The sequence below is a fragment of the Mobula birostris genome, chromosome 17 (assembly GCF_030028105.1).
Source record: "Mobula birostris isolate sMobBir1 chromosome 17, sMobBir1.hap1, whole genome shotgun sequence".
In the NCBI taxonomy this organism is placed as follows: domain Eukaryota; kingdom Metazoa; phylum Chordata; class Chondrichthyes; order Myliobatiformes; family Myliobatidae; genus Mobula; species Mobula birostris.
The window spans coordinates 52,511,598-52,655,776 of record NC_092386.1 but is presented as its reverse complement, the minus strand read 5'-3'; the positions used below and the strand labels follow the sequence as shown (position 1 = coordinate 52,655,776).

General features: G+C 41.6%; 1 protein-coding gene across 1 annotated transcript; it reads left to right on the top strand.

The window, feature by feature from the left end:
• Window positions 1-41,215: 41,215 nt before the first annotated feature.
• Window positions 41,216-126,621, top strand: slc27a6 (solute carrier family 27 member 6). Its single transcript, XM_072281721.1, has 10 exons — window positions 41,216-41,730; window positions 62,567-62,776; window positions 75,954-76,112; window positions 77,738-77,862; window positions 79,420-79,614; window positions 101,395-101,485; window positions 102,208-102,406; window positions 105,875-105,972; window positions 107,909-108,039; window positions 124,990-126,621. The coding sequence occupies exons 1-10, from the start codon at window positions 41,247-41,249 to the stop codon at window positions 125,164-125,166; spliced, it is 1,869 nt and encodes a 622-aa protein (XP_072137822.1). The 5' UTR covers window positions 41,216-41,246; the 3' UTR covers window positions 125,167-126,621.
• Window positions 126,622-144,179: the final 17,558 nt, after the last annotated feature.

Sequence of the window (144,179 nt, the reverse complement as noted above, 5' to 3'; positions counted from 1 at the left end):
CCAGCGGATTATCGGCCCCCATTTGCCCACCATTGAGAACATCTACCATAAACGCTGCCTGGGCAGGGTAAAAAGCATTATCAAGGATGCATCTCACCCTAACCATGGACTTTTTACTCTCCTCCCATCCGGTAGGTGCTACAGGAGCCTCTACTCCCACACCAGCAGGCATACGAAGAGCTTCTTCCCTGAGGCTGTGACCCTGCTGAACCTCACATCACAGCGCTAAGCAGTATTGCACTCATATTGTACTGTCTCAGTACTTTTATATTTGTGTGCTGTAGCACTTACTTCTATTCACAGTTATTTTGTAGATAACACTATTCTTTGCATTTCTGGTTAGATGCAATCTGCATTTCTTTGGCTTTGTATCTGTACTCGGCACAATGACAATGAAGTTGAATCTAATCTAATCTAGGAATACACGCTATCCCTATGTATTGGGATTATGCATTGGGTCACCAGGTTCTATCACACAAGCATGTGATCTATACCTGGGTGCTTGACTTTTACCTAAAAAGGGGCAAGTTTGTTGTCTCCAGGCACGGATTAGTGTCCCATTATTGGGATCTGGTACAAATTATGATGGTCTGAGTCCAGCGAGGCGTACAGCAGGGCTTGGTCTGTCTACTCTGCATCCAACTCTGTTCTATCCCTTCATCATTCCTGTCTCTGACTTCAAGAATAAAATATTCATCCTGTTCAAGTTGAGGAGCAGTTGGTGTAATATCCCATATTTCTGTTATACTATTAACACATTCACAATATCAAGCAGCATTTGCCTGCGCAATTGCTGGAAACCAGGAAGTCGACCATTTTATCGTACTAGGTGAGGTGCCGTAGTGGGTGTCAAAAGCTTTCTGAGTTGAACTATTGATAAATAATAACTTTCTAAAATAATACTTTTGGTATAACATGACCACATTGGGCACCAATTCTAATGGTATTGGGCTTGCTGTCTGTGAATGTCACAATGGGGTGCTGCAAACAGACCCAAATGCAAGACACAGACACTGAAGTACAAGGAACAGGACTTGACTAAAGTAGCGACATGACAGGATTCAGGCAAGGAGCAGGGACATGAACACAGAGTTGGGCTAGGGAAAGCGGGACCAGGACTAGGAACCATCGACTAGGAGACAAGGCTTGGACTCCGAGCCCAAGACTGGATAAGGACCCAGAACCTTGGTATTGCCTAGGGCTCAGACCCCAGAAACAGGCAAGGACATGACAATGGCTTGAGGCTGGGGTCTTGGGTCTTGAGCTTGGCTTGGGATCCTCGAGGCTTGGGGTCTTGGGACTTGAGATTGGCTGCGGGGTCATCGAGGCTAGGGTTCTTGGAGCTTGGCTGCGGGATCGTTGAGGCTAGGGTTCTTGGAGCTTGGCTACGGGATCGTCGTCTTGAAATGAGGAGGCTGATAACTTGGAATCTGGAGCTGAGAGACAGACTGGAAACTGAACATCAACATAGAGCTGGGACTTGTCCTTCGACAAGCCAGGACTCACCTTTAACACAGCACTAACATGAGACAGGGCAGAACATAGACATAGAGCCGGGACTTATCCTACGACAAGCCAGGACTCAACTTCATCTCCACACCAAGGTGGGACAGGTCCACCTGTTGGGTAATGGCAGGACGGCCAGATTTACCCAACAGAGGCAAAGACAAGACATGTCCCCCGGCAGGGCAACAGTAAGACGGCCTGACTTACCCCCACAGAGGCAAGGACAAGACATGACCCCCCACGGGGCAACAGCAAGACAGCCTGACTTACCCCACAGAGGCGAAGACAAGAGATGACCCCCCCCCCCCGTGAGATAACAGCAGAACAGCCTGACTTACCCCAGAGAGGCAAGGACAAGAAGAGACAAACTCCAAAGAACAACAGACAGTTCCATCTCTGCTCCAGGGTAGCTCCAAGTCTCAGTTTGGCCAGCAACCTCAACTGGCTACAGAAACAGCCAGATCCCTACCTAGATCAGAGTGGCTGGCAGCCACTCAGCTGGCCTGGGAAACAGCCGAATCCATACCGCAAAGACAGCTCCGACTACTGACAGCAAGGCTCCATGAAGCAGTGGTCCTCCACCCAGGCATAGAGATTACAAATGGTTTCACTAGCCTTCCATCAGCAGGTTGCTCCAAGGGGAACTGACAAGACAAACCAGCAGCCCACCCGCAACACCAAGGCTACTTGTATTGCAAGCCCTAAGATGGGAATCAGGTGCCTATGATTAACTCAAACAAGGGTCAGCTGGAAGACCTGGAGTCCTGAGTCCATGGACTGGACCGTGAAGCGGAATGAGGATTTCATGGACCGGACCATGACAGTGAAGTTCTAAACTTAAATGAAGACTTTAAGCACTCTGAATATAAATAGGTACTCTCACTAAAAGCAGATTATAATATAACTACACAATCTTCAAAATCTAGTTTACTTCCTTGTTTATTGTCTACAGTGAGTTTAGCTGCCAATACCCATTATTTGAGCAGTGGGTCCCCTTTCCATACAAAGGATAAAATATTTCCAGCTAACAAAGAAGTTCATTTACTTTAGTGACACACAGTTCATTTATTTTAGTTATGCATGTATAAATCCAAACACCACCCTTAAAACATATTTAAAACTCAGAGGATTTCTATCTCGTACATTTCCAAATTACAAACCATTTCCAAAGCACAAAGCATTAAGGATCTTCAAAAACACTGGTACAATTCCTATAAACTAAAAAGAAATGCCAATAAGTTGCAGGCAAATGAACCTTCCATCACAGAAACCAAGTTAGAGGAATTCTTGTTCAATTATGTTTCTTCCATAGTTTCTTCTTGATGTTCTTTATCTCATTCCTAATAAGCTTGAACTGCTCTCTATGTTTATACTCTTTCTCTCCCACGGGTGACTTTACAAGCCTATGACATTTCCTCAGTTATCCTTTTAAAGCAAGCAGTCTAAAAGCTTTTGAGATATCGACCTCAACTAAGGCTGTAAATACGGTGAAGCTAACTTTCTTGAGCACATAAAACTTTTCAACTATAAACACATCAGTTATTGATATGCTAAATGATATCTGTCTGTTCTGCAAGCTTAAGCAACTTAAAAGTCTGTTTGAAACAACATAAATTAAACAACCCATTGTCTTATACTGCATCTTTCAAGCAGTAAAGCAGGTGCAGTGACTAGCATCTGCTTCTACACCAGCAGAGCATCTTCAAAGTACAGAGCTTGTTTTCAAAGTTGTTCTATAGAGAGTACTTTCTACTTCAAGCTGAATACTACTTTCAATATACATTCTAAGAACTGAAGACTGACTTCCATCAATGACCAGAACCTAAACAAACTGTTAGCTGGATATTTACTTACACACGTGTTTGATCTTTCACATGGCAGCTTCTATTTAGAAAGCAAGCTTAGCAAACGTGAGATATCCTGCCCCAGAACTGTGAATATCTATCTCACCCTCACTTGGATCCACCTGTCATCCACTAACTCTTGCTCCACATCCCTCCCCTCCTTCTACCTGTTTATACCGGCTCTGTCCTCTGTTTCTTTCAGTGCAGATGAAGAACCTCATCTCAAAATGCCAACAATCAAGTTCCGTCCATTGATGCTGCCTCAACCATTGACTTTTTCCAGTACTCTGTTGTTGCTTCAGATCATAGCAACAGCAATTTTTTATGTCTTCACCCTGAAAAGGAGTCAGATCATTTTCCATACATTAGGAGTGGCTGCCTAGAAATAATCTCAAAGGTGGCTCCACTGAATTAATGAAGGAAGTCATACAATAGACAATAGGTGCAGGAGTAGGCCTTTCAGCCCTTCGAGCCAGCACCGCCATTCATTGTGATCATGGCTGATCATCCACTATCAGTATCTAGTTCCTGCCTTATCCCCACAACCTTTGATTCCACTATCTTTAAGAGCTCTATCCATCTCTTTTTTGAAAGCAACCACAGACTTGGCCTCCACAGCCTTCTGGGGCAGAACATTCCACATATCCACCACTCTCTGGGTGAAAAAGTTTTTCCTCAACTCCATTCTAAATGGCCTACCCCTAATTCTTAAACTGTGGCCCCTGGTTCTGGACTTACCCATCAGCAGGAACATGCTTCCTGCCTCCAGTGTGTCCAATTCCTTAATAATCTTATATGTTTCAATAAGATCCCTTCTCAGCCTTCTAAGTTCCAGAGTATACAAGCCCAGTCGCTCCAATCATTTGACATACAACAGTCCCGCCATCCCAGGAATTAACCTTGTGAATCTACGCTGCACTCCTATACAGACAAGTGTTGCTCAGAATGTTTGGATCTTGTCATGAATTATCAAATGAACAACATTGGGATAGAAAGTATAATTTATGATATTGATGCAGAGGCTGGATCCCAAGGGTGCCCTTCCTGTCTCTACATATTCCTAATTGGCTGTATGATTTTTCACTGATCCATTTCCGTTATTTCTCTCAGCTTACTGTAGAAGTTGACCAAAGTCAGAAAGACAGGCCACCAAACCCAGGTTCTTCAGTTGGCAGCAAATTCGAGTCCTTGTGTCTCTGTCTTAGGTGTTAGGATTATTCCAGGATCTTTGTGTTCAATGGGTCCTTCAAAAAACTAATTCTCATCTTGGAATTAACATGAGAGTTAGCAAAACGTTAATCTCTAGTCAGATAAATTTGCTGAAGGATTGACTGATTTTTAGTAGTGCAGGTTATATTGTTGCAGTTCAGACCTGTCATCATACACTAACATCGTACAATTTCATTTATTTCTTTTACTGAATGGAACATGCTGAAAGATTGATGAAGTATCTGAACATTGCCATGTATAACCGACCCAGTCTGATGGGATAGTTATTATCCAATGATCATGAGCAGATTTATGAATACAAAGTTTTACTCTGAGTAGGCCTGAACGTAGTTGAAAAAACAAAGCTATTCAAGGAAAAGCAATTAAATCACAACACATATGAAGCTTCTGAGCACTCAATTTGATGTTAATGTCTTGATGTGGAGTCCGGATTGCTCAGAACAAATATATTGGCCAGCTGTACCATTCGTGGGTCTGACTGAAAATAGTGATAGTTTTAAGACACTTAATGGTTCCTGTGGTTATGCTCCATCAACTGTGAAGCCACTGGGTGCCTGGTTGCCTCTGTGACACCATTAGCTGTAAATTCTCCCTTTTTCAATTTCCACATGGCACGGTAGGCCCCTGAACCCTTGGACAGGTTCCTCAGTGATGAAGTTATTATTGACTTGACTGCAGCAAAAGATGGAAAGACTGCTGGGAAGGATGGAGTCCCTGCAGGATTTCCTCATCATCAGTGAACAATGGATCAAGAGTACTTCTTCACAAATATTCAAATATGATGGAGACCGGCCAACTTGTTTGAATCCAAGATTAAGCCGTGGTCATTACTCTGTTGAAAATGGGGAAACCAGCCAATGATTCCTGGAGCTACAGAACAAGATCATGTTGTGATTTACAACTACTGCAGCTGATTACCCTCCAAAGGATTAGTCTGATTACCAAGGCATCTGACCCTTGGGAACAGCTGGTTTTACAGCACACTGAAACTGCTGTGAGCAAATGCTTGCCCTGACCACATATGCAAAGCTTGCCTTCCAGTGTTATTGGTATTGCATCCACTGACCTTTCGACAGCATACAATACCATATGACCTGTTTTTATTTAAAAATCCCCACCTCCTTCATTGCATCTGACTGCTCTAACTTTAGCAAGTTATTCGGGACAATGGCCTGTGCATCTCTGAGATTAAAAAACGTCCTGAAGTGAGTGCAGGGCTTCACACACACAAAATGCTGGAGGTACTCAGCACGTCAGGCAGTATCTATGAAGAGGAATAAATAGCTGAAGTTTTGAGATGAGATCCTTCATCAGTACTATCAATAGATACTGCCTGACCTGCTGAGTTCCTCCTGCATTTTGTGTGAGTTATATCTTAGTACCAGCTTCTATGTGACACTGGAATCCAGATTAATATTCAGTAACCACCTTTAAAGAAAAGCTGCAAGGATCAATAGATAGGGAAAACAGTGGGACAACTTAGCTTAATACAGTGGTCCCCAGCCTAGTAGATTATTCAGGCAGTGGGCGAATCAGCCCTCTTGTGTTCCTTGATCTCATCACTTGAGATTCAGTGTCATACAACTCTGCCACTTTGATTTGGCCCACACCTTTATTAACCAGGTCCAACACTTGCCTTTATTGGATCTTGCCCCTCCTTACACAAGCCATCAGGTTTGTGGGGGTGTGGCCAGAGTTCATTGGGGTGTGCCTATGGTTGGTGGGAATGTGTGCTCCCTTGGACCTTAGGATTAGGTTTGAGGGTAGGGCTGTTAGATGTAAATGTTGGGTTGGGAGAGATCAGGTTGTGGAGTTCTGTGTGATGAATATGTAGGGCTCTGGTGGATAGGGTAGTGTAGTGGCTGCAGGTTTGTGGGGTTGTTTAATGGTATTGGTCCATGGCATAAAAAAGGTTGGGAACCCCTGCTTTAATACTTTAGGTTACTGCCACTTAAATAATCTGTACCTTGGCTATGGCCTTGGTTATGGCATCAAGTCCAAATGAAGGACCTCCACCTAAAGATCATCCGTCCATTTTCCTCCACAGATGCTCCCTGAACCATTGAATTCTTTCAGGATATCCGGTACTACTCCAGGTTCCAGCATCTGCAATCCCCCGTGTCTCCAGCACTCATACCAAATGGCTGTATATCCAAATGTAGCAATATGTGAAATATTTAAATTTTAAATCAATGTATTTGGCCAATGTTGTTCATCTCTGTATTCGCTGTGGCAAAGCTACAAACAAGAAGGCCATCTATGTGAATGGCACTGTAACTTTCCCATCCACTGAGTTTTAAACAATTCTACAACTTACAGGTCAGTCTCCAGGAGTCCTCTCTATATGCTCAAATGTAAACGCAGTAATCTGGAAGAAAGCATGAAATGAAAACACCACCTAGAATAAACATCCAGTTTCCAATCCCATAATAAAGCTTCCTGGCTTTGGCTTCCAATAAAATCTTGGAAGATTCTAATCTGGATGTGGTTGCTGCAGGAACATTGGTGTATAAATTGTGCTTTAGGAATTCTGTGTGACCAAGGCAATCCTGCATGAACTATGGACCACATAAAAACATTCTGCCCCTTTACAAGTTTGATGGTGACATAATAAAGTAATCGGGTAGTTTACTAACAAAATGGACTTATAAAAGCTGCTCTAATCCAGCTTGATGTAGAAAAGAATTACTAAAAGAGAAAGGTTAGGGCTTTCCTGTAAAACAGAAACTTAAATACTGTGTGGAATTAAAGGGGAAAGAAACGTTAACATAGTAAACGGAAAATATTTGTTTTAATTTCAGCAGATCACCAGTGCTGTTCTTTGACTGGCATTGAGCACCCTCTGCTGGATAACTATATAAAAAGTAAGATGGCATTTCACCTAGACCTGATGCCCCAAACCGGTAGCCTAGCTGTCAGCCTGATGTGGGTAATTGGACCCCATTAGCTTGACATGGACAAGTTGCGTCATCCTTATGTCTTCAGATACAGCTCATGAGCTGTTCACAATGAATACTGGGATGCCTGGTCATTACATTTCTTTTTTCAACCATTCACTGACCTATTTACTGAGTAACTGACCATGCCACTATCATTTCCATTTCCATGTTTCCTTCACTATTCACAGCATAGTTCAACTCCAGACAACATCTGATAGTTAGAGAAATGAACTGATGGTCCAAGAGTGGACTCTCCCTCGGAGACGATCCTATTTTTCTCTTTTTGGAGCATGAAAGTACTAATACAGATTTGACCAAAAGCATCTATTTATGCAAATAATTTAAAATAGCAAAACATGAAGAGGAGGAGATGGTGCACGACGCAGCGTGCAGCGGCCACTCCGGTGATGAATATCTGTTATCTGTCAGGTAGCGTGCCGTGTACAATCCTGATTTGAGGGAGACAGACGTGAGAGCACGGAGGAACATCTGGTGAAACTTCTGAAATGCCTGTTTCGCTGCCGCTGCTACTGTGTGATCCAGAATCTCCGGAGGGGAAGGCTCCGAGTCCTCGGCTTTGCTTGTTGCTCGGCAGCCGGGGCGAGGTCGAAGTGCTCGGCAGAGATGATGCTTGGTGTCAGAGGGCTGGTCAGGGCTCGAAGTTTTCGGACAAACTCAGAGTCGGCTGTGGTCGGGTGCTTCCAGAGTGCTGCATCGGCAAGTTTGTGGTGCTGGAGGTTTATGGCAGGGAGAGTTTCTCCCTTCTACTGTCTGCGTGAGATGATGGGCTATCAGGACTTTGAGACTTTTTTTTACCATGCCCATGGACTGCTCTTTATCAAATTATGGTATTGCTTTGCACTGTTGTAACTATATATTATAATTATGTGGTTTTTGTCAGTTTTAGTCTTGGTCTGTCCTGTGTTTCTGTGATATCATACTGGAGGAACATCGTATCATTCCTTAATGCATGCATTTCTAAATGACAATAAACGAGGACTGAGTGTCCTCATAATCTAATCTAATTTTGCCAGCGACAGTGGTAGAGGCGGATGAAATAGGGTCTTTTAAGAGACTCTTAGATAGGAACATAGAGCTTAGAAAAATAGAGAGCTATGCAGTAGGGACATAGTAGGCAGTTTCTAGAGTAGGTTACCTGGTCGGCAAAACATTGTGGGCCAAAGGGCCGGTAATGTGCTGTAGATTTCTATGTTGCTAAATAACTTGTCAGTGTCCTGCTGAAATAGCTTTTGGATATTAGCTCTTAATTTTAATTTATCTGCACATATTTAACTAAAACTATTTGCATGAATAACATTGACCTGAGTGTATGATCAATTTGTGACATTCTTCTCTTAAGAACAGTGGTGGGCGCATGATCTCACATCAGTAATCAGACTAAAGGAACAATATCTGAAAGTAAATGGTAATGGAGACTGCTGGATAAAAGATCATAGCAAAGCAAATGAGATTCTGATAATGGGAAATTGTCAAATATAACTAAGCACATACAAAAATAGTCAAAATTAATTTCCTTTTTGTCTTGTACTTTGGAGTTCAGTATAGAAAGCAACTGCTGTCCCATGTTTTCATTACAATTTGTTCCCAAGCCCTTGTAAACTGTTTAGAGACTGATTGAGAACTTAGAGTACCTTTCCTGTGTCTAGAGAGAGAGGGACTGGGCTTTATGCTTTGAATTGTCTTATATTAGGTCTACAAGAGAGTAGAGATCATTAACAGCTAAACAGAGCTATTTTACACTGCATTTGTTGGGCCTGAAGACATTATAAACTGACAAAATGATGTGGAACTAGACTATATCAGTGTACTTGCATCATTATTTTGCATAAGATCTTCAGAGAAACTTTCATTAGCAGAAGATTATGGCCTAGTTTACATAATTTTAAATTGAACGGCTTTATCCAAGATGCTGTAGGGGATTGGATGATAATTGGCTGGATTAGGTTTGTCTAGACTTTTGTGAACATGATGTGCCTGGTCAATTTTCCTCACGGTCAAAGAGATGTCAGCATTGTAGCAATCCACTCAATCATCAGTAACGTGATGGCAGCTATCATTAACAATACTATCAGGTGGCATAACTCACTGACTGATGCTCAATATGGGTTAATCTTACCAAGCCTTGGTCCAAGAATTCCTGAGATTCATGTTCCTGACATCAATGCAGCTTTTCAATAAATCTGACTTCATAATGCCCCGGTAAAACTGAAATAGGTGACTATCAAAGGGAAAATAATTCAATAGCTGGACTGCTACCTCGCACAAAGAAGATGGCTAAAAAAAGTCAAACGTCCCAGCACCAGGAGATCACTGCAGGAATTCCTCACTATAGGGCCCTAAGCTCAACCACCTTCAGATGCTCCATGAAAGATCTTCCTTCCTTCATCAGATCAAAAGTGGAGAAGTTTGCTGATGATTGCACAACTTTCAATTTCACTTGCAACACCTGAGCTTATGAAGCAGCCTATGATTGCCTTCAGCAATGCCTAGATAACATTTAGGATTGGGCTGAGAAGTGACAAATTACAATTACACTAGAAATGCAAAGACCATCTCCAATAAGAAAGAGTCTTGCTACCTACAACTGACTTCCAAAGGCAATACCAGCCCCCACCCCTTCTCCCTTTGTTATTATGGTGTCACCACTCGACAAGTTAGGCAGCATCTACAGAGGGCTCCAATGGCTTACATGTGTAGATTGTGTAGAATTTTCCAGGAGCTGTAAATAGGAAGCAAAGTTTAGCAGGTAAACATTTGTGTTAGGTTTTTAAAGCAGAAATGTTTCAATTTGAATGTGAGTATGTTCCCATGAGGGAAAAAGGTAAAGAAGGTAAAATCAGAGTTCCTTGGATGGCTGAAAGTATAAAGAAATTGAATAGAGAAAAGAGCATATAACTGATGCTAGATTGTTAACACAATTGTGAATCAGATTAATTACAGAAAGGTCGGGGAAAGTGAGATGGAGAAAAGAGTAAGTAAACATGAAGGGGAATGGAAAAAGATGTGACAGGTGTATAAACAAGAAAAGAATTGCAGCATGAAAAAACAGTGCCAACTGGAGTCAATAAAAGAAAGCTGCTTGTGCAGACATAGGGCATGGCTGTGCTACTAAATGAATACTTTCAGCTGCTTGTGCAGGCGTAGGGCATGGCTGACCTACTAACTGAATTCTGTACATCAAGTGTAATTGAGTATGAATTAATTAAGTACTGCTGGAGTCACAGCAAGTGGATGTTTTAAAAAATCAGCATGGACTAGATGGGCCAAAGAGTGTTTCTGTGCTGTAGTGCTCTCTGATTGCAGATGGACTTATAATTGATAGAAAAGATACTAGAAAGGTAAGTGCAATTATAATTAATAAGTTCCAGGGTTCTGACTGCTGAGGAAAGGAAGGGAGGAAATCGCAGGGGTCACATCTGTAGTCTTCTGATGGTTCCCCATTTCTAGGAAAATGCAAATGCTAAACCATTTTCAAGAAAGGGTAAGTGGATGAACCCAATATCTACTCCTACCACTAAGGTCAAACCCAGTCCTCAGCGGTAGGCAGTCAAAATCCAAGGGGACTAAATTGAATATGATTGGCAAAAGAAGAGAAGTGACACAAGGAATAGCCTTCTAATGCAATGAGTTGTTAGAGGCTGGAAAGGTCTGTAAGGTACTGGAGCAGACTCCATTGCAACATTCAGAAGGAAAACAGGTATCTGAGAGACAAGATTTTGTGAGAGTATGAGGGAGTGAGGTCAGGGAAGTAATTCGCTTGCTTTTACTGATAGCTTAATGAGTCAAATGGCTTCCTTCATTATTGTAACCATTCTGGTCTTTTGTGTAGGATTTTCTGAGGTCAAAATCTTGCGTTCAGAATCAGAATAAGGTTTATTATCACTGGCATATTGAGTGAATTTAGTTGTTTTGTGACAGCCATATCATGCAAGATATAAAAAGTATTATCAGTTACAACAAATAAATAAATAGTATAAAAGAGGAAAAGACAGGTCATGGTTTGTCAGATCATTATAAGCCAACTCAGATCCAAAAAGCAGGGCAAAAGCCAAGTTGATTTTTCATTTCAGTATTAACTGAATACTGTGCTGCAATATTGACAGTGTACTGAACTATGCTGCATTCTGAGTAATATATTAAAAAGAAGCTGTATACGTCATGGAATCATTTGAAGAAAATAGTCAATTTTTTTTTTGGAAAGCTGATCTCTTAACCAGTAACAGTAAATTATGTGCTCATTTATATGTTTAACCATGTATGGGAATATGAGGGGATTTTGAAGGCAGTGAAAATAAACATCAGATGAGGTATAAAATGGTCTATCAATTTGTTATCATGCACTGAAAATTTCTCACCCTAGGGTGTATTAAATATATGTATTTTGTTTTGATTTGCTTTGAGATACTCAAATGAAATCTGGGTGGCCCTGTGTTTCTAGAACCGGCTCCACAATGCACCAGAAATTCAGGTTCATAAGACCATAAGATATAGGAGCAGAAGTAGGCCATTTGGCCCACTGTGTGTGCTCCACCATTCAGTCATGGGCTGATGCAATTCCTCCAGTCATCCCCACTCCCCTGCCTTTACCCCATACCTTTTGATACCCTGGCTAATCAAGAACCTATCCATCTTTGCCTTAAATGCACCCAATGACTTGGTCTCCACAGCTGCTTGTGGCAACAAATTCCACAGATTTACCACCCTCTGACTGAAGTAATTTCTCTGCATCTCTGTTCTAAATGGACGTCCTTCAATCCTGAAGTCATGCCCTCCTGTCCTAGACTCCCCTACCATGGGAAATAACTTTGCCATATCTAATCTGTTCAGGACACTTAACATTCGGAATTTTTCTATGAGATCACCCCTCTTTCTCCGGAACTCCAGGAAATACAGCCCAAGAGCTGCCAGATGTACTTCATATGGTAACCCTTTCATTCCTGGAATAATTCTCTTTAATCTTCTCTGAACCCTCTCCAATGTCAGTTAATCTTTTCTAAAATAAGGAGCCCAAAACTGCACACAATACTTCCAATTGTGGTCTCACCAGTGCCTTACAAAGCCTAAACATCACATCCCTGATCTTATATTCTATACCTCTAGAAAAGAATGTCAACATTGCATTTGCCTTCTTCACCACCAAATCAACCTGGAGGTTAGCCTTTAGGGAATCCTGCACAAGGACTTCCAAGTCCCTTTGTATTTCTGCATTTTGAATTCTCTCCCCATCTAAATAATAGTCTGCCTGTTTATTTCTTCCACCAAAGTGTATGACCATTCACTTTCCAACATTTTATTTCATTTGCCACTTCTACCTAAGCGTCTTTGCAGGCTCTGTTTCCTCAACATTACCAGCTCCTCCACCTTTCTATGAATCATCAACAAATTTAGCCACAGATCCATTAGTCCCATACTCCAAATCATTGACATACATCATAAAAGTCAACGGTCCCAACACTGACCCCTGTGGAACTCTACTGGTAACCGGCAGCCAGCCAAAATAGGATTCCTTTATTCCCACTCTGTTTTCTGCCAATCAGCCAATGCTTCACCCATTCTGGTGATTTTCCTGTAATTCCATGGGCTCTTATTTTGCTGAGCAACCTCACGTGTGGCACCTTGTCAAAGGCCTTCTGAAAATCCAAGTACACCACATTTACTGCATCTCCTTTGTCTACCCTGCTTGTAACTTCCTCAAAAAATTTCAGTAGGTTAGTCAGGCAGGATTTTCCTTTCAGGAAACTATGCTGGCTTTGGCCTATCTTATTATGTGCCTCCAGGTACTCTGTAATCTCATCCCTAACAATCGATTCCAACAACTAGCTGATGCCAGGCTAACAGGTCTATAGTTTCCTTTCTGCTGCCTCCCACCCTTCTTAAATAGCAGAGTAACATTTGCAATTTTCCAGTCATCTGGTACAATGCCAGAATCTATCGATTCTTGAAAGATTATTGTTAGTGCCTCCACAATCTCTCCAGCTACTTCCTTCAGAACACGAGGGTGCATTCCATCAGGTCCAGGAGATTTATCCACCCTCAGACTATTAAGCTTCCTGAGCACCTTCTCAGTCATAATTTTCACTGCACGTACTTCACTTCCCTAACACGCTTGAATCTCCGTTATACTGTAGATGTCTTCCACTGTGAAAACTGATGCAAAATACGCATTCAGTTCATCTGCTATCTCTGCGTCTCTCAATACAATATCTCCAGCGTCATTTTCTATTGGTCCTATATCTACCCTCCACTCTCTTTTACCCTTTATATACTTAGAAAAGCTTTTTGTATCTTCTTTGATATTAGCCACCAGCTTCCTTTCATAATTCATCTTTTCCTTCCTAATGACTTTCTTAATTTCCTTCTGTAAATTTTTAAAAACTTCCCAATCCTCTACCTTCCCATTATCTTTGGCTTCCTTATATCCCTCTCTTTTGCTTTTACTTTGGCTCTGACTTCACTTGTCAGTCATGGTAGTGTCCTTCTTCCATTTGAAAATGTCTTCTTATTTGGAATATATCTGTCTTGCACTTCCCTCATTTTTTTCAGAAACTCCAGCCACTGCTGTTCTGCTGTCCTTCCTGTTAGTGTCACTGTCCAGTCAAATTTGGCCAGTTCCCCTCTCATGCCATTGTAATTTCCTTTATTCCTCTGAAATACCGACATTTATGCTCTCCTTCTCAAATTTCAAAGTGAATTCGATCATATTATGATCACTGTTCCCTAAGGGTTCCTTAGCCTTAAGCTTTCTTATCACTTCTGGATCACTGCACAACACCCAATCCAGCACAGCCAATCCCCTAGTTGGTTCAACAACAAGCTGTCCTAAGACATTCTACAAACTTCTCTCTCTTGAGGTCCAGTACTGGCCTGGTTTTCCCAATCCATTTTCATGTTAAAATCCCCAACGATTATCATGACATTGCCCTTCTGACACAGCTTTTCTATCTCCTGCTGTAATTTGTAATCCACGTCCCGGCCGCTGTTTGGAGGCCAGTATACAACTGCCATTAGTGTCCTTTTACCCTTGCCATCCATTTCTTAGCTCAACCCATAGAGACTCTGCACCTTCTGATCCTCTGTCATCCCTTTCTAATGATTTAATATTATTTCTTATACACAGAGCCACGCCACCCCCTCTGCCTACTAACCTATCTTTCCAAAACACTGTATATCCTTGGACATTCAATTCCCAATGGCAGCCATCCTTTAGCCAAGCTTCAGAGATGGCCACAATGTAATACTTGCCAATTTGTAGCTGAATTTCAAGATTGTCCATTTTTTTTCTTATGCTACATGCATTCAAATATAACACGTTCAGTCCAGTATTTGTTGCTTTCTGTTTTAACTGCACCACACCTCTATTGCCCTGTAACTCATCCCAATGGCTGTGATTATGCCTCATCTGCTGCCTGTCCTTTCTATCATCACTGTTGTACACTATCTTTGATTTATTTCTGTTTTCCCCTTCCTCAGCCCTGTTACTCCGGTTCCCAACCCCTTCCCAACTTCGTTTAAACCCTCCCTAACAGCTCTATTACACCTGCCTGCTAGGATATTGGAACCCTTTGGTTCAGGTGTAACACATCCTTTTTATACAGGTCATACCTCCCCCAGAAGAGGCCCCAGTGATCCAGGAACCCAAAGCCCTGCCTCCTACACCAGTCTCTCAGCCGCAGATTGATGCTATTATTGCACTTGTTAGCACATGGCACAGGCAGCAATCCTGAGATTACTAACCTAGAGGTCCTGCTTTCAGCTTCCTATCCAACTCCCTAAATTCTCTCGTCAGGAGACCTCCTCCCTTTTTCTACTTGCGTGATTGGTACCAATGTATACCAAGACCTCTGGCTGTTCACCCTTTCCCTTCAAATAAGCACCCAACCTGAGACATCCCGTACCCAGGCACCTGGGAGGCAACACACCATGCGGGTATCTCTATCAGGCTGACAGAACCTCCTGTCTGTTCCCCTCAGCTATGGAATCCCCTATGACTACCGCATTTCTCAACTTCTTTTCTCCCTTCTGCACCACAGATCCAGGCTCAGTGCCAGAGACCCAATCGCCATGGTCGTCCTCTGTCAGGTCACCCCCCTCAACAACATCGAAAACGAGATGATTACTGAGGGGGATGGCCACAGGGGTGCTCTCTATTATCTGAGCTTTTCCCAACCCTTCCCTGTCAGTCATCCACTTATCTAACTCCTGCAGCCTCGGGGTGTCTAGCTCCCTGTAGCTCCTATCTATCTCCTGCTCACTTTCTCTTATAAGCTGTAGGTCATCAAGCCGCAGCTCTAGATCCCTAACATGGTCTCTCAGGAGCTGCATCTTGATGCACCTGGTGCTGATGTGGCCATCTGGGAGACTGGAAGATTCCCAGGATTCCCACATCTGACACCCAGAGCAAAACACTAACCCTGCAGACATGCTCTCTATTCCTCAAAAAATGCAAGGAAAAAACAAAGTCCACTTACCCACTTACCTTGCCGAAGCCTGATTGAGACAAAGCCCTACCACTCTGTCTCAGACCACTCCGACGATAACCGCTCCTTTGATGACTGCTCCAGTAGGCAGTGTCTCCCTTTTATGCCTGAACCTCCTCTGCTCTCCAACACACGACTGGTGCGCCGGTTATAGCCGAGTTCCCGCAAAGCTTTCCCCTTTTTAAACTTCACTCCCAGAACCTTAAAAGTGGAAATCCTGATCTCAGATACCATCTGTCTGGAGGTTACACATTTTCCTTGTAACTATGTTCTTCAGATGCACTGGTTTCATCCCATTTCACAAAGATGTGTCAGTTGGAAGGTTAATTGGGAGAGTCAGCCGAACTGGGAGAAAACTATCCACAAGGATCCATGAACATCAACTGGTTGTAAAGTGGCATGACAAACTTTCCCTGGTCTCTACCCATGAAGATCAAGAGAGACATAAATTAGACTGGGCATCAGTGAAAATCATGGCTCAAGCAAATATGTGGAATGCAAACAAATTCCTAGAAGCATGGTTTTCCACAAACAATTCTGTAAACAGACATGTAGACATGGAACCCATTTTTAAGCTAATAAAGCCTTAGAGTTCACCACACAACTAGACAGCAACGAGACCCCATCATTACATCACAATTAGGTTTCCCGAATGAGGACTAATCGACTGATTGATAAGTACATAAAGGCCAAGCTTTCAGAGGACACACCACAAGTGAACAGTGCACTGATGGTATCCCCTCGTATGCTGATGAAATGTTTGCAAATGGATTGCCAAATTGGAGAAGAACTCAACCCAACCAAAAAGCCACATAAATAATTGTTTATCCAGTGAAATGTAGTACAGAAGTAAATTTATTTAAACAGCAAGTTTGTTAAGAAATCGAGTTTATCCTATCAGTACAGAAGACAGAAAGGGAAATAATTAAATTTTATTGCAGTCTATCAATAACATTAATTTACAAGGTAGCTGTGAAATTGGTCAAAGTGCATTTTCACAGCTATAGATGCTTTATAACTCAGCAAGTAAGCCCAGGTCACAGCCTTTGCAACGTGCAAAGTAGCAGAAAAGGTGAAAAGAGCAAGTTGCAAAAGAGCATCAAAAATCACAAGGGATATCAAAATCAATAAAAAGTATGCAAGTATAGTAATAATCATTTAATTCACCATATGACTTTGGATTATTGTGCTCCTATTAACACTCCAGGACCATGGCTCCCGTGCTCCAGATAACATATTGGGGCCCTGGTTCCCTTGTTTCCATTGACACACTGGTTTCTCCTTTCCTGCACTCACTTTACACAAATTGAGACCTAGTTTCCTGTTCCTTTTAATCTTGGGACACTCACCAGAAATTCTATTATATTACTGAACAATATCTGAAAATTTAAAAAAACTGAATTAATATTGTGTCAGGTTATAATTGGAATAACATCCAATGATCTGGAAAATTTGCCAATTTGGCATCACTGATGATGATGAAAGAATGCAAAACATAATCAATATTTACTTTGCAGAAATCCCAATAGGTATCTTCCAAACTTCTCTTGCTCTGAAAACTGTCTTTTTGAAGTAAAAGTTGTAAAAGAAACACTTTTATTCAAGAAGGATGAAGAGTGAAGGAGATAAACCAAATTACAATCCCACAATCTGTCTATGAGAGGTATTGATCGCTTGGATAGTCAGAAGCTTTTTCCCAGGGCTGAAATGGCTAGCACAAGAGGGCACAGTTTTAAGGTGCTTGGAAGTAGGTACAGAGGAGACGTTGGATAATTTTTTTACGCAGAGAGTGGTGAGTGTGTGGAATGGGCTGCCGGCGACAGTGGTGGAGGCGGATACGATAGGGTCTTTTAAGAGACTCCTGGACAGGTATATGGAGCTCATAAAAATATAGGGCTATGGGTAACCGTAGATAATTTCTTAGGTTAGGGCATGTTTGGCACAGTTTTGTGGGCCGAAGGACCTTATTGTGCTGTAGGTTTTCTATGTTTCTATGTTTCTATTACTAATGTTTACAATTAAGAACAGTATCAATGAGTACACTAAAACCTTTCAAATGATCAGACAGAATCAACATGGTTTTCCAAACAGGTCATATCTGATGTAACTGATGGATTCTTCTTTTGAAAAGTCAATGGTGAATGGAAGGTGTTTAAAGATACTACTTATATAAAATTTTAGAATGCACTTTGTAAAGAACTTCCTAATATGAAGCAACCACTTTTAGCAGTAGTGTTACAGAGAGACCAAGTGTACAAGTACAGTGTTACAGAGAGACCAAGTGTACAAGTACATGGTTCCTGAAAATGCCATTGCAAACAGGGCAGCGAAGAAGGTTTTTAAAATGTTGGCCTTCATTAGCCAGTAAATACAGAAGTTAGGATGTTGAAGTTGCATACAACATTGATGAGGCTGCATTTAGAATATGTGTTCAATTTAGTCACTCTGTAAAATAAAAGATCCTATACAGCAAGAATGAGTGTAGAAGAGATATATGAAAATGAGAGGTGATCTTATATAGGTGTATCATACACGCACAGGTATCTTCGCTCTAGACAGAACAAAGACCATCACCCTTGACCTCGAGGAATAGCCACGATGACGACGACACCTCAGGGACGGCAGCGATTCAAGAAGGCAGTTCATCACCACCTTCTCAAGGGCAACAAATGCCGGCTTAGCTGATGATGCCCACATCCCGTAAATGGATAAAAAAGAATCTCACAGGGAAACTTGTCAGCATGGATTTAGAATTGAGTTGCTCACAGAAGAAGATGGTCGTAGATGGAGTGTATTTTGCCTGGAGAGCAGTGTTCCATAGGGATCTGTTCTGGGATCCCGGATCTTTATGATTTTTAGTTAGGAAGTTGAGTCAAGGGTCATGAGGTAATGTTGCAGTTCTATAAATCTCTGATTTGACCAGTGGAGTATTGTGTTCAGTTCTGGTTGCCTCAATCAAACCAATGACAGGCTAACAGGTTTATTTGTCCTTTTTTAACTCTCATTCCTTAACCTGTGATCTGATGGCGTGGAGTCCAAGTCCATAGTTCCCTGAAAGTGGCTGCACAAGTTCACAGAGTGGTAGTGGTATGGCATGCTTACCTTTGTTACTCAAGGTACTGAGTTCAAGAGTCAAGAAGTTATGTTACAGTTTTATAAAACTTGCGTTCGGTATTGCAAACAAGAGCAAATCTGAAGATGATAGAAATCAAAGCAATAGACATAAAATGCGGGAGGAACTCAGCAGGCCAGGCAGCGTCTCTGGAAAAGGCTAAGCAGCTGATGTTTTGGGCCAAGACCCTTCATCAGGACTCTGAGGTACCGCATTCAGTTCTGGTTGCCTCATTATAGGAAGGATATCGAGGACTTGTACAGAGTGCAGCGGAGGTGTACCAGGATGCTGCTTGGATTAGAGGGTACATTGAGAAAAAAGATCTTGAGTCTTTTTTTCTATGAACTGTTAACAGGAGCAGTGGTTCTTCTCTCTCTTTATATTAGCTTAATACTATATACGATTTTGACTGTGTATATTCCTTTCTTTCTTTGTACTGTTATTGAAATATGTATTTGAGATAATTTCTCCTCTGGTTTGTATTTATCCTTATTCTTTTAAATCAATGTAAAAAAGATTGAAAGAGGATTAGCGGGTATGTGCTGTAAGAAGGGGTTGGACAACCTAGGGCTGTTTTACTTGGAGTGGCAGAGGCTGACGGTAGGCCTGATCAAAGCTCAAAGTAAATATACTACCTTGGGCTTCATTTTCTTACAGGCATTCACAGTAGAAAAGAGAAATACAATAGAGTCAATGAAAAATCTACACATAAACAAGGGCTGACAAAGAACCAATGTGTAAAAGAAGATAAACTATGCAAATAAAAAATTAATAAACAGACAAAACGAAACCCTGCTGGTTTTCTTGGCTGCGTAAGTCTAGGGAAGATACACTCCAGTCCAGTCCCGCCAAACCCATGAGATTGAGACGGCTCTCTCACCCCAAACTCCGGTTTGTGTGGATGCTGTGTAATTTGATACCCTGTTACAAATGCAGTGCTAAGAAAAACAGACAGCACACTGCATACAACTAAAGGACTTATATTTATGAATCTTAACTGAAGGGTCAGTAAAGAAAGAAGAAACAGTCAAATGTGCACAAGTTGGAGCTCAACTCTTCTAGAAGGAATCCTCAGTTGACTGCGGACCTCTGCTCCATTGAACCACAGTCCCCCACCAGGTTGAATCCTACAACAAGTTCTCTCCAGCGCCTTCCCTCTTCATCTCCTGCCGAACCAAGTACCCAGCTCACATTCAAAGGCACCCGTTATCTCTAACCATAACCCAAACACTGCTTCGACAGAAAGACCATTGTGTTAGCAGTGAAACCTTTCCCAGGGTGTTACACAATACTGAGAACATGAGTTGTACAGTTCTTGTAAGTGAGTCCATATGTTGTGGAATCCATTCAGAGTTGAGATGAGTGAACTTATGCATGCTGGCTCAGGAGCATGTTGGTTGAAGGTTAATAACTGTTCCTGAACCTGGTAGTGTGGCTGATAGGAGTTTATAAGATTATGTCAGTCATAGATAGAGCAGACAGCTCGCATTTTTCCCCAGTGTAATACTAGAGGGCATGCATTTAAGGTGAGGAGGAAAGTGCAAAGGAGATGTGCGGGCCAAGTTTTATTTGTTCACAGTGTGTGATGTATGCCTGGAATGCAATGCTAGGGGTATTGGTGGAGGCAGGTATGACAGAGGCATTTAAGAGGCTCTTAGATAGCCATGTGAATATGCAGGGATTGGAGGGATATCAGTGTGCTCAGGCTGGAAAGATTAGGTCTCATTAGCTTAATTAGTTGGGAATGACTATGACACGAAGTTTGGAGGTGTAGTCGACAGCGAGGAAGGCTATCAAAGCTCGAAAAGTGATGTGGACCAACTGAACAACTGGGCAGAGAAATGGCATTTAGGATTTAATGCAGTAAATGTGAGGTGTTGCACTTTGGGAGAACAAATCAGAATTACACAGGGCACTGAGGTATGTGGTAGAACAAAGAGAATACAGATCCATAATGTCTTGAAAGTAGGGTCACAAAGAAAGGTTGTAGCACTTTGGCATTCATAAATTAGGGCATTGAGTATAGGAGTTGAAACCTATGTTGAAGTTGTGAGGTTGAATTTGGAGTATTGTTTCTCGGAACATGGAAGAATGAGGGGCAACCTTATAGAAATGTTGAAAACAATGAGAGGCATTGATAAGATGGATGGAAGTAGTCTTTACCCCAGGGCAAGAGAGTCAAAAGCTAGGGGCCATAGAAAGGGCACAGATTCAATAAGAACCTGAAGGGCAACTGAGGAGGGAGTAGATGGAATGAGCTGCCAGAGGAAGTGATTGAGGCAGTATAATAGTATCATTGAAGGAGCACTTAAGATAAGTACATGCAGGGGTATGGATATGCCAAGCACAGGAAATTGGGCCTAGCTGGCTCAACATGGGCTCAATAGGCCAAAGAGCCTGCGTCCATCATCTATTGCTCTATGACTCCATGATGCTAATAAAAAGAGGCAATAACAGGCTTTAGAAAAGTAAGAGCAAGCAGAAATAGGTTTCATTCTTATGGGCAAAGAGGGGTATCTGCCAAGTATTAAGGGATATGAACAGGAGCTTTCTAATGAGAGTATTAATTATGTGATTGTTGTTCCTTGTTTGCCAAGTTGTCTAGAAATAACGTTCGAGACATTTGCCATTCATCCAACTCCTGATTAGAGGGACAAACATCCTTGATGATACGATTAGACTTACTGAAGCAACTGCATGGAAAGAAGTGAAAAGTCTGTGATGGACTGTGCTGTGCTGATCACTCTCTGTACATTCCATCTACCACACACCTTAATATCACTACTATATGCATTAAGAAAAATGCACATGCCATTTAAATTGCTTCAGGGTGTCTTTAAATCAAGGTTTCAGGCCTGACGTTCCATCCTCCCAATTATGAAGAATCCTTTAAAAAAGCACTGGTGCAGATGGAAGCTCCCACTACTCACTTGGACACTTACCACCTGCCACCAATCAAGAAGCATACTATGTACAAAAAGTGCTGCCTACAGTATATTATGATAATAACTTCCTTTCAAAAAATTATTCCATTGGCTCAGCTTAGAACAACCTGAGGCTATGAATGCCATAATGTAAATGCACACTTATTTAGACCATAAACCTTTCTTTACTGGTATTGGCAGCTCACTGATTGGATTGTAAAGAAGTCCAGACAAATAAAAGTGACCTGGCACTCTGTCAGCACTGTTTGGCTTTATAGATAACATACTTGATCACTGACTTCTGAGAATTATCATCTTACTTTAGGGTGATCATGTGCCCTGTCCTAATGGGATAATTTGTGATTCAGCCATGGCATAGGTGCCCCTATAGTTTCAAAGTTCAAAATTCAAAGTAAATTTATTATCAAAGTACATATACAACCCTGAGATTTATTTTCTTGGAGATTACTCAATAAATCCAAGAACCTTAATAGAATCAATGAAAGATTGCACCCAGCAGGGTGGACAAATAACTAGTGTGCAAAAGACAGCAGACTGTGCAAATACAAAAGAGAAAAATTAACAAACAAATAAATAAATATCGGGAATATGAAACGAAGGATCCTTGAAAATGAATCCATAGCTTTGGGAACAGTTCAGTGATGGGGCAAGTGAAGATGGTTTAATAGAGAGAACACATCTAATATACCAAAGAGAGATGTTATGGATGCGATAGGAAGTGAGGACTTTGAAACAATAGTTATCACTAAAGAGGTAGTGCAGAGCAAACTTGTGGGCCTGAAGATAGACTCGTCCCCTGTTCCTAATGGAATGCACTCCAGGGTACTGAAAGAAATGGCAGAAGTTATAGTAGAGGTTTTGGTAATAATTTACCAAAATACTCTGGACTCTGGGCAAATCCTGGCGGATTGGGAAGAAGTGAATGTCACACCACTGTCCAAAAAAGGATGTAGGCAAAAGGCAGGTAACTATAGGCCAGCTAGTTTAACATCTGTAGTCAGGAAATGGATCAGCCATGATTGAATAGCGGAGCAGACTCGATGACCAAATGCAGGTGTTCCCCGCTTTTCAAACATTCGCTTTATGAAACCTCACTGTTATTAAAGACCTACATTAGTACCCTGTTTTCACTTTCAGAAGGTGTTTTCACTGTTACGAAAAAAATCAGCGCGCGATAAAAGGCAGCGCGCGCCCGGAGCAGCCGCTCTCCCCTGGATTCAGAACTGCATTCTTGCCGGCATTGCTTAGACACGGGCCTGTGAGCAGCCGTTAGCAAGATGAGTTCAAAGGTATTGGAAGAGCCTAAAAGAGCTCGTAAGGGTGTTACACTTAGTGCAAAACTAGACATAATTAAGTGTTTCAATCGTGGTGAACGAAGTAAGGACAAAGTGAGTTTGGCTTGTGGAAGCTGACGAAGATGATGTTGAAGAGGTTTTGGCAACGCATGACTAAGAACTGATAGATGAAGAGCTGATGCAATTGGAAGAGGAAAGGATAACAATTGAAACCAAATTCAGTAGCGAACGGACTGAAAGTGAAATCGTCCAGGAACTGAATGTGAAGCAACTGCATGAGATTTTCCCTGCAATGATAAAGTACGACTTTAGTGTTGAAAGGGTACGTAGGATTAGGGAATATTTTCAGAATGGTTTGAGTCCTTACAAAGAACTGTATGATAGAAAAATGCGCGAGGCTCAGCAGTCAAGCAAGCCTTCCACATCAGCCACAGCAGACAACGAACCTTGACCTTCGACATCGAGGCAGGCAGTCATAGGAGAAGATGAGCTGCGTGCTCTAATGGAAACAGACGACGAGATGACACTCCAGTGTCCCACAACCCTGCGATTCGCAGAGAATGCTCCGGTAGCCGGGAGGCACACAGCACATCTTTAAGAAAAAAGCCGAAATAAACATGCTAATTAACTAGGTGCCGCCCAACGCGTAATTAATTAGCATGTTTATTTCGGCTTTTTTCTTAAAGATGTGCTGTGTGCCTCCCGGCTACCGCTGGACCCCTGCGTGCTTCGCGGTTCGGTATCAGTTGGTGGCCCGGAGGGTGGGGACCACTGCACCACCCCAACCTGCGACGACTCAGCCTAACACACCATCATCAGTGTGCTCAGCGCTGTCCCGATTCTGGTAAATGATACTACACTGTACATACATTATTTCTACTTTATATAGGCTGTGTATTTTTACGTGTTATTTGGTATAGTTTAGAGGTTACTGGAGAGCGCTTGTGCAGTGTTTTTGCCAACAGCGCTTGCGTGAGATTTTCTGCCGACAGTGCTTGCGTGAGATTTTCGCTACGGAGAACAGTTCAGTAATGATTGTGGAAAAGTATTTCTACTTTATATAGGCTGTGTATTTATCGTATCATTCCTGCTTTTACTCTATGTTACTGTTATTTTAGGTTTTATGTGTTATTTGGCATGATTTGGTAGGTTATTTTTGGGTCTGCGAACACTCACAAATTTTTCCCATAAAAATAAATAGTAATTGCTTCATCGTTTTACGACATTTCAGCTTACGAACCATTTCATAGGAACGCTCTACCTTCGGATGGCGGGGGATACCTGTAGCCCAATTCTGCTCCGATGTCTTATGGTCTTATGGTCTTATGGTCTAACCCTTAGGGGCAAGTGATCATAATATGATTGAATTTACCCTGAAATTTGAGAAGGAGAAGCTAAAGTCAGATGTAACAGTATTACAAGAGAGGAAAGGAAATTACAGAGGCATGAGAGTGGAGTTGGCTGGAACTGATTGGAAAAGAACACTAACAGAGATGATGGCAAAGCAGCAATGGCTGGAATTTCTGAAAACAATTCAGAAGGCACAGGATATATACATCCCAAAGAGGAAGAAGTATTCTGAAGGAAAAATGACACAACCATGGCTAACAAGAGAAGTCAAAGCCGACAAAAAAGCCAAAGGGAGGGCATATAATAGAACTATGATTAAAGGGAAATTAGAGTATTGGCAAGCTTTTAAAAATCAGCTGAAGGTGACTAATAAAGACATTAAGAAGGTTAGGATGGAATACCAAAGTAAGCTAGCCAATAATATTAAAGAGGCAGGTAGAGAAAGTTTCTTCAGATACATAAAGTGTAAAAGAGAGGCGAGAGTGGAGATTGGACCATGGGAAAATGATATTGGACAGGTAGTAATGGAGGACAATAAAATAGCAGATGAACTGAATAAATATTTCGCATCAGTCTTCACTGTGGAAAGACACTAGCAGTATTGTGGAAATTCCAGGTGTCAGGGGGCATGAAGTGTGTGGTTACCATTAACTAGAGAGAAGGTTCTTGGGAAACTGAAAGGTTTGAAAGTAGAAAAGTCACCTGGACCAGATGGTGTACACCCCAGAATTCTGAAAGAGGTGGTTGAAGAGATCGTGGAGGCATTTGCAATGATCTTTCAAGAATCACTAGTTTCTGGAATGGTTTCTGAAGACTGGAAAACAGCAAATGTCACTCCACTCTTCAAGAAGGGAGAAAGGCGGAAGAAAGGAAACTGTAGGCCAGTTAGTTTGACCTCAGTGCTTGGGAAGACCTTGGAGATGATTATTAAGGATGAGGCCTCAGGGTTCTTGAGGCAGGTAACTATAGGACAATTAGTTTAACACCTGTAGCTGGGAAAATGCTTGAAGCTATAATTTCAGAAGAAATAGCGAGGCATCTGGAAAGGAAAGGATCCTGCAGGCAGATGCAGCATGGATTCAACAAAGGCAGATCCTGTTTGACAAACTTACTGGAGTTCTTTGAGGATATAATAAGCGCAATGGATAGAGGAAAACAGATGGGCGTTATTTACTTAGATTTCCAGAAGGCATTCTATAAGGTGCCACATAAAAGACCTATCCATAGGATATAGATGCATAGAGGTGGGGGTGATGTATTAGCATGGATAGAGGATTAGTTAATGAATAGAAAGCAGAGAGTTGGTATACATGGGTGTTACTCCGGTTGGCAATCAGTGGTGAGCGGTGTGCCCCAGGGTCAATGTAGGGCCCACAACAGTTCACGATATACATTAATGATCTGGAAGAGGGGACCGAGGGTAGAGTGTCTAAGTTTGCTGATGATAATAAATTGAGTGGAAAAGCAAATTGTGCAGAAGATACAAAGAATCTGCAGAGATATAGTTAGGTTAAGTGAGAGCAAGGGTCTGGCAGATGGAGCACATATTGGTGAATGTGAGGTCATCCAGTTTTGAAGGAAAATTGAGAGAGTAGATTATAATCTACTGGACAACAAAGATTTTGCTTCCTGAATACCTTTAGGTGTACCTTATGAATTTTGGGCTACTGATCATGAAAATCATCATGAAATTTTCCCATCACGCACCATTTTTTAAATAAACTTATGTTTATTATTTCAATTCATAATTCAAGTCAATTAAAATGTTGCCTACAATGTAAGCTGGAAAATTTCCTATCTTGCCCAGGCATGGCAGGACAGGTTTTAGTAATAATTATTGGGTTCAGGACTATAAGGATGGAATTTTCTATCACCAGGTACAAAAATTTCTATGAAGGATTTTATATTTGAGACAGATGCTTCCCAGAATAACTGATGCCAAGGTTAAGGAAAGCATTTTTGTTGGTCCACAAATCAAACAGGTCATCAATGACAGGCAATTTGAAGAATTTCTAGTGGGACCAGCCAAAATCACATGGAAGGCATTCAAGGAAGTTGTTGAAATTTTTCTTGGCATCTACAGAGCACCAAACTACATGCAGCTGGTTGAAAGCATGCTTCAAGCATATAAAACCATGAAATGCAACATGTCACTAAAGATTCATTTTCTGCATTCCCATTTAGACTTCTTCCCTGCAATTTTGGTGCTGTTAGTGGTGAGCATGGTGAAACGTTTCACCAGAACATTGCAGTCATGGAGAAAAGATACCAGGGCAACTGGAATCCATTAATGCTGGCTAATTATTGTTGGACACTTAAGCAAGAAACCTCAGACACAGAGTACAAATGAAAATCATTAACAAAATATTTTTAAGTTAGTTGAAATATTGCAAAGCATTTGCGCCATTATGCAATTAAACACATTATATTCAATAAAAGTTAATTTGTTGTTTCTCCAAATTCCTACGTGATACAAATAGTCTGAAATTATATTTGAATGTTCATCTTCAAGCAGTCTACCATAAACAAAAAATATTCTGAGGAAGCAACACTTCTGAAAAAATTCATTGTCCAGTGTTAATTATCATTTATATGGTAAAAAAAAATTATACCATACTGCTGTGCAGAGGGACTTCGGAGTGCTTACGCAAGAATCACAAAAAGTTGGTTAGCAGGTGCAGCAGGTCATCAAGAAGGAAAATGGAATGTTGGCCTTCAGTGCTAGAAGGATTGAATTTAAGAGCAGGGAGGTTATGTTGCAAATGTACAGGGTACTGGTGAAGCCACACTTGGAGTACTGCGTGCATTTGTGGTCTCCTTACTTGAGGAAGGATATACTGGCTTTGGAGGTGTAGTAGAGGAGGTTCACCAGGTTGATTTTAGAGATGAGGGGGTTAGACTATGAGGAGAGATTGTGTTGCCTGGGATTGTACTCACTGGAATTCAGAAGAATGAGAGGAGATCTTATAGAAACATATAAAATTATGAAAGGGATAGATAAGATAGGGGCAGGAAAGTTGTTTGCACTGGTAGGTGAGACTGGAACTAGGGACATAGCCTCAAGATTTGGGGATATAGGTTTAAGATGGAGATGAGGAGGAACTGTTTTTCCCAAAGAGTGGTGAATCTGTGGAATTCTCTGCCCAATGAAGCAGTGGAGGCGACCTCAGTAAATATATTTAAGACAAGCTTGGATAGATTTTTGCATAGTAGAGGAATTAAGGGTTATTGGGAAAAGGCAGGTAGGTTGAGATGAGTCAAAGGTCAGATCAGCCATGATCTTATTGAATGGTGGAGCAGGCTCTACGGGCCAGATGGCCTACTCCTGCTCCTATTTCTTATGTTCATATAGAACCTCATACTCACCCATGGAACCTCCTTTCTGTTTGGTTGTGGAGGGAATATGCAACACAGGTTGACAAATGAGTGTATATATGGCAGGTAGCAGTGGAAAGGATAATACTCGGTGCCTCTGAATAAAAACACAAGGATGCTGAACAAAATAACTGCACACCACCTCATCTTCACCATGCATCTTCAATCCCGATACACTTAAATCCCTCATCAAGAAGCCCTCAAAGCACTCCGCTTCTTTCTTGACAAAAGACCCATCTAATTCCTTTCCACTACTACACTCCTCTGTCTGGCAGAATTGGTCCTCGGCTCCTGCCACTTTCTCCAAACTCAAGTGGCAGCTATGCGCACCTACATAGCCAACAAAGAGGCAGGCATAGCTGGGGCCTATGCTGAACAGTCCATGTTCCAAGCCTTCCCCGGTGATAGTTCCCAATTCTTCCTCCAATACATTGATGACTGCATTGATGCTGCGTCATTCACCCATGCTGAGCTCATCAATTTTATCAACTTTGCCTCTACCCTTAAATTCACTTGGCCCATCTCTGACACCTCCCTCCCCTCTATTGATCTCTTGGTCTCCATCTCTGGAGACAAGTGTCAATCAACAACTTTTATAAACCTACTGATTTTCACAGTTATCTTAACTATACCTCTTCCCACCTTACCTCCTGTAAGAATACTATTCCCATTTCTCAGTTCCTTTGCCTTCGCCACATCGGTTTCCAAGATGTGGCTTTCCTTTCCAGGCATGACAGATGTCCTCCTGCTTCAAAGAACAGGGTTTTTCTCCCTCCACTATTGATGCCTCTCCCACCCACATTACCTGTGTACTCATCCCATCTTCCCGCCACCTTAACACTGATAGTTCCTCTCATCCTTACCCACCACCCCATGAGTCTCCGCATCCAACACTGCATCCTCTGCAAATTCCACCACCTGCAAAGGAATCCTACCACTAAACATCTTTACCTCCACACCTCCTCTCCTCTTTTCCACATGGACTGCTCCCCCTGTGATTCCCTTGTCATTTCAAACCTTCCCACTAATCTCCCTCTTGGCACATTTATGCAAACATCTTAAGTGCGATACCTGCCCATACACCTCCTCCATCACCTCGATTCGGGGCCCCAAACAGTCCTTCCAGGTGAGGCACAGTTCATCTGCAAATCTGCTGGGGTCGTCTATTGTGTCTGGTGCTCCCAGTGTGGCCTCCGTGACAGTGATGATACCTGTCGAGCACCTCCGCTCCATCTGCCACAAAGTGGAACTTCCCAGTGGCGAGACATTTCAATTCCCATTCCAACACGCCAAGATGAGGCCACCCTCAGGGTTGAGGTGCAACACTGGGTAGCCTCTAACCTAATGGCATGAATATCGATTTCTCCTGCTGGTAAACAAATTTCACAATCCCCCCCTCCCTTCCTCTATTCCCTACTCTGACCTTTTACCTCTTCTTACCTGCCTATTACTTGCCCCGGATCCTTCCCCCTTCCCTTTCTCCTATGGTCCACCCTCCTCTCCTATCAGATTCCTTCTTCTCCAGCCCTTGACCTTTCCCACCCACCAGGCTTCACCTATCACCTTCCAGCTAGCCTCCTTCCCCTCTTCCCACCTTATTATTCTGGTGCCTTCCCTTTCATTCTCAGTCCTGAAGAAGGGTCTTGGACAAAACATCTACTGTTTATTCATTTCCATAGATGTTCCCTGAACTGCCGAGCTCCTCCACCATTTTGTGCGTGTTGCATTGGATTTCCAGCATCTGTAGGCCTTCTCATGTTTATGAGTTGTACATCTCTAACTGGTTACACATACTTTTGTAAAGTCAGATAGAGCAGATGAGTGTGGGATGTTGTATAATTAATATTTCAGTAATACTGCAGATATATTGTAGATTCAGCATTCTTTGTCATTTACACCATTATGCCACTATGTCATATGTGCATACCTCACAAAAGTGAAAACAAGGTAGTCGCGCATTTCCCGGCTCCAAGTTTTTTTCATTTATTTCTGGAGTTACAAAACATAACAGGGGATTGTTTGCTATGCACCCTTGATATAGTATCAGAAAGTGATTTTACATTGCAGTTTATTAAAAAACTTCTGTTCTTTTATGTCAAAATCCAGGACTAGTGATTTCAATGAATGGGCATCACTGTTGATAGAAAAATTACTGGTAATTTAAAGTAGTGTTCCTACAGACTGAAAGCATTAACGAAGACTGCAATCTGCTCCTAGTTCTTGTGCATTATTTACTTTCAGTGACCGGGGTAAAAGCAATAAACATGGCTCTGTTACCTGAATCATCTGACTTACGATGTTAGTTTCATTCAAAGGTGTAAGATTCATTTTATTGTCAAAGTATGCATATACGATACAGCTCTGATTTTCGTCTCCTCCAGCTAGCCATGAAATACAGAAAAGCCATGGGAGTCATTGAAAGAGACTCCAACGCCTCCCCACACGAAAAAGAAAAAGACAAAACTCACATACCCCAAACCCCACTAATGGCTGTACCAACATGATCTTCTACCAAGGCTGCTCTGGCTTTTCATGGTACAGTATACGAGTTCCCCATGACCACTGTGGAAGGCATCGAGCAGAAAGTCAACAAGCAGCTGCGGAGGTGGATGGGGATCCATCCAAGTTTTTCTTCAGTGGGGCTTCACATAAGATCAGGCCAGCTGCAGCTGTTGTTGTCATCGGTAGAGGAGTTCAAAGTGGCAAAGTCTCGAGTTGTGTTAACACTGAGGGGCTCTGAGGACGAGCTAATAAACCAAGCAGGAGTCACAACAAGATTAGGCTGAAGGTGGGCCGCCAACTCGGCTACAGCCCAGGTGGTGAGCTCCTTACAATTGAGGGGCATCATTGGCAACCTTTGCCAGCATGGTAGAAAGCTGAGAGGCAGAACCTCCAGGGTAATAATTTCTGGATTGCTGCCTGTGCCATGCACCAGTGAGTGTAGAAACAGAATGATCTGGCAGATAACTGCATGGCTGAGAAGCTGGTGCAGGGGGCAGGGCTTCAGATTCTTGGATCATTATGATCTCTTCTGGGTGAATGTATGACCTGTTCAAAAGTGATGGGTTGCACCTGAACCCAAAGGGGACCAATATTCTCATGGGCAGATTTGTCTGAACTGTTGGAGAGGGTTTAAACTAATTTGGCAGTGGGGTGGGAACCAGTGTGATGGGACTCAGGATAGGACGGATGGTAAAAAAAGTAAAGATAGCGTGCAGTCGGACTGTCAGGAAGGGCAGGCAGGTGCTGGGACATAGTCGCAGCCAACAGAGCGAGTATCAGTACATTAGGAATGCAAAATCAAAAAGAGTAGCAAAGACTGCACTCAAGGTGTTGTATCTCAATGTGCAGAGTATAAGAAATAAGGTGGATGAAATTGTTGCACTATTACAGTTTGCCAGGAATGAGGTTGTGGCCATCACTGAATCATGGCTGAAGGATGGTTGTAGTTGGGAGCTGAATGTCCAAGGTTGCATCAGAGGGATAGAAAGGTAGGCAGAGGGGAGGCGTGACTCTACTGGTAAAGAATGGCATCAAATCAGTAGAAAGAAGTGAAATAGGATTGGAAGATGGTGAATCCTTGTGAGTTGAGTTAAGAAACTGCAAGAGTAAAAGGATGCTGATGGCGGTTATATGCAAGCCTCCCAACAGTGGCTGGGATGTGGACTACAGATTACAACAGGAAATAGAAAAGGCTTGTCAAAAGGGCAATGATATAATAGTCATGGGAGATTTTAACACATAGGTCGATTGGGAAAATCAGGATGGTAATGGATCTCAAGACAACGACTTCGTTGAACGCCTAAGAGATGGCTTTTTAGAGCAGTTTGTCATTAAGCCTACTAGGGGATCAGCTATACTGGACTGGGTGTTACGGAATGAACCGGAGGTGATTAGGGATCTTAAGGTAAAAGAACCCTTAGGAACCAGTGATCAGAATATGATTGAGTTCAACTTGAAATTTGACAGGGAGAAAGTAAAGTCTGAAGTAGCAGTGTTTCAGTGGAGTAAGGGAAATTATGAGAGAGGAGTTAGCCAAAGTAAATTGGAAGGAGCTGGCAGGGATGTCAGCAGAGCAGCAATGGCATGCGTTTCTGGGAAAAATGAGGAAGGTGCAGGATATACGTGTTCCAAAAGTGAAGACATACTCAAATAACAGAATAGTACAAATGTGGCTGACAAGGGAAGTCAAAGCTAATGTAAAAACAAAAGAGAGAGCATACAACAAAGCAAAAATTAGTGGGAAGATAGAGGATTGGGAAGTTTTTAAAAACCTACAAAGAGCAACTAAATAAATCATTAGAAGGGAAAAGATGAAATATGAAAGCAAGCTAGCAAACAATATCAAAGTGGATAGTAAAAGCTTTTTCAAGTATGTAAAAAATAAAAAAAAGAGATGAGAGTGCATATAGGACCACTAGAATATGAGTCAAGAGAAATAATAATGGGGGACAAGGAGACTGCAGATGAACTGAGTATTTTGCATCAGTCTTCACTGTGGAAGACACTAGCAGTGTGCCTGATGTTGAAGTGTGTGAAGAAAGATAAGTGGGTTCAGTTACTATTACAAGAGAGAAGGTGCTCAAAAAGCTGAAAGACCTACAAGTACCTAAGTCACCCAGACCAGATGAACTGCACTCTAGGACAGCATTAGAAATGATCTTTCAAAAATTATTGGACTCTGGTATGGTGCCAGAGGACTGGAAAACTGCAAATGTCACTCCACTCTTTAAGAAAGGAGGAAGACAGCAGAAAGGAAATTATAGAACAGTTAGCCTGACCTCAGTGGTTGGGAAAACGTTAGAGTTAATTGTTAAGGATGAGGTGACAGAGTACTTGGTGACACAGGACAAGAAAGGACAAAGTCTCATAGTTTCCTTAAGGAAAAATCCTGCCTGACGAACCTGTTGAAATTCTTTGAGGAGATTACAGGTAGGATGGATAAAGGGGATGCAGTGGATATTGTATATTTGGACTTTCAGAAAGCCTTTGACAAGGTGCCACACATGAGGCTGGGGTATTACAGGAAAGTTACTAAGATGGTTAGAGCATTGGCTGATTGGTAGAAGGCAGCAAGTGGGAATAAAAGGATCCTTTTCTTGTTGGCTGCCAGTAACTAGTGTTGTTCCGTAGGGGTTAGTGTTGGGACCACTTCTTTTTATGCTGTATTTAACTGATTTAGATGATGAAATACAAACGTAGATGGCTTTGTTACCAAGTTTGCAAATGATACGAAGATTGGCAGAGGGGCAGGTAGTATTGTGGAAACAGGGAGGCCGCAGAAGGACTGAGACAAATTAGGAGAATGGGCAAGAAAGTGGCAAATGAAATATAATGTTGGAAAATGAATGGTAGTTGAAATAAATGTGTGGACTATTTTCTAAATGGGGAGAAAATCCAAAAATTTGAGATGCAAAGGGACTTGGGACTTGTACAGAACACCCTAACGGTTTACTTACAGGTTGAGTTGGTGGTGAGGAAGGCAAATGCCATGTTAGCATTCATTTCAAGAGGTTTAGAATACAAGAGCAGGGATGTGGTGCTGAGGCTTTATAAGGCACTGGTGAGGCCTCACCTTGGCTATTGTGAACAGTTTTGGGCCCCTCATGTTTGAAGAGATATGCTGGCATTGGAGAGGGTCCAGAGGAGGTTCACAAGGATAATTCCAGGAATGAAAGGGTTATCTAACAAGGAATGTCTGATGGCTCTGAGTCTGTGCTCGCTGGAATTTAAAAGGATGAGGGGAGGGATCTCATTGAAACCTTTTGGATCTTGAAAGGCCTAGACAGAGTAGATGTGGAAAGGATGTTTCCCCATGGTGAGAGTGTCTAGGACAAGAGGGCACAGCCTCAGGATGGAGGGGCTTCCATTCAAAACAGAGAAGTGGAGAAATTTATTTAGCCTAAGGGTGGTGTATTTGTGGAATTTGTTGCCACATGCAGCTGTGGAGGCCAGGTTATTGGGTGTATTTAAGGCAGAGAGTGATAGGTTCTTGATTGGACCTGGCATCAATGGTTATGGGGAGAAGGCCGAGATATGGGTTTGAGCAGGAGAAAAAAAGGATCAGCCATGATTAAATGGTGGAGCAGATTCGACAGGCCAAATGGCCTAATTCTGCTCCTATGTCTTATGGTCTTATGGCAAGGCCTGGGCTACACACACTTCCAATGATGAGTGAGGGCAAGGGATAGGTGTGACATGGTCCAGGCAGAGGTACAGAACCGTGAAGACAAAAGGCAGGTATCGAAGGTAGTGGAGTTGGAACTCAGAGCGCCTAGATGAAATGGGAACTTCCCAAACACAAGATCACTTGGGCAGAACTTTGGAGACTGGAGCCCTTCCACACTTCTTTCCTTCTACGGTCGGTGTATGACACTCTCCCTACACCACCACAGCTGCAACATGGGGGCCAAGAGAAGACCTCAGCTGCAAGCTTTGTGATCAGCAGGATTCAGGGTGCAAAACAGCTTTAACACAAGGACGGTATAGGTGGTGCCACAACAAGGTCCTGCTGTTCCTTGCTGACACACTGGAGCGGGAGAGGTGTAAAGAGATCAGCTGGCAGAGAGGCAAAAAGGGCAGCCACTTTGATCAGGGAGATGGCCACTCCAGTTGTATCAAAGAGACCTAACTCCAGTCTGCGCTAACTGCCAAATTATGGGATATGAGGGTCAATATGGCAAGGAAGCTGCAGTTCCTATAGGTGGTGCAAGCCACATTTTGACCAGACCGCAGTTCACCAAAGACTAGAAAATCATCCTGGTGGAGCTCACAGTACCTTGGAGGAAGGATGCGAGGAGGCTCACGAGATGAAGGCCCTGAAGTACCAGTCCTTAGTCCAGGAGTGAAGGGACAAAGGATGGCAGATGTGGCTAGTCCCAGTGGAGATTAGCTGTAGCGGGTTCCTGGCAAGGTCAGCATGGAGGTTGTTGTCTGCGCTGGGCCTTGATGAAAGGAGCAAGAACCAAGCCGCTCGCAGGATGGTGGAGGAAGCAGAGAGAGCCTCTTGCTGGATATGGAGCAGGTGAGAGGAGTTGAGCTGGAAGTCAGGAGGAGGAGGGCAATGACCTGACAACCACTGCTGACCTACCAACTGGAGAGTGTAGTGGTTGAGGGTTGAAACATTCAATGAAGTTTGGGCAGCACCTGTTTACATCTGCTCCTGACCAAAGGGTACGGTTACCCCATCAGGTAACTGAAGAGAGCATCCCGGTGTATGGTGTAAGCAAGCTTGATTGAGCATTCTTTGTCATTTACACCATTATGCCACCATGTCATACGTGCATGCCTCACAAAAGTAAAAACAAAGTAGTCACACATTTCCTGGTTCCGTGCATTTCTTTTGATTTATTTCTAGAGTTACAAAACATAACAGCGGACTGTTTGCTTTGCACCTTTGACATCGTATCAGACACAGTGATTTTACACTACAGTTCATTAAAAAACTTATGCTATTTCATGTCAAATTCCAAGACTATTGATTTCAAAGCCTTGGTACCACTGTTGACAGAAAAATTACTGGTAGGTTAAAGCAGCGTTCCTATAGCCTGAAAGCATTAACAAAGACTTCAATCTGCTCCTAGTTCTAGTGCATTATTTACTCCCAATGACTGCGGAAAAAACAATAATCACGTCTCTGCTTTCTGAATCATCTGACTTGCAATGTTAATTTCATTCAAAGCTTTAAGGTTAATTTTGTCAAATTATGCACGTACAATACAACTCTGATTTTTGTCTTCTCCAGATAGCCATGAAATACAGAAAAACCATGGATGTTGTTGAAAGAAAAGATGTCAACCCCTCACGGCATGAAAAGGAAAAATAAACAAAACTCGCATATCCCAAACACCCCCCCCCATCCCTCCATCGCAGGAAGGGTAACAGATTGCCCACACAGAAAACGGCAGATGAAGTATCAAACCCCTCCCTCGCAAAACAACAGCGACAATAACAGCAAACCCCCAAGCCCCTCCTTGGAAAAAAGCAACAATAATATCATTAGCTTATCAAGAATTATCAGCTCACTGATTGATCTTGAAGCATTTGTGTAAATAATATCAATATAAATTTTGCCTGTGCTAAGTAGGTTTGCAAAATCAATGTATAGCGAAAGTTGCAGATTGGGGCAGGGAAAAAGGTATTTGGTATTGATTGTGGTGCTCACACTGCCTAAGAATAATGGATTATTGTCTTCCATTTGGCTTGGAGTATTTTGCTGTTAAAGTTTATAAATACTTACATTGTTCATGTAGAAGAACTGAAAGTCATGTTGTGTGACAAGGGTACAATTTTGTTGATTTTTGAGGGACAATGGCATATTTCCAATTTTAATGAAAAAATCAAAGTTAAAATATGTCTTTAAAGACTCGTACTAAATTGTGGCTTGATTTTGCTAGTAACAAACAGTAATCTTTCATAAGATGCCACAGACTGTGGAGAAAAAAAATGAATTATCAGTGACTGAAACTGCACTGCAAATCTTTGTCCTTCAAAGTAACTTTGCAGAAGCTCAGACACAAGGATGTTCTTGCAATACTTGAATAAAGGTAGGTACATTAATTCAGGGAATGCATTATTAGCACCAGCAGAGATCTGTGGCGTGTACGGAGCAGCTTTTGCAAGTCTTGTTGAGGTATATGTAGGAATTGAAATAATATTCCATGAAGCCTGGCAATATCAAGCAAGATTGCTACTTTAAGTTTAACAGAAGGGAACTATCTTTTTGATGAATGGGTAAATACAGAATCCATGATCTCCTAATGTATATCTGATTGCATACAGAAAGTGCCATTTTCTGAAAAACAGCACAATAATTTTTAAAAAATGCACAAAAATATGGTGGAATACTCAGATCTGGCAAAAGTAACATTGATACTTGGGGCTGATACGTTGACTGTTTACACTTTTCCATAGATGCTGTCTGACCTGCTGAGTTCTTCCAGCATTTTGTGTGTGTTGCTTGAATAATACTGTGCCTATCTGATCAACCCTTCCTTTGCTCAACAAATTTTTCAATAATCATCACAATATGGTCACCTGAAAATTTATGGCTCTGAGTTTCTACAATGTAGGTTTTTTTTTTAATAAATAAAAGATTAAAGATTATGAGGACACACAGTCCTCATTTATTGTCATTTAGAAATGCATGAAGAAATGATACAATGTTCCTCCAGAGAGATATCACAAAAAAAAACAAGCCAAACCAAAGACTAACACTAACAAGACCACAATTATAACATATAGTTACAGCAGTGCAAAACAATACCATAATTTGATAAAGAGCAGACCATGGGAATGGTAAAAAAAAGTCTCAAAGTTCCGATTGACTCCCGATAGCGGGCGGCAGAAGGGAGAAACTCTCTCTGCCATAAACCACCAGACACCGACAACTGTCGATGCATTGGAAGCACCTGATCACAGCCAACTGAGTCCTTCCGAAAACTTCGAGCCTCCGACCAGCCCTTCAACACTGAGCACCATCTCTGCCGAGCGCTTTGACCCCATCCCGGCCACCGAGCAACAAGCAAAGCCAAGGATTTGGAGCCTTCCCCTCCGGAGATTCTGGATCACACAGTAGCAGCGGCAGTGAAAAAGGCATTTCAGAAGTTTCTCCAGATGTTCCTCCGTTCTCTCATGTCTGGCTCCATCAAATCAGGATTGTGCACGGCCCCCTACTTGACAGATTACAGATATCATTCACTGGAGTGGCCGCGCAAGCTGCGTCACACCGCCATCTTCTCCTCCTCCTATTTTGATTACTTGATGAAATCTTGACCTTGACTTCAGTCTTATATGATAGTCTGTTGTAAAACAGATAGACATTAGAAAAGATTGTGGTAAAGAGATCATCCACAGGAGGAAGGAAGATCTAGGCTTATCTGAAGTCCAATAGTTGAATTAATTATTGCCAGGTTTTATTTTATTTGTTAATAATACTTAATAATAAGCAATTTTTAAAAAAGTTTGTAGGGGGAAGTTTTGTTGGTAATTTCTGCAATTTTCTGCACTTCTTTATATAGGGTGGGTTGTGAATAGTTCAACAGTTCCATTTAATATCAGAGAATATATACAATATACAACCGGAAATTCTTGTTCTTGGGTCTCCTCTGGTATTCAAGAACTGTTGTCCTATATTAAGACAACACAAAAACAAATGATCACCCTAATTGTGTTATGGTCCGGTCTGTGAAGTCCGCATTCTGGTTCACAGTCCAGTCCGTGGACTCAGAACTCCGGGTCTTCCAGCTGTCCCTTGTTTGAGTTAATCATAGGCACCTGATTCCCATCTTGGGGCTTGGAATACAAGTAGCCTTGGGGTTGAGTGTGGGCTGCTGGTTTGTTTTGTCAAAATCCCCTGGGAGCAACCTGCTGGTGGAAGGCTAGAGCAGCCAATTGCCAACTTTAGGCCCCATTGGGGAACCATCCCCTCATGGAGCCTTGCTGTCAGTAGTTGGACAGTCTTCGCAGTATGGATTCAGCTGTTTCCCGGGCCAGCTGAGTGGCTGCCAGCTACTCTGAGCTAGGTAGGGATCCGGCTGTTTCCGTAGCCAGCTGAGGTTGCTGGCTGAACTGAGACTCGGAGCTACCCCGGAGCAGAGATGGAACTGTCTGTCATTCTTTGGTGTTGTCTCTCAAGCTCAAGATCCCAGACCCCAGCCAGCAACCAAGCTCAAGATCCCAAGCCAAGCTCCAAGAACCCAAGCCTCGAGGATCCTGCAGCCAAGCTCCAAGAACACAAGCCTGAAGACCCCAGCCTGTCTCCAAACTCAGGCCTCTAGACCCCAGTCATGTCCTGTCCTGGAGCCATGTCATGTCCTTGCCTGGTTCTGGGGTCTGAGCCAGAGGCAAGACCCAGGTTCTGGGTCCTTGTCCAGTCTCGGGCTCAGAGTTGAAGCCTTGTCACCTAGTGCATGGTTTCTAGTCCTGGTCCCACTTTCCCTAGACCAAGTCTGCATTCTTGTCCCTGCTCCTGGTCTGAATCCTGTCACGTCCTTACTCTAGTCAAGTCCTGTTCCTTGTACTTCAGTGTGTGTCTTGCATTTGGGTCCATTCCCAGCACCCCATTGTGAGCGAACAAACCAGCCAACCATGGACCCAGCAACACAGACACTGGAAATGAACTCTTGCCATCCAGGACTCCCTAGTGCCAAAACCTCTTACCCACCCGTCCGAGTTGTCCGTAGTCCTGGAGAGCCTCTTCAGTCGCCCGGAGGCTCCCGTAGAAAATGGGGGGGGGGGGGGGAGGGAAGGGTACTGTCATGGTCCGGTCCGTGAAGTCTGTATTCTGGTTCACGGTCCAGTCTGTGGACTCAGGACTCTGGGTCTTCCAGCTGTCCCTTGTTTGAGTTAATCATAGGCACCTGATTCCCATCTTGGGGCTTGGAATATAAGTAGCCTTGGGGTTGAGAGTGGGTTGCTGGTTTATTTTGTCAAGATCCCCTGGGAGCAACCTGCCAGTAGAAGACTGGAGCAGCCAATTGCCATCTTTAGGCCCCATTGGGGAACCATCCCCTCATGGAGCCTTGCTGTCAGTAGTTGGAACTGTCTTTGCGGTATGGATTCAGCTGTTTCTCAGGCCAGCTGAGTGGCTGACAGCTACTCTGAGCTAGGTAAGATCTGGCCGTTTCCATAGCCAGCTGAGTTTGCTGACCAAACTGAGACTGAGCTATCCCAGAGCAGAGATGGAACTGTCTGTCGTTATTTGGTGTTGTCTCTTCTTGTCCTCGCCTCTGAGGTAAATCAGGCCATTTTGCTGTTGCCCTGTGGGGGGATCTGTCTTGTCCTCACCCCTGTTGGGCAAGTCCAGCCGTTCTGCCATTACCTGATGGAGGGACCTGTCCCACCTTGGTGTGGACATGAAGTTGAGTCCTGGCTTGTCTTAGGGTAAGTCCCAGCTCTATGTCTATGTTCTGTCCTGTCTCATGTTAGTGTCATGTTAACGATGAGTCCCAGTTTTTCCAAAGGACAAGTCCCGGCTCTGTGCTGATGTTCAGTTCCCAGTCCGTCTCCGAATTCCAGCCTCCGAGTTATTAGCCTTCACAAGCTCAGGATCCCAAGCCTCGAGGATCCCGCAGCCAAGCTCCAAGAACCCAAGCCTCGAGGATCCCACAACCAAGCTCCAAGAACTCAAGCCTGAAGTCCCCAGCCTCCAAGCTCACGACCCAAGACCCCAATCTGCAGCCAAGCTCAAGACTCAAGACCCCAGCCTCAAGAGCCAAGACCCCAGCCTGTCTCCAAGCTCAGGCCTCTAGACCCCAGCCACATCCTGTCCTGAAGCCATGTCATGTCCTTGCCTGGTTCTGGGATCCGAGCCCAAGGCAAGACCCACGTTCTGGGTCCTTGTCCAGTTTCAGGCTTGGAGTCCAAGCCTTGTCTCCTAGTCCATAGTTTCTAGTCCTGGTCCCACTTTCCCTAGACCAAGTCTGCGTTCTTGGCCCTGCTCCTGGTCTGAATCCTGTCACATCCCTACTCTGGTCAAGTCCTGTTCCTTGTACTTCAATGTCTGTGTCTCGTAATTGTGTCCGTTCCCAGCACCCCATTGTGACAGATTGTGCTTCGACCGAACCCAAATCAACTCATTGAATTTATCATCATATCTGCAAGTTTGGTGAAGTAGAGGTACAATGAAAACTTGCTTTCTGCAACATCACAGGCAGGTAGTATAGACAACACACACATATCTACACAAGTGAAAATATAGAGAGAAAAAAAGAACAAAAATGAGACTTTAGTGCAAAAAAAAGACAAAATCATGATAGTGCAAGCAGTCTCCATAAACCTCCACGTATGGCATTGCCTATTTATGGTGCATGGAACTTTAATCATGCCAGTCTCTTGATTTAGATGCATAGTTTCAAATAAAGCAGGCTTACGAAAAAGACTGCATGCTTCTGGTGAACGAGTGCTAAACTTCTTTTGCATTGTACCACACTTGCAGTATATCCGCCGTTATCTGTTGCTGGAAAAAGAATTACTTGCACTGTTGGTCATCGCTCTTTCTATTTACTGGGAGTTGAGAAAACAGGGAGGAGGGATGTTCCATCTGTAACGTGATTGGAGCCGGGAGGATCGAGGGATCGCAAAGTAACCGGGGAGGCTCGGGGAAGGAGGAGTCAGTGGTGCACTGTGAGCGAGAGCAGACGCCCGGGCACTATGCTGTCTGTTGTAGTAGCGGCGGCCGTGGCTGGAGCACTGGGTGTATTTCTGCTACTAAAGCTCAGGTTGCTGAATCTGTGGTACGATGCGCTCTTGGCGCTCCGGGTCGCCAGCTTCAGCTTGAGACTGCTGCGAGGCTACTTGACCGGCAGGGTGGCCACCGTGCTCGATCGCCTCGAGCTGCAATCGAAGTCGAACCCAGACAAGATCTTGCTCCTGTACGAGGGCTGCTCTTTCACTTACCGAGAGGTGGACCGAAGGAGCAACCGGATCGCCCAGGTCTGCGCCCAGCCGTGGGCCGGGTTGCGAGCTGGGGACACTGTGGCGCTGCTGATGAGCAATGAGCCCGATTTCGTGTGTGTTTGGTTCGGCTTGTGCAAGCTGGGCTGCATCGCAGCGTTCCTCAATACCACCTTGCACGCACGGTCCCTGTTGCACTGCCTGGACAACTCGGGCGCCAAGACCCTCATAGTCGGAGCAGGTAAGGAGGGGCGTGTATTTCTTAACTTCCCAACGCCCGACAATGGGGTAGCCAGGGGGTTTTCTTCTATCCCCTCTCCAAGTTCAGGTTTCAAGTTGATTGTCATAAGCATACATACCTAGGGTATGTATAAAAATAACATAGTACATTACAAACACAAGTTAACATAATACATTTCACTCACACGACATTAATACAAGTTGAGAGAGAAAAAGTAGAATCCGAGGTAGCGCTTGGATTTTCCGTGTTGGTTGAGTTTGATGGCACCGAGGAATAATCTGTTGCTTTGCACCAAGCTCTTGTATTTTGCACAGGCGCTAGAAGTCTGGGTGAGGTAACAATACGATTGTGTTGTACTGCCTTGGACTTGCCCCTGCTTGTGTCTGTCCCTTTGCGTTCAGGTCTTGTTTTTGCCCATTTTCTTTTTGTGTAATTTGTGTTTTGTGTTGTCTGTACCTACGTACCTGTGATCCTCCTGCGAGCTGATTTTTCATTGCACCTCTGCCGCACAGTGTTTATGCTTGAGACAATAAACCTGATTTGTTTAGCTGTTTGCACATAGGTCTTATTCAGGCAAATGATCGGCTAAGTTTTGGTAACAACTTGCACAAATACATAGAATTACTGTCATATACACCAAGGTGTTGGTGGAAAGCTTAAAGTAAAAAATATATATGGTAAAAATAAACGCTAACATTAAATACATTAATGCACACAAAACCGAAAAATGGGGTATAAATGAGGGGGCAAGATGTATTGACTCAGCTCATTTATGCCAGAAGACCATATTCAAATGATCAAGAGGGCAGGTGAAATTTTATTGCAACGTCTCACCTGAAAGGTACCAGAAGTTGTAGGTTAGATTATGTGCCTAAGGCTTGATGCCAGGGGTCTGTTACTCATTCAGAGCCCTAACACTTTATACTAGACCTGTATTGCAGCTGGTGGGGTCATTAGGTTAATTTTACTTTTAGTTAAGAAAAATTTAAAATTTAATTTTTAAAATTTTACTTATAGCTAAACAAGTCCTTGAACTAGGCCCATGAAGCAATTAAGTGGAAGAATGTGAACTAAGTTGCATCCATGACAGAGATTTCATGCATTTCAAGAGCAGCAAGGTCTCAAAATCAATATCCAAACATAAGTTCTCATCTGAATGCTTCTGTTTGCTTGGCCATTATCTTTCTCTGAGCTATTTCTCAAATTGTCCTGCTACTTCCTGTCATAAGGGTGGGGCACTGGTGGTAGACCCAAATGCAAGACACAGACACTGAAGTACTAGGAACAGGACTTGACTAGAGACTGGACTGGATGCAGACTAGGGCTAGGACATGACTAGGAAAGCGGGACCTGGACGAGGAACTAGGAACTTGGAACCTGGACAAGGACTCCGAGCCAGAGACTGGACAAGGACCCGAAACCTGGGTCTGACTCAGACTCAGACCCCAGATCGCGTGACGAGCCAGAGACTGAACAAGAACCCAGAACCTGGGTCTTGACTTGGGCTTGGACTCCGGAACTAGGCAAAGACGTGACGTGGTCTTGGGAAACAGGAACCTCAAAACACGAAGCCGGAACCCCTCCTTGTGATCAAGACGTAGGGCCAGGTCTCATACACAGAATGCTGAACATGACGAGACAGTTCCCAACACTAGGTAGTGGCAAATGGCTGGACCTACCTAGTGAAGGCGTGGACACAGACGGATTACACCATCACCACCACCAATTTTAACTGACTTGGAGCTTGTTCTGCCTATTCTTACTTGAATTGTCCTTTCCTTAAGGAAATCTTTGATCCAATTAAACATTCTGTGTGTTGCCCTTAAGGCATTTATTTGACTTTGTTGGGTCTATGCTTTAAGTGATTTGTTTGCAACTATTTTCTAGTTATCAAGTTAAAGGTTGATAATTATGTTATAGTTTAACAAAGTTAAATTCATTGTCTACGGTATATCGTGGCATGTGATGACGTCACCTCCGGTTTCACGGCATCTTGGATCGGGAAGGTGTGAAGGTGGATGCCATGCGTGCAGCATAACCATGAAGAGCTCCGTTTCTACCCACAAAGAAACATTATAGAAGCAAAGTTCATAAGAATGTATTTGAAGTTAAAATATTAATGCGGTTTCTGTTAAGGAAGTGGCGGTTGGGCAGAGCGCGGGCCGGCTTTTCAATTTCAAATGTGGGGTCGGTTCAAGCCCGATGGCAGTTTGACGCGACCCCCTTGCCCGTTACTCAGGGCGGGTGGAGACACTAGCTAAAAGAAGAGCGCGCATGTGGTCTCCAACACAAAGATGAAACTGAAACTGACGCAGTATATGTTCAAAAACGCAAACACAAGGAATTCTGCAGATGCTGGAAATTCAAGCAACACTCAAAGTTACTAGTGAACGCAGCGGGCCAGGCAGCATCTCTAGGAAGAGGTACAGTCGACATTTTGGGCCGAGACCTTTCGTCAGGACTAACTGAAGGAAGAGCTAGAAAGAGATTTGAAAGGGGGAGGGGGAGATCCAAAATGATAGGAGAAGACAGGAGGGGGAGGGATGGAGTTGGACAGGTGATTGGCAAAAGGGATATGAGAGGTTCATGGGACAGGAGGCCCAGGGAGAAGGAAAAGAGGGAGAGGTGAAAACCCAGAGGATGGATAAGGGGTATAGTTGGAGGGAGAGAGGAAGAAAAAGGAGAGAGAAAGAATGTGTGTATAAAATAAATAACGGATGGGGTACGAGGGGGAGGTAGGGCATTAGAAGTTAAAGAAGTCAATGTTCATGCCATCAGGTTGGAGGCTACCCAGATGGAATATAAGGTATTGTTTTGCTGAACACCTACGCTCTGTCCGCCAGAGAAAGCAGGATCTCCCAGTGGCCACACATTTTAATTCCACATCCCATTCCCATTCTGATATGTCTATCCATGGCCTCCTCTACTGTAAAGATGAAGCCACACTCAGGTTGGAGGAACAACACCTTATATTCCGTCTGGGTAGCCTCCAAACTGATGGCATGAACATTGACTTCTCTAAATTCCACTAATGCCCCACCTCTCCCTTGTACCCCATCCGTTATTTATTTATATACACACACATTCATTCTTTCTCTCACTCTCCTTTTTCTCCCGCAAGCGCTCTCGGCAGAAGCACTCTCGCCAGTAACCTTTAAGCTATGATGCTACCAAATCATACCAAATAATGCATAAAAATACACAGCCTATATGAAGTAGAAATAATGTACGTACAATGTACAAATGTAGTATCGCTTACTGGAATTGGGAAGACAGCGCCGAGCACACTGATGCTGTGTTAGGCTGAGTCGTCGGAGGTTGGGGTGGTGCAGTGGTCCCCACCCTCCAGGCCACCGACCGATACCAATCCGCAAAGCATGCAGGGGTACAGCGGTAGCCGGGATGCACCCAGCACATCTTTAAGAAAAAAACTGAAATAGACAAGCTAATTAATTAGGTGTCGCCTAGCATGTAAATGTCGGCCCAGATCAGAGACAACGCAGTCGGCAATCGCCTCTGAGCTGGGCCAACATTTACATGCTGGGCGGCACCTAACTAATTAGCTTGTTTATTTCGGCTTTTTTCTTAAAGATGTGTTGGGTGCGTCCTGTCTACCGTTGCATTCTCCGCGGCAATGTATCAGTCCGCAACCCGGGGGTTGGGGTGGTGGGACACTGGGGTGTCATCTCATCCATCAGGGCAGGCAGGTCATCTTCTATATCTGCCCGCCTCGATGTCGAAGATCGAGGTTCGTCGTCTGCTGTGGCTGATGTGGAAGGCTTGCTTGACTGCTTTGCCTCGCGCATTTTTAGATCATACAGTTCTTTGTAAGTGCTGAAACCATCTTACAAATTTGCCCTAAATCTACGTACCCTTTCAAAATTAAAGTCGTACTTTATCATTGCAGCAAAAATCTCACACAGTTGCTTCACATTCAGTTCCTGGATGACTTCACTTTCGGTCCGTTCGCTACTGCATTCAGTTTCGATTGTTATCCTTTCCTCTTCCAACTGCATCAGCTCTTCATCTATCAGTTCTTGGTCATGGGATGCCAAAACCTCTTTAACATCACCTTCGTCAACCTCCACAAGCCAAACTCACTTTGTCCTTGCTTCATTCACCACAATCGAAACGCTCAATTATGTCCAGTTTTATACTAAGTGTAACACCCTTACGAGCTCTTTTAGGCTTTTCCAGTACCTTAGAACTCATCTTGCTAACTGCTGCTCACAGGTACGTGTTTAAGCAATGCCGGCAAGAATGTTGTTCCAAATCCGGGGGAGAGCGGCTGCTCGGGGTGCGCGCTGCCTTTTATCGTAACAGTGAAAACACCTTCTGTCTTTTGTAACAGTGAGGTTTCGTAAAGCGAACTTTCAAAAAAAACAGGGGACACCTGTACCTGGATTATAAAACTTAATCAAAGTTATTTGACCACGAGAGCTCCAAACCTCCACAGCTACGATTTCAGGGTTAGATTTAAAATCAAGTCTTCTAAACTGGAGTCCTGTTTTTATGAAAGTTGCACACCCTCCACCAGTTTTACCCATTCTGTCAGCTCTCAAACTATCATATCCAGGGATCACAAAATCTAAATGAGGCTTTAGCCATGTCTCCTGTAAACAGATCAAATCAGCTTGTCTTCAGAAGTTCCAACAAATCTTTTTAATTCTTGACCATTTGCAGATCAACTTCTTGCATTCCATTGTAATATTAAAAACATCCAAATACTAATTATTGGCCTCTTCATACATACAAAGCTCCTCTGTACTCTGATCCTGACAACTGGGAGGTATTTAGTGATTATTTATTCTTTGCTCTCTATCAACTTTCTTTACCGCCTCAGCATATGATATTTTTTGTTGGATACTAACATCCTAAATCTGCTTTGCCTTACTAAAATACTCACATCCTCTGAACGCTGCTGTATGGACCCCTCCACAGTTACTGCATTTAGGCACCGCTGCCTTACATGCTTTAATATCATGATCCTCTCCACACTTCATACATCTTCTATTACCTCGACCTGAACCAGCAACATGTCCAAATCTCTGGCAATTATAACAGCGTAAGGGAGGCCTAATGTATCCTCTAACTTGATAACACATGCACCCAAGATAGACTCTAGTTGGAAGAACATCACCTGCAAAAACCAGAGGAACAGGGGAATCCCAATTACCACCTTCTCTCGATTTTAACCGTCTGGCTTCAATCACCTGACCACCTTCAATATTGTCCAAAATTTCCTTTTCAGTCATGCCAGACCAAATACCATACACTACCCCCTTAACTCCCTTCCTTTCGGAGTAATACACTTCACTTTCACAACCAATTTTCCCACCATTTTAGCACTGTTATACTGGTCAATATCTTTGCAACAAATTTTCAGACAAAATCTTGGCCTGGAATCCTTTACCTATTTGGTTCTCTAATGCTGCTGCCACTTTCAAAGGATTAAGGGCTCTAAATCCTCCTTCCCCTTCCTCCTGACCTTTAATTTTTATGCAGAACTATAAATTCCTCCAATTCACCCATTTTCCTCAATTTGTTGTTCCCCATTACTTCAGGTCTTTCACTTGATGCACCCGTTTTTTGGCTACCCTTACTTTTGGAGTATTCCACAGTCTCCCACCCTCCTCCTTCAATCTCAACCCCCCCCCCCCCCCTTTTTGCAGCCATAGGCCACAAACTAACCCTTTCCAAACTACTAGGCTCCTCCACGCCAAAGTACCCACCCACTCAATCAACAGCCCCAAATGCCTGTCAGCCCAGCATCAAACCAACACCCGCCACATTCATCATGCAGCCAGCCCCAGCTTTCCAACTCCTGGCCCCCCAACAACTGAATCTGAATCACTGTCACCACCAATGTATAATTAATTATAGAACTTAAAGGAACTCAAATTCTTGAATATAAACTAGTCTCACTTATAAACTGAATAATAAACTCTTCAATCAGATGTTGATTCTCTTGATGGCCAAACAAAGATTGAATAGCAAACCAAAATAAATTTAAGCCAGATAGCCTCTTGAACAACATGTTTCTTTCAATTTTGTATTGATTACAGCTCAGCAAAACATGCTGGACTGTCTCTGGACTACCACAGTCACATAATCCAGTAGGATGTTTTCCTATTATCTTTAAATAATAGTTTAACATAATGCCCCAACCTAAGTCTTGTAAATTTCACCATATCTCTGAGACTTTTTAACTAGTGGGTGACTAGAAAAATAATGCCTGCCCCTTAATTCATTTTTCTAATCCTCCTGCCACTTAAAGCAAATTTGGTCAACTATGTCTTCCTCAGTCACTTTCAATTTCACAGCCCAGTTATTAACCAAATCTAAAAATGGATCTTTTAATTTTACTTTGGCGCTCTGACTTCCCCTGCAAGGCACTTTGGTGGGCAGCTGTGATTGAATCCATTTAGTTTTACCCAATACTGCAGGGCCAGCTGAATTCGTCTTAAATGTAGGGGCACTTCTCCCATCTCCACACATAATGCCAGGACCGATCTTGTTCTAAAAGCTCTACAACAGAGTCCAAGTGCTTTGGACTGCACAGTGTCTAGTTTTCCAAGCACTGCCATAGCAGCAGAACCATAAGCAATACAACCATAATCTATAACTGATCTAATAACTGACTGGCAGACCACAGTACGTGTGCTTGCAACACTGTGTCCGACAGAGTGATCAGCAGACTGGGGCTCCACAGGGGACTGTCTTGTCTCCCTTTCTCTTCACGATTTACACCTCGGACTTCAACTACTGCACAGTGTCTTGTCATCTTCAGAAGTTTTCTGATGACTCTGCCATAGTTGGATGCATCAGCAAGGGAGATGAGGTTGAGTACAGGGCTACGATAGGAAACTTTGTCACATGGTGTGAGCAGAATTATCTGCAGCTTAATGTGAAAAAGACTAAGGAGCTGGTGGTAGACCTGAGGAGAGCTAGGGTACCGGTGACCCCTGTTTCCATCCAGGGGGTCAGTGTGGACATGGTGGAGGATTACAAATACCTGGGGATACAAATTGACAATAAACTGGACTGGTCAAAGAACACTGAGGCTGTCTACAAGGAGGGGCAGAGCCATCTCTATTTCCTGAGGAGACTGAGGTCCTTTAACATCTGTTGGACAGTGCTGAGGATGTTCTACAAGTCTGTGGTGGCTAGTGCGCTATGCGATCATACTTGCTGTTGTGTGCTGGGGCAGCAGGCTGAGGGTAGCAGACACCAACAGAATCAACAAACTCATTCGTAAGGCCAGTGATGTTGTGGGGAGGAACTGGACTCTCTCACGGTGGTGTCTGAAAAGAGGATGCTGTCCAAGTTGCATGCCATCTTGGACAATGTCTCCCATCCACTACATAATGTACTGGTTGGGCACAGGAGTACATTCAGCCAGAGACTCATTCCACTGAGATGCAACACAGAGCGACATAGGAAGTCATTCCTGCCTATGGCCATCAAACTTTACAACTCCTCCCTTGGAGAGTCAGACACCCTGAGCCAATAGGCTGGTCCTGGACTTATTTCCTCACATAATTTACATATTACTATTTAATTATTTACAGTTTTGTTACTATTTATTTATGGTGCAACTGTTACAAAAACCAATTTCCCCCAGGATCAATAAAGTATGACTATGACTAATCATAGCTAGATTTATTAAGTACAGTTTCCCACCCTGCTCCCCAGTCACATCCAGCAATACTTCTCATAACATTTAAAACTTTCCTCACACTTTCCAATTGTTTTATCTATATGAACCCTCCAAGTAAGTCTTTCATCAAACCAGACACCTAAAAACTTGAATACCTTAACTTTTTCTAGTGGAGAATCATATAGGCACAATTCACAATCAGGAATCTTTCTTCTAAAGCCAAAAATGATATATTTCAACTTAGAAGCAGAAATTCTGAAACCCCATTTATTAGCCCAGTTTTCAACTGATCTTAAAGCCTTTTGTACTTGCCTTAATATATACTTGATGTTTCTTCCTCTTTTCCAGATTGCACCATCATCTGCAAACAATGATTTGCCAAATCCTGTCCCTACCTGATCAAAGATATCATTTATCATGACAGGCAACTGAAACTGTCAGTCTGTCTGTATCTTGTTTTACAGCAGTTGGCATCCAGCTTAATGGTGCATTACCACCACCTTCTGCTCTGGAATGTGCACTAGACATATATTCTAAATCCCTAAGTAACTGAAACTGAACCAAGGAGCTATTTATGTAGCCAGCCCAAAATGTGAATCAGCTGCCTCAGAGCACCCAACAGAAAAAGGGAAAACCAGAAAACCTGGAATAAGGAACGATGGACTGGACCGTGAACCGGAATCCGGATTTTACGGACTGGGCCATGACATCTCCAACAGACACTACATGCGCTCTACCTATTCTAGTAAACCTCTAGTTGTATTTTCCAGTTTATTGGTTTTCTTGTTCAACCAACTAAAATATAACACACCCACTTTTCAGCATTAAATTTGATTTGCCAAGTATCTGTACATTTTAGTATTCAATGACATTTTTCACTAACCACTTTACAGATCGCTTTGTTTCCATAATTATTGTCATTGACACAGAGTGAATTCTGGTTAATTGGTCCATCAATCAATCAGGGCAGCTACTTATCTGGGACAACTTTTAAGGAACAAAAGTTAATTGAGAAAATAGCAGGGATTGTCTTCATTTATTTGGGACACTATGCCGCCTAATTGGAAAGGAGACTGTGGCCGAGCAGTTTCTAACTACCGTCCATCATATAAATTTGTGTGGCCGTTAGACACTGCACTGTGCTTAGAGTGAACAGTTTTTAAATAGCATTAGCTGTGTGCATTTGTGTTCAACAAGCTGTGATTTTTGTCACAGATAGTTGACGAGAAATAAGCTGTAAGACAATTTAGAATTGTTTTGTTTGCTGTGGTTTCAAGCATTCAGGCTTGGAGATCCAGAAACAGCCAGAAGTGAAAGTGAAATGATTTCACTACTTCAGCAAGTTAGGTACTATGAAGAATTTGAAGGTATTGACAATCACCTTAAATGTTGCAATGTCAATGAAGATTTGGAGGTTGCAATCATTGAAAGCATTGTGTGAAGACAATCCTTTATCTGCACTGGGTGCCTGTGGTAATCTTGTTCCTTTACAGTCAATCAAAAGGACATGACAGCGTGTTGGTTTTCCATCGACGATGATGATGAAACTTGTGTGGGAGAGTGTTTAAAGTGCAAAATCCATTGCACTGGGACAGTTTCACCCTCTTGACCTCAGAAGTCTAGGTCCAGTGGTACATGTAGTTGTTCCAAACTGGTGTCTTCATTTTTTGCAGTGGATAATCATGACTTCTGTACCTTATCATGCCCCTTGCTCTCCTCAAAGCATTGTAGAGCTGCCTTCTTGGTCACTGCATCTCACTAGATCTGCCCAATCAACTGGAGCCGACCTTACTTGCTAGGACTGGCATGTCCTTATTTCACCGGGGTACAAGGCCTGCCGACGGCCCTCACCTTGCTTAGCCAGCCTGTCGATGCGGTGTACTGTGGTGTGGCTGCTGTAACATCCAAATGGCTATTTGGAGCTACAGGTGAGAGCTGAGTGCCTGATAGGGGCCAAAAGTGAGTGAACTGTCCCAGAATGGACATTGCATAACAAGCCCCTTCTCTAGTGGTGATACCCCTCCCTGGACAGACAATACATGGCAGCATATACCAGAAGAATTCTTCCATCAGTAACTGTTACGAACTAATACACAGATTTATACTGTAGTATATCAATAGTTTGTGTATTTCACTTAAATACATAATTTGTTACTTAATTGAATAGTACTTTCTTTTTTATACCTTTTTAGCTATTTCCATCAAACTTTGGCTCATTGGGGCAGCCGCTTAGTTTGGCCAAAATAGTCCCAGTGTATCCCAATTAACTGGAATTCACCACACTTGAAGATAGTATCCTGTATACCCAAGTCAAAGTCATTGATAAACATTTGGAAAAATGACAGTGGTCCTTGTACTGACCAAAGGGAAACTTCTCTGTGTACTTCCAGTCAGCCCAATATTTGGTGAATTTTCTATCCAGATGGATTGTAATGCCTCTTTTTCACCAGAATGTTAATATTGATGGCAAGTCTATTTTATGAAACACCATTTGAAAATCCCTATATTTCACAGCAACTGCATTTCTCTTTCTAATACTAAAATCCATCCAGTGGGATAAACAAGATTTTAAAAATTCTGAGCTGGCTTTAGCTACTCAATGCACACTTGTTTGTCCATCATTATTGCTTCAAGAACTTCGCACATCACTGCTGTTAAACTGGGTTTATCTCTACATCCATTCAGTTACATTGCAATTACATTACAAATGATTGTGCTTTTGAGGAGGTGATTGAGGTCATTTAAGGAAGGTATATCAGTGGATGTTGTCTACTTGGATTTTAGTAAGGGGTTTGACAAGGTCCCTCATTGGAGGCTCATCCAGAAGTTTAAGAGGCATGGAATCCACTGTAAATTGGATTCAGGATTGGCTTGCCCATAGAAGACAGAGGGTAATGTTCGATGGGATTTAGTTTGGCTGAAGGTCTGTGACTGGTATTTCACAGGGTCCTCTGCTGTTTGTGGTACAACCTGGATGAAATTATAAATGGCTGGGTTAGTAAGTTTGCAGATGATATGAAGATTGGCAATGTTGTGGATAGTACAGAAAACTGGCAAAGGATGCAGTAGGATGTAAATCAGTTGCAAAAATTGGCAGAGCAAACACACATGGCATTTAGCCTGGTCAAATGTGGAGTGGTGTGCTTGGGAGATAAAATGTACGGTGATAGTGCACTGTTGATGGCAAGACTCTTAATAGTGTTATGCAGAGCGGTCTTGGGGTCCAAGTCCACAGCTTGCTGGAAGTGGCTGCACAGGTTAATAGGTGGGTAAAGAAGATACATGTCATGCTTGTCTTTATTAGTTAAAGACTGTGTTCAAGAGTTGGGAAGTTATAGCTTCATAAAACTCTAGTTAGGTTGCAAAACTGAGCACTACATTCAGTTCTGGTTGCCCTGTTTACAGGAAGGATGGCAAGGCTTTGAAGAGAATGCTGGAGAGGTTGGCCAGGATGCTACCTGATTTAGAGGGCGTGCGCTATAAGAAGGCGTTGGACAAACTTGGGTTGCTTCCTTCAGAGCGGCAGGGACCAGGGAAGGGGTTTTATATCATTGATTCATTATGTGATCCATTTTTTTAACCTGATAGAGATAACCGCATGGTGTGTTGTCTCCCAGGTGCCAGGGTACGGGATGTCTTGGATCGGCTGTAGAGTATTCTGAAGAGAGAGGACGAACAGCCTGAAGTCTTGGCACACGTTGGTACCAGTGACATAGGTAGAAAAAGGGAGGAGGTACTGAAGAGAGAATTCAGGGAGTTGGGTAGGAAGCTGAAAAGCAGGACCTCCAGGGTAGTAATCTCAGGACTGCTGCCTGTGCCACATGCTAATGAAATCAAGAATAGCATGATCAGGAATATTAATGCATGGCTGAGAGACTGGTGTAGGGGGCATGGCTTTGGGTTCCTGGATCATTGGGTCCTCTTCTGGAGGAGTACAACCTGTACAAAAAGGATATGTTACACCTGAACCCAAAGGGGTCCAATATCCTAGCATGCAGGTTTAATAGAGCTATTAGGGAGGGTTTCAACTAATTTGGCCAGGGCATGGGAACCAGAGTGATAGGACTGAGGAAGGGGAAAACAAATAAATCAAAGATAGCATGCAACACAGATGATAGGAAGGACAGGCAGAAGATGAGGCATAATCACAGCCAGTGAGATGATTTACAACGTAAAACAACAAATACTGGGCTGAAAGTGTTATATTTGAATGCATGCAGCATAAAAAATAAAATGGACGATTTAAAATTCACCTACAGATTGGCAAGTATGACGATGTGGTTATCTCTGAAATTTGGCTCAAGGATGGCTGCCATTGGGAGCTGAACGTCCAAGGATATATGGTGTATCAGAAAGATAGGTTAGTAGGCAAAGGGGATGGTGTGGCCCTTTTTATAAGAAATGATATTAAATCATTAGAAAGGGATGACATTGGATGGGAAGGTGTAGAGTCTCCATGGTTTGAGTTAAGAAATGGCAAGGGTAAAAGGCCCCTCTTGGCAGTTGTATACAGGCCTCCAAACAGCAGCCGGGATGTGGATTACAAATTGCAGCAGGGGATAGAAAAGGTATGTCAGAAGGGCAATGTCATGATAATCATTGGGGATTTTAACATGAAAGTGGCTGTCCTGGATTGGGTATTGTGCAATAATCCGGAGGGTGATAAGAGAGCTTAAGCAGTATGATCGAGTTCACTTTGAAATTTGAGGAGAAGCTAAATTGTGTCGGTATTTTAGTGGAGTAAAGGAAATTACAATGGCATGAGAGGGGAACTGGCCAAATTTGACTGGACAGTGACACCAGCAGAAAGGACAGCAGAGCAGCAATGGCCGGACCTCTGCGAAAAATGAGGGAAGTGCAAGACAGGTATATTCCAAATAAGAAGAAATTTTCAAATGAAAGAAGGACACTACCATGGCTGACAAGTAAAGTCGGAGCCAAAGTAAAAGCAAAAGAGAGGGATACAAGGAAGCCAAAGCTAGTGGGAAGATAGAGGATTGGGAAGCTTTTAAAAACTTGCAGAAGGAAACTAAGAAGGTCATTAGGAAGGAAAGGATAAATAATGAAAGGAAGCTGGCGACTAATATCAAAGAAGATACTGAAAGCTTTTTTAAGTATATAAAGGGTAAAAGAGAGTTGAGGGTAGATATGGGACCAATAGAAAGTGACGCTGGAGATACTGTATTGAGAGACGCAGAGATGGCAGATGAACTGAATGTGTATTCTGCATCAGTCTTCACAGTGGAAGACATCTGCAGTATAACGGACATGCAAAAGTGTCAGGGAAGTGAAGTATGTGCAGTGAAAATTACGACTGAGAAGGTGCTCAAGAAGCTTAATGGTCTGAGAGTGGATAAATCTCCTGGACCTGATGGAATGCACCCTCGGGTTCTGAAGGAAGTAGCTGGAGAGATTGCAGAGGCATTAACAATGATCTTTCAAGAATCGATAGATTCTGGCATTATAGCAGACGACTGGAAAATTGTAAATGTTACTCTGCTGTTAAGAAGGGTGGGAGGCAGCAGAAAGGAAACAATAGACCTGTTAGCCTGACATCAGTGGTTGGGAAGTTGTTGGAGTTGATTGTTAGAGATGAGATTACAGAGTGTCTGGAGGCACATGACAAGATAGGCCAAAGCCAGCACGGTTTCCTGAAAGGAAAATCCTGCCTGACTAACCTACTGTAATTTTTTGAGGAAACTACAAGCAGGGTAGACAAAGGAGATGCAGTAGATGTGGTGTACTTGGATTTTCAGAAGACCTTTGATAAGGTACCACACATGAGGCTGCTTAGCAAGAGAAGAGCCCATGGAATTACAGGGAAATTATTAGCATGAGTGGAGCATTGGCTGATTGGCAGAAAACAGAGAGTGGGAATAAAGGGATCCTATTCTGGCTGGCTGCGGGTTTCCAGTGGAGTTCCACAGGGGTCGGTGTTGGGACCGCTGCTTTTTATGATGTATGTCAGTGATCTGGACTATGATATTAATGGACTTGTGGCTAAATTTGCTGATGATACAAAGATAGGTGGAGGAGCGGGTAGTGTTGAGGAAACAGGGAGCCTGCAGAGAGACTTAAATAGTTTAGGGGAATGGTAAAAGAAGTGACAAATGAAAGTGGAAAGTGTATAGTCACGCATTTTGGTGGAAGAAATAAATGGGCAGACTATTATTTAGGTGGGGAGAGAATTCAAAATGCAGAGATACAAAGGGACTTATGGGTCCTTGTGCAGGATACCCTAAAGGTTAACCTGCAGGTTGAGTCAGTGTTGAAGAAGGTGAATGCAGTGTTGTTATTCATTCTAGAGGTATAGAATATAAGACCAGGGATGTGATGTTGAAGCTCTATAAGGCAGTTGTGAGACCACACTTGGAGTATTGTGTACAGTTTTGGGCTCCTTATTTTAGAAAGGATATACTGACATTGGAAAGGGTTCAGAAAAGATTCATGAGATTCCAGGAACGGTAGGGTTATCATATGAGGAATATCTGGCAGCTCTTGGGCTGTATTCCCTGGAGTTTAGGAGAATGAAGGGGGATCTCATAGAAACATTCCAAATGTTAAAAGGCCTGAACAGATTAGATATGGCAAAGTTATTTCCCATGGTAGGGGAGTCTAGGACAAGAGGGCATGACTTTAGGATTGAAGGACGTCCATCTAGAACAGAGATGCAGAGAAATTACTTCAGTCAGAGGGTGGTAAATCTGTGGAATTTGTTGCCACGAGCGGCTGTGGAGGCCAAGTCATTGGGTGCATTTAAGGGAGAAATAGATAGGTTCTTGAGTAGCCAGGGCATCAAAGGATATGGGGAGAACGCAGGGGAGTGGGGATGACTGGAAGAATTGGATCAGCCCATGATTGAATGGCAGAGCAGACTCAATGGGTTGAATGGCCTACTTCTGCTGCTATATCTTATGGTCTTATTTTAATTACTTGTTTGTAGCCAAGGGAACTGTTCGGTGTGCCACAATATTTTAAAAAAATGGCCTCTAATCAGCATTGTAGATATCATCTGCTCAAATTTTTGGAAGCAAGTCAGGGAATTTTGTAGATTTCCATGTTTCTGCACACACAGAATCAGCACTACCTTTCTCACTGTATGCTTTCTTGAATTTAATGTGGTGTCAACATTTCCATCAAGACAAAATCTTCATGACCAGCTTCTCAGCTAGCTCCCCTGACTTGATTTTTAATTAACATTGGTCCACTGACATGCACACCTCACCCAGTTACAATGGATAACCATTGATTGAGGAACTCTTGAACATCTTGGATCTCTACCTTCATGCTTTTGTATTTGGGATGTTCGCTGTTGTCCCCTGAATAATGCCCATTCTTCTCGCAGTTTATCTGGCTGATGTATCAAGCATGCAATTATAGATTTCTGCCAGTTGATGTTCTTGGTTCTTGGTTCTTGATCCTCCAAAATATTCTGCATGGAATTTAAACTGGAGGTGGCGGAGAGTGGGCTTAAGAAGGAGATTTTTGAAGAAGAAGAAAAGCTGTTGAGTGGGGTTCGGTGGAGGGTAATTTTCTCGGCTATTGTCAAATCTTTTCATGGCATCTTTGCAAGGGTCTGAAATGTTTAAAGTCAAAATAATAAAACTAAATTATCAAAAATCATTGGCTCAGATGGATAACATAACACAAGTACATGCAACTGACGCTATTTTCTCAATTAGTTTTTGTTCTTTAAGAGTTGTCCCAAATAAGTGGCTGCCCTGTTAAACCGATGACCCAAATGACTAGAATCCACTGTCTTTTATAAATGTGCTATTATTTAACTTATATTTGCAGAAAATTTTGTAGCTATTACACTGCCCCTGCCACTATTTACTGATTCACGTGAGTGTCCCTGTGATCGTTATTCAAATATTATAGATGTTTATTTAGTATTTTTGGTGCTTTTCTCAGAATCATCAATAATTCAGTTGCCAACTTGATACAAACAATAACATAACTGTGACAGTAGTCATTGGAAGCTTTTGCTCAGCTTCAATTTTACTAATTTAGGATTGAAAACTCAAAAACAATTCACAGTGTTGTTTTGCTTCCAGCAGATTTGTTCTTCAGTTGATGCCAGATGGAGATACTGCCAAATAAATGACAAAAAATTGCCCCAGTAACGGGAAAATATGCTGACAATCTCTATTGTTTTCCTTTTACACAAGCTCTGTCATACAAAGCGCAACAGTAATTTTATTTAAAAGTAGATGAAGGGTCTGATGCAATCTTATAATAAAATTTGAATATTACTGCCAGTCTGTAGGTCTTGTTTTGTAAGTCACTAAACATGGCAAGACCCTTTAGGTAATACAACAGGAATTCTGCAGATGCTGGAAATTCAAGCAACACACATAAAAGTTGCTAAAAGATAGCTGTGAGAGTCAGTAGGCTTATAGTAGACATCAGTGGATAAGCTGTCTCCAGAGACAGAGACAGAAAGATCTAGAAAGGGGAGGGAGGTGTCGGAAATGGACCAGGTAAACTTGAGGGCAGGGTGAAAGTTGGAGGCAAAGTTTATCTCCCTCCTGGCACTTATCCGTGTAAGCGGAACAAGTGCTACACATGTCCTTACACTTCCTCCCTTACCACCATTCAGGGCCCCAAACAGTCCTTCCAGGTGAGGCAACACTTCACCTGTGAGTCGGCTGGGGTGATATACTGCTCCGGTGCTCCCGATGTAGCCTTTTATACATTGGCGAGACCCGACGCAGACTGGGAGACCGCTTTGCTGAACATCTACGCTCTGTCTGCCAGAGAAAGCAGGATCTCCCAGTGACCACACATTTTAACTCCACATCCCATTCCCATTCTGACATGTCTATCCATGGCCTCCTCTACTGTAAAGATGAAGCCACACTCAGGTTGGAGGAACAACACCTTATATTCCGTCCAGGTAGCCTCCAACCTGATGGCATGAACATCGACTTCTCTAACTTACGCTAATGCCCCACTTCCCCCTCGTACCCCATCTGTTACTTATTTTTATACACACATTCTTTCTCTCACTCTCCTTTTTCTCCCTCTGTCCCTCTGAATATACCCCTTGCTCATCCTCTGGGTCCCCCCCCCCCCCGTCTTTCTTCCCGGACCTCCTGTCCCATGATCCTCTCGTATCCCTTTTGCCTATCACCTGTCCAGCTCTTGGCTCCATCCCTCCTCCTCCTGTCTTCTCCTATCATTTTGGATCTCCCCCTCCCCCTCCAACTTCCAAATCCCTTACTCTTCCTTCAGTTAGTCCTGACGAAGGGTCTCGGCCTGAAACGTCGACTGCACCTCTTCCTACGGATGCTGCCTGGCCTGCTGCGTTCACCAGCAACTTTGATGTGTGTTCCTTTAGGTAATAAGTTACTTGAAATTCAGGTTTGTCTAGATATTTTGATTACGAAAGTGATACATGAATATTGACGACAACACCCCTAGATGATATTTCTATTACAAATCATATCATTAAAAGATTCCTGAAATGAGTATTGGATGTTCAGCCTTGCTTACTTTGATATGCTGACCAATGAGAATTGATCATTATGATAGCTTTCCAGTAATTGAGAGAAATGATGGCCTAGATTTTGCTATTAAAATGCTGAAAGTTTTGCATGAAGTTTCTAGCTTTTACCCCTATAGATTCTGGAAAATTTGAGGCTTCTGCATGAATGTAGAAGTCTTTATTTAGCTTACCAGGCTATGTTGCTGATTTGCAGGCAATGTTCCCTCACTGAAGATTGATGGAGCATTTACAAATTTGAAAGAATTTTAATTGTGTGCAACAAATTACTAGTTTTTAGATGTTTTTAAAACAGTGGATTTAAAGACACTGAGAAACCTTGACAGCTTTGATAGATAGCAAAACAGTTTCCAGAAAAGTTTTGAATGGGTTTGACCTGATGATTATATATTTTGAAGCCCTGATGCAGATCTAAGAGTCAGGCTGTTTGCGAACGATGAAGGGAATAAATGGGAAAAGCATGATAAATTCCTACCCCTTTCAAGAATCTGTGCAACCTAAGTGCTGTAAATATTTTCAACCATGCTATTAGAAAGCTTCCAAGAGGGCCACAAACTTGTGTGCCTCAATGATCAGAAGAGCTATGTTAGCTGGAGTCAGGGCCTTGTCACCCATGCCAAACAGGTATAGGCCAGTAGAGGCCAGGCTAAGCGTGGTCCACCGGTCGTCCATGTTTGTGGGTTCAGCTCAGAGCTAGCAACCCTGACTGGTCAAAAAACAATTGTTATGGAAATAACAATGAAGAATACATTTATAGAGACAGATGTGGAGGACTTTCAATGCTGTCCTAAATGCCAGTGGCGTAATGAGCAGTAAGTTAGAAAGAGAAACTATGCGAGCGTAGTAAATGCAGGAAAGACAGTGTAATTATGTATGTATTCAGCTAGCTAAGGATTCATGAATCAACAGATTTGCTTCCAAATGGAACAAGGCAGTATTAGTTTTATCTGTTAATTTACTATAAGACAGAATTTGCTGTGGAAATCCTTAGTCTAACTGGAAATGTGTTGTACAATGTTAAATCTGGTTTCCATGGGATTATATGTGTAACCAGACATAACAAAGAAGGGTGAGGCAATTTGCTGCCTTGCCATCTGTGGTAAACCATATATATATCGGTTGTAAACAACAGGAATTCTGCAGATGCTGGAAATTCAAGCAACACACATCAAAGTTGCTGGTGAACGCAGCAGGCCAGGCAGCATCTCTAGGAAGAGGTACAGTCGATGTTTCAGGCCGAGACCCTTCGTCAGGACTAACTGAAGGAAGAGTGAGTAAGAGATTTGAAAGTGGGAGGGGGAGGGGGAGATCCAAAATGATAGGAGAAGACAGGAGAGGGAGGGATGGAGCCAAGAGCTGGACGGGTGATTGGCAAAGGGGATATGAGAGGATCATGGGACAGGAACCCTATTCCTTGTGGGGTGGCGGGAGGATGGAGTGACAGCAGATGTGCGTGAAATGGGGGAGATGGGTTTGAGAGCAGAGTTGATGGTGGAGGAAGGGAAACCCCTTTCTTTAAAAAAGGAGGACATCTCCCTCGTCCTGGAGGCTTTTCATTCAGGGGTCTAGGAATAGGGTTCCCCTGGTCCTCACCTACCACCCCACCAGCCTCCGGGTGCAACATATTATTCTCCGTAACTTCCGCCACCTCCAGCGGGATCCAACCACTAAGCACATCTTTCCCTCCTCCCCCCTGCCTTCTGCAGGGATCGCTCCCTACGTGACTCCCTTGTCCATTCGTTCCCCCCCCCATCCCTCCCCACTGATCTCCCTCCTGGCACTTACCCTTGTAAGCGGAATAAGTGCTACACATGCTCTTACACTTCCTCCCTTACCACCATTCAGGGCCCCAAACAGTCCTTCCAGGCAAGGCAACACTTCACCTGTGAGTTGGCTGTGGTGATATACTGCGTCCGGTGCTCCCGATGTGGCCTTCTATATATTGGCGAGACCCGACGCAGACTGGGAGACCGCTTTGCCGAACATCTACGCTCTGTCCACCAGAGAAAGCAGGATCTCCCAGTGGCCACACATTTTAATTCCACATCCCATTCCCATTCTGACATGTCTATCCACAGCCTCCTCTACTGTAAAGATGAAGCCACACTCAGGTTGGAAGAACAACACCTTATATTCCGTCTGGGTAGCCTCCAACCTGATGGCATGAACATTGACTTCTCTACCTTCCGCTAATGCCCCACCTCCCCCTCATACCCCATCCGTTATTTATTTTTATACACACATTCTTTCTCTCACCTTCCTTTTTCTCCCTCTGTCCCTCTGACTATACCCCTTGCCCATCCTCTGGGTTTACCCCCCCTTTGTCTTTCTCCCTGGGCCTCCTGTCCCATGATCCTCTCATATCCCCTTTGCCAATCACCTGTCCAGCTCTTGGCTCCATCCCTCCCCCTCCTGTCTTCTCCTATCATTTTGGATGTCCCCCTCCCACTCCCACTTTCAAATCTCTTACTAACTCTTCCTTCAGTTAATCCTGACGAAGGGTCTCGGCCTGAAACGTTGACTGTGCCTCTTCCTAGAGATGCTGCCTGGCCTGCTGCGTTCACCAGCAACTCTGATCTGTGTTGCGTATATAGGTTGTAACTGGGTTACCTGTCTGGATATGTCTGGACACGCCCCTCTGCTGACTGCTCCCGTGGCTTCTCTCACAGACCCCTGAATAAAGGCGATTGTGTCACTGCTCCTCCCTCAGTCCAGGACAGATACTCAGCAGGGACATTGGTCCATTTACTGTTAATAAAAGCCTCTCAGTATTTACTCTACTTCCAGTCTTTTGGAGTAATTGATAGTGCATCACCATCCTACTTATATTCAATGATTCAAAAATTTAAAGTATGTTTATTGTCAAAGAATATATAAATTATACAACCTTGATTACTCCTCTTTTCCTTACTTCCCTGTATTTACGTAATATATTTTCTCCCACTCATGTCCCAGAGCTTCCTTTAATTCTTTTTGACATTAAGCTTGATAAAGGGGTGATTTATTGTAGTTAATTAACCAATCAGCACCTGTTTGGATTGTTGGAGGAAACTGAAGCTCCTGGAGAAAACCTACCCAACATTTCCTAAGGTGTCATTTTTTTCATTATTTTTAGGAGGATACTATTTTATTTATTGGCATACAGCATGGAATAGGCCCCATGAGCCGCACTACCCCCAATTTAATCCTAGCATAATCAAGGGAGAACTTACAATGCCCAATTTACCTGCCAACTGGTACGTCTTTGACTGTGGGAGGAAACTGGAGCACCCGGAGGAATCCCACACGTTCACGGGGAGAACGTGCAAACTCCTTACAGGCAGTCAAGGAAATTGGACCAGGTAGAGCATTGTGGTAACCACTACACTACTATGCCGCCCATGGGCTCCGTCCCACCCACTTCTGCACTTCCCTCTAACATCTTCTAAACTACTTCAGTTCAACTATCTGGTACATTTTGATTTTCATTGCTCTACTTTTGATGGTTGTCCTATTCCTCTGCCTCTTTAATAATTACCAGAATGAAGGTGAGTTGGTAGATCAAATGACACTAAAACAGTAGAAGACTGTTTAAGTTGTTATTTTCTTGGATTTACAGTAGATGATTAGTAATGTCTAAATTTTTTATATATGAGAAATTGTGTTAATTTTTTTTTCATGACCTGCAGATCTAATTGATGCTGTGAAAGACGTTCTTGCAAACATCAAGGAGAAGGATATATCAGTATGGGTCATGGCAGAAAGTTGTGTATACCAAGGAGTGGATACTCTTGCAGATAAAGTAGAAAAAGCACCTGAGAGTCCTGTGCCAGCAACGTGGCAATCTACAGTCCATTTGAACTCTGCCTTTCTTTATTTATTCACTTCAGGAACAACAGGTACTATACTAAGGATTTCTAGTTTACTCTTTAATTTGTCCTGTGGAGAAGCTTTTTTTAAGAATGTGAGCTGCCATTATTCTTAAAGCAGAACTGTTAGTATCAGAGTAATTTAGAACTCGGGACATGTAAAGATCCAGAGTTGGAGGGGTGCAGTTATTCTGGAGATTGACAGGCCTGGAGTGGACTACATAGGGAGGAAGAGACATAGGGTGGAAGAATCTGAAAAGCAGATGTTGAATTTCAAAATCCAAGGCAAAAGCTGGGAGATAATATAGGTGAGCAAATGCAGGCGTAATTTGTGAATATGACTCAGTGCAGATATTGTGAGCAAAGGTTGCAATGAGCTTAACTTCATAGAGTTCAGAAGAAAGACTTTTTTTTAACTTCACAAATGAAATTTATTCTTTATATAAAGTGTATGCAAAGGAAGAAACTGCATATAACTTTTACATTCATGGTTGTTATATTCAGTAGTATAAAGAAAAAAGGCACAAACGTAGAGCCAATTCCATGCATGTGGTTCCCTGAGGTGATACCATTTTCATTATTCAAGAGGTATCCCCGCTCAACTCTGCCTCTCCATGTGCAGTAGCAGAAAGAACTGAGACAGTGCTCCTTCTCCCCAGTGCCTTAACATTGGGTGCATTGAGCGTCAGTGAATCCCTCAGCATGTACTCCTGAAGCCTGCACTGTTCCAGTCTGTCAGCATTCCCTTACAGGCGTCTTGCTGTGCTGGAAGAACAAGAGTTTGCCCCTGATGCAAACTCAGACTGGTTGCAGATGCTGATCAATCTTAAAACTGGCTGTGGGTCCAAGTAGAAGATAGCAACATTGTTCATGTATGGGAGGGATTGACATGTGTACCTTCATTGCCTGGTGATCTCACCGCTCTTATACTCTAGGTCTTCCTGTAGTATTTGGCAAAGGGTTCAATGCAATGCATAAACAATACAGGGAGAATGGATAATCGTGTGTGACTCCAGACTTGATGGGGAAACTATCTGACTTCTATATATTAAGTTGGACTGTACTACTGATACCTGTGTGAAAGCAGCTAGGTCCAATTTCTGATTCCCTCTCCATGGAGCTAGTCAGCACCTTCAGGGACAGTGGCTGATCCATACTTTCACACTTACTGCCATATAGCACCTCTATAATAGAAGACAGAAAATTCTAAGAGGCTGTTCTGTTTAAGATCTTACTGTCAGACAGACTGGCATAAAAGGATCTGCAGATCTTCAGTCAGTTATGTTACTGAGCTGTCCTCTTCCTTAAGGCTAAGGATCATAATGTTTGCTTGTGAACCTTTTGGAAAAAGAAGCATGAGCATGTCTCATGCTGGTCCACAAAGCAAACCCTTGATCAGAAGGTGACCTTGAAGAATTCTGTGGCAAAGACCATAGCTTGTCAGCTCTTCACTCTCAGACTTCCTCTCTCACATCCACCCTCCTCGACTGCAGAAGGAGAAGGTTCTGCAATTTTGTCTGGAGTTGGCACAACTCTCTCTGACTCTGTCTGGCTTTCTGAAAACCTTTGGAGATGAATAACCATTTGATATTCTCCTTAGTTGCTTCCCACCGGTGAATCAGAGAGACAAAGAGGGGTTTCACAGACCTCCGACTTATTTAATCCCAATTTAATTCCTCAATGTTCCCTAGGGTCAGAGGCTTGACACTCAACTGCATCTCCCTGCCTGTCTTCTGGATCCCTGTAACTGACAGGTTCAAAGGAGGTAGTGGTGATAGGAAAACACTGACTGTGACTGCATTCAACATAAAGAATTCATCTATCCAGGTCTTTTGCCTGTTCTGGGTCAATAGTACACGGGGTGCTAAAGGCATCACACATCTTTGCGTCTTTAACTGTTTCGAACAGGGTTGTCCAGTCTCCTTTCAGCACTGCCAGATTGTCCAGTTGCACAGTGATGGGACTGAAGTCAGTAGCTAGAACGACTAGTCAGGACGTTGACAGCGGTTGTGAGAGGTGCTAGAGGACAGTTAGCTGCTTGCCCAACACAGCAGCACGTCCTCCTGTAGAGAGCAGCTGCTCGACACAGTGTCGTGGCCTCCTGTAGAGAGTGACCAATCGACACAGTGGCACGTCCTCCTGTAGAGAGTGACCACTCGACACAGTGGCACGTCCTCCTGTAGAGAGTGACCACTCGACACAGTGGCACGTCCTCCTGTAGAGAGTGACCGCTCGACACAGCGGTGTGGCCTCCTGTAGAGAGTGACCGCTCGACACAGTGTCGTGGCCTCCTGTAGAGAGTGACCACTCGACACAGCGGTGTGGCCTCCTGTAGAGAGTGACCACTCGACATAGTGGCACGGCCTCCCGTAGAGAGCGACCGCCCAACACAGCAGCACGTCCTCCTGTAGAGAGTGACCACTCGACATGGCACAGCCTCCTATAGAGAGCAACCGCTCGACACAGCGGTGTGGCCTCCTGTAGAGAGTGACCACACAACACAGCACATCCTCCCGTAGAGAGTGACCACACGACACGGCGCAGCCTCCCGTAGAGAGTGACCACTCGACATGGCACAGCCTCCCGTAGAGAGTGACCACTGGACACAGCACAGCCTCCGGTAGAGAGTGACCACTCGACACGACACAGCCCCCGTAGAGAGTGACCACTTGACACAGCGGCACGGCCTCCCGTAGAGAGTGACCACTCGACACGGCGCAGCCTCCCGTAGAGAGTGACCACTCGACAAGGCACAGCCTCCCGTAGAGAGTAACCACTCAACACAGCACAGCCTCCTGTAGAGAGTGACCACTCGACAAGGCACAGCCTCCCGTAGAGAGTGACCACTCGACACAGCACAGCCTCCTGTAGAGAGTGACCACACGACACAGCACAGCCTCCCGTAGAGAGTGACCACTTGACACAGTGGCGTGACCTCTCATTGAGAGTGACCGCTCGCCACAGCACAGCCCCCGTAGAGAGTGACCACTCGCCACAGCAGCGCAGCCTTCTGTAGAAAGTGACTGCTTAAGGCTGATATATACTATTGCGTCAACTTGACACCGTACCTACGGTGTCGCCGCGAACCCTGCGCGGTACCCTTCGCCGTAGCCTGACACGCACCTCTCCCATAATGTAACTACGTGTCGCGGCAATGCAGAATGCCACAACTGTGATTGGTCCTCCTGGGATCATCGTATTTCCTCCTACGCCGCAGTAGCTTCCCATTGGCCGACTGAAGGGCAGGGAAGGAACTCTGGCTGCAATGCTTTCCATAAAGATTTACAGACCTCCAAAATTGTGGAGGACACATTTCACTTTTACGAAAAAAGACGCTCGCTTTAAACTTGTTTACCCCAAGAAAGACTACCATGACCATGAAACCTTGCACGGCAGGTGTGTGCGCATGCGCGACGTGCCCGAATTGCAGAGCGACGCAGACACACCAATGCACAAGTACAAATGCTTACAACTCATGTAGTCCACTTGCGTAGGTTACGGCGTTGAGTTGACGCACAAGTGTAAATCAGCCTTTATTCTCCTCCACATTCGCCTTGATGTTTCAATCTTCCTCGACCTGTTCATTGGTGAGCAATGGAGTCGTGCATGGCCCTTCACCCTGTCTCTGAGCTTCCCCTCAACACAGCTCATGCTTGTGCTCCTCTCATGGAATACTTTTGGGGACAGCAGAGCGCTGAGTCACTCGATCAAACTCCGAACTGTAAGTCACATGTAACTTCAGAAATACAACTAAGATGAAAAGAAAAAGTGGAAGACATAGAAAAAGTGAAATAATTGACTATCTGGAAGATGTCACCCAAGGAATTGTCACTTGCTGGTGCAAACCTACATTCTTACATAAAAAGAGTCGAAATTGCCTCGACCTTGGAAAGATATTGCAAGGTGTTAACACAAGAAACACCATAAAATCAATGAAAATCTCATTCAACAGGATAGACAAGCAATGAGCAAATGCTTCAAAAGGTTTCATTTATTATCAGAGAATGTATACAGTATATAACCTGAAATACTTGTCTTTGCAGATATCCACAAAAAACAGAAGAATCCCAAGAGAATGAGTGATAGAAAGACATTAGAACCCCAAAGACCCCTCTAACCCCTCCCCCACTTAGGCAGCAGCAAGCATCAACGCCTTAACCACCCCTCCCCAGCTGCCCATTTCAGCAAAAAGCGTCAGCACCCACCACTCTCCAAGCAACAGCAAGGCACTCAAGGGAAGACCACGATCTGCAGTCAACAAAAACTGTTGTTTCTCCCACAGTACGATATGCCACTGGCAGTCTCTCACTAACAAGCCACAGAGAGATATCACCCATTTTCACAGCCAGTGGGGAGACTTGACAGTTGCTGTTACAATATTACAGTGTGCCGCGTTGCTTTTGTGTACATCGGCTGCAGTGAGTACCTCAGTTCGCAACACCGGCCTGGAATCCGTCCTCCACAGGGCTGTGTACAGCCACACTACAGAGGCGCCGTCTTCCAAGCTGTACCTAGAGAACGGCGGGAAATGGTTGGCCGATAAGCCCCAGGAACGGGAACTTCTCTGCCATCAAAAATCTGCAGTTTGAGTGCCACTTGCTGATCGGGACTTCGATAGAACCCCAACCACCTTGAGAGGAAAAAAAAAGAGACATTAAAGAGAGGAATTTAAGCGGTTTTCACAGATGAGCTTAAAGAGGCAACCACCTGGTGCCATCTTAACCCTACCCGCCCAAAAGACAACATCTGTGTAAATACGGAAGAGAAAAAAAGTAAGCAATAAATATCAAGAACATGAGATGGAGTGTCTGAAAGCGAGTCCATAGATTGTGGGAACGGTATAGTGATGGGGTGAGTGAAGAGGAGTGAAGTTATCCACTCTGGTTCAAGAGCCTGATGGCTAAGGGGTAATAATTGTTGCTGAATCTGGTGGTGTGGGTCCTGGCGCTCCTGTACCTTCTTCCTGATGGCAGTGGCAAGAAGAGAGCACGGCATATGTGGTATGGGGCCTTTTTGACGGATGCTGCTTTCTTGCAACAACACCTCATGTAGATGTGATCAATGGTGGGAAGGGCTTTACCCGTCTTGGACTGGGCTGTATCCGCTACTTTTTAAAGGATTTTCCGTTCAAGGGCATTGGTTTTTCCATATCAGGCTGTGATGCAACCAGTTAGTATACTCTCCACCACACATCTATAGACATTTGTCAAAGTTTTAGATGTCATCCCAAATCTTCACAAATTTCTAAGGAAGTAGAAGCACTGCTCTGCTTTCTTCATTATTGCACTCATGTGCTGGGCCCGAGACAGGTCCTCTGAAATATTAACACTGAGGAATTTAAAGTTGTTGACCCTCTCTGCCTCTGATCCTCCACTGAGGACTGCTTCATGGACTTTTGTTTCCCTCCTCCTGAAATCAATAGTCAGCTCCTTGGTTTTACTAACATTGATTGAGAGGTTGTTGTTGTGGCACCACTCAGCCAGATTTTCGATCTCTCTACTGTTTGCTGATTCATTAACACCTTTGATTCGAACACTGACAGTGGTTTCGTCAACAAACGTAAATCTGGCATTGGAGCTGTGCAGCTGTGCTGGTGGAGATTGTAGAGGAGATGTTGTTGCCAAACTCAACTGATTGGGGTCTGTAAGTGAGGAAATCCAGGATCCTATTGCAGAAGGAGGTATTGTGGCCAAGGTCTTGACGCTTATTGATCAGTTTGAGAGGATGATAGTGTTGAATGCTGAGCTATGATCATCAAGGAGCATCCTGATACATGCATCTTTGCTGTTCAGATGTTCCAGGGTTGAGTGAAGAGCCAACAAAGTGGCATCTATTGTGGACCTGTTGTGCTGTTAGGCAAATTGGAGTGGATCCAAGTCTCTACTCAGGCAGGAGGTGATACATTTCATCATCAGCCTCTCAAAGCAGTTCATCAGAAGTAGATGTAAGTGCTTCTGGATACATAGCTATTGAGGCAGGTTACCACAATTTTCCCAGGTAACAGTATAATTGAAGTCCGCTTAAAGCAGGTGGGAACGTCAGACTACTGAAGCGAGAGGTTAAAGATATTGGTGAACACTCCAGCCAGTTGTTTAGCACAGGTTCTTCAGCAGCATGACTTGTGTTCACTAGAATATAGTAATTTAAAAGACAATAATCTGCTTTTGATTTGTCTTTTTCTACAATACTTATTATTTCTTTCCACTTCTTCCTCCTTGGTATGAATGTTCGTTGATCAACACCATGCCCACTGCAAGTAACATATAAGTACTACTAAGAGTCTTATTCTATGTGATATTTCTACTGTTACTCATATCAGAAAAATTTTCTACTTCTTCGTCCCATGAACCATTTAGGTGTTGTATTCCGTACAGGAGTGGTTAAAGAGGAAGACTACAAAACAAAACCATAGAGTAGAATTTAGTTGTTATTGCTCAAAGCATTGAGATTGCAGTGCTCCTCCAGTCTGTGCAAAACAGATATTTACAGTGTGGCGTGACTTAATAATTCATTAATCAGTCAGTCAATCAATCAATTAATTATTTTTTTAAGAATTCCCATGTTTACAACAAATTTGTTACAGACTTTGGTATTTACAACTGTGGTGTAGCATTATTTAACTGCACAACAGCCCTTGGGAAGGAGCTGTTTTTTGGTCTTAATGCCTCAGCTAAGATGTTTCTGTATCTCCTACCAAGTGGCAGGAGATTGAACAGAAATGTTAGGGATGGGATGGATCTTTAATGATGTTGTGTGTGAGCCGTAGGCATTGAGAATTGTAGATTGTCTCCTGGTCTGATAGGGTCACTGAGATGTATTATAGCAGCATATTGTAGATACCCATGAATGAAACTTATTGTTCTTTCTAGGAATTTGCAGTCTTATTCTTCGTGGAGATGGGAGGTGGGAATCCAAGCATAAATGAAATATCTTCTTGTTAGACTTATTATGTAGCGTGCACAGAGTACCATTGATTAAAAGAAAGCTAAACCCCGTAGTGTAGATTACTGTGACCCTAACAGCCCTATCAATTAAAATGCTGTTTTTTTAAATACCAACAGCAAAGGAGAATTGTTCTACCACTGTCTCTGCTTCTCAGCTGCTTTTCATAATATTCTATACAATAGAAACATTTCTAATCTTACATCACAATTCACGAGTCTCTTAATTCACGAGAAGAAAATGAGGAAATGTAATGCAAGCTAAATGGCAAAACTTTAATGAGGTAGGAGGAATGTAAATCTCTTTAAAGTGGTGCATTTAGTAGAACTGCTACCTTGATTCTGATCTCAGGTGCTGTCAATGTGTTAATGTTTGTATTTCTCGGTGATGGCCACAAATTTCCCCGGGGTTCTCTCATTTCCACCCATTGGTTGCTAGGTTAACAGGCCAGTGTAAATTGCCCTTATGTGTGGGCATGTGGAGAGAATGAAATCGGATTAGTATAATCGAGTGCTTAATAGTCAGCACTGTCTTGGCATGCCAAAAGTTCTGTTTCATGCTCTAGAACTTTATCACTTTGTCAGCATTAGATTCTTGCGTTTTTAATGAATTAGAGGTAGAGAAGATATTTCTCATTGTTGGAGTAAAATTCACGAGCAGTTATTGTGGCTAGAGGCTGTATTCACTTAAGTTTCAATTCCACTGTAGGTGGAGGAATAAAAATGCAGAGATGAGTACAACCAGTGAATAATACTTGTGCAAGGGTTTGGCACTGCTCACCAAAGATGATTTACTGCCCTGTTTAAAATACAAAAATTCATAAGTTGCATCATAACTTTTTAAAAATTTATCGAAGTCCGGCATTTATTGTGCATCACTAGCTGCTGCCAGTTAATGGGAATATTGGAAGAATAAATTGGAGATTAGAGCAAGATTAGTGTAGGTGGGTGCTTGAGGCTTCTTGTGGTTATGTAGAATTTTTAAAGATGCCTTATCTGTAGGTAAATTACCACAATCCTTTTATGAAGCATCTATCTCATTAATTCCTAAAAAAGATAAAGATCCCACTGAAGGTGCATCATTTAGACCTATATCTTTGTTGAATGTGGATTCAAAAATCTTTTCCAAAGTATTAGCAATTAGAATAGAGAAGGTACTACCACAAATTGTCTCCGAAGATCAGACAGGATTTATTAAAAATCGTTACTCACATTTTAATGTTGAGGCTAATGAACATTGTGTACACTACTTCATTTAAAACTCCAGAATGTCTTATTGTGCTTGACGCCGAGAAGGCATTTGACAGACTTGAATGGGAATATTTATTTCATATACTTGAGAAATTTAATTTCAGCTCAAAATTTATATCCTGGATTCAACTGACATATCGTACACCTCTGGCTGCTGTATTTATCAATAATCAGAGATCCCCATTTTTTAGGCTTTTTCGAGGTACTAGACAGAGCTGTCCTTTAAGCCCTTTACTTCTTGTTATTGCCCTGGAACCCTTGGCAATTGCTCTTCATGATTCACCTAATATATTTGGCATTATTCGTGGGAATGGGACTCATAAAGTATCACTATATACAGATGACCTGTTGCTATATATCTCGTTAACCCAGAGAAATCCATCCCTGCAGTAATAACACTATTTAGATTAGATTATGAGAACACTCAGTCCTCTTTTATTGTCATTTAGAAATGCATACATGCATTAAGAAATGATACAATGTTTCTCCGGAGTGATATCACAGAAAACAAGACAGACCGTAGACTAACACTGACAAAGCCACATAATTATAACATATAGTTACAGCAGTGCAAAGCAATACCATAACTTGATAAAGAACAGACCATAGGCACAGTGAAAAAAAGTTCTCGAAGTCCCGAGTCGATTGACTCCCGAGACCCCGATAGCAGGCGGCAAAAGGGAGAAACTCCCTGCCATAAACCTCCAGGCACCATCAACTTGCCGATACCTTGGAAGCAGCCAACCCCAGCCGACCCTGAGTCCATCCGTCTGAAAACTTTGAGCTTCCGAGCAGCCTCTCCGATACAGCCTCCCGAGCGCCATCCTCTGCCGAGCGCCTTCAACCTCGCCCCGGCCGCTGAAACATGCAAAGCCGAGGATTTCGAGGCCTTCAGCTCCAGAGATTCTGGTTACCACACAGTAGCAGCGGTAGCAAAGCAGACATTTCAGAAGTTTTTCAGAAGTTTTCCAGATGTTCTGCTGTGCTCTCACGTCTGTCTCCATCAAATCAGGATTGTGCACAGTCCCGTACTTGACAAATAACAGATATTCATCACCGAAGTGGCCGTGTGCGCTGTCGTCGCGATGCCATCTTCTCCCCCCCCCCCCAATATGGGCCCCAGTATTTGTTCGGTTTAGTAGTTTTTCTGGTTATAAATTGAATCTTAATAAGAGTGTCCTTTTCCCATTAAATATGCAAGTTCCAATTTATAGACAAGCACCATTTAGATTAGTTACTGATTATTTTACTTATTTAGGTGTTAAAATTACTAAGAAGCACAAGGATCTATTTAAAGTTAATTTTTTTACCCTTAACTGATCATGTTAAACAACTGTTTACTAAATGGTCCCCTTTGTCCTTATCTTTGATTGGTCGAATTAATACTATTAAGATGATTATTTTACCTAAATGTTTGTATTTATTTCAGGCAGTATCAATTTTTATCCCTAAATCTTTTTTTGATATTATTGATTCTAAAATTTCTTCATATATATGGCAGAATAGAAATCCCAGGTTAAGTAAGAAATATTTACAGAAATCAAAAAAAGAAGGCGGATTGGCTTTGCCGAATCTTAGATTTTACTACTGAGCCATTAACATTCAATATTTAACGTTTTGGACACAAGAATTGGATGAAACTCAATTTCCATGATGGATGAATCTTGAGCGGGAGTCTGTACAGGGTTTTTCGCTGGCTTCTATTCTAGGAGCTGCACTTCCCTTTGCACTTACTAAATTGAATAAACAAATGATAAATCCAATAATTAAACTTACAATATGAATATGGTTTCAATTTCGTAAATTTTTTGGATTGAACAAATTTATCCTGTCATGTTCTATTATATCTAATTTTTTTCTTTCAACCATCTAGAATTGATAAAGCTTTTCTTCTATGGAAAACAAAGGGAATAACATGTTTTCATGATTTATTCATGGATGATTGTTTTATGTCTTTTGAACAGTTGTCTAATAAATATAATTTGCCTAGATCACATTTTTTCAGATATTTACAGATTAGAAACTTTTTGAACACTACTTTATCTTCCTTTCCAATATCACATCAAATTGAAGTTACAGAAACATTTTTAGGTTTAAACTCTTATCAGAAGAGATTAATAGCAATTATTTATGATCTGATTATGAAAATACGTCTAGGTACATCTGATAAAATTAAGTATGAGTGGGAAAGAGAACTTCAAATATCTTTATCTACAGAGAAATGGGAAAAAAATTCTTCAATTAGTCAATATTTCCTAAATGTGTGCCAGACACACCTTGATACAATTTAAAGTGGTTCACAGGGCTCATATGTCGAAGGATAAGTTAGCTCATTTTTATTGCCATATAAATCCTGTTTGTGATAGATGTAATTCTGAGATAGCTTCCTTGACACATACGTTCTGGTCTTGTCCTCGTCTAGAAAAATATTGGAAAGATATTTTTCATATTATTTCAGTAGTTCTGCGTATTGATTTACAACCTCATCCTATTACTGCAATTTTTGGACTACCAGTGATAGACTCTAGTCGTTTATCCTCGTCAGCTTGTCGTCTAATTGCATTTGTTACATTAATAGCCAGAAGATCCATTTTATTTAAATGGAAAGATTCTAATCCCCCCACTACATTTCAGTGGTTTTCCCAAACGATAGCATGCCTAAACTTGGAAAAAATTAGGAGTGGTACTGTGGATCCTTCGGTTAAATTTGAAGAAACTTGGAGGCCATTTATCCAATATTTTCATGTGATATAAGTTGACCCTTTCTGAATCCTTTGTAGTAATTTTTTTGTTCATGTATAGAGGAACGGAGTTAACGACAAATAATAATGTTAGCTGATGTAATATGACAGCCCAAGATTTGTTTGTCTTTTTTTTAGTTTAGGGGGTTTTCTTTTTCTCTCTTTATAAAATATCTTTTTCATGGTCAGTTACTATGAGTTTAGGAGGCTAAACTATATTTGTTACTTGGAATCTGTGTTTGTACATGTTAATTGTTACTATTGTAATTCCAATCTCTATGTATCATTATTATTATTGTTATGTTTAATTTTGAAACTTAATAAAAAGATTGAAACAGAAAGAAAGAGGCTTCTTGTGGGCTAAGTGGCTCAAAGGTGCTGTTCAAAGTTAGATGAATCTATGAGTCATTCTGGTTGCTAATCCAGTATCTCGACTACTGCACTACCTCTCGTCCTGAATATACTGGGCAATATTGGTTGGTTTCACCAGGTATGGAGGATGCCTAAAGTCACATGCTGATAATGTGCACTAAGGGGAAAAGCTCCAAAGAACACATGCAATTTTTCCAGAGGTATGCACAGGTAGATCAAGCACTGGTGAAGCTGAGACAAAATGCTAAAGGACTTCTGCATTACCCCTTTATAGCAAATGTTTTTATGGGCCTATAAATTCTTTTAATATATTCATTAACCACAATTTATCAATTATCCAGTTAATATAATTAGCCAATCTAAATTAACACCTTTACCATAATTATTTTAAATAATAAACTTCCACCTAATTTCTCTTGGTTCTCTTTAACAAACCACTTTGTGTCCTGTAACTTGTCTAACTGCATCTACTCTTGTATGGGTTTTACTTTACATCCTTCTTTAAATACTGATGATATTTTTTGACACGATAAAGCAATGTGCATGATGAGCATCCTATGTTCAAGCTTAAACATTTATTCCCTCCAACCCCAGTGTAACATCATTTGATAACATAATTACTTGCTTCACTGTTGAACCAAGAGCTTCCTTCATTTTGGGCAAGCGTAGCTTGTACATAGTAATAGCACTATTTGCATGCTATTCAAGATACACGCTATCCTGACTTGGAAGTCCATTACTGTACTTCCTTTCTTGCTGTGTCTAAATCCTTATCTAGCAGAATAGTGCATTTCTGGATGACAGTGTTAGACTATAAAAGTGCTAGTAGCAGTTCACCAGTTTCTTTTCAAATACATTTAGGGGGTTGCAATAAATACAAGTCTTGTCAGCAATACCCAGGCACCATGAAATGAACAAAATGAAAAATAACCCATTCTGATTCCAATTCCACTCCCATGTTGGTCTATGGCGTCCTCTACTATCAAGATGAAGCCACTCTCAGGTTGGAGAAGCAACACCTCATATTCCATCCAATCTGATGGCATGAACATCGATTTCTCTAACTTTTGGTAATATCGCCCCTCCCCCTTCTCTCTTCTTCCATTCACCATTCTAGTTCCCCTCTCACCTGTCCTGCTTATCACCTGCATGGTGCCTCTCCTTCCTTTTCTCCCTTGGTTCTATCTCCACAACTATCAGATTCCTTCTTCAGTCCTTTACCTTTTTCACCTGTTGCCTCCCAGTGTCTCATTTCAACCTCTTCCTCATGCACCTTCCTTCCCCTTCTTCTAGTTTGTACTATTTCCCTTCCCTCCACTTTTTTATTCTGGCTTCTTCCCCCTTCCTTTTCAGTCCTGATGAAATGTCTTGGCTTGAAACGTTGACTCTTTATTGCTTTCCATAGATGCTTCTGACCTCAAGTAAGAGAAAATCTACAGATGTTGGAAATGTGAGCAACACCCACAAAATGCTGGAGGAACTCAGCAGGCCAGGCAGCATCTAGGAAAAAGAGTACAGTTGACATTTCGGGCAGAAACCCTTCAGCAGTACTGTTGAAGGGTTTTGGCCCTAAACGTCAACCATACTCTTTTCCTAGATGCTGCCTGGCCTGCTGAGTTCCACCAGCATTGTGCGTGTGTTACTCTGGATTTCTAGCATCTGCAGAATCTCTTGTGTTGAAAAATAACAGCATGTTGATAACCAATACATGAAATAGGAAAAAGGATTAGTGTTTAAAAATTGGAGATGTACTTAAGTAATGTATGTTGTTAAACTTTGCTCCATTTTATCAGAAGAAAATAATTCTCTGTAAACCAGTAAAATATTGTGGTATTTGCATGTATCTTTTTTTGTCATTCATGTAAAGTTTATTTCTTTCAAACTACTTTTTCATGTTACCAGGCTTACCAAAGGCTGCTATAGTAACCCATCAACAGACCTTGAAGGCAAGTTTTACATTGAGGGCTTTTGGAGTCACTAAGAATGATATCGTCTACACGCCGCTTCCTCTATATCATGGTGCGGCCTCTCTCTTAGGAGTCTGTGGTTGCATTGAGCTCGGTATGTTTGCTCCTGGAATATATTAAATGACCAATTGCTACTTTAATAAATTGTCATGAAAATGAATTGACTTAATCCAAAACTGATCTTTGGGCAGGTCGAAGTCTGCTGAATTTATCTTGTGTAGTCATAACACTTATTTTGTGGAGTCATAACACTTTTCAGCCTGAGTATCAACTAGGTTCAGTACTCATATCCGTGATTGGCAATCCAGTACTGCTAAAGTATATTTGGCATTTCTTTTGGATGAGGATAAATTGGCTGTCTTTTTTAATGTTACACTTGTGAGTTTAAAAACTCATTACTATTGGAATTTGTGAAAATGCAGAGAGTTGAGATTTGAGTAGTCAATAACTTACAGTTTCTTTCTATGAGACTACTTGTGAGTATTGACATTCTCCTAAGTGACCTAGCTCTTAACTTCCCAAAAGACATTTGTATATCCAAATGTCATTTGACTGTTGTCACCAAAGTTGTTTATTTGTATGCCAGCACCTCGGGTAAATCTGGAAGGGAAAATTATCTAACAGCCATGTGTACTTTTCTAAGGGCAATCTTCACTCAGGTTAGTGGTTGAGAAGGGAGAATTAGTTGATTTTTCTACTCTTTTTCTCCTTCTGTGGGTCTTTGATAATTCAAAATCTTTGAAGATGAATTGAACATTATTTAATCTTTGAAGATTAATTGAAATCAATTAATTTGATGTAAATCAAAGATCAGGAAATGCATTCCCTTTCTCTTAACATCTTACATAATAGAAGTCATTATAAAATTATTACTTGGACTAAACACTAGAAGCAAGCTGGTTTCCACTGAAATATAAGCCAAAAAAGATTGAAGATCCATAGAAGAAGATGCATGGAAAGAGTTAATGAGAGGAAAGAAAAAATATCAGATGATGGTAAAAAAATCAAAGTCAATGGAAATAGGTATCAACTTCCAGAATGAAGGAAGCTGATAAATAATTTTCAACATAAGCAGAATGTGTTACCACTTTTGCTGGTAGTGTTTAACAGAAGTCCCAAAGCTTGGCATCAGGAAGAGATTAAGAACCTGCTACTCTGCCCTCTGAGCTGCATCACTGGAATGCAGACGATCAGTGTAATCCTTGACTTTGTCAGTCAGGGAGCCAGGACATGGTCTCACCAGCTGTCAAAGCTGTCATGCCATTGCTTAGCTGGACCAAACACTATTCTGGATCAAACTGATATAAGAAGCTGGACTGCAGTAGAAACCTGTGCCTTGGTCCAAGATAGAAGAACCTGCTTGGCCTAAGGGTAGGTGACTAGCATTCATAGAGCCATTGATTTACCCTATCGATCAATATTTTCTTTGATGCACTGAAGAACTGCTATGCTTTCCAATATTTTCAGTTTTAATTTCTTTTTAGTGCAATTCTGTATCACTTGATGCATTTACCCATTGATGCAATCAATATTGGTCTTAAAATTGGTACAAAATATTTCACCATTCTTTCATAGTTTACACTCTGTTATTAACCTTTATCCTTTTCCCTGCAGCAGTAATTATCTAGGAAACTCAGATAATTAATAGTATATGAGTGGGGGAGCTGTGTTAAAGCCATTGTCCAAATGTTTAAAAGCTGTATTCTTGTGTCCATTCAGGTGCAACATGTGTGCTGAAGAAGAAGTTCTCAGCCACTCAGTTCTGGAATGACTGCAAAAAGTATAACGTTACAGTATTCCTGTATATTGGAGAACTCTGTCGCTATCTCTGTAATCAGCCAAAGGTATTACTTCTATGATGGAAGTCTTTCTTTCCCATGATTTTGGAAGGTTATGAAAACTCCTTCAGTTGTACTGCAGGCAGGAATATGAAGGTGTTTACTGTTCTTTTTTTGTGCAGGAGCAGGGATTTGGGGATTGATGTGCCTGTTCATTTTTATTTGAACCGAGAGGGGGATTTTGGGGTTGATTGTCGTGCTACCTTTCTTTTCCTTCTTGGTTTCATTACTACCCAGAGAAAAAGAATTTCAGATGTCTGCTTTGTCAACAAGTAAATGAAACCTTAAGCCTTTGATTAGTGCAAGTCAGCATTTACCCTCAAAAAGATATTAGACTACTAAAATCAGTGTTTCATTTAACTCAGCGTGTGTACCACACAAGAGCTTATTTGCTTGTCAGACATGTAATTTTTTGATTGTCTTTATTGTAAATACTGTGCAACTACGAATGTTGAATACTGTTTGAATTCCTAAAAAGAAAAGTTGTTTGAGTCTTTGATTTTATGATAAACTTTTGCTATCTGACAGATGAATTAATTGGTGGAAAGTGTAAGATTGAAGATTATTAGTGAGAAGTCGGAAGATAGAGAAATAGAGTCAAATGAAAAATAACACTTTCCAGTGTCTTTATTGTTATTTTAATGGAGAGTTTGACAGGAATTCTGCATATATTTTAATTAAATTTAGCTTAGTTATTTATTACTTTGGTAGCACAAAACAGTACCACGTTAAATACAAGTTCCTTAGATTGCCATTTCTGCGAGTAATAAAGAGAGCAAGTTATTTAGATTTAGACTACAGAGAGTGCGTCAGCATGCTGGTGAGGATGAAAGGAATATTTCTGATAAGATGAGACCATGATTGCATGAGGGTAAGTTACAGAGGTCATCCTTATCAAAACTCTGTGTTCTTCTGTTCGTTCAGCTGACCAGTCACACCCCTTTCTGCACTTCCCCATATATTACAGAAGATGGACCACCTATACTTTTATCGCTGCTCTTCCCGGCATCCAGGAATCCAAACGGATCTTCCAAATGAAGTGGTGTTTCACTTGCATTTCTTCTAATCTAGTTTACTCATTCAATGTCCACAAATGCATTTCCTCAACATTAGAGACATCATGCGGGGGGGGGGGGGTGGAGAAGGGATGTCCTTTTAAAACGGAGATGAGGAGGAATATCTTAAATTCTTTAGCTAGAGAGTGGCGAATCTGTGAAACTTGTTGCCGCAGGGAGCTGTGGAGGCCAAGCCACTGGGTATATTTAAGGCAGAGGTTGATAGGTTGGTCAGGGCATGAAGGGTTACAGGGAGGAGGCAGGAGATTGGGGCTGAGGGAAAATGGAACAGCCACAATGAAATGGTGGAGCAAACTTGATAGGTTAAATGGCCTAATTCTCTTCCTCTATTTGATGGTTTTAAATGCAGGTAGGATAACAGCTTATAGCAGTATCTGTTTTAAGCTGCAGTGGTTACCTTATGCCTAATGCGTAATACACAATTTCTGTTCCACTTTAATTTATTAAATTGTGCCATTGATCTCTCTTCACCCTCTTTTGATTACAGTCAGAAGGAGAGAAAAATCACCAAGTACGCATGGCTGTTGGAAATGGCATAAGGTCTAATATCTGGAAAGAATTTCTCATGCGTTTTGGCAACATTAAGATCTGTGAGTTTTATGGTGCAACAGAAGGAAATGTTTTCTTCACGAATCACACAGGCAAAGTGGGAGCTGTGGGACGAAGCACTTTTCTTCGTAAGGTGAGCTAGTATTTAGTTCATGGATAAATTGGCTGGATGATTTTGTTTAATATTTGCCTCTAAGGGAGACTATTAAAACAATTTCTGGATGAAGATATAGATTGGTGGGTTAGTAAGTTTGCAGATGATACGAAAATCAGTGTTGTTGTGGATAGCTTAGAACAGTCAAAGAATACAACACGATCTAGATCAGTTGCAGATATGGGCGGAGAATTAGCAGATAGAGTTTAACCAGACCAAATGTGGTGTTGCACTGTGGTAGGTCAAAAGCATAGAGCCAGTACACTATTAAGGGCAAGATCCTTAACAGTGTTGAAGAGCAGAGGGATCTTGGGGTCCAGGTTCATGGCTATACAGATTTGTAGAGTGGTTAAGAAGGCATAGTACATGCTAGCCTTTATCAGTTGGAGGATTGAGTTCAAAAGTCAGGATGTTATTTTGTAGCTTTATAAAACTCTAGTTAGGCAACATTTGGAGTATGACATGGAGTTCTGGTCACCCCATTATAGGAAGCATGTCGAGGCTTTAGAGAAGAGCAAAAGGTTCACCAGGTTGTTGCCTGGATTAGATTACAATGTGCTGTAATGAGATGTTGGACAAACTTGGGTTGTTTTTTCTGGAGTGCTGGAGGCTGAGGGGTGATAGAGGTTTTATAGGACTATGAGAGGCATCAATGGAGAGACAATATTGTTTTCCAAGGGTTGAAATGTCTAATACCAGAAGGCATGCATTTATGGTGAGAGGGGGTAATTTCAAAGGAGATGTGAGGGGCAAGTTTTGTACACTGAGACTAGTGGGCACCTGAAATGCGCTGCCTTGAGTGGTGGTAGAAGCAAAGACATTAAGAAACTTTTAAGAGATGTTTAGATAGACACATGAATGTGAGGGAAGTGGAGGGATATGGACATTGTGTAGGCAGAAGAGAATAGCTTAGTTAGCTATATGATTACTAATTTAATTGGTTTAGCACAACGTTCTGAGTCGGAAAGCCTGTTTCTGTGCTCTGCTTTCCTATGTTATAATTTTGGGAGTAAAATTAATTGAAGTGGATGCTTGACAAATTAAATGACTCCTATTTACAGTGTTCGACTCTAAAATCCCTGCTCACCCATCTGAAACCTTGTTAGAAATATAGCAATGTACTGCAGTTTAAAATATAATTTATACAGGTTGCTCTTTGATGGGTTATTTCTTGCAATTGTTTTCCTACTAGCATTAATATATATGCACCTCTGTCCTTTGACTGGGAGTGGGTAGATATTCAAGTGATGCCAAGCTAAACAAGTAAACTAAAAATTGCTGGAGAAAGGAAGAGTGAAGAACTAAATAGCATTTGCAACAGATCCATATCCGAGGTACAGATTAGTTTCAGATTTCGCGTTTAGTCAGTATAAGGTGGGGATTCTGTTCCAAGTCTTTTAATAAAGAATATTTTGAATTTGGCTACAGATAAATTTGGACTATTTCTGTCTTTTATTTGTACCAGAAAACAAAAGAACTAGTATTGATTGAGAATCTTGCCAAATAAGCATGCTTTATGAATTATGAATCCTATTTTAAAATGTAACCTCCACTTATGTAGAGAAGAGGCAACTGGTTAGGGTAAAAGTAGTCACTAAAGGATATTTGCATTTATTAGTGGGATATTAGGCTCCAACAAGATTCGCAAAAAGGGGAATAAATGCTTGTGGTTGATTCAGAATTGGATGCTTAATATATTTCTTTCCAGAATGAATTTTTTTTCTTTTGAGTAAATAATGCATATTCAGGTAAGTTTTGAGTGCTTTGCTTAGTTTGATCAATTAATAAACCGTTATGAGTAAAACTAATCTAAATCATACTGAACAAGTAAATTTTATGTTTCCCTGTAGAAGATGGCTATAATGCAAAAATATGAAAATTAGCATGAAAATAAACTTACCATAAAGAATAGAGGTAATAGTAGGGTCCTTGGAGCAAGTTACTGAGATGCAAGAATTCATAGGAACCCAGACAATCCGATCCATCATTGTCTGATGTAATAGGAAGATAATTAAATTTTGTCCACAGTTTAGGAGGTATTCTGTTCAGCGGTTAGTCATCCTTTCAATTATTCAACATTTCATTTAATTATTGAGAGTGACTGCATATTTTACTTATTTATAAATCTGTGTATTCTTGTACACACAGTGGCCACTTTATTAAGTACAGGTTTCCCCCGCCATCCGAAGGAAGAGCGTTTCTATGAAACGGTTCGTAAGCCGAAATGTCGTAAAGCGAAGCAATTACCATTTATTTATATGGGAAAATTTTGTGAGCATTCGCAGACCCAAAGATAACCTACCAAATCATGCCAAATAACACATAAAACCTAAAATAACAGTAACATGTAGTAAATGCAGGAATGATATGATAAATACACAGCCTATATAAAGTAGAAATACTTTTCCACAATCATTACTGAACTGTTCTCTGTAGCAAAAATCTCACGCAAGTGCCGACACTGTCTCCAGTAACCTTTAAGCTATGAAGCTGCCAAATCATACCAAATAACACGTAAAAATACACAGCCTATATAAAGTAGAAATAATGTATATACAGTGTAGTATCACTTACTGGAATCAGGAAGATAGCTTGCCGAGCACACTGATGATGGTGTGTTAGACTGAGTCGTCGCAGGTTGGGTGGTGCAGTGGCCCCTACCCTCCAGGTCGCCGAGCGATACATTGCCGCGAAGCATGCAGGAATGCAGCGGTAGCCGGGAGGTACACAGCACATCTTTAAGAAAAAAGCCGAAATAAACAAGCTAATTAATTAGGTGCCGCACGAGACGTAATTGTCAGCCCAGGTCAGTGCCGATTTCCGATTGCGTCGTCTCTGATCTGGGCCGACAATTACGTGTCGGCAGGACCTAAGTAATTGGCATGTTTATTTCGGCTTTTTTCTTAAGATGTGCTGTGTGTGTCCCGGCTACCGTTGCATTCTCTGCGAATTGGTATCTTCCGTGGCCTGGGGGTTGGGGTGTTGGGACACTGGGGTGTCATCTCGTCGTCTGTTTCCATTAGAACAGGCAGCTCATCTTCTTCTATCTCTGCCCGCCTCGATGTCGAAGGTCGAGGTTCGTCGTCTGCTGTGGCTGATGTGGAAGGCTTGCTTGACTGCGGAGCCTTGCGCATTTTTCTATCACACAGTTCTTTAATAAGGACTCAAACCATCCTGCAAATATCCCCTAAACCGACGTACCCTTTCAAAATTAAAGTCGTATTTTATCATTACTCATACGGTTTCGATTGTTATCCTTTTTTCTTCCAATTGCATCAGCTCTTCATCTGTCAGTTCTTGGTCATGGGATACCAAAACCTCTTCAACATCATCTTCATCAGCTTCCACAAGCCAAGCTCACGTTGTCCTTACTTCGTTCACTACGATCAAAATGCTTAATTATGTCTAGTTTTACCATAAGTGTAACACCCTTACGAGCCCTTTTAGGCTTTTCCGATACCATAGAACTCATCTTGCAAACGGCTGCTCACAGGCACATGTTAAAGCAAAGCAGTTCCCAATCCAGGGGAGAGCGGCTGCTCGGGGCGCACTGCCTTTTATCGCACACTGAATTTTTTTTCGTAACAGTGAAAACACCTTCTGAAAGCGAAAACAGGGTACTAATGTAGGTCTTTCGTAACAGTGAGGTTTCGTAAAGCGAACGTTCGAAAAGCCGGGGACACCTGTACAACTGTACACCTGCTTGTTATTGCAATTATCTAATCATCCAATCATGTGGGAGCAACTCAATGTATAAAAAACATGCAGATATGGTCAAGAGGTTCAGTTGTTATTCAGACCAAACATCAGAATGGGGAAGAAATATGATCCAAGTGACTTTGACCATGGAATGATTGTTGGTGCCAGGTGGGGTGGTTTAAATATCTCAGAATCTGCTGATCTCCTGGGATTTTCATGCTCAACAGTCTCTAGACTTTACAGGGAATGGTGTGAAAAACAAAAAAAGTCCAGTGAGCAGCAGTCCTTTGGGTGAAAATGCCTTGTTAATGAGAGAAGTCAGAAGAGATTGGTCAGATTGGTTCAAGCTGACAGGAAGGCAACAGTAACTCAAATAACCATGCTTCACAATAGTGGTGTGCAGAAGAACATCTCTGAATGTACAACACGCCAAACTTTGAAATGGATGAGATACAGCAGCAGAAGGCCACAAACAAACACTCAGTGGTTACTTTACTAGGGACCTCTTGTACCTAATAAAGTGGCCTCCGAGTGTACGTCCATCTTGTGTGTGAACCTGTCTTACTGGCAAGTCATAGTTTGTACTTTAAAATCCAGATTCTGCTTGTAAAGTATCTTAACCTTCCTAGTGAGGAAAAAAATATGATTACAAATTACCACAATCTGCTGGACGACTTACATCACTCTACTATCAGCCTCATAAAATTGGGGTTGCTGATTTCAACTTGCTGTTCATATGAAGTATTGCCACATTTGTGTATTAATTTAGAGTTGAACCAACACATTAAGTTAAGGGTCTCTACCTAGGGGTCTTCACTGTTTCTATCTCTGGAGACAGCTCATCCACCGATGTCTATTACAAACACACGGACTCTGGCATCTACCTAGACTGCACCTCGTCCCACCCCACTACTTGTGAAAACCCTTTTCTCAATTCCTCTGTCTCCGCTGCATCTGCTCTCAAGGTGAGGTTTTTCCTTCTAGAACGAAGGAGATGTCCTCCTTTTTCAAAAAAAGGGGCTTCCCTTCCTCCACCATCAACTCTGCCCTCAAATGCATCTCTCCCATTTCACGCACATCTGCTCTTACCCCATCCTCCCGCCACCCTACCAGGGATAGGGTTCCCCTTGTCCTCACCTATCACCCCACCAGCTTCCGTCTCCAGCACATAATTCTCCAAAACTTCCGCCACTTCTAACGGGATCCCACCACCAAGCACATCTACCCCCCCCCCGCCCCACTTTCTGCTTTCTTCAAGGATTGCTCCCTACGCGACTCCCTTGTCCATTCATTCCTTCCCACTGATCTCCCTCCTAGCATATTTCCTTGAAAGTGGAACAAGTGCTACACCTGCCCCTACACCTCCTCGCTCACCACCATCCACGGCCCTAACAGCCCTTCTAGGTGAGGCGACACTTCACCTGTGAGTCTTTTGTGGTCACTTACAGTGTTCGGTGCTCCTGGTGTGGCCTCCTGTATGCTGGTGAGACCCAACGTAGATTGGGAGACCGCTTCGCTGAGCATCTGTGTACTCCATCCACCAGAACGAGTGGGATCTCCCAGTGGCCACCCATTTTAATTCCACTTCTCATTCCCATTCTGATATGTCTATCCATGGCCTCTTCCACTGTCATGATAAGGCCACACATTGGTTGGAGGAACAACACCTTATATTCCGTTTTGGTAGCCTTCAACCTGATGGCATGGACATAGATTTCTCAAACTTCCCAGAAACACCTACCCTCCATTTCCCATCCTCTTTTCCCTCTCTCACCTCATCTCACCAATCAACTTCCCAGCTCTTTTTTCCATCTCTTCCCTTCCAAGTTTCACCTATCACCTGGTGGCCCTCTTTCCTCTCCCCCACACTTTTCAAATCTACTCCTCAGCCTTTTTCTCTCCAGCCCTGCTGAAGGGTTTCAGCCCAAAATGTCGACTGTACTTTTTTCCATAGATGCTGCCTGGCCTGCTGAGTTGCTCCAGCATTTTGTGTGTGTTGTTCGGATTTCCAGCATCTGCAGATTTTCTCTTGTTTTAAGTTAGGGGTGATGTTTTATACCATGATGAAGACCTTTCATTCAAGCCATTTCTAATCAACCTTTTTAATCCACAAGGTAAATATTTGAAACTAAAAGGTTCCAGAGGCTCAGTCTTAAGAGTTAAAAAAATTGCTTGTGTAGAGTGTGCTGATCCAGAAAGTTAAGGCATGAGGGATCTATAACGTGCTGGCAGACTGGATCCAATATTGGTTAGGGGAGAGGCAGAGAGTAATGGTGTAGGGATGTTTATCAGCTGGAAATCTGTAACAAGAGGGATACTGCCAGGATGGGTGTTGAGACCTTTTTCATTTGTAATATATAAAAATAATTGTTTAGGAATATAGGAGTTATAATTAAGTTTGTAGATGACATGAGAAATAGTGAATTCATAAAAAAGGATTATAGTGGTGCGGTCGCAGATGGAATTTAGCAGAACAGTACATAGTAAACTGAAAAAACTGGTGTTGCTATGAATATAACAACTAACATTGGCATGCTCAGTGCTCTTTTAATTATGATTTTGGTGTTCCAACTTTCACATTCTCCCATCTCCTCTCTCTGTATCCCAATACATGTGACAATAATAAACCAATTTCATTTGCAATTCAATTATAATTCCAAATTTGTCTTAGTAATTCATCAGTGGTAGATCATAAATTCCTTTTCCTTATACTTATGTTTGCTATATATGACTACTTGAGGGTAATTCCATATCTAAAATATCCAATTTACTATTTTCTTATCAAGGAACCAATTGTTATTAAGAATACTCCTGAAGAAGTCAGTTAGGCATTATCTTTCCAATCCCATGCTTATGTCATTAAAGTTCTATAACAATGCAAAAATATTGAAATATTCCAATATTTTGTAGACAGTAGTGTATTTTCCAATCATAATGGTTATATACTATTGGTAGTTTTACCCAAATAGATCAATGTGATATGGTCACTAACTTCCTTGATAGCAAGTTTTTAAAGAAACTGTGTACAAAGTGGCAACTGGAAAAAAATGTCCCCATCCACTTGATGTCCCATCTGTTGACAAAAGCAATTCTCATTGGGAATGAGTTTTGCTTGAGCCAATGAAATGAAACAAGATTTAAGTGGAGCAGCCATTGTGGGAGACAGTTTTAGAGTGGAGGCTTTGGTTTGAGAAGCTTCGGCAAAAAGAGATGGAAGCACAGGAGAGAAGCAGGTAAGGATTTTTCATAATAAATAGTTCATTCATTGTACGATGTAGGAGATCATGGTCTCTCCATAACCATGATTTTTCTTGGCAAATTCTTCCACGGAAGTGGTTTGCCATTGCCTTCTTCTGGGCAGTATCTTTTCAAGACAAGTAACCCCAGCCACTATCAATACTCTTCAGAGATTGCCTGGTGTCAGTGGTTGCATAACCAGGACTTAAATGCACCAGCTGCTCATAGGACTACTCACCACCTGCTCCGATGGCGTCATGTGTCCCTGATCGGTCCGGGGGGAGGTTATTGGGCTAAGCAGATACTACACCTTTCCCAAGTGACCTGCAGGCTATCAGCGGGATGGAGCACCTTACATCACCTTTGGTAGAGACGTATCTCCACTCCACTACCAACATTATATATAGTATTTGTTTTAAATAACTAAGAAGAAACCAGATCACAACATATTAAATAAAATAGGGATGCAGGAACAGGTGATGCATTGTAGCTGCCTGATGTGGGAGCTGGTGGACCCCATTGCGGGTTTCTTATGATCTAATCTCCAACAAGTGTTGGCTGCTCAGGGAATTCAGGCTCATTTGATGACCTGGGAACTGAGCTTCAAACTTTGCGATGCTTCAGGGAGAGGGGAGGTCACCTAACACTGTGTTTCAGGAGGCAGTCACACCTGTTAGATTAAATACTTCAAGTTCTGTCTGTCATCAAGAGGGTGTGTCTGCACATGAGGCAGGTAGGTAGGGGGAATGCCAGGGATAGTGCAGGAGGAGCATTAGCCCTTCAGTTTACCCAACAAGTCTGAGATTGTGGCTCCCTGTGAGGATGAGAGTGAGGTCCGTAGAAAGGATGAGCAACTGAACCATGGCACTGTGGCTCAGGGAGCCATTCAGGATGGGGAAGGGAATCGGGGACAGTATTGTCAGGGTAATAGACGCAATTCTCTGTCACAAGGATCAAGGCTGTGTTATCTTCCTGGTGCCTGAATTCAGAACAACTCCTTTGACCTCCAGAGGAATTTGCAGTGGGAAGAGAAAGATCCAGTTGTCGTGGACATGCGGGTACGAATGATGTCGGATGAAAAATGAAATAAGTTCTGTTGAAGAATTTGAACAACTAGCAGCAGAATAAAAATGCAGAACTAAAGAGAGAAAAATCTCTAAATTGTTACCTGAGCCTTGTGCAAATTGGCAAAGGGTATGAGGATCAGAATGCCTAACATATTGCTCAAAGATTGATGTGGTAGAAATGGATTTGAATTCATGGAACATTGGCACTGGTATTGGGGAAGGAGAGAGCTGTTCCGAGGGACGTGATCTATGCTGTGACCAGGGTCCTGGCAGATCATGTAACTAGGGCTGTGGATTGTGCTTTAAACTGAGCAGTAGGAGGATGGATTCAACAGTTTGTAAAAGTAAGGATAAAGTAATAGGGGAGAGTGCTTCTTTTCACATTATACATCGATGATCTGGAGGGTGAAGTTGAAGGCTTGTAGCTAAGTTTGTGTTTGATACAAAGATAGATGGAGGGGAGGTAGTGTTGAGGAAGCAGAGGATTTAAACAGATTAGGAGAATGGGCAAAGAAGTGACAGATGGAATACAATGTAGGGAAGTGTATGGTAATGCACTTTGGCAGAAGGAGTAAAGGCATAGACTATTCTCTAAATGCTCCATGATGACCACAACTTTGTGTTGGTTTGGAAGCTTGCATGCCTCAATGGCCTAGAGAGCCACATTGGCTGGAGTCGGTGCTTTATGCTTTGGCCCTTGGTAGGGTCACCCATGCCAAACAGGTGAAAGAGTTGAGTACAGACTAAGAGTGGTCCGTCAATCCTCCAAGTTCAGGGGTTCAGCTCAGGGCTAACAGCCATGACCGGTAAAACAAAGCTGTTACGGAAACAGCAATGAAGAACCCTTCTGTATCTGAGTGCAATGGTATTCCAGAGTCTCTACCCAGGACTTGTGTAACTGACAGTGTTGAAAAGCAAGAGGAAGCCCTGAACACTGCCAGAGATGGCAGACCGTCATTGCTGCCCTAGACACCAGCATTCTAACAGGCAGTAAGTAAGTATTCTCTAAATGGTGATCAAATTAAGAAGTCACAGTTGCAAAGGGACTTGGAAGTCCTCGTGTAGGATTTCCTAATGAATAACTTGAAGGTTGAATTGGTAGTAAGGAAGGCAAGTGCAATGTTAGCATCCATTGTGAGAGGACTAGAATATAAAAGCAAGGAAGTAATGCTGAGGCTTTATAAAGCATTGGTGAGATTGCACATGGAATATGGTGAGTAGTTTTGGGCCCTTTATCCAAGAAAGGATTTGCTGGCATTGGGGTGGGTCTAGAGGAGGTTCATGAGAATGATCCTGGGAATGAAAGGGTTAATGCATGAGGAGCTTTGATACCACTGGGCCTGTTCTTACTGGAGTTTAGAAGAATGATGGGGGGTGGTGGCATCTCTCTGCAACCTATCGAGTATTGAAAGACCTGGATAGAGTAGATGCGAACAGGAGTCTGGGACCCTGTCTATAGTGGGGAGTTTAGGACCAGAGGGTATAGTTTCAGAATGGAAAGACATCCCTTTAGATAAGGAGGAATTTTTTTTAGCCTGATGGTAATGAATTTGTAGAATTCACTGCCAGTCAGCTGTGGAGGACGTCATTGGGTATATTTAAAGCAGTGTTTGATAGTTTCTTGAATAGTAAGGTTGTAGGGAGAAGGTAGGAGAATGGGGTTGAGAGGGGTGGTAAAGCAGCCATGATAGAATAGTGGAACAGGCTCAGTAGGCTAAATGGCACAATTCTGCTCCTATGTCTTATGGTCCTATAATTTTCTTTAATTTAGAATTTTTAGGAGTTTGTTCAAGCAGTTGACTAGGTGGTATTATCAAAAGTTCAAAGTAAATTTTATTATCAAAGTATATCTATATATATCTATCTCACCGTGATACAACCCTGAGATTCATCTTCTTGTGAGCATACTCAACAAATCTATTGAGTAGTAACGATAATAGAATCAATGAACAACCACCCAACTAGGGTATCCAGCCAGAGTGCAGGAGACAAGAAACAATGCAAATGCAAAGAAGAAGCAATAATATAAATAAATAAATAAGTGTAGCCCCCTGGTAAGCCTCAGGCTCGCTCAGCTCACTTTCATCTAGGGGAAGCAGCCTTCGGCCCCGCCAAACTGGGAAATCAAGTTTGTGTGGATGCTGTGTGATGTACCCCACCATGCCAAATATCAGACAGTACACCATATGAGATTTACAGAATACAATTTATAGATCTTACTGGAACTATGTAATTAATAGAGATACAATACAAAAGGAAAGTAAAAGGCGCCAAACTTATCAGAGTTCAACCACTTCGTGCACAACCGTTGGAGCTCAATGAACGGGGTCCTCTTTCCACCATGCGATCTCCTCCGACCTCCTCGACCCGCCGCCTGGGACCAACCACGGTGGTCGACCAGACGCTCCACACGAGTCTGTCCTCGTCTCCTCTCCTCGCCAAAGACCCTGGGCCTCGGACTCCTGCACGGGATCTGTTCCGCCGCCCAGCTTACAGCATTGCATCTCTTCTCTCTGTCCCCATCGCGCCTTCTGCCCCAAAGCCCGCGAAAACAATAGCTTAGAGACACACAAGTAAGAATAACATCTATCCTAATTGGTTAGCAAATGAATACAATTCTCATTAGCAGTAATTATAATCCAAAACAAGCTGCTAGAGAGAGAACCACTGTCTCAGCAGTTAACATCACAGAGAAGCCATTTTATTTTAACATAATGAAGCCATTTTATTCACTTTAGCAGTAACAGAAAAGAAGAAACCCCTTACATAAGCAATAAATACCAAGAGATGAAAAGTTCATGAAAGTTAGTCTATTAGTTGTGGGAACATTTCAGTTATGGGGCAATTGAAGCTGAGTGAAGTTATCCCCTCTGGTTCAAGAGCCTGATATTTGAGGGTTAATAACTGTTCCTGAACCTGGTGGTGTGAGTCCTGAGGCTCGTGTAGCTTCTTCCCAATGGCAGCAGTGAGAAGAGAGCATGCTCTGGCTGATGGGGGGTCCCTGATGATGGATGCTTCTTTCCTATGATATTGTTTCGTGTAGATGTGCTCAATGGCAGGGAGGGTGTTGTCACATGAACAAAGTCGCTGGAGAGAAGCACTGGTAGATAGGAAGCAGTTTTTTATTTGACTAAATGAGACACAGTAGGCATCATATTGAGACCTCTTTCAGAGAAAAAAAGGCCTCCACGACCCAACACTACAGGACATTTTATGCACTAAAGATCAAAGGACAATATACAATGTATCCACAATGCTTCCTTTGAAATAAACACAAACTTCACACCTCCCATTTTGCATCCACACCACGACATCTAAATGCATTTTAATTAGCATTGTCTGGTCTTCCCATTAACTGCGATTCATGGCTTTTAGGAACCCATTGTTCAGAGCTGCATTTTAAATTTAATGTACAGTCCATATTCACATTTGAAGATTGGTGGCTGGAGTCCGTTGCTGAAGTTATTTGCTACATGTGCTAACCCAAAAATGCCCTAACAGCGGGTGTTACCCACATGGACTGGGCCATATCCATACCCTTTGTTGGATTTTCTGTCCAAGGACATTAGTATTTCCATACCAGGATGTGATGCAGCCGGTCAATACACTCTCCACTACGCATCTATAGAAGTTTGTCAAAGTTTTAGGTGCCATGCCAAATCTTCACAAACTTAAGAACGTAGAGGTGCTGTTGTGCTTTCTTCATAACTGCACTTGTTTGCTGGGCCCATGACAGGTCCTCTGAAATAATATCACTTAGGAATTTAAAGTTACTAACTCTCTGCACTTATGATTCTCCACGGAAGACTGGCTCATGGAGCTTTAGTTTCCTTCTCATGAAGTCCATAATCAGTTCCTTGGTTTGCTGACATTGAGTTAGAGGTTGTTTTTTTGACACCACTCAGCCAGGTTGCTCCTCCCCCACCCACCTACCTTCCTCATCACCTGGTCTCACCTATCACCTGTCAGCTTGTACTCTTTCCTCCCCAACCCCCATCTACTTATTCTGGCATCTGCCCCTTCCTTTCCAGTCCTAATGAAGGGTCTTGGCACAAGGCATGGCTGTTTATTCTCCTCCGTTACGTGCTGCCTGATTTGCTGAGTTCCTCCAGCATTCTGTATGGCACCCAACATTTCTGGCATCTTCAGAATTTCTTGTGTTCATATCTGCTAATCAAGTTTATATGCTTCTCACTTGATACTATAATGCCTTGCTATTTTGGGTTTTCTTCATTAAGACTTCCATTGTATTTCCAGTTGATGCTAAGTTAATGAAGTTCAGAATCTGATATCAGTTGATCTTCTCTTGTTTCCCATTCATTAAACAGAACATTCATAACATTACCATTATCACTTTTCCAAAGATTATCCAGAGTTTTGTAAGATGCATCTATCATTTTATTAAAGAAGCTCTTGAAGGTCACATAGAATTAAGTGCACAACTTCACTAAGTATTATTGTCTTGATAACGATTTGAGATGGTAAGCATTTTGGAAGGCAATGCAATAAGCCAGCCTCAATATTGGTATCACATTCCTGCCTCCATTTTCAAAGGCTATGATAATCCAAACAGGCTTAAAAGAACAGTAGAATTGTACTTTATATAGAGTGCCTATAAATATTCACCCCCTTGGAAGTTTCTTGTTTTATTGTTTTACAACATTGAATCACAGTGGATTTAATTTGGATTTTTTGACACCAATCAACAGAAAAAGACAGTTTCATGTCAAAGTGAAAACAGATTTCTACAATGTGATCTAAATTAATTACAAAAATAAAACACAAAATAATTGATTGCATAATATTCACTCCCCCTTTAATATGATACATCAAATCATCACTGGTGCAGCCAATTGGTTTTGGAAGTCACATAATTAGTTAAATGGAGATCACCTGTGTGCAGTCAAGGTGTTTCAATTGATTGTAGTAAAAATATATCCTGTACCTGGAAAGTCTAACTGCTGGCAAAATTTATACCATGATAACAAAAGAATACACCAAGCAATTCTGCAAAAAGGTTATCGAAAAGCACAAGTCAGGCAATGGATGCAAGAAAATTTCCAAGTCACTGAATATCCCTTGGAGTACAGTTCAGTTAATCATCAAGAAATGGAAAGAATATGACACAACTGTAAATCAGCCTAGAGCAGGCTGTCCTTAAAAACAGAGTGACTGTGCAAGAAGAGGACTAGTGAAAGAGGCCACCAAGAGACCTATGATAACTCTAGAGAACTTACATGCTTCAGTGGCTGAGATGAGACTGTGCATACAACAACTGTTGCCTGGGTGCTTCACCAGTCGCAGCTTTATGGGAGAGTGGCAAACAGAAGGCCATTGTTGAAATAATCTCACATGAAACCTCAGCTAAAGTTTGCCAGAAGCCATGTGGGAGACTCTGAAGTCAATTGGAAGAAGACTCTATGGTCTGATGGAACCAAAATTGAGCTCTTCGGCCATCAAACTAAACACTATGCGTAAGCCAATCACTGCACATCATCAAAGACACACCATGTCAACCGTGATGCTGGAGGAAAACCTGATGCAGTCTGCAAGAGAACTGTGACTTGGGAGAAGATTTGTTTTCCAGAAAGACAATGACACCATGTATAAAGCCAAAGCTACCAAGGAATGGCTTAAAAATGACAAAGTTAGTGTCCTGGAGTAGTCATGTCAGAATCCAGACCTCAATCCAATTGAGAATTTGTGGCTGGACCTGAAAAGGGCTGTTCACTCATGGTCCCCATGCAATCTGACAGAGCTTGAGCAGGTTTGCACACCTGGATACTACAAATTTCTGGAAAAATTGCAGTGTCCAGATGTGCAAAGCCGAGAGGGACCGATCCACATAGATTCAAGGCTGTAACTGTTGCCAAAGGTGCATTTACTAATTATTGACTTGAATGGGGTGAATACTTATGCAATCAATTGTTTTGTGTTTTATATTTGTAATTAATTTAGATCATTTTTTAGAGATCTGTTTTCACTTTGCCATGAAAGAGACTTCTTCTGTTGATCAGAAGATGGAGATGGACGTGAAAGCACAGAGGAACATCTGGAGAAATTTCTGAAACGCTCATTCGCTGCTGTCGTTACTGCGTGGTCGGGAATCTTTCGGAGGGTGGGCCTCAAAATCCCCGGCTTTGCCTGCTGTTGGCGACCGAGATTGAGGTCAAATCATTCGGACAGAGATGGCACTCAGTACTCGGTGTCAGAGAGCTGATCAGAGCTCGAAGTTTTCGGATGACTCAGAGTCGGACTGTGGTCGGCATGGCAGGGAGTGTTCTTTCTTCTCCCGTCTGCGTGAGATGTGGGACATTTGAGAGACTTTTGAACTTCTACTGTGCTCATGGACTTCTTCATCAAGTTATATTACAGGTTTCCCCTGCCATCCGAAGGTAGAGCATTACTATGAAACGGTTCGTAAGTCGAAACGTCGTAAAGTGAAGAAGCAATTACCATTTATTTTTATGGGAAAATTTTTTGAGCGTTCGCAGACCCAAAAATAACCTACCAAATCATGCCAAATAACACATAAAACCTAAAATAACAGTAACATATAGTAAACGCAGGAATTATATGATAAATACACAGCCTATATAAAGTAGAAATACTTCTCTACAATGATTGCCTGCACAGATATCTGTAGCGAAAGTCCCACACAAGCGCTGTTGGCATAAACGTGCTCTCCGGTAACCTTTAAACTATGAAGCTGCCAAATCTATCAAATAACAGGTAAAAATACACAGCCGATATAAAGTAGAAATAATGTATGCACAGTGTAGAATCACTTACCGGAATTGGGAAAACAGCGCCGAGCACACTGATGATGGTGTGTTAGACTGAGTTGTCGCAGGCTGGGTGGTGCAGTGGCCCCCACCCTCTGGGCCGCCGACCCAATGCACTGCCACGAAGAACGCAGCGGTAGCCAGGACGCACACAGCACATCGTTAAGAAAAAAGCCGAAATAAACATCCTAATTAATTAAGTACTGCCCGGCACGTAAATGGCGCAGATCAGAGGTGACTGCCGATTGCATCGTCTCTGACCTGGGCTGACAATTACGTGCTAGGCGGCACCTAATTAATTAGCATGATTATTTCGGCTTTTATCTTAAAGATGTGCTGTGTGCCTCCCGGCTACCGCTGCGTTCTTTGTGAATCGGTACAGTATCTGGGGCCCGGGTGTTGGGGTGGTGGGACACGGGGGTATCATCTCATCGTCAATTAGGGCAGGCAGCTCATCTTCTCCTATGACTGCCCACCTCGATGTCGAAGGTCGAGGTTTGTCGTCTGCTGTGGCTGATGAGGAAGGCTTGCTTGACTGCTGAGCCTCGCACATTTTTCTATCATACAGTTGTTTGTAAGCACTCAAACCATCCTGCAAATATCCCCTAAACCTACGTACCCTTTCAAAATTAAAGTTGTACTTTATCATTGCAGCGAAAATCTCACGCAGTTGCTTCAACTTCTGCATTCGGTTTCGATTTTTATCCTTCCCTCTTCCAATTGCTTCAGCTCTTCATCTATCAGTTCTTGGTCATGGGATGCCAAAACCTCTTCAACATCATCTTCATCAACTTCCACAAGCCAAACTCACTTTGTCCTTGCTTCGTTCATCACAATTGAAATGCTTAATTATGTCTAGTTTTACACTAAGTGTAACACCCTTACTCTTTCAGGCTTTTCCAACACCTTAGAACTCATCTTGCTAATGGCTGCTCAATGCAACGTGGTTAAGCAAAGCCGTTCCGAATCCGGGGCAGAGCAGCTGGTAGGGGTGCGCGCTGCCTTTTATCGCGCACTGCCTTTCTTCGTAACAGTGAAGACACCTTCTGAAAGCGAAAACAGGGTACTAATGTAGGTCTTTCGTAACAGTGAGGTTTCGTAAAGCAAACGTTCGAAAAGCGGGGGACATCTGTATTGTTGCACTGTTGTAACTATATGTTATAATTATGTGGTTTTATCAGTTTTTTCAGTCTTGGTCTGTCCTGTGTTTTGTGTTATCACACCGGAAGAAATATTGTATCATTTCTTAATGCATGCATTACTAAATGACAATAAAAGAGGACTGTTTGTCTTCATAGTCTAAAAGTCAAAAAGCCAAATTCAATCCACTGTGTTTCAATGTTGTTACACAATAAAACATGAAAAACTTTCAAGAGGGGTAAATGCATTTTATAGGCACTGTATATTCTTAAATCTTTCAATTAGATTTACTTGAAAAGTAAACTTTGGCTGAGAAAGATCCTTATGTGAAGGAAGGACAGCTTCAAACATTGTTTCTTTTGGCAGTCAAATAATCCAGATAATCTGTCATGTACAGTCAGATGACAATAAATTTGAACTTGATAACTATGCAAAGGTGTCAAGTATGCATTAATGTAGCTAATTTCCTTTTGTGATTGAGTGTGAAGTGCATTCACAGAAGGACAAAATTAACACTGGTAACCTTTAATCTAATATTTATTTAGGCATAGGACTATAATATATAGGAGCAGAAATAGGCCATTTGACCTCTCGAGTCTGCTCTGCCATTTCATCATGACTGATCCATTTCCCTTGCATCCTCAATCTCCTGCCTTCTCCCCATATCCCTTCATGCCCTGACCAACCCAGAATCTATCAACCACCTCTCTTAAATATACCCAATGATAAAGCCTCCACAGACTCACCACTCTCTAACTAAAGAAATTCAGCTTCATCTCCATTGGAAAAAGACACCCCTCTATTCTGAAGTTGTGTCCTCTAGTTTTAGACTCTCCACCTTCTCTACATCCACTCTGTAGAGGCCTTTCAACATTTGATAGGTTTCAATGAGGTCATCCATCATTCTTCTGAACTCCAGTGAGTAAAGGCCCAGAGTGATCAAACGCTTTTCATATGACAAGCATTTCAATTGCAGAATCATCTTCGTGAAACTCCTTTGAACCCTCTCCAATGTCAACACATCCTTTCTTAAATAAGGGGCTCAAAATTGCTTAAAGTACTTCAAGGTGGATAAGTCACCTGGACCAGATGGACTACATCCCAGAGACCTGAGAGAGGTTGCTGAAGAGATAATGAATGCATTGGTCATGGTCTTTCAAGAGTCACTTGATTCTACATGGTCCCAGAGGGCAGGAAGATTACAAATGTCACTCCACTTATTAAGAAGGGAGAAAGGCAAAAGAAAGGAAATTATAGGCCAATTAGCCTAACCTTAGTTGTTGGGAAAGTGTTGGAGTCTATTATTATGAATGAGGTTTCAGGGTACTTGGAGAGTAAATAGTAAAGTAAGTCAAAGTCAGCATGGTTTCTATAAAGGGAAATCTTGCCTGACAAATCTGTTAGAGTTCTTCAAGGAGGTAACAAATAAAGTGGACAAAGGAGAGGCAATGGGTATCATTTTCTTGGATTTTCAGAAGGCATTTGATAGGCCTTTGAAGGCAAAGACAGGTGAGAGTAGATATAGGACCGATAGAAAATGATACTGGAGAAATTGTAATGGGAGATGAGGAGGTGGCAGAGGAACTGAACAAGTATTTTGCATCAGTCTTCACTGAGGAAGACAGCAGGATACCGGACACTCAAGGGTGGCAGGGAAGAGAAGTGTGCGCAGTCACAATTACGACAGAGAAAGTACTCAGGAAGCTGAATAGGCTAAAGGTCGATAAATCTCCTGGACCAGATGGAATGCACCCTCGTGTTCTGAAGGAAGTAGCTGTGGAGATTGCGGAGGCATTAGCGATGATCTTTCAAAAGTCGATAGATTCTGGCATGGTTCCGGAAGACTGGAAGATTGCAAATGTCACTCTGCTATTTAAGAAGGGGGCAAGGAAGCAAAAAGGAAATTATAGACCTGTTAGCTTGACGTCGGTAGTTCGGAAGTTGTTGGAGTCGATTGTCAAGGATGAGGTTACAGAGTACCTGGAGGCATATGACAAGATAGGCAGAACTCAGCATGGATTCTTTAAAGGAAAATCCTGCCTGACAAACCTATTACAATTTTTTGAGGAAATTACCAGTAGGCTAGACAAGGGAGATGCAGTGGATGTTGTATATTTGGATTTTCAGAAGGCCTTTGACAAGGTGCCATACATGAGGCTGCTTAACAAGATAAGAGCCCATGGAATTACAGGAAAGTTACATACGTGGATAGAGCGTTGGCTGATTGGCAGGAAACAGAGAGTGGGAATAAAGGGATCCTATTCTGGTTGGCTGCCGGTTACCAGTGGTGTTCCACAGGGATCAGTGTTGGGGCTGCTTCTTTTTACATTGTACATCAACGATTTGGATTATGGAATAGATGGCTTTGTGGCTAAGTTTGCTGACGATACGAAGATAGGTGGAGGGGCCGGTAGTGCTGAGGAAACGGAGAGTCTGCAGAGAGACTTGGATAGATTGGAAGAATGGGCAGAGAAGTGGCAAATGAAGTACAATGTTGGAAAGTGTATGGTTATGCACTTTGGCAGAAAAAATAAACGGACAGACTATTATTTAAATGGGGAAAGAATTCAAAGTTCTGAGATGCAACGGGACTTGGGAGTCCTCGTACAGGATTCCCTTAAAGTTAACCTCCAGGTTGAGTCGGTAGTGAAGAAGGCGAATGCAATGTTGGCATTCATTTCTAGAGGAATAGAGTATAGGAGCAGGGATGTGATGTTGAGGCTCTATAAAGCGCTGGTGAGACCTCACTTGGAGTACTGTGGGCAGTTTTGGTCTCCTTATTTAAGAAAAGATGTGCTGATGTTGGAGAGGGTACAGAGCAGATTCACTAGAATGATTCCGGGAATGAGAGGGTTAACATATGAGGAACGTTTGTCCGCTCTTGGACTGTATTCCTTGGAGTTTAGAAGAATGAGGGGAGACCTCATAGGAACATTTCGAATGTTAAAAGGCATGGACAGAGTGGATGTGGCAAAGTTGTTTCCCATGATGGGGGAGTCTAGTACGAGAGGGCATGACTTAAGGGTTGAAGGATGCCCTTTCAGAACAGAAATGCGAAAAAATTTTTTTAGTCAGAGGGTGGTGAATCTATAGAATTTGTTGCCACAGGCAGCAGTGGAGGCCAAGTCATTGGGTGTATTTAAGGCAGAGATTGATAGGTATCTGAATAGCCAGGGCATCAAAGGTTATGGTGAGAAGGCGGGGCAGTGGGACTAAATAGGATAAAATGGATCAGCTCATGATAAAATGGCGGAGCAGACTCAATGGGCCGAATGGCCTACTTCTGCTCCTTTGTCTTATGGTCTTATGGATAAGGTGCCACACATGAGGCTGCTTAACCAGATGAAATCCTATGGCATTACAGGCAAATTACAGGTGTGGATAGAGGAATAGCTGACAGGCAGGAAGCACAGTGGGAATAAAGGGGGCCTTTTCTGGTTGGCTGCCAGTGACTAGTGGTGTTCTTCAGGGGTCAGTATTGGGACTGTTAATTTTCACATTGTTTGTCAATGATTTGGATAATGGAATTGAAGGCTTTGTGGCAGAGTTTGTGGATGATACGAAGATAGGTGGAGGGGTAGGTAGTGCTGAGGAAGCAATGCAATTGCAGCAGAAATTAGACAAATTGGAAGAATGGGCAAAGAAATGGCAGATGGAATACAGTGTTGGGAAATGCATGATAGTGCATTTTTGTAAAAGGAACAATAACGCAGACTATTGTCAAACAACAGAGTGCAGAGGAACTTAAGAGTCCTCATGCAAGGCTTCCAGAAGATTAATTTACAGGTTGAGTTTGTGGTAAAGGAAAGGAAAGGTACGTCGCATCCAGAGTTTCTCTGGTTAGCAGACGATTTCCCTCCATGCCTCTCTGATGTAGTGGGGCACCGCGTACGAAGCAAGTTGTAAAGAAGGCAAATGCAATGTTAGCATTTATCTCAAGTGGAATAGAATATAAAAGCAAGGAGATAATGCTGAGGCTTTATAAGACACTAGGTAGGCTGCACTTGGAGTATTGTCAACAGTTTTGGGCCCCATATCTCAGAAAGGATGTGTTGTCATTGGAGAGAGTTCGGAGGAGGTTCACAAGGATGATCCAAGGAATGAATTGGTTAACATATGAGGAGCGTTTGGCAGCTTTGGGCCTGTGCTCATTGGAATTTAGAAGAATGCATGGAGATCTCATTGAAACCTACCGAATGTTGGAAAGACTAGATAGGGTGGATGTGGAGAGGATGTTTCCTATGGTGGGGGTATCCAGAACTAGAGGGCACAGCCTCAAAATTGAGGGATGGCTTCTTAGAACAAATGTAAGGAAAATTTATTGTAGCCAGAGAATAGTGGGTCTCTGGAATGTTCTGCCACAGACTGCAGTGGAGGCCAAGTCTGGGGGTATATTTAAGGCAGAAGTTGATGGTTTCCTGATCGGTCAAGGCATCAAAGGATATGGCAAGAAGGCAGGTGTATGGGGTTGAGTGGGATCTGGGATCAGCCATGATGGAATAACGGAGCAGACTTGATGGGCTGAATGGTTTAATTCTGCTGCATTGTCTTATGGTCTTTAGTGAGGCCTCACCAGTATTTTATACAGACTCAATATCACACCCTTCTTTTATATTCCATTCCTCTCGAAATGAATGCCAACATTGCATTTGCCGCCTTCATCACCAACTCTACCTGTAGGTTAACCTTTAGGAAACCTACCTGAGGGCTCGCAAGTCCCTTTGCACCTGAGATTTTTTTAAATTTTCTCTCCATTAAAAAAATAGTTTACACTCTTAATTCTTCTACCAAGGCGCATAACCTTACACTTCCTGACACTGTATTCCATCTGCCATTTCTTTGCCCATTCTCTTAATCTGTCTTATTCTTTCTGTAGCCTCTCTATTTCCCCAAAACTATCTGGCCCTCCACCTATCTTCCTATCTTCTGCAAACTTGGTCACAATGTCATCAATTTTGTCAACCAATTCATTGACGTATAACGTAAAAAGAATAAGTCCCAACACAGAGCCCTGTGGAACAAATCTGGTCACTGGCAACCAATCAGAAAAGGCTCCCTTTATCCCTCTCTTTGCCTCCTGCCAATCAGCCATTGCTCTATCCGTGCTAGTATCTTTCCTGTAATACTATGGGCTCTTAGCTTGTTAAACAGTCTCGTGTGGCACCCTGTCAAACACTTTCTGAAAATCCAAATACGCAAAATACTCCTTTTGTCTATCCTGCTTGTTATTTCTTCAAAGAATTCCAACAGATTTGTCAGGCAAGATTTTCTTTAAGGAAACCATGCTGACTAAACCACATCCTTAACAATCTACTCCAACATCTTCCCAACCACTGAGCTTCTGCCTCTCTCTCTTCTTAAAGAGTGGAGTGACATTTGCCATTTTCCCTTCTGCTGGAACCATGCCAGGATCAATTAATTCTTGAAAGATCATGACTAATGCCTCCACAATCTCTTTAGTTATCTCTTTCAGAACCCTGGGGTGAATACCATCTGGTCCAGGTGACTTATTTACCTTCAGACCTTTCAGTTTCCCAAGAACCTTCTCCCTAGTAATGGAAACTTCACACACTTCTGCCCCCTGACACTCTCAAGCTTCTGGCATACTGCTAGTGTCTTCCAGAGTGAAAACTGATGCAAAATACTTATTCAGCTCGTCTGCCATTTTCTTGTCCCCTAGTGCTACCTCTTCACCTTCATATTCTAGTGGTCCGAAATCTACTTGAACAATTTGAAGATTATCATGAGTTTTGTAGAGACAAGTATTTAATCTGGAATTGCTAGTCTTGTCTTGCATCTGGTATAATTTATCCAGTTACTTTATTTCTCAGGTATTGTTGTCATATAAACTGGTAAAATTTGATGTTCTGAATGAGAAGCCCATAAGGAATGAACAAGGAAGATGTGAAATAGTTAAAAAAGGTATGTTAACATTTAAGAACAAAAGAATGACAATTTACTTCTTTAGCGTGGAAATAATATTCAAAGTGTTGCAAAGATATGTAACTACATATCTTTAAAAAAGAATACATGTGAAAGTGCCTTCACAACTGCAAAGCACAGTTTGATTAAGGAACACTATCCCCACTATCTGAGCTAACATTACCTTTGCCTGCTTTATATTTGTTGGTTTAATGTTTTCCTTGTCCTCCTTTGTTGACTTCTCTCTGATTGGGATAAGCATTATGAAATAGTTGTTTAAATGTTAGCATTGCTTATCACTGACCTTTTCCTACTTTCCCAGTCCACTACCAAGAACTCTTTACACTTCACACTGGGCTTATTGCCTCATTGCTCTGGGAAATGTTGATTTGCAGAGATTTCTGATTATCCTTGTACACCATCACTGAAAGTAAATGTGATGGTGCAGCCAGTTGGAGCTGACTTTCCTATCTCCATTTATTAAATTTTTATTTGTGGAAATTTACTGCCACATCACAGTATGTATTTCAACAGTGAATACAATAGAATAACTACAATGGATGCAAATTGTGAAAGGCTTTAGATAAACACAGCTACTTTCTCCCATGTAGCAGCCAAATAGAGTAGGAATGTGTGTCTTGTTCCAGTGTAGTCCAACTTTGCATTCTTACTGTGTTCTATTTGAAAACTTATTGAATCAACCTGTTCTTCTCCAATATTAGGTGAGGCAGGACTCCTCATATCTTCAGTGACTAAGTGGAATCCGTTCAGTGGTTATGTTGGAAACAAGAAGTTTTCAGAACAGAAGCTTCTCAGAGATGTTTTTAAAAAGGGTGATGTGTATTTCAATAGTGGGGACCTTCTGTCTGAAGGAGAAGATGGTTATGTTTACTTTTGTGATCGGATTGGAGACACATTTAGGTAAAAATTATAAACTGTGAAACTTACAGTATTAAATTATTTTCATCTAGGATGAAAAATACAACTCATTTAAGTTAACAATTAAAGATCTTTAAAGATCCAGCTTCAGTACTGAATGACTGGATGACTATTACTCGATATAAATGCCCAACTTATTCACGGCTCCTACATACAAGCAAGAGTTTGGGAGACCAACAGGTTGAATTTTCTGGTAACTGTGGGGCTGTAGGCGTCATCTGCCAAGTTGAAATTCAGTTCACATCTGCATTTCCAATGTACAAACTGTTTGGATTAGGAAATGTTCACAGAAATGAAACCCAGCTGTAAACTGTGAATGACCTGTAGGGACTAAGATAGCAACATTTTATTTGTATACTAAAATTGGCAAGATAAGTTGTTGATTTAGGGCCAAATAGAGTGTTTTTTGTTTTCTCCACTTGCGATCATGGTTTGAGAGCATTGATTTTTACTTATTATATGGGCTAGCTAATTTCATTGCTAACTGTTAATATTTGACATGTGTGAAATTCAACTTAATGCTTATTCACATAACTTGTTCAATTCATATTGAAGTCTTTTGCATCCTCCTCACAATTCACCAACCCACTCAGTTTAGTGTCATTGGAAAATCAATTTTTTTTCCTTCACTTAATCAAATCATTAATGCATATTGTGACTAGAAGAGCATAAGTATTCATTATTCCTCTGGTATATCAGCAGTCAGTGCATGCCATCCCAAGAAAATACCAGTTATTTTTTTCATTTTTTTTCTGTAGAACTTTGAAAGTTATAACACAATGTATCTACTATTTGCACAATACTTTGGAATCTGGATTTTCAGTCCATAGAGACTTATTGACATTCAGAGTCAGTAATTTCTTTTCATTAATTCCTCCTTTACGTAAGATTCTTGGTCTGCTTGCATTTCTGGGAAGTTATCTGTATTCTTTGAAACAGAACCAGAGTGTTTGTAATTGTTTTTGTCTTTCTGTGTTTCATATTATAAATTCTATCATATCTTACTTTAAGGAATCTACAGTTACCTTCACTAATGTTTTTCACATACTGTGAAACAGCTTTCTCTCTCTCTCTCTCTCTCTCTCTCTCCCCCCGCCCCCCTTCTCTTTCTCTTTCTTCTCAACTTTGTTCTTTAATTCTCAGACCAGCCACTTTTTTGACAAACCTATATAGTTCTATTTTGAATCTAATAGCATTCTTAACTTTTATAAGCTGTTTTCTTTACAGGTCACTGAAATTTAAAGTTTCATTTCTGCACTCCTTCCTTAAATGCCTGTCCACTGTTGCCTGTTAATGAAGCGAGTACCTAGCAAACCCACTTCTTATACCTTTGTAATTTCCTTCGTTTAAATTAACGATCCTAATTTGGGATGGAACTGCTTTACCTTCCATCTTAATGCTATTGTTAAAAAGCTTTCCACAATATTGTTAACTAATACCTTCTCACTGCATAATGCCCAACTAGAAAGCCTTTTTCCTAGCTGGCTAATAACCATCCTATACACAGAGGCTGCTCCAGAAATTAGAACATCCAACTATTAAAAAGCTCTGAACGTTATTAGATTCAAAAGTTTGATGTACGTATATACATTTGTCCCTTCAAATGACACATCTAGTTTCTGCTCTCTTCACTTTTAGTAATTGTTCTTTCTTAGCAGCCTTATCCTTTTGATACCGTTCATTACAATACTGTGGAAATGCAGTTACCATATTGAACAACTTTTGTGTATTTTCCATTTTGTGGACGGTTTTGACTTCTGAATGTCCATTGAAGCAGAACCCATTCATTAACCGTAAATGGCCCACACTCGAGAAATTCATCTTCTACCCCATTTTTGCCAATTTTGTTTAACCAATCTAATATTACAATAAAGTCAACCATGATTACTGTGGTGCCCTTTTTATATGTATCACTAATTTTCTGTTTGATATTGTCACCAAAGTTATCACTCCAGCTTTGAAGCCTATACAGAATGCCATGAATGCTTTCATCCCCTTGGGGCTTCTTAGGTTTCAGCCGGACTGCTTGCACATCTTGAATTTCTGAGACAATATCCATTCACACTCCCCTTGCTTGATTTTTATGGTTAACTGACAACACCACCATAATCCAGAAAGAGGGGTCACAGTTTGAGGATAAAGGGGAAGCCTTTTAGGACCGAGATTAGGAAAAACTTCTTCACACAAAGAGTGGTGAACCTGTGGAATTCTCTGCCACAGGAAACAGTTGAGGTCAGTTCATTGGCTATATTTAAGAGGGAGTTAGATATGGCCCTTGTGGCTATGGGGGTCAGGGGGTATGGAGGGAAGGCTGGGGTGGGGTTCTGAGTTGGATGATCAGCCATGATCATTCTGAATGGCGGTGCAGGCTCGAAGGGCTGAATGGCCTACTCCTGCACCTATTTTCTATGTTTCTGTAATCGCTTTTGCTTTCCATTTATTCTTCCCAAGTATTAAATATCTTTAGATATTCATCTGCCACCCTTGTTCTCACAGCAGCCATGTTGGCAGTGCTGTTTAATCAGCTTCCATTTTAATTGTGCTATTAACACACTCGTTTTATGTTATATCTGTTTACATTTATTTTGCTGTTAATTCACTAATTTTGATACTTTTTCAGATACCTAGGATATCTTAAGATTTGTCTTCCTAACATTTTTTGTACTATGGTCCTTTTTGCACTGTATCATCTTTATTGGATATTTCCCATTTGTTAGAATATCCTTTTGTTTGTATGTTCTGTCCCTTCTGGACATAATTTGGTTACCCTTAACCCAATTCTTTTTTTCTGTCCTGCATCATTGTTCTCTTTCTCTTTTATATTCTAGATTTTTCTCCACTGGGGCTGCCTTATAACTCCTTTCTGCCAAAAAATTAGGTTAGAGCATCATCTTCTGCTATTCGATTTGCTATAATGTGGTTTCAATGTAGAACATCGGAACAGAATAATTCCCCCTTTCCCCAGTGCTGATACCAGTGACAAAACACCTTCTCTAACACCAGTCTCTTAGACGAAGCCTTCATGATTTTATAAATGCAGGATCAAATTTAAATTATTATCTTTTGTGTTTTTGTTTTTTTTAAATTTAGACCTTAGCTGCCCAAATTTTTTCAACAAGACCCTTTTCTTCATCTTGCCAGGACCATATAACTGGATTCTCTCTTCTTTGCCCCTATCCAGTCCAATTTCCTCCTTAGCAGAGGATGGATTTGCTTCCTAACCCATGCTGTATTTGCTGTGCATCTGGTGCTGGATAAGTATCAACAAGGCTAATCTCTTGATCTGATGTGGAAATTGTAATATGGGTGTGCTCTGTGTTCTCTGTGCATTAAAAATGGGTGTGTGGAGCTAATTTCTTAGCAGCAATATGTGCTAAGGATTGAACCAGAAAATATTAGACCTAACTGCTGTTTTGCAAAATACTTCATCTTGCTGGATGTAATTTTTAGGTGGAAAGGGGAAAATGTTGCAACCACAGAAGTGGCTGAAATAATTGGACTGCTGGATATGGTGGAAGAAGCCAACGTGTATGGAGTACCTATTACAGGTGAAGAATTGCCGTGAAAAACTAATCTTAAGTTCGTATTTTCAAAAACGGAATTAATTTTATGTTAATTAGGCCTTGCACATCATCTGGTGGTGTATTTCCCAAGTACCCCAGGCATCAGAGAGCTACTATTAGCAGCATCCGAGACTGGTTTAATCCTGTCCTCAGGTGCTGTCTGTATGCAGTTTTTACTTTTTCTCTGTGACCAGATGTGTTTCCTCTGGGTATTTCAGTTTCCTCCCACAATCTATTAAATGGATTAATGGTTAGTGCAAATACTCTTGGCCAAGACACCTCTCTCTCTGCTGTGTCTCTGTGACTCTCAATACAGAGGTAAAAAAAAGTAATGGGCCCTAGTGAAGAATGAAAGGGTGAAAGACATTAAAGAATTGGAAAGAATTTTTATTTAGTGTGAAATTAGTGGAAGAGGCAAGTCAGTAGTCCAAAGGAGTTTCGCTAGAAAAAGAGTTGATCTAAGAGAGACTTGCAGCTCGTTACCTTGACTTTTATAGGAATAATGATTGGTTTTAAGATGGCTGATGAGAAGGCAATTGCAGGAATCTATTTCTTAATACTTATCATGCTCTATGAATAAGAAATAGAAGAAGGAGTCGGCCATCTGGCCAGTCAAGCCTACTCAGCCATTCAATGGTTGATGTGGCTCCAGTTACCTGCCTTTTCCTATAGGCCTTAATTGCCCTGCTATACAAAGACCTATCTAACTGTTTCTTAAATATATTTAATGAGGTAGGTTCTTTTGCTAACCAGGACAGAGAATTTCACAGATTCACTATTCTCTGGGAAAAGCAGTTCCTCCTCATCCCCATCCTGTATCTACTCCCATGAATCTTGAAGCTACGTCCCCTCATTTTATTTTAATCTACCAGTGGAAACAACTTCCCTGCCTCTGCCTTATCTATCCCTTTCGTAATTTTATATGTTCTTCTGAATTCCAGCATATAAAGTCGTAAGCAAATGAACCTCGTCTCAAAAGCTAAACCCATATCTTCATAATCAACCTGGTGCATCTCCTCTGCACTGTTTCCAAAGCGAGTACATTTTTTCTCAAGTAAGAAGCCCAGAAGTGCATATAGTGTTCCAGGTGCAGTCTCACCAGCACCAGTACAGATACAACATAACCTCCTGGTGCTTTAGCTGTATTCTTTACGTATTTTGTCAAATTATGCTGAAAACTATAATGCTCATCCTTTATTACTTTATCTTGTCATTATATTTAATATATCAATAGATCCTCAAAATTCAACCTTCCTTAATCCTGTTATATATGAAACTGAACATTTTTTTAAAAAATCTAACCATCTTATTTCCTTCATTGTTCCTTCCTCTTCCCCTTTACTTTGGTCAATTCTGTTTTCAGGTTTCTTTTAGCTAATTATGTTCCCCCCCCCCCCTTATTTTGAAGTCTGTTGCAACTTTAGACATTTGGCCAAAGTGCGAAGGAGGGGCAAAAGCGATTGCTAATTTTTTTTTGGCAAATCTATCATGCCTGCAGAGCAAAAACCTGTTCCCTCAAACACTACAACTCTGGTTTATTTCTAAAAGAAAGTTTATAATTCATATTGAAAACTTATTAGAGGCTTCTGAAGCTATATGATGGGTTGTGAATTGAGGAGGGATGGAAAGGCATGATATTGCATGTCTAAAATTTCATACTGTATCCAGAAAACCTTTCTCATCAGCATTGAAGGTGTAAAATAGACGAATGCTAAGATATGAAAGTATTATCAGTCTCATTTCTATAAATTAAATTTTGGGAAGAATTAATTAAAATTGAAGTATTTAAGTTTATATGAAATGTGAGATTTGAAAAATCAGAATGTATATTGAAGTCAGAAATGAAACAATTTTGTAATTTTTTGTTTATTTTTAACTTCAGCCAAATTTTAACTAACCATTGTATTTGCTCATATCACAGGATATGAAGGCAGGATAGGAATGGCAGTGATCATCCTGAAACCAGATCAAGTGTTTGATGGAAAAAAGATATATAACCACGTCGTGAAACATCTGCCAAACTATGCTTACCCCCGCTTCCTGAGGATTCAGGTCAATGTTTACAGATACTTTAATCAGTTTTTTTTAGATTTAGATTATGAAGGCACGTAGTCCTCTTTTTATTGTCGTTTAGTAATGCATGCATTAAGAAATGATACAATATTTCCTCCGGTGTGATATCACAAAACACAGGACAGACCAAGACTGAAAAAACTGACAAAACCACATAATTATAACATATAGTTACAACAGTGCAACAATACCATAACTTGATAAAGAAGTCCATGAGCACAGTAAAAGTTCAAAGTCTCTCAAATGTCCCACATCTCACGCAGACGGGAGAAGGAAGAACTCTCCCTGCCATACCCAACCATGGTCCAACTCTGAGTCATCCGAAAACTTCGAGCTCTGATCAGCTCTCCGACACCGAGTACTGAGCGCCATCTCTGTCCAAACGATTCGACCTCAACCTCGGTCACCAACAGCAGGCAAAGCCGGGGATTTTGAGGCCTACCCTCCGAAAGATTCCTGACCACACAGTAACGACAGCAGCGAACGAGCGTTTAACCTATAATTGAAGTTTGACTTCTCACTAAAATGGTCATTCATCCTACCACATATGAATGTGATAGTTTTGCTCATAGAGTAATAACATAGGACTATCATCTTCAATTCCAAAGTACTGTTTACTATTCAATAGGCATATAAAAACTGAGTAATACAGAGATATTTTAAAAAATCAAGTGACCAACTAAAACAATGAATAAGGTTCAAAGGTTCATTTTATTAACAAAGTATGTGTGCAGAATACAACTCAGAGATTTGTCTTCTCCAATAGCCATAAAATACAGAAAACCACAGAAGCAATTGAAAGAAAGACATCAATCCCCCCCCCAGCATGAAAAGAATAAGAAACAAAACTTGCAAATTCTAAACCCACCCAACCCCTCTCTCACATAAAAACTAACAGATCACCCAAACCCCCAGCCCGCCATTTGGCAACAATAAAGAATGGGTGAGAACGTAAAAAACAATCATAGAACTGAAAGAGGCCACTATGAACCACAGTTCAATCCATATATCTCAGAATTTTGATAACATCTCCAAGAGCATCCGGACCCAAGGGCCTTGCTGAGTGCAACTACATGAACCAGCAACCCATCCTATGGTAGCTAAATGAACTAGCGGCCCCTCCAAGGTCAGTGACACGAACCGGCGGCCCCTCCAAGGTCAGTGACACAAACCGGTGGCCCCACCGAGGGCAGTGACACGAACCGGCGGCCCCACCGAGGGCAGTGACACGAACCGGCTGCCTCTCCGAGGGCAGTGACGCGAACCGGCGGCCCCTCCGAGGTCAGTGACGCGAACCGGCAACCCCTCCGAGGGCAGTGACGCGAACCGGCGGCCCCTCCGAGGGCAGTGACGCGAACCGGCGGCCCCTCCGAGGTCAGTGACGCGAACCAGCGGCCCCTCCGAGGGCAGTGACGCGAACCGGCGGCCCCTCCAAGGTCAGTGACACAAACCGGTGGCCCCACCGAGGGCAGTGACACGAACCGGCCGCCTCTCCGAGGGCAGTGACGCGAACCGGCGGCCCCTCCGAGGCAGTGACACAAACCAGCAGCCCCTCCACATTTGCCTCAATATTTCAATCTTCCTCAACGCTTTAATCATTGAAAAATGTCGTTGATCATGACCCTCGTCTCATCTCTGAGCTTCTCCTTGCAGCAGCTCTTGCTCGCATTTGTTTCCTGGAGTTTTCTCTGGGACAGCAGGGCACTAGCTCACACGATCCAACTACAGATCCGAAGTCACAGGCTCCAACAGTTTCAAAAATGAAATTAAGACAAAAAGAACAAGTAATAGACATAAAAAACCTGAAATGATTGACTATCTGAAAGATGGCCCTTGAGGAATCGTTGTTCACTGGCACCATCTTGACCGGGAGAGCTGTTCCCTACATGAATAACATGATCAGTTGATCTGTAAAGCAAAAAAACTTAAAAGATATGATTTGTCGTGTCATTGAGAGGGTTAAGCAGGTTGATAGTTCAGAGTTAAGCAAGACAACTTACTGACATGGAGTTCAATGTAACAGGTGTATATTTTTGTTCTCATCAATTCAATTTTATTCTGATTATGCCTGTTAAATTACCAGCCATAAACTAAGGCAGGCTAGCAATTCATGTGTAGTCTCACCTGTTTGGTTAAATCTGGAAACAAAGTTTGGAGAAACTTGAGATCAATTTGATTATCTAGTTCAGATCAAGGATGACTTTATGTAACACCCCAAGTCATTTTGGTCTATATTGCTTAGAATAATACAGTGAGGTTCGCTGGAGCAACTGTAAATATCATGCCAGAAAGAAGTCTGAGAAATTCAAATTCATCATAGGCACAAACAGCGACAAACAGAATAACTTTGCTTGTGTCAGAATTCAGTTGGTGAAAGCTCAGACTCACCCATGAGTTGGTGGATGTGTGATTTTACCCAACAGTGCTAGTTGCAGAATTAAGCAACGTGGCATTGGGATGGAACTAAGTGTTTACCAATGTGGAAGGTGATGCCTTGAAGAGCATCATGGAAATCAAGAGCAGAACCGTGAACTGTACTGAGAAGCGGCGTTGGAGCTGGGTGGAGCCATTGGCTGAGAACTGTCACCTGCAAGTTAAAAATAAAGGCAGAATATACTGTAAACACTCAGAAGGTCAGGCAGAGAAATGAGTAATGTTTCAGATATGTGTCATTCTGGGGAATCTAAAACAAGGAAATTGCCCTCTCAAGACATGGAGTTGCATATTTCAGATTCCGAGAAAGTGAAATGTCTTCACTCAGAAGTTGGTGAATTTGTGGAATTTTCTACTACATGGGTTTAGGGGGCACATGGTTGAATAGATTCACAAAGGAGATTTATAAATTTCTAGATGCTAATAGAGGAAGAGCACAAATGGGATATCAAAGTAGATGATCGGGCTTAATTGTATTAAATTCCCAGCAAGTTCAACAGGCTGAATAATCTATTCCCATTCCTGTTTTTCTGTATTTAATGCAATGGGCAACTCTGACGAAGCTTTTAGTGCATATATATTCCTAATTGACCAAAAATATGTAAAGCCTGCTGAGCATCAGAACATAAGAAATAGGAGCAGGAGTAGACCATTTGGCCTGTTGAACCTACTGTGCCATTCAATAAGATCATGGCTGATCTGGCCGTGGATTCATCTCCACCTACCTGCCTTTTCCCCATTACCTTTAATTCCTCTACTATACAAAAATCTATCCAACCTTAGGTATATTTACTGTGCTAGCCTCCTCTGTTTCTGTTATGGAGAGAATTCCATGGATTCATCAATTTCTGGAAAAAGCTGTTCCTCGCCATCCACTAAATTACTCCCCCAAATCTTCAGGCTATTTCTGCTAGTTCTAGTCTTACCTATCAGTGGAAACAACTTTCCTGCCTCAATTTTATCTATTCCTTTCATAATTTTATATGCTTCTCTCAGATCTCCTCTCATTCTTCTGAATACTTACAAATACAGTCCCAGGTGACTCAATTTCTCCCCATAGTCTAACTCCCTCATCTTTAGAATTAACTTGGTGAACCTGCCCTGCACCACCTCTAAAGCCAGTATATCCCTCCTCAAGTAAAGAGACCAGAACTGCAGGCAGTACACCAGGTGCGGCCTCAACAGTATCTTGTACAGTAGCAACATAACCTCGCTGCTCTTAAAGTCAATTCCTCTAGCAATGAAGGCCAACATTCTATTTGCCTTCTTGATAGCCTGCTGCACCTGCAAACCAACCTTCTGTAATTCATGCACAAGCACTCCCAAGTCCCTCTGCACAGCAACATGCTGCAATTTTGTACCATTTAAATAATAATCTGCTCTTCCAGTTTTCCTTCCAAATTAGATGATCTCGCATTTACCAGTATTATACTCCATCTGCCAGACCCTTGCCCACTCAATTAACCTATCTATATCTCTCTGCGGACTCTCCAATTTTTCAGCACAATTTGCGTTTCCACTCTATTTCTTACCATCAGCAAACTTAGACACACTACACTTGGTCCCCTCTTCCAGATCGTTAATGTATATCGTGAACAGTTGCGGGTCCAGCACTGACCCCTGTGGCACACTGCTCACCACTGATTGCCAACCACAATAACACCATGTATCCCAACTGTTTGCTTTCTGTTAGGTAACCAATCCTCTATCCACGTTAATACATCATCCCCAACTCTCCACATCCTCATCTTATGGATAAGTCTTTAATGTGCCAACTTATTGAATGCCTTCTGGTAATCGAAGTAAATAATGTCCATCTATTCCCCTCTATCAACTGTGCTCATTATATCCTCAAAAAACTCCAGTAAACTTGTCAAACAGGACCTGCCTTTGCTGAATCCATGATGTGTCTGCCTGATGGATCCATTTCTTTCCAGATGTCTCGCTATTTCTTTTGTAATGATAGCTTCAAGCATTTTCCCAACTACAAATGTTAATCTAACTGGCCTATAGTTACCTGCCTTTTAACTACATCCTTTTTTAAACAGTAGCATGGCATTCGTCATCTTCCAATCCACTGGGACCTGCCCAGAGTCCAGAGAATTTTGGCAAAGCCTCTACTATAACTTCTGCCATTTCTTTCAGTACCCAAGGATGCAATCCATCAGGAGCAGGGGACTTGTCTATCTTCAGGCCCACAATTTGCTCAGCACTACCTCTTTAGTGATAGCTATTGCATCGAGGTCCTCACCTTCCATCACGTCCATAACATCTCTCTTTGGCATGTTAGACTTGTCCTCCACCATGAAGACCAGCACAAGATAGTCATTCAGAGCCTCTGCCATTTCTTCATTACCCAATATTAATTGCCCCTATCTTCACTTTAGCCACCCTTTACCACTTTATATAATTTTGAAATAACTCCTAATATCCTTTTTTATATTTTGTGCTAGCTTGTTTTCATAATCTAGCTTCCCTTTCTTTATTACTTGCTTCGTCATTCCTTGTTGCTTCTTAAAGTTTTCCCATTCTTCCCGTTTCCCACTACTCTTGGCGTCTTTGTATGCACAAGCTTTTAGTTTGATGCCTTCTTTTATTTCCTTAGTTATCCAAGGCTGGTTCTCCCCACCCTTACTATCCTTACTTTTAACTGGAATATACTTTTGTTGAAAAATCTCTTTGAATGTCTTCCACTGTTCCTCAACTGTCCCACTATATAGCCTGTGTTCCCAGTCTACAGTCACCAAATCCTCCCTCATCCCTTTGTGGTCTCCATTGTTTAGGCATAATACACTGGTTTTAAATTGAACTATTGTACCCTTCATTTGAGTGAGAAACTCGAATCATACTGTGGTCATTTCTTTCCAAGAGGATCCTGAACTACAAGATCACTAAATTTACCTGTCTCATTGCACAGGGCCAGATCTAAGAATGCACGTTCCCTTGTAGGTTCAGTAACATGCTATTTAAGGAAGTCATCACAGATGCATTCTATGAAGTCCTCCTCAGGACTTCCTGGACTAACTTTATTCAGCCAATCTGTGTTAGATTAGATTCAACTTTATTGTCATTGTGCCGAGTACAGATACAAAGCCAATGAAATGCATTTAGCACCTGACCAGAAATGCAAAGGATAGTGTTATTTACAAAATAACTGTGAATAAAAGTAAGTGCTACAGCACACAAATATAAAAGTACTGAGACAGTACAATATGGGTGCATTACTGCTTAGCACTGTGATGTGAGGTTCAGCAGGGTCACAGCCTCGGGGAAGAAGCTCTTCCTATGCCTGCTGGTGTGGGAGCGGAGGCTCCTGTAGCGCCTACCGGATGGGAGGAGAGTAAAAAGTCCATGGTTAGGGTGAGATGCATGCATGATAATGCTTTTTGCCCTGCCCAGGCAGCATATATGGTAGATGTTCTCAATGGTGGAAAATTGGGTGCCAATAATCTGCCGGGCAGTTTTCACCACACACTGGAGTGCTTTGCAGTCCGATACAGGTCAATTGCCATACCACACTGAGATGCAGTTGGTGAGTATGCTCTTAATGGTACAGTGGCAAAAGTCGGTCAGTATCCTGGGACAGAGGTGAGCTTTCTTGATGCTCCGCAGGAAATAAAGGCGCTGTTGCGCCTTTTTGATCAGGATGGAGGAGTTCAGGGACCAGGTGAGATCCTTGGAAATGTGGACACCAAGGAATTTGAAGTTTGATACATGCTCCGCTACAGTTTCGTTGATGTAGTTGGGGACATGAGTGTGACTCCTGGCATGCCTGAAGTCCACAATGATCTCCTTGGTCTTCTGAGTGTTAAGGGCCAGATTCTTGTCGGCACACCACACAGCCAGGTGCTGGACCTTGTCCCTGTAGGCCGTCTCACAAAGCCAATGACACAAAGGGTGGCAGTGTGGAATGTGAGGAGGATATTATGAGAATGCAGGGTGACTTGGACAGGCTGGGTGCGTGGGCAGATGCAGTCTAATGTGGATAAATGTGAGGTTATCCACTTTGGTGGTAAGAACGGGAAGGCAAATTATTATCTAAATGGAGTCAAGTTAGGAAAAGGGGAAGCACAACGAGATCTAGGTGTTCTTGTACATCAGTCACTGAAAGCAAGCATGCAAGTACAGCAGGCAGTGAAGAAAGCTAATGGCATGCTGGCCTTCATAACAAGGGGAATTGAGTATTAGAGCAAAGAGGTCCCTCTGCAGCTGTACAGGGCCCTGGTGAGACCACACGTGGAGTACTGTGTGCAGTTTTGGTCTCCAAATTTGCAGAAGGACATTCTTGCTATTGAGGAAGTGCAGCGTAGGTTCACAAGGTTCATTCCCGGGATGGCGGGACTGTCATATGTCAAAAGATTGGAGCGACTGGGCTTGTATACTCTGGAATTTAGAAGGCTGAGAGGGGATCAGATTGAAACATATAAGATTATTAAGGGATTAGACACGCTGGAGGCAGAAAGCATGTTCCCGCTGATGGGTGAGTCCAGAACCAGAGGCCACAGTTTAAGAATAAGGGGTAGGCCATTTAGAACGGAGTTGAGGAAAAACTTTTTCACCCAGAGAGTGGTGGATGTATGGAATGCTCTGTCCCAGAAGGCAGTGGAGGCCAAGTCTCTGGATGCTTTCAAGAAAGAGATGGGTAGAGCTCTTAAAGATAGTGGAATCAAAGGTTATGGGGATAAGGCAGGAACTGGATACTGATTGTGGATGATCAGCCATGATCACAGTGAATGGCGGTGCTGGCTCGAAGGGCCGAATGGCCTACTCCTGCACCTATTGTCTATTGTCTCATTATCCCCTCTGATCAGACCAACCACCGTGGTGTCATCTGCGAACTTGATTATGGAGTTAGAACCAAGTACAGGAACGCAGTCGTAGGTGAAAAGGGAATACAGAAGAGGGCTCAGCACACAGCCTTGAGGCATGCCGGTGTTCAGGGTGAGAGTGGAGGAGGAGAGGTTGTCTAACTTAACTGGTTGGGGACTGTTAGTCAGAAAGTCCAAGGTCCATTTGCAGAGAGATACGCTCTGCAAGTTAAAGTCCGCCATGATAACTGCTGTTCCATTCTTACATGCTTCAGATATTTCTCTGTTTATTGCCTGTGCCACTGTAATATTATTATTCCATGGCTGAAAAACAACTCCCACCAGTGACTTTTTTCCCTTTACTATTACTAATCTCTACCCAGATGGATTCAACATTCTGCTCCTTCGATCTTATATCATCTCTCACTATTGCTCTGATCTCATCCTTAATTAAGAGCCCCTTACCTTCCTGCCTATCTGTTCATATTACCTGATGTCCTTGGTGTTACGTACCCCGTAACTGGGTTGCCAAACCAGCAGAAATGGATCACTCAGTTGGAGTCTGGATTACTAGAACTTAGAAAGTTTTATTAAAGAAACGAGCAACACAGTAATTGAAAGGATAATAAATGCAACAGTTCAGCAATGATAAACACACATGTGCACAGAATTAAGATAACAGCATCAATCAAGCTCTATCGTTGTCTAGGGGTAAATGACCAATTTCAAAGTGACACAAAGTTCAGTCCAATTTAGTTCAGTTCGCAGTAATCGTTGCCATGGCGATGGACAACGTGGGGGGAGGGAGAGAGAGAACGAGAACGACTGATCATTCAGAACGGCTTCCACTCACAGACCGGTGATATTGCTCACAAGCAGCTTTCGGGCGAGTCCTTTGTGATGTCACCTGAGGTCACCGACTGTGACCCCTCCTCCAGATACGGTCGATTCTCTGCAGTGAACCCGGCACCCAAGCAAGGGCGAACACACACCGGGTTCCCGCTGATCGTACCTTTCCACCCTGTGCGTTTAAGGCTGATCCCCCGATCAGCCGTCCAAGAGCTTCCCACTGACTTGTGAGAGGCGCACCGCTTCCAGGGTCTCGTTACCTCGGGGTGTCGTGTGTGTGTCCTGCCTTAGCGAACTTGTCCCTTTTTATCCCCCTGCTGGGGTATTGCCTGTCCACCACTTCAAACAGTTCAGGGTTCAAAGGGGGAGCCGATCTTGACAATACCCAGACTGATGGCTCCTTCATTAACAACTCCACATGCTGCTTCATTGTTCCTTATCACTCCCTCCCCTGAGGACAGGTGGCAGACCAACTGCTGATGCCACTGTTGCTAGCCCAGGCCAGCAAACATCTTAATTTATGTGTATTCTCGTCACATTGGATATTTAATTCCCAATCCTGTCCATCCAGCAACCACGTCTCTGTAATGGCCATTAAATCATACCCCTTGTGCTGATCTATGTCTCAAGATCACTGACCTTGTTTCGAATATTACTGGCATTCAAATATTCAACTCATTGTGAGTTTAAAATCTTGTAATATTTTACTCTTTTGCACTTGACTTTTCTTCACTCCACTCTTACTTTTCTCTTTTTTTATCTTTTTTGTTTTCTTTATCTTTACACTGTTCGTTTTTACATTACTTCTCCAATCTGTTGAACCTAACCCCCTACCATTTAGATTAAGCCCTATCCACAGCCCTAGTTATGCGATTTGCTCGGATCCAGGTCCCATCACGGTTCAGGTGGAGCCTGTTCCAGTGGTACAGCTCCCTTCTTCCCCACTACTGGTGAGAATTTCCCATGAATTCAAAGTCACTTCTCCCACACCAGCATTTAACTCTCTAATCTTCTTGACCCTGTGCTAATTTGCACATGACCCAGGTAGTAATCCAAAGATGACCACCTTTTTGGATCTTTTTGATCTAATCCCTAGCTGCTCAAATTCCCTTAGCAGAACCTCTTTCCCATTCTACTTGTGTTGTTGGTACCCACATGGATCATGAAAACTAGAACTTTCCGCTCGCACTACAAATTTCAGAAACAACTTCAAAAGGCAATAAAAGTTAACCATAGAGTCTGAAAATGGATAGAACAGATAAGGGTGAAAGGATGCTTTTTAAGATCATAAGACCATAAGTTATAAGAGCAGAATTAGGCTATTTGGCCCATCAAGTCTGCTCTGCCATTTCATCATGGCTGATCCAGTTGTCCTCTCAGTCCCAGTCTCCTGCCTTTTCCCTGTATCCCTTCATGACCTGACCACTCAAGAATCTATCAATGTCTTCCTTAAATATACATAAAGACTTGGCCTCCACAGCTGGCAGACGGAAAGAAGTCCACATATTCACCACTCCCTGGCTAGAGAAATTCCTCCACTTCCCTGTTCTAAAAGGATGCCCCTCTATTCTGAGGCTGTGTTCTCTTGTCTTAGACTGTCCCTCCATAGGAAACATCCTCTCCACATCTACTCTCTCAAGACCTTTCACTGTTGATTGCTTTCTATGAGGTCATCCTCATTCTTCTGAATTCTAGAGAATATAGGCCCAGAGCCATCAAATCTCTTCATATGACAAACCATTCAATCTTGGAATCATTTTCGTGAACCTCCTTTGAACCCTTTCCAGTTTCTGCACATTCTATCCAAGAAATGGGGCCCAAAACTGCTCCCAATACTCCAAATGCGGTCTCACCAGTGCTTTATAAAGTTTCAACATTGTATCATTGTTTTTATATTCCAATCCTCTTGAAATGAATGCAAACAATGCATTTGCCTTCCTCACCACAGACAACATTTAGGGAATCCTGCACGACAACTCCGGAAACCCTTTGTTCAGTTTTTCATATTTTCTCTCTATTTAGAAAACAGTCAACCCTTTCATTTTTTCTACCAAAGTGCATGACCATACACTTCCCGACACTGTATTCCATCTGACATTTCTTTGCTCATTTCCCAATCTGTCTAAATCCTTCTGAAGCCTTTCTACTTCCTTAAAATTACCTGTCCCTCCACCTATCTTCCATCTTCTGCTGACTTTCCACCAAAGCCATCAATTCCATCATCCAAATCATTGACATACAGTATAACGTTGGAAGAATTGGTCCCAACACAGACCTCTGTAGAATACCACTAATCAACGGTAGCCAGTCAGAAAAGGCTCCCTTTAGTCCCACCTTTTCTCTTTTGCCTATCAGCCACTGCATTATCCATGCTAGAATCTTTCTTGTAATACCATGGGCTTATAGCTTGTAAAGAAGCTTCATGTGTAGCAGCTTGAGAAAGGCCTTTTGAAAATCTAAGTATACAACAGCAACCGATTTTCCTTTGTCTAACCTGCTTGTTACTTCTTCAAAGAATTCCAACAGATTTGTCAGGCAAGATTTCTCCTTGACTGCGGCCTATTTTATCATGTGCCTCCAAGTACCCTGAGACCTCATCCTTAATAATCAATGCTAAGATCTTCCCAACCACTGAGGTCAGACTAACTGGCCAACAGTTTCCTTTCTTCTGCCTTTTTCTCTTCTTGGAGAGTGGAGTAACATTTGCAGTTTTCCAGTCTTTAGAAACCATTCCAGGAACTAATGATTCTTGAAAGATCATTATGAATGCCTCCATGATTCTCTTCGGCCACCACTTTCAAAATTCTGGGGTGTACACCATCTGGTCCAGGTGACTTATCTACATTCAAACCTTTCAGTTTCCCAAGAACCTTCTCTCTAGTTAATGGTAACCACACACTTCATGTGCCCTGACACCTGGAACTTCCACCAAACTGCTAGCGTCTTCCACACTGATGCAAAATACTTATTCAGTTTGTCTGCTATTTCATTGTCCCCCATTACTACCTGTCCGGCATCATTTTCCCATGATCCAATATCCACTCTCGCCTTTTCTTTATATTTTATATATAGAAAGATAGAAAACCTACAGCACAATATAAGCCCTTCGGCCCACAAAGCTGTGCCAAACACGTCCTTATCTTAGAAATTACCTAGGCTTACCCATGGCCCTGTATTTTTCAAAGCTCCATGTACCTATCCAGGAGTCTCTTAAAAGTCCCTTTTGTTTCCGCCTACACCATCACCGCCGGCAGCCCTTTCTATGCACTCACCACTCTCTGTGTAAAGAACTCACTCCTGACATTTCTTCTGTATCTACTTCCAAGCACCTTAAAAGTATGCCCTCTAGTTCTAGCCATTTCAGCCCTGGGGAAAAGCCTCTGACTATCCACATGATCAATGCCTCTCATCATCTTGTACACCTCTATCAGGTCAGCTCTTATCCTCTGTTGCTCCAAGGAGAAAAGGCCGAGTTCACTCAGCCTATTCTCATAAGGCATGCTCCCCAATGCAGGCAACATCCTTGTAACTCTCTCTGCATCCTTTCTATGGCTTCCACGTCATTCCTGTAGTGAGGCGACCAGAATTGAGCACCGTACTCCCAAGTGGGTTCTGACCAGGGTCCTATATAGCTGGAACATTACCTCTTTGGCTCTTAAACTCAATCCCATGGTTGATGAAGGTCAATGCACCTTATGCCTTCTTAACCACAGAGTTAACCTGCGCAGCAGCTTTGAGTGTCCTGTGGACTTGGACCCCAAGATCCCTCTGATCCTCCACACTGCCAAGAGTCTTACCATTAATGCTATATTCTGCCATCATATTTGATCTACCAAAATAAACCACCTCACACCTATTTGAGTTAAACTCCATCTGCCACTTCTCATCCCAGTCTTGCATCCTATCCATGTCCTGCTGGAACCTCTGAAGCCCTCCACACTATCCACAACACCTCCTTTTGAAGAAAGTTTTGGTATCCTCTTTAATATTATTGCTGGCTTCTTTTGTATTCCATCCTTACCTTCTCAATGACATTTTAGTCACCTTCAAGTCACCTTTAATAGCTTCCCAATCCTCTAACTTCCCACTAATCATAGCTCTATTATATGTCCTCTCTTTGGCTTTGAACTCTCTTGTTAGCTGTGGTTGTATCACCTTTCCTTTAGAATACTTCTTCCTCTTTGGGATATATATATCCTGTGCCTTCCAAATTGTTTTCAGAAATTCCAGCCATTTCGGCTCTACCGTCATCCCTGCCAGTGGTCTTTTCCAATCAATTCCAGTCAATTCCTCTTTCATGCCCCTGTAATTCCCTTTACTCCGCTGTCATACTGATATATCTGATTTTGGCTTCTCCTCCACAAATTTCAGGGTAAATTCAATCATATTATGATCACTTGCCCCTAAGGGTTAGACCATAAGACCATAAGACATAGGAGCAGAATTGGACTATTTGGCCCATCAAGCCTGCTCCGCCATTCAATTATGGCTGATCCTTTTTTACCCCTCCTCAGCCCCACTCCCCATAACCTTTGATGCTATGGCCAATCGAGAAACTATCAATATTGGCCTTAAATACACCCAAAGTTGCCTGTGGTAATAAATTCCACAAGTTCACCACGTTCTGGCTAAAGAAATTTATCCTCTTTGCTATTTAACATGGATGCTCCTCCATCCTGATGCCGTGTCCTCTTGTCCTGGACTCCCCCACCATGGGAAACATCTTTTCCACATCCTCTCTGTCTAGGCCTTTCAACATCCAAAATGTTTCAATGAGATTACCCCCTCCCATCCTTCTAAATTCCAGCATGTACTGGCCCAGAACCATCAAACGTTCCTGATATGATACTACTTTCATTCGCGGAATCAGCCTTGTGAACCTCCTCTGAACCCTCCCCAATGTCAGCACATTTTTTCTTAAATAAGGAGATCAAAGCTGTTCACAAGACTCAAGGTGAGGTCTCAGCATCACATCCCTGCTTTTATATTCCAGATATCTAGAAATGAATGCTAAAATTGTATTTACTTTCCTCACCACTGACTCAACCTGCAAACTAACCTTTATGGGGTTCTGCATAAGGACTCCCAAGTCCCTTTCCATCTCAGATTTTTGAATTTTCTACCCGTTTAGAAAACAGTCTGCACATTTATTTCTTCTACCAAAGTGCATGACCAATCATTTTCCAACATTATATTTAATTTTTGAGGATTGGAGGGTGGCTAATGTAACCCCACTTTTTAAAAAAGGAGGGAGAGAGAAACCAGGGAATTATAGACCGGTTAGCCTAACATCGGTGGTGGGGAAACTGCTAGGGTCAGTTATCAAAGATGTGATAACAGCACATTTGGAAAGCGGTGAAATCATCGGACAAAGTCAGCATGGATTTGTGAAAGGAAAATCATGTCTGACGAATCTCATAGAATTTTTTGAGGATGTAACTAGTAGAGTGGATAGGGGAGAACCAGTGGATGTGGTATATTTGGATTTTCAAAAGGCTTTTGACAAGGTCCCACACAGGAGATTGGTGTGCAAACTTAAAGCACACAGTATTGGGGGTATGGTATCGATGTGGATAGAGAATTGGTTGGCAGACAGGAAGCAAAGAGTGGGAATAAACTGGACCTTTTCAGAATGGCAGGCAGTGACTAGTGGGGTACCGCAAGGCTCAGTGCTGGGGCCCCAGTTGTTTACAATATATATTGATGAGGGAATTAAATGCAGCATCGCCAAGTTTGCGGATGACACAAAGCTGGGCGGCAGTGTTAGCTGTGAGGAGGATGCTAAGAGGATGCAGGGTGACTTGGATAGGTTAGGTGAGTGGGCAAATTCATGGCAGATGCAATTTAATATGGATAAATGTGAAGTTATCCACTTTGGTGGCAAAAACAGGAAAACAGATTATTATCTGAATGGTGGCCGATTAGGAAAAGGGGAGGTGCAATGAGACCTGAGTGTCATTATACACCAGTCATTGAAAGTGGGCATGCAGGTATAGCAGGCGGTGAAAAAGGCGAATGGTATGCTGGCATTTATAGCAAGAGGATTCGAGTACAGGAGCAGGGAGGTACTACTGCAGTTGTACAGGGCCTTGGTGAGACCACACCTGGAGTATTGTGTGCAGTTTTGGTCCCCTAATCTGAGGAAAGACATCCTTGCCATAGAGGGAGTACAAAGAAGGTTCACCAGATTGATTCCTGGGATGGCAGGACTTTCATATGATGAAAGACTGGATGAACTAGGCTTATACTCTCTGGAATTTAGAAGATTGAGGGGGGATCTTATTGAAATGTATAAAATCCTAAAGAGATTGGACAGGCTAGATGCAGGAAGATTGTTCCCGATGTTGGAGAAGTCCAGAACGAGGGGTCACAGTTTGAGGATAAAGGGGAAGCCTTTTAGGACCGAGATGAGGAAAAACTTCTTTACACAGAGAGTGGTGAATCTGTTGAATTCTCTGCCACAGGAAACAGTTGAGGCCAGTTCATTGGCTATATTTAAGAGGGAATTAGATATGGCCCTTGTGGCTAAAGGGATCAGGGGGTATGGAGGGAAGGCTGGTGCAGGGTTCTGAGTTGGATGATCAGCCATGATCATACTGAATGGCGGTGCAGGCTCAAAGGGCCGAATGGCCTACTCCACCTATTTTCTATGTTTCTATTTGCCACTTTCTTGCCCATTCTCCTAATCTAAGTCCTTCTGCAGCCTTCCTGTTTCCACAACAGTACCTGCCCCTCCATCAAACTTCGTATAATCTGCAAACTTGGCAACAAAGCCTTCTATTCCATCATCTGAATCATTTATATACAGCATAAAAAGAAGCGATCCCAACAGCGACCCCTGCAGAGCACCAATAGTCACTGGCAGCCAACCAGAAAAGGATCCTTTCATTCCCATTCGCTTCCTCTTACCAATCAGCCAATGCTTTAACCATGCTGATAACTTTCATGTAATGCCTAACATGGGCTCTTAATTTGGTAAGCAGACTCATGTGTGGCACCCTGTCAAAGGCCTTCTGAAAATCCAAATATACAACATCCACTGCATTCCCTTTATCCATCCTACTTGTAATCTCCTCAAAGAATTCCAACTGGTTCATCAGGCAGGATTTTCCCTGAAGGTAACCATGCTGACTTTGTCCTGTTTTGTCCTGTGTCACCAAGTACTCCATAACCTCATCCTTAACAATTGACTCCAACATCTTCCCAACCACTGACATCAGGCTAACTCGTCTATAATTTCCATTCTGTTGCCTCCGTCCTTTGTTAAAGAGTGAAGTGACATTTGCAATTCTCCAGTACACCAGAAACATGCCAAAGTCAATGGTTCTTGAAAGATCATTACTAACACCTCCATAATCTCTACCACTACCTCTTCCAGAACCCCAGGGTTCAGTTCATCTGGTCGGAGTGACTTATGCAACTTTAGGTCTTTCAGCTTTTTGAACACTTTCTCTTTTGTAACAGTAATTGCACTCACTTCTCTTCGCTCACACTCTTCAACACCTGGCACACTGTTCATGTCTTCCACAGTGAAGACTGACTCATTTATTTTATCTGCCATCATCTTGTCCCCCATTATTACTTCTCTGGCCTCATTTTCCAGACACCCTATATCGACTCTCATCTCTTTTTTATTTTTCTCATACTTGGAAAAGCTTTTTCTGTCCAGCTTGATATTCTTTGCTAGCTTGCATTCATATTTCATCTTTTCTCTCCTAATGATTCTGCAAGTTGCTTTCTGGAAGTTTTAGAAGTTTCCCCATCCTTTACCTTGCTGCTAATTTTTGCGTGATTGTATGCCCTCCCTTTTGCTTTTACAATAACTTTGACTTCCCTTGTCAGCCACGGTTGTACTGTTTTGAGTGTTTCTTTGTTGGAGGGATCTATATTCCAACTGACCAATGGGGTAATTTTAAATGATGAAGACTACTGTGACATCTGCCCCAAGGTTAAAGGAAAGTGGCGAGTAGATCCTGAGATGAGAAAGAACGAATGTGGAAAGTTTCAAACTGAAAACATATGTAAACTTCTTGCACTTTATGTCAGAACCGTGGATGAAGGAAGGAAATATGCTAAGAACATTTACAAACTGTAAAATGCCACTTCGTAACAGAATTTTTTAAATGTATCTATCGTTAGTAGTGCATAGGCTGATACTATTGTAACTATTCATTTAGGTTATTTGTTATTTGGGCAACAGTGACACGTTTGGATGTATTTGTTGAAATATGTCATAATCTGAAGATCTTTGCAGCTACATTTCTAAAATGGACAAATTGCCATGTCTTATAGTAAGCAAACTAAGTAGAGCTGAAGTGCATATTGTAGTTATCTTTGGTGAGAAGGTAGTGGGTACTATTTGAATAGATCTAGACTGGATCATGATAAATTTGCTTCCCAATCCTCTACTACTCCTAACCCTGTTTACCATTGCACTTGGACTACATTAACTGGACACCAAGACTGGTTGTGATGTGTATCCACCACCCCACCATGATCTTGGTCCAGCTTCCCATAATCAGGATCAACCCAGAATGCAGAGCCTACCAAGGACACTGTTCCCCAATAACATAACAGAAGAGGTCCATGGACTATTTAACCTGGTTTGAGATGCAAAGAGATGTTGAGCTCTAATTTTAATATAATTGTATCTGTATCCAACCATTGTAGAATGCTGCAATGCAGACATCAAGCTAGATCCAGTGACCCGCTTGGCAGCCATTTACACTTGTGATATCTGAAGATGAAGGTCAATTGTGCACACTGAATAAAGTAATGCTTTTCTTTTAGGGAACGTTTATAAATTGTAATGAGTTCTATTTGTTTTACTGTAATTTAGAAAACCATGGATATAACTGGAACATTCAAGAGAAAGAAATTCAAATTGGTAGAAGAAGGATTTAATCTGAAGACAATAAGTGAGCCTTTGTATTTCCTGGATACTATTGAGAAATCTTACATCGCGATGACAGAACAAATCTACAACCAGATTTTGTCATTCAAGATAAAATTATGAGCCATATTTTCGATGTGCACATTTTGCTGTTATGACTACAGGAATCCAATATGACCACTTGACTAGCAGATAGTTTTCTGGCATTAATTTTAATACCAGGTATATTTCATCAGAAGATGTAATTGTTCAGTTGTTTATGATTTTAATTTGATTTCTGTAACAAAATGAATCTTGAAATTAAATACATTTTTAAAAAGGTTCTAAGCTATTTAAAAGAAGTCTGCACTAGTTCTTTTTTGACCAAGCAATGCTATAAATCCTCCCAGATGGTTTCCGGTGTTGTCATGCACCACCGATAAGACACATTTAAATTCTTCACCCAGATCCCAATAATCTTGTTAAATATACAGTTATAATCTTAATCACAGTATCCATTTCATTCCTACTATCACTCATCAACTCATGTTCCTAGGGTGTCACTGGCCCTTGTGCCTCCTCCCAGCATGGACTTCTGACCCACCAACCTGGGGGGGGGTGCTGCCTGACATGGGGAGGGGAACAGCAGCCATTGTCCTTACTTGTCTTCGTCCACAGATGTCATTTGTCACACAGTCACGTCGCTGGCCTTCAAATGTGGGGCGGGGGCCTAGACTCTAGCCTGATTGCTAACGCCTTGCTCTGTCCCTATGAACCAAAAAAAAATTCAGTTGCTGTAAGTCTGAGCCATGAGTGTCCAGAAGATGGAGGGAATTACTGCTTGATTGAGATCAATGAATTAAATCCAGAACGACCATTCTCCATCGAAGTTCCTGTACTAAGGTGATGTATTTATTCACCGAGTTATTCCGCACAAATAATAATTTAAATGTAATAAGAATTCCATGCAGTTTCTTTGTAATCTCGTGCAGTTAGAAGCTTTTTTTCATATTTCATGTAATGTTTATATGTTTTAGCACCATATAAGGAGAGTTGTGGATAAATTTCTCACCAAGATCAATAGATTTATTTAAATAGTCATGAATTTTATCATAATGTTTCAGCACTTAAAAGTTGATTTTCTGTGATTTCAATTTTTGTACTTGACTATACTTTGAATACAGTAATTCATTTAATTAAAGGATGCTTTTGCAATTTTGAATCAACTCCCATACTGCCACCCAGTAATTTGATGAGCTAGGTGTGCCTGGACAAATAAAGCATGAAATAATTTCAATAAGTTTTCCTCAACTTTTTTATATATTAGATGCTATAAAATTGATATCATTTAAAGTCATAGGAATGTTGTATTCTATGCTTCGAGTAATCCACACGAAAGTCATAATGTGTACCAGCCACAAAATCTGATACATTTAAACATAAATTATTGATGCCATAATTAATTAATATTCCTTGTCAACATTATATATTAAAAACATGAAGCATAGTGACATTGACAACTGCACTATTATTCATGATTGAGAGAAATTATGAAATAAATCTTTTGTATAGAGATATTAAAGTATGTTGTTTAATTTATGTGTTCATGTATCTAAATTTCTTGTAAGCACTTTACTGTAAACGGCTGAACTTGTTAGACTTTTGGACAGTTATCTTTCTCGTGTCTCTTTCTTAATCTAATTCAGTAGTAGTGAATTAAACATGAGGAACTGCAGAGTTCTCAGGAAATGGAAAGACAAGCTTGTTAGTTGAAACCTGCATATCACATAAAGGTAAATCTAAACTATGCTCTAATTGTGTTTCACTTGTCTATTCCAACGCCAACATCGTAAAGCACTTCCTTTTAAAAAAGAGGCTATTCTGCCAGAAAAGTAGTGCAGAATTCTAAAGACGCTGTGAGGATGCTAAATCCATGATATTTTAACTTTGAAGCCAGAGGAAATAATGGAATACTTCTAAGAGTCAATATAAACCTCCACTTAGAAAAGCAGGGATAGTTAATATGGATTTGTTCAAGGGCAATTGCACCTGACTGAACAGTTAAAATTTTTTGAATAGATTTAAGGAAGGCCGTTGGAGAAGGTGCATTTAATATAGTCTTAATGTGGTCTACATGAACGTTAACAATGCCTTTGAGGTATTGCAGACTGATAATGAAACCTCATCAATCTAAGGAAGAGCACCATATTGGATCTAATTAACTCAGTGGCAGAAAATCAAGGGTAATGGTTAACCGATGTTTTTGTGGTTAGAAGGCAGATTCTACAGGGCTCAGAACTGAGTCTCTTAGTTTTTGTAATACTGTATGTATTTATGATTTAGACCTAAATGAATAAAAAACAAAAAGGTTTGCAGATGACTTCCAGCATGTTTTGATTAAAAGACTTACTTATTTTGCAGAGACAAATGTGGGCTGTAGTTTCTCTAATAGTGTAATTAAAAATGTCTACAATGGTTAGAAAAATTTCAAGGACAAAAACCTTTGGGAAACAGCTGTCCATTTCCAGACATTGCAAGGAACTGCTGTGGATTCCTGTTGTTTCCCTCCTTCTGAACAATTTTCAATCCAATTTGCAATCTGTCTCTGAATTTCATCACACTTAATCTTCTCCTCTGTAATATCCTGTCAAAGGGTTTTAAACAGCAGTGTAATTTGTCATTCACTGTATACTTCATCTCTTCAAAGACCTTTATCAGACCTTTCGAGCATGATCCTTCTTTTTGCAATCTGTTATAGTTAGTTCTCCAAGTAAACATTTAGAATTATCAGGTAGAAGCCGATAAACCTTTGTAGCATGAATTAAAACAAAAATGAAGAGAGAACTTAAATTGAAGAACAGAATTTAAAACTGACAGCTGCACTGTCCCTCTGCGTTTCCAGTTTGCTTCAGATCAAAGAAACCCACATCAACTATCCATAGGTACTCTTTTGCCATTGAATAACATAAAATAACTTCCTTCAGTCAACTTCCTTATCAGTATGGTGAAATATATTGAAATAACTCAAACAGAATCCTCTAACAAAGTATAATATTGGCCTTAAAGGATTTTTTTATATTCCATCTTTTTTGAACCATATGCACAATCAAACACAATATCCTAAGCAGATATTTGAAAACTACAGCTGTCACTCATTTGGTGCTATTGATTGAATGTGTTGTGGGTTTGAGACTTATGTCAGAAATCTGAGCACAAAACTCTTGGCTCATGCTCCATTGCAATGTGAGGGAAAAGATGTTAAATTGAGCTGTCTCATATGAACATAAAATATTCCATGGCTATTTTTACAAAGAGGATCAGATAATACCTCACTGATCCAACTGTTGCTCCCTCAGTCAAAATCAGCAGAATGATTTTGCTTTACCTACAGTAGCTACAGTCTCTTGTGTCTCACTGGTCAGTATCATCAAAATTGGAGTATAAGAATTTTGAGACCCTGGTTAAAAAAAGAGACACATATCAGGTATAGGCTTAAGGATAAAATAAGGGACTGGAGGGGTTTAAGAAAGACAAAAGAACTGTAAAGAGAGAAGTTATGAGGGCCAAAAGAGGACTTAAGGTTGCTCTGGCAGACAAGCTGAAAGAGAATCCCAGGGGTTCTATAGTTATATTAAGAGCAAAAGGATAGAAGGGACAAAATTGGTCCTCTTAAAAAGCTGTGTGGTTATCTATGTATGGAGCTGAAAAGGGGAAAGGGGAGATCTTAAATGAATATTTTGCATCTGTATTGATAATGTGGTAACTAGACCAGTAAAAATGTGGATTAAACCTAGATTGGGCCATAGTGGACAGTGAGGAAGGCTATCAAAGCTTACAAAATGATCTGGACCAGTTGGGAAGATAGGCTGAAAAATAGCAGATGGAATTTAAGTGAGAGGTGTTGCAGTTTGACATGACAAAACAGGATAAGACTTACACAGTGAATGATAAGGCACATTGAGTGTGGTAGAACAGAAGGACTTGGGAATCATCATCAGAATCAGAATCAGGTTTATTATCACCAGCATCTGAAATTTGTTAACTTAGCAGCAGCAGTTCAATGCAATATCTAATATGGAAGAAAAATAATAATAATAAATAAATAAATTGTGGTATACATATATTGAATGGATTAAAAACCATGCAAAAACAGAAATAATATACATTAATAAAGTGAGGTAGTGTTCAAGGGTTCAATGTCCATTTAGGAATCGGATGACAGAGGGGAAGGAGTCATTCCTGAATCGCTGAGTGCATGTCTTGAGGCTTCTGTACCTCTTACCTGATGGTAACAGTGAGAAAGGGGCATGCCCTGGGTACTGGAGGTCTTTAATAATGGACACTGCCTTTCTGAGACGCTGCTCCTTAAAGATGTCCTGGGTACTTTGTAGGCTAGTATCCAAGATGGAGTACCCATCATCATCATTATCTGCTGTGTCATATGACGTAGGCGATCATGGTCTTATAACCATGATTGTTTTGGCAAATTTTTCTGCAGAAGTAGTTTACCATTGTCTTCTGCTGGGCAATGTCTTTACAAGACGGATGACCCCAGCCATGAAGAATACTCTTCAGAGATTGTCTGGCATCAATGGTTGCATAGCCAGGTCTTGTGTTATGCACCAGCTGCTCATATGACCATTCTCCACCTTTTCCCAGAGCTTCACGATACTCTGATCAAGGGCACTAGGCAGGTGTTTCATCTGCCCAAGGATGACTTGCAGGCAGACTGAAGGAAGGAGTGTCTTACACCTCCTTTGGCAAAGACATATCTCCACCCCACCATCCCATTTGGGAATATAGACCCATAATTCCTTTCAACTGACGTCATAGGGTAAAAAGTCAACTTTTGGCACTCTGGCCTTCATAAATCAGAGCATTGAGTACAGGAGCTAGGATGCTATGTTAAAGGTGTATAAAGTGCTGGTGAGACTGAATTTGGTGTATTGTGTGCAGTTCTGGTCACCTAACTACAGGAAACAGTACAGAAAAAAAATTTTACATGGGTCTTGCCAGGACTGAAGGAACTAAGTCATGGGGAGAGGTTGAATAGTTTAGAACTTTATTCCCTGGGGTACAGGAGAATGAAAGGAGATCTTATAGATGTGGACAAAATTATAAGAGGTAGAAGAGACTAGGATTAGAAGTTATAGATTTAGGGTGAGAGGTGAAATATTTAAGGGGATTGTGCATTCTTCAAATCCTTCCCCGTCTTTCATTCTTCAGTCCTGACGAAGGGTTCCGGCTGGAAACGTTGACCCATCATTTCTAACTGATGCTGCCCGACCTGCTGAGTTCATCCAGCGTACTGAAAGTGTTGTTTTGATCACAGCATCTGCAGATTATTTTGTGTTTAAGAGAAGTATGGAGAGCAGTGGTCTGACCACAGGTAAATGGGAATAGGCAGAAAACCAGGCTGGCATGGACTAGATGGGCTGATGGGCTGTAGTAATTTATGGCTATGATTGGAAATTAGTCAGGATCGGAAATCAGATTAACCAGAACCAAAAATCATACATTCCCATCTGTATCTGTATGTAATGAGGTTAGTGTAAATTTATGAGTCTTCAATATAACTTTGCAGGATCTTTGGAGATCACTCACCCTCTCATATCTGTGCCACTCAACCAAAGCAATGACCAACCTAATCACACCTAAAACACTCGGTGCAAGACCTTGCAGGTCAGGAGTCCTCAAGTACAGATTCTATTTCTTCTTCCACCCTTTAATGCAGTGAGTTATAGACTCCCACTATCTTCTTGTTGGGGAGAAGTATTTATTCCACACAATTACTTTGAACCTATGTCTTTCATTTTGATACCTTTGTTATTGTTAAACAAATCATTTCTATTCCCTCTACCTTAGCTGCTTCATAATTTTAAGCACTTTATTTAAATCTCCAGTCAGCCTCGTTTGTTCAGAGCTTATCTGATCTTTCCTCCTAGTTACATTTTTTTCTGGTCCTGATAATGTCCTCAGAAATATTCAGTACGAGCATTTTTTTTCTTGTAAAGTGGTCACCAAAATTATTCACTTTTATTATATGATTAGCTATGGCCTAATTGGTGTTGCATATACTTTTAGCTAAACCTTGTTCTTATATTTCATGTCCTGAGTAACAAAAGAAGTATGCTTTATACTTTTTAGACAACCTGTCTTCTTGGCTTTAAAGACCTGTGGATAGAAATCATTTATATTTTGTCAACTTTTTGCATCTTTCCAAATTCATTGTCACACAATTCTCTGGAATAAATGGATATAATTCATTTGGAGATTGTGCAGAAGTGATTTAGATTCCCCAGGATCTTGCCAGAATTGGAAGGCTTTAGTTAGAAGGGGTGATTGAATAGGCTGGGTTTATTCCCTGGGGTGTGAAGGGTGAGGGGTGACCTGATGAGGTATATCATTTTGAGAAAGGCATTGATAAGATAGGTAGAGACAATATTTTCCCATGTGGGGTGTGTAATTCAAAATGATCTGTATTTAAGGTGAGAAGGATTGAGAGGGGAGTCATAGAAGAATGTTTTTCAGCACAAAGTGTTTTATATTTGGAACAAGCTGCCAGGGGACCTGATGGATGCAATTACAGTATCGAGAGGCATATATTCAGGCACTAGAATAGTCAAGGCATTAAAAGGCTTCAGATGTAATGCAGGAAAATGGGATTAGCATAAATAGGTTAACCCTAATGCAAGCTAAAATGAACACTTGTGCTTCATTACTAGCCTAACAACAACACATAAACTCCAGGATGGAAGCTTGCCATTGTACATAGAAGATGGAAATACACACTGTTGAGACTCTGACTAAGTCACTGGAGAAACTGATGGATATGAAAGTCTTTATTCATCATGACAAGCAGATATTATTTTGCTCAGTCTCTTTCTTACTATCAACCTACCATTGTCCTCTCTGGATTTACTGTACATCTATAATATCTATTGACTGTAACCAGCTATCTACAAGAATCTAGCAGAGATGATAATAAAATGTTCCACATTCTTTTCTTGGTTACATTTATACTCTCAGTGATTTTGATCAGTGTTTCAAGATGAGGTCTTTGTCATTCATGACACTGCTTGTTGCCTCCTTCCCTGCCAGTTCATTGCAGTGTACAATGGACCTTTATCATCGCCTATTCAATCTATAACTGAAACCATCAGACAGGGCCGCCAGTGTTACTGCATTGGCAAGTGGCACTAGCTGGGTAACTTAGTTCATTTCAGCATCACAGGCAGCAGTTCATGTTCTATGCCGTTACAGAACATTGTCAGAATAATCACTCAGTCCCTATGATCTGTCTGTATAATGATTTTGGGGTGAGCTAAGCATCTCACCCCAATAGCACCCCCTGCTGGTGCGTCTTTTTGCTTGATATCCCCAATATTGAAAAGACGCATTTCTTTTGGTGTTCATTGCAATCCCACGTTAGAGTGAGGCTGCTTTCGAATGACTAACTCTCTTTCTCCTCACACACATATAAACCCACACACTCTTCCTTCTCACACACTCACTCTCCCTCACACTCTCTCACTCTCTCCTTCCCTCTTGACTTGTCTGCCTGGCTTTCAGGGTCGTGGAATTTGTTGTGTTTGGTCCCCCTTCCTCCCTTTTCTCAATGTATTTCTATTCTAATTTATAAAATTAAACTCTTACCTCCCAAAACCAGCCTTCATTACAAAGTAGAACTATTGTTACACTTCAACAATTTTATCGGAGTTTGCTGACGCATACTCTCTCTGGGTTCTGCATTTGCATTCTCCTTCACTTGCATCCAATATTCTGCTTCTATCTGAAATGATCAGATGTGAAGAAGCAGGTTGGTGCCCCCAAATGTTGTGATTAAGAATTTATCACCGGCTCACTGGTGACTCAAGAATTGAGTCACCAGTGAGACACTGAGCCGGTGATAAAGTCTTTATTCAATGTAGAAAATCTGCTGAAGAGAATCTAGCACACAATGTTTTATACATTTTGAACACAAAGATGACAATAAATGATTATTATTATGATTATGATTATGAGGACACGCAGTCCCCTTTTATCATCATTTAGTAATGCATGCATTAAGAAATGATAAAAATGTTTTTCCAGAATGATATCACAAAAACACATGACAAACTGACTTAAAAACTAACCTAAACCACATAATTATAACATATAGTTACAACAGTGATAAGCAATACCGTAATTTGATAAGAACAGACCATGGCACAGTAAAAGTCTCAGAGTCTCTCGAAAGTCCCATCATCTCATGCAGACGGTGAACCTCCAGCGCCGCAAACTTGCTGATGCAGAATCCTGGAAGCATCGGACCACAGTCCGACTCCGAGTCCGTCTGAAAAACTCCGAGCCTCCGACCATCTATTTGGCACCGAGCACCGAGCACCATCTCTGCTGAGCATTTCGACCCCTGCAGTTGAAACTGCAGTTTCAACACTATGTTTACCAAATTAATCATAACATTTTGGATGTAGCAGGTTAATTTTGCAGAAGTACATATTTACAAAGGGAGCACATCCTAACTAGCAGAACCTCTTTGAATATTCAAATACTGCTAGCTGATCTCAAAACCTCTGAGCACACTCCAAATTCCTAAAATACACCTTTGCTATTACAATGTTGAGGGATGGCCCCTTGAATATACTGTACAAACAACCAGCATATTAAGTGACAAAACAGACCTTTCCGGAACTGTTCATTAAATGACACAGCCAGTCCTCTGCAGTGGGCCAGCAGCCTATGCTCTGTAGACACTTTCAAATTTACAAATGGATTATTGCTTTTAATTTATATTTCAGCTGGTTTGCATTAGAAGACTGTTTGGTTCTTGTTTGTATTAATACCTGCTATTCCTATTCCATAACTCCTATAAGCTGTCCTTTGACAGACAATTCCCTTATACACAAGTTATGTAGCACACAAGCTTGATGGCTTGGATAATGCATAGATGTTGAAGCTTAACATTGCAAAAGGCTTTCCTCTCTCTATGCAGACACAGCACAATGTGGGGTACAGATGAAAGGGAAAAAGGGAAGTAGTGCAGGAATCATGGAAACTTTGGATCATGGAACATTCATTCCAGGATGAGTGACTCCCCTGTTATCGTGTCAGCTTGCCAGGAAGTTTGTTCTGAAGCTTAACTCTGGGCTCTGTGTGAATTCTTATCAGTTACAGCCAATTTCTGTGCTGTATAATTCTGTGGCACTAAATTCCATCTTCTAATTTACTGTCACATTTATATCTTCTTGCAGTTAAAAACGTTCCTCTTCCCTGTATCTGCATGCCCAGGGAGCTGAAAAGAGCAGGAACGAAGATACCATCTGTACATAGAACAAAGCCAAGTTTTCAATCTTGATGAAGGGTCTCAGAGTGAAACATCGACTCTTTATTCCTTTCCATAGATGTTGCCTGACTTACTGCGTTCCTCCAGCATTTTGTGTGTGTTGATCAAGTTCAATGTCATGTGCACAAACACATGTATGCACAGTTATAATGAAAAACTTACTTGCAGCAGTATCACAGGCAGATGGCATCAAATAAACAGCATTCATGAGAAAAATGTAAATTAACCATAAATAAACATAATTTTTACAAGAAAAACATAATTATAACTAAAACGACAAATCATTAACTAAGAAAGTCTGGTGATGCTGGAAATCTAAATCAACACACTCAACGTGCTTCTTCCCCCTTCCTTTCCAGTCATGAAGAAGGGTCTCAGCCCAAAAGTGCCGACTGTTTATTCATTTCCATAGATGCTGCCTGAGCTGGTGAGTACCTCCAGCATTTTATGTGTGTTGCTTTAAAACAGCAAATTCCATTTTTGTGCAAAGTGCTCATGCTGTTGCTGAACTCTAGTGATTGGAGTGGTGCCAGTTGGTTCAAGAAAAGAATGGTTGAAGGTTACATGAGAACAGTTTGAAAAACTGCATAATGGAATCTGCAGTCATGTCACAGGTAAGGCAGGTTTTAAGTTAACTTACAGTACGTAACTACTTAATTAATTTAATAAGGTAAATAATTAATACTAAACTGATTAGTGATAATTGGTGATTGGTTTATTATTGTCACACATACTAAGACAATGTGGGCACATGGCCAAGTGGTTAAGGCATTGGACTAGCGACTTGAAGGTCGTGAGTTCAAGCCCCAGCCGAGGCAGCGTGTTTGTCCTTGAGCAAGGCACTTAACCACACATCGCTCTGGGACAGCACCGGTGCCAAGCTGTATCGGCCCTTGCCCTTCCCTTGGACAACATCGGTGTCGTGGAGAGAGGAGACTTACTGTATGGGCAACTGTCGGTCTTCCATACAACCTTGCCCAGGCCTGCGCCCTGGAGAGTGAAGACTTTCCAGGTGCAGGTCCATGGTCTCACAAGACTAACGTACGCCTTTACTAAGACACAGTGAAAAGCTTTTATTTGGACGCCATCCAGACAATTCATACCATTCATAAGTACATCAGGGTAATAAAAAAATGGGGAAAAAAGTAAAATGTAGCAGAGTGATACAGTTACTGAGGAAATACAAATGAGGAAAAAGGTGCAAGGGCCATGACAAGCTAGATAGAGAGATCAAGAGTTCATCTTTATCTTATAAGTGCTCTGTTCAAGAGCCTTATACGGCACGATAAAAGCTGTCCTTGCGCCTCGTGGTCTGTGTTCTCATGCTTCTGTATCTTTTGCTTGATGGAAGAAGGAAAAAGAGAGAATGACCAGGTGGGAGAGGTCTACGATTGTGTTGGCTGCCTTCCTGAGGCAGTGAGAAGTACAAAGTCAATGAAGGGGAGGCTGCAAACTTGGTTTATTATTGTCACGTGTACCGAGCCACAATGATAAACTCTGTTCTGCATGCCACCCATGTATTTCATCATGTCAGTGCGTTGAGTTAGTACAAAGGAAAAGCGGTAACAGAATTACAGCGTTTCAGAGCAAGTGACGCGCAGCTAGACAATAAGGTGCAAGGCCATAACCAGGTAGTTTATGATGTCAAGAGCCCATCTTACTGTCCAAGGGAACCACTTATTATAACAGCAGGATAGAAAATGCCCTTGAGCCTGGAGGTAGGTGCTATTAGGCTTTTATATCTTCTGCTCATGAGTCACCAAAGTCCAGCAAATTTCTATAAATGTACGGTCACCAAAGACTAGTGAATTTTTACAAATGTACAGCGGAAAGCCTTCTGGCTGGTTGTATCACAGCCTGGTATGGAGGCTCCAATGCAAAGGATCGAAGGAGTTCTGAACAGGCTTATAGAACCAGCCAGCTTCATCTCGGGCATAGGCCTCTCCACTATTAAAGACATCTTCGAAAGGTGACATCCATTATTAAGCACTGTCACTACCTGGGACATGCCCTCTTCTCATTACTACCATCACAGAGAGGGTACAGGAACCTGAAGACCCATACTCAACATTTTAGGAACAGCTACTTCCCCCCGCCATCAAATTTCTTAATAATCCATGAACACTACCTCACTATCCCTCTTTTGCACTATTTTTTAGTAATTAATTTATAGTAATTTTTTTATGTCTTGAACTAGTAATGCAACCACAAATCAACAAATTTGACAACATATGTCAGTGATAGACCTGATTCTGATTCCGATTATCCAGGGTTGATGGGATCTTTGATTGTGTTTACCGAGGCAGCAAGAAGTGTAGGCTTCATGGAGGGTAGCTGTTTTTGGTGATGTGCTGAGCTGTGTCCACAGCTCTCTGCACAGTGTTCTGGTCTTGGGCAGAGCTGCTGCCATACCAAGTGAGGCGTGCATGGGATTCAGGAGGTACTATTGTAGATAATTGGGGCGGCATGGTAACGTAGCAGTTAACATAACGATATTATAGTGCCAATGACCTGGGCTCAATACCACTGCTCTTTGTCAGGAGTTCATACATTCTCCCCGTGTCTGTGTGGGTTTCCTTCAGGTGCCCTGGCTTCCTCCCACATTCTATAGACATACGAGTTAGTAGGTTAATTGGTTAATCGGGATGTGCGAGCTCATTTGGCTAGAAAGGCCTGTTACCGTGCTGTACCTCTAAATAAAATAAACAAATAATACTTGCTTGTGTCTGGCGGATTTTAGGGTTTTATAATCCTTGGAGGCAAGTATAGGGGCTGTGGGGGAAGAAAGAACAACCGGACCACGGCACGCTGGTATAGGAATGTGTTTAAGTGTGAGGAGTATAAAGGAAGTAGTAGAGAACAGGTCTATTTGGGGACAGATTAGAATCAGAGTCAAAATCAGGTTTATTATCACCAACGTGTCGTGAAATTTGTTAACTTAGCAGCAGCAGTTCAATACGATACATGATAGTATAGAAATAAAAAATAAATAAGTAAATCAATTACAGTGAGTATACATATGTATATTGAATAGATTAAAAATACTGCAAAAACAGAAATAATAGATATTAAAAAAGTGAGGTAGTTCACAGGTTCAATGTCCATTTAGGAATTGGATGGCAGAGGGAAAGAATCGCTGACTGCGTGCCTTCAGACTTCTGTACCTTCTTCCTGATGATAACGATGAGAAAAGGGCATTCCTGAGTGATGGGGGTCCTTGATAATGGACACCACCTTTCTGAGGCATCGCTCCTTAAAAATGCCTTGGATACTACACAGGTTAGTACCCAAGATGGAGTACTACCTAAGTATATACCCAAGATACTGCTCTCTGCAAAAATAAAATCAGGATGAGATTCAGATTCAAGTAAGTTTACTGTCATATGCAGCAGGGTACAATGAAATTTCCTGCTTGCACGAAGCTCGTTTAATAATAAAAACAATAGATACAGCAACAAAGGCAACAATGCAGATTCGTACAAAGATAGTAGGGATATCTAAAACAGTGCTATAAGAAATGCAATGGTGGCAATCACAGAAGAACAGAGAGGTAGAATCTTCACTCAGGGGTGATGAATCTTGCAATTCGCTACTACAGAAGGCATTGGAGGCCAAGTCATGGAATATATTTAAGAAGGAATTAATTACACAACACAAACGGCATTAGGAAACTGGGGAGTAAGGGTGTCAGCTATTATTGTATAGGTGGCAAAACAGGTTCAAAAGGGGCAATGACATACTTCTAGTCCTAATTTCTGTATTTTAGTCAACTTCAGAGCTTACTTTTGTATCATATACAACATTCTTTATTGTGTCTTGTCTCTTTGTGTCTACATTATGAATCTATATTACTGATCTAAACGGGAACCAACAGATAGTAGTATTACAGCACCTATCAATCATTACCTTATGTAGAATTTTGCTAATAACATTTCTGAGAGACTATGAGAAAAAGATATTGGCATGTAAAATCAAATAGAAGTCATACAGACTGCATATGTTCATCCTCCTTGTTTTTTCCAGAGGAAAAAAAATCAGTCAAGTTTGGCAGGCATGATGTTTCCTCAACAAATTCACCTTGACTGTAGTTAATCTGGGTTTTTCTAAATGAAGGTTTGTATTGACCCTTAGAATAGATTCTAATTGTTTAGCTATCATTGAAAGTAAACAAGCTGGTCTGCACATATTTGGGTTATTCCCTTCCTTCCTTCTTAAACAATAGTATACATTTACCAGAGAGGTGTAAAAAACTGTAGTCAGAGCCTCAGCTTTTATTAAAACCATGGGATAAGTTTGATCTGATCTTGAGATTAATCTGTTTTCAAAGATAATGAAACCCTTAATACCAACAATACTTCATTCTCTTTTCCTCTTTTGACAAACAGTATTGGATCTGAAATATGAACAGTTTTATTTTCCACAGAATTTTCAAGTATTATGCATGTTTCCAGCACTACATAGAGCATAAAACAGTAAAACACAGTACAGGTTTTTCAGCCCATGTTGATGTGGCAATCAATGTTAACTTACTCCATGATCAGTCTAACTGTTCCCTCCTGTACAACTTGTAACCCTCTGTTTTGATTTTACATTCATGTGTCATCTAAGAGCTTTTAAATGCCCCTAATTTACCAGTCTCTACCATCACTCTGGAATTGCGATCCAGGCAAACACCACTTCCTGTGTAAAAAAAATACCTCTGACAACCCGCCCTAAACTTTCTTCCACTCACCTTAAAAGGAGGTTCTCTACTGCCCTGGGAAAAAGGTACCAGCTGTCCACTCTTTCTATGCCTCTCATAACCTTATACAGCTTTATCAAGTTGCCTCTCATCCTCCACCTATCCAAAAAAAAAATCCCTAGCTCGTTCAACCTTTCCTCATAAAACATGCTCTCTAATCCAGGAAGCATACTGGTGAATATCCTCTGCACCATCTCCAAAGCTTCCACATCCTTCCTATAATGAGTTGTCTAGAATGGAACACAATACTCCAAGTGTGGTCTGACCAGAGTTTTACTGAGTTGTAGCATTATCTATAGTAATCCCACTGGCTAATGAAGACCACTAAACCACATGCCTTCTTAACCACCCATCAACTTAAGTGGTAACTTTGAGGGATCTATGGACTTGGATGCGTAGACCTCTTTGTTCCTCCACAAGGCTAAGAATCCAGCGTTAACTTTATACTCTGTCTAGTTGTAAGAGAGATTGCAAAGGCTAAAACTGTTTTCCCAGAACATTGGAAACCTCATAGAGTTTTCTCCAATTTTGAGGGTCATAGATAGGGTAGATAATCACAGTCCTTTTCTCCACATTGGGAAATTGTGACAGAGCAAGTCTGCCACAAGTAGTTTCTTCTTCCCCACCCCTAGTAGCTCTGTAATTCTCATTATTCCTGTCTGGCAGAGCTGATGTTACACTTATAGGGTGCACACGCTAGGCTTATACACAGCGTGAACACTTTTGTTTGTACTCCAGGGCAGTAGCGTTCTTTGGTTTGTTGATGCTTCCAGTTTCAGGGAGGGGACCCAATTTCTTCCTCTTTTGTCTTTCAATGGCAGTTGACAGTCCAACTTACAGGTGCATTACTGCCACCAACTGGACTGGAGTGTAGTGCAGAGAATTGCAAAAAAATCACAAAAGAGAATACTGTGAATTAAATTAAAGTTACTTCGATAACTTAATAAAGTTTTTAAAGGAAAATTAGCAACTCCTAAAGATTGCAATGATGCCTGCATTTGATTTCTTTCAACCTTGTATGTTTCACCCTATAATAGTATATGTTCAATTGTTTCATAATGATGACAAAATCTATCCAACCCAGAATGGTGTTTTCCTACAAGATATAAGGAATAATTAAGCATAGTATGCCCAATTCTAAGTCAAGTTAATATAATTCCTTCCCTTCTTGTCTTACCCCCTTCTCCCATCAATCCAACAGTTTTATGTATTCTGTAAAGATGTCTGCCCTTATACCCATTATCCACAAGTCTTGTCATAATCCCAGTTCTTATCCAGATCAACCCCTTAGTTTCTGATTTGCTAAGTGGAAGCTCTATATCCACAGCTGGACTTCTAACAACTTTTTTTAACTGAACAATCAACTCACTCATTCCCTTCAAAACCTCTGTGTGCAGGGTATCATGAGAAAAAGACATGCAAACCAAATTAAATAAAGTTTGATGAGCTTCCATCAGTAAATCTGACCTACTGCTAGGATGACCTGTTTCAAGACTCATCAAAACCAAAAAGGAATCTGAACAGATTACAACTTTGCAAGGACAAATTTCCTCCACCCACTGTAAACCCAAAATGATGGCAACCAGCTCTGCTGTATCTACTGATGAATGGTTAGCGTGATGCTTCTTCATTGCTACCTGTAAATCAGGCACAAAAGAGCCACACCCACATTCCCAGTTAAATTATCTTTTGATCCATTTGTAAAATGGATCATAATAATTTCACTTGATATACTGAAAATCCAACAAGCCCTCAAGTATAACAGAATCCTTAGACTTTATTAAATCATGTAACCGAAAATCATCTAAAGTCATTGGAAAAATCAAGATGGGATTACTGAGAAAGCTACAGTGGGACATATGGCATAATCCAAACAAACCTTTAACAGAATGATCATTTCCTTGCCCCCTCAAATTAACTCAGTTTGTTAATATCAACATCAACCCCTGCAATTGTAAGGGTATTTGGCCCATTTCAACCAGTCAAGCTGAAACGGGGTGGGGGGGGGCCACTTTACAGCACCACAACACAATCCTAAAACCTTCGCTTGCATCACATCCAAACATTTTAAAGTTGAAGATGAAGCTGATCCATAAGCCCCACAGCCATAATCAAGGACAGATCTAACTTTAACAATATAAATGTTCAACAAAAGTTTTCATGTAGCACCCCAAGAATATTCACATAGATACCTGGCAGTATTTTATTTGCATTTATCAATTATTTTACTGATATGGTGTTTCCATCTCAGCTTATCATCCACCCACATGCCTAGAAATCTTACCACTGACACTTCTTCAAGGGTTTGGCCTTATAATTTCAAATCAAGTGCATGTCTATTAATCCTCCCTGTAAAACCCATAACTTGAATTTTAGCTTCTGAAAGCTTAAATCTCCATCCATTTGCCCACTATTCAAACTTATTAATCGCTAATTACACCCAATATGCAGTAACATTTAAATTTCTACCTCTAATCCCTAAAGCTCCATCATCTGCAAAGGGTAATTTACCCACCCCAGTACCTATCTCAGAGAAGATATCATTAATCATAATATTAAATAATAAAGGGCTACAAATTGCTTTGTGGGGTACTATTCTCTACGGCATGGAAAACTGAATATACCTGCATAAATGTCCAAATAAAACTCAGAAAAAAATTATACCATCTTCCCCTCACTCCTAATTTCCATTATTTAATCAAATGTCCTTCCATTCATAACATATCACATGCCTTTTCAATATCAAAACATACTGCTGTAACTTCTTCTTTGTTTACCTGTGCTTTCCAAATATCATCTTCCAAATATAAAACTGAATCCAATGTCATTCTACCCTTCTGAAATCCACTCTGATAAAATGCTATATCACCTCTCTTTTCCAAAAAATAATTCAAACCCTCTATCACCATAAGTTCCAAAAGTTTACATAAATGAGATGTTAATGATATTGGCCAACAATTGGAAGGATCCAATGGGGATTTCCCAGGTTTTAGAATAGGCACCGCTGCTGCCATTTTCCATGAGGAAGGAAGATGACCTAACCTCCAAATATGATTTAAAAATTTTAGCGTTATCTTAAGAAAGTTGTCAGTCATATGTCTAATCATACAATAACATATATCATCCTTTCCTGGAGCCATCTGACCTGTACTATTAATAGCTTTCTTAAATTCACTCAAAGGAAACTCTTCATCTGTAATACTATCTTTGCTACAGCTGGCTTCCAACACCTCCAAAACCTTCACTTAGAACCTTGTCCCTACATTGTTTAACCCCTTCTCTTAAATTATCTTGATTATGAATTGCAGCAAATGGCCTAGCCAATAACTCAATCATTATTTCAGTAACAATCATTTTACCTTCTTTAATCAATACAGGAGTATTATTATCCCTAGAAATCCCACCCTCCCTTTTTTAAAATTATTCCCTAAACATCTCCAAATTTAATATCCCTGCAAAACTATTACAATATGCCCTCCAGTAAACTTTTTTTGCAATCTTCACCACTTTCCTCATCCGGCCTGTGTCCTTTGATACTTAATAAGGTCTCTTGCCAAGTGATACTTCTTAGCTTTCTGAAATTCCTGATTTCTCTCCCTAATTGCCTCTGCACACTCCTCAGTCCACTATGGTACAGCCTTTCTCCTATTAATGCCCTTTTAAATAGGAATCACTTGCAACACAGTTTGATGAATAATGGGACATAACCTTTCATTACAAAAATCCACATCATTCTCAACATTCTGTTCTGACAGATGTTCATCACATGAAACTTCAAACTTCTCTCAATTTGCTTTACCAAAATTCCATCTCCCAAAAGTGCTCTCCTGGCCTCTATATAAATCCAAACACAAGCTTATAAATATAGGAAAATGATCACTCCTCAATGTTTCATCACCCATAACATCCCACCCAGAAGGTTTAAAACTATAGTTAAATCTATAGGAAATATTGTATCATTTCTTAATGCATGCATTACTAAATGACAATAAAAGAGGACTGTGTGTCTTCATAATCTAATCTAATCTAGCAGTTTCAGAACTATTATGAACATTAAATCTTGTACCTCCCATCATTAAGACATACAAGATATGAGATACCTAAAAAATTTTCTACAATCAAACCATTACCATCATTCCATGAACAGCTCCATGGTGAACTATGTGCATTAAAATCCCCACACCAATAACCCTTAGTGATCTAGAGATACATATACTTTCTTAGAAATCAATAGAAAGTTTTTCACAAGGGTTATAAAAATAACTACTTTAATCCCCTGTTGAATCAGAGGGGAGAGGGAATATATTTGAATGTAATTCTAAAAGTTTTCACCTCTAGCACACCATAAACAGCTTTGCACTGAATATGCTATTGTGGGCTGCTGTCTGATTTTTAATGTCCACACCTTCATAAGGTCACACAACCCTCACCAAAAGCTGCGGTGTGACATAGAGGGCATAAATTTAAAATGAGAGTTAAACGAATGAAAGGAGACTAGAAGAACAAGTTTTTCCCCACATGGGGTGATGGGTATATGGAATAAGTCAACAGAGGAAAGAGTAGAGGGAGGTATAATTACAATGGATAATATCTAAAGATATTTAGATAGGTACATTGTTAGGAAAGCTTTAGATCGGTATGGGCTAAGTGCAAGCCAATGGAATTAGCATCTGGTCTAGTTGGGCCAAAGGTTCTGCTTCAGTGCCATATAACTATGAATCTAGTGTCCAACAGAGTAAGGAGTGTCCAAGTTCAAAGCTCAAGATAAATTTATTAATGAAGTATGTATGTTACCATATTCTACCTTGAGTTATTTTCTTACATTTACAGTAAAATAAAGAAATGCAATAGAATTTACCAAAAAAAGATATAAACAAAGATAACCAACCCAATGTGCAAAAGAAGGTAAATTTTGCAAATTAAAAAATACTGAGAACTTGAGTTGTAAACAGTCCTTGAAAGTGCATCTGTAACTCATAGAATCAGTTCAGAGTTATGGTGCATGTAATTATTGATGGTGGTCAGAAGCCTGATGGTTGGAGGGTAATAACCGTTCCTGAGCACAGATTG

Excerpts from the sequence above, each read along its gene's own strand:
- slc27a6 (XM_072281721.1), top strand. The coding sequence starts at position 41,247 with ATGCTGTCTGTTGTAGTAGCGGCGGCCGTGGCTGGAGCACTGGGTGTA. Across the intron at positions 62,777-75,953 it reads ATTCACTTCAGGAACAACAG|GCTTACCAAAGGCTGCTATA; the intron begins GTACTATACTAA and ends TCATGTTACCAG. Across the intron at positions 102,407-105,874 it reads CGGATTGGAGACACATTTAG|GTGGAAAGGGGAAAATGTTG; the intron begins GTAAAAATTATA and ends TGTAATTTTTAG.